This window comes from Abramis brama, assembly GCF_963993115.1.
Source record: "Abramis brama genome assembly, chromosome: 3".
Taxonomy (NCBI): Eukaryota; Metazoa; Chordata; class Actinopteri; order Cypriniformes; family Leuciscidae; genus Abramis; species Abramis brama.
This window is the reverse complement of record NC_139965.1, coordinates 40,314,576-40,458,754: the sequence shown is the minus strand read 5'-3', so window position 1 is coordinate 40,458,754 and position 144,179 is coordinate 40,314,576. Positions and strand designations below refer to the sequence as shown.

The 144,179-nt window shown below is 37.3% G+C and overlaps 1 protein-coding gene across 2 annotated transcripts; it reads right to left on the bottom strand.

Annotated features, from left to right (window-relative positions):
* Window positions 1–37,025: 37,025 nt before the first annotated feature.
* arap2 (ArfGAP with RhoGAP domain, ankyrin repeat and PH domain 2) lies at window positions 37,026–143,625 on the bottom strand. Of its 2 annotated transcripts, none has more exons than XM_084108155.1 (33): window positions 143,212–143,625; window positions 117,595–118,384; window positions 116,619–116,695; window positions 115,225–115,301; window positions 114,339–114,403; window positions 113,452–113,796; window positions 112,259–112,328; window positions 106,508–106,628; window positions 100,135–100,313; window positions 93,410–93,516; window positions 85,268–85,467; window positions 82,077–82,162; window positions 81,819–82,001; window positions 79,200–79,374; window positions 76,846–76,971; window positions 65,756–65,900; window positions 65,202–65,304; window positions 64,448–64,646; window positions 60,673–60,736; window positions 59,564–59,727; window positions 59,208–59,420; window positions 57,730–57,835; window positions 57,040–57,187; window positions 54,532–54,600; window positions 51,762–51,836; window positions 51,284–51,401; window positions 50,281–50,409; window positions 49,011–49,147; window positions 47,419–47,501; window positions 43,486–43,521; window positions 43,180–43,243; window positions 39,866–39,988; window positions 37,026–39,589 (listed from the first exon to the last, which is right to left on the bottom strand). In XM_084108155.1, exons 2-33 carry the CDS (start codon window positions 118,314–118,316, stop codon window positions 39,242–39,244), a joined length of 4,857 nt encoding a protein of 1,618 aa, XP_083964281.1. In that variant the 5' UTR covers window positions 118,317–118,384; window positions 143,212–143,625; the 3' UTR covers window positions 37,026–39,241. The 2 variants fall into 2 exon arrangements, with proteins under 2 accessions (XP_083964281.1, XP_083964282.1); XM_084108156.1 differs by lacking the exon at window positions 143,212–143,625 and adding an exon at window positions 124,873–124,974.
* Window positions 143,626–144,179: the final 554 nt, after the last annotated feature.

Below are 144,179 nucleotides of genomic sequence, written 5' to 3'. Positions count from 1 at the left end.
TATTTCCCAAAATGCCAAAGCAGCAATAGCATCACGTTAAGAGTGCAGGCATCAGTGATTTCTATACCTTTCTTAAACTAGATCTCAACCAGCGAAGTCGCACGGTCAACCTATTGAGCATGAGAAGTTCCTTCCGCATCAGAAGCACTAGATTCAAAAACGTTTATCCCCAGGCCTCATCCTCTTGAAATTCACTATTCCGTGATTATCATCACTGTCACACACTGATAAGCATACTGGTCTACTATCATGGCTGTTTACGCATTACAAAATGCATATGTAACATAACTGGCCAGTTTGGTAGATTTTCCCAATAATGCAAGTTAAAAAACAAAAAGCCCAACACAATCTAATTAGTAATCATAAATATGTGTGGGCAAAGTGTAGTTCTAGCATCCAATTTTGCATAGACACTGAAATTATGTATAAACTGTGCATTATAAACATACTTAAAGCAAGCATTTTACACTATCATTCAAAAAAATATGTGCAAGATTCTTTTAAAGAAATTAATACAGTAAATACAAAAAATACTTTTTAACATTCTAGTCAGTGTTAATCCTGAAAAAAATATATTCCACAAAACTATTAAGCAGCACGTCTATTTTCAACATTGATAATAAAATCAGCATATTAGAATGATTTCTGAAGGATCATGTGACATTGAAGACTGAAGTAATGAAAATTCAGCTTTTCCATCACATGAATAAATTATATATTTTAAAAAAAAATAAAAGAAAAGAGTTATTTATTTTAGTTTTAACTGTATTTTGATCAAATAAATGCAGAATGAATGGTAATGTACATTAACAACTTTCAAATGTTTCATATATGTTCATGAATAGTTGTATATAATACATAGATTCAAATTAAATCTATATAATCAAATAATATAATCAAAATTAAATGTGTCTTTTAGATGCTGTCAGTGCAGTCATAATGTACATTATTTACATTCATATATTATAGTACAAAAATGCAAACATTACAGACAAATACATGAAATCAAACATGGAAATGAGAAACCATGTGGGAGCATCAAAATATATTGAATATGCAGATATAGTCTAGATTTTTCACAAGAAGGAAAACTAGGGATTTTAACAGAATGCAGAAAAAAAGAGAAGATAAAATGAAGCAGCAGTTATGTGGGTAAAACATCAAGTTTTTGAGAGAGGTGGCTCAAATCACCCATTACCAAGCATGTGTTGAGTGTTGAAGTGGATGGGCAACAGCTGCAGAAGATCACTCAGGGTTTCACACCTGTCAGCTACTAACAGGAAGATGGGCACATGAGCACCAAAACTAGACAGCTGAAGACTAGAAAAACCTTGACTAGGCCAATCCTTGATTTTTCCTGCGACACACAAATGGTAGGAAGTAAACAACATAAATCCAAGGACTCAACTCGCCTTCAGTGCCTGTAGCACAGCTGGTTGTTTTCTTTTGCAATCTGATTTCATATAAAGCAATAAGGCACTAAAGGCATTTCACAGCAAGAAAGCATGGTACAGTCATTTTACAGGTAAAGGGTGTTCCTCTTAATGCAAATGAAGAGTGCCTAAAAGTCCCTATACTGTGGCAAAATCACTGTAATGTATGACCTCAAGATTTATATTGCTTATGATTATGGGCTAAAAGACAACAGTGTTCAATAAATAGTTCAATTTATTAATAGCAATAATCACAATAAACAATTAAAGTAATATTGTGTATTGCAATGGTTGCAATATATATATATATATACATGTATACATTTACTGAGACTTCATTTGATATGCAATGATAGTTGGAAAATGTACAACTATAATGTAACTCAATGACAATATGAATTCATAAACACACTTTTTTCGGGGAAAAAAATTGATTTATTCAATCTTATTTTTGAGCCCTTGCTAGTCACTGATGTAGCTATAGGTAAATAAATAAACAAACAAAAACATTCAGTTTTATATTAAAACAATGTTTTGGACTTAGAGTTATGTTTATGGATGCCCATTGTTCAGAAGTTTCATGAAGCAGCTTTAAACATTTGGGGTGCCTATCTGACTTCCAAGAGCTTTGCCAGTAAATAATTATGAATTCAAAATAACCAACATATAACTTGTTAGTGTGCTGCAATATTAATGAATATAATTTATACCATGGTCTGTCCAAATACTTGATTCTGATTGGTTGGAAGTTTTTTCTCACACACATAAACACACACACACACACACACACACATTCCAGGGGACATTCTAGCAATATACTGTACAAACTGTATATCCCATAACCCTATACCCATCACAAAAAACTTTCTGCATTTTTATATTTTCAAAAAAAACATCACTTAGCCTAGTATGATTTATAGGTTTTCTAGCTTTCCATCTTTGTGGTGACATTTGATCCCCATAACGTAAGGTAGGCCTATACCTGAACCACACACACAGGCTAAAATCATAAGCAATGCCCATGGAAATAAATTTATTATAAAGTTGGATTAGTAAAGAGACTAATTTTAAAGGCATTTTATTGCAAGGCATTGTTACTTACATAAGTAACGATTATTATTATGGATTGTCTTTGGTGCCTTCAGCGTCTCCAAGGGAACAAGAATGCACATCATTGTATATCATGGCCTGTCTCTTTACTGCTTCCTTTCTTTGTACAGTCATAATCTCATTGTCTCACTATTATTGAACCTCTCAACATGCCACTCTTCCACCGCTTGCAGACATGTAGTGCCTCGGTGTGTGTGCGTGCGTGCGTGCGTGTGTGTATGTGTGGTGTTTATCATAGTTTGAGCTCTCTATTCAGTTTCCTGTCATGTTCACCATCCACCATGTATAATAAACGGGCTGTTAGCCAATCACGTCATTTTATGCTACAGCACAAACATCCTCTATGAATGCGGGGTTAAAATAAATAAAAGAGGTAGGCCCTACTTATTAAATCGTTTACAATATTATTTAATGTATTGGCCATAGGACATTACATTTCCTCCACAGGACATATATCAATAAACTGTTTGGGGTTTTTTTGCTATTAAAACGCTGGCGTTGCTGGTTTTGCGGAGATGAAAGCGTGTGTTGTTATCGCCCTCTGGTGGACATTTGAGGTACTAATCTGAGATAAACACGTCCAATGAAAGATCTGTTATCTGATCTAGTATCTGCTTTCCTCTCAAATAAATGCAAATAAAAACCATAACATAACTTCATATAACATTTTCCTATGACAGAAACAGTAGCGTACACCCATAAATGCAAATTCGGTCATCATTTAGGCTTCTTACCGTCATGCTGTTTCAAACCCATATGACTTTCCCTCTTCCGTGGAACACAGAAGGTAGCTTTTTTTCACACACTGAAAGTGAGTGAGAACTGGGCCTGTTATTGGTCCAAAATGACCACCAAAAAGCACCATAAAAAGTATCAAAATGTATTAGACAAGTAGCCTATCAAATATGTCCAAGTTTAAAGTCACCATGAAATTAAAATTGACATTTTTTATGGATTATTGCAGTACTTAAAGGGACTATGTGTAGCTTTTTAGGTATTTTATTATCTAAAATCAATATTTTTATTAATAAATATGCCCTCAATGGTGTACAAATACCTATGCCAATGATCAGACTAATCCTCGTAAACGAAGAATTTATTATCTTTATATACATGGGACGGGTAGGTCCACGGAGGCTTCCATGTAGTTCCGCCATCTTGAAAAACTATAATAGCAGAGAGGGACAAAAAGTACTAGGCCAACGCGTTTCCACAACGCGTTTTCGTTCAGAACCAGCGTCACGTGACTGAAGCCAGCAGAAGCGTTGGAGCAGAGCAGTGAGAGGCGTCACTGCCCCGGCAAGTTTAAAAGGCTGCACTGTACGGTTATTTATACACCGTTCATTCATACATATGCTGAGTCACAGGATAAGGAGTCCTCGTCGTCGAAAAAGTCCAAAATAGACCGTAAAAGGAAACGTGACCGGAGATTACAAAAACAAGGGTTAATGTCGGGATAGCTAATGCAGGAGAAAGCTTTCAAAAGAGACCCTGAAGTTGCCTGCTTTCTTCTCGACAGGTAAGTCAGTGTTACGGTCTTAATTACAAGCTTTTTTTTCATTGCTTGGTTGTGTACTTTATTATATAGACAGTAGAACATTTATAGTTAAAAGTTAAACAGGCTCTTTGATGAATAGCAGCTATTGAGTATAGTAACGTTAGAGAAGGCTCTGATGATGATGATATCTAACAATGCACGTACTTCCAAAAATATAACGAGTAAAGAAGGCATTACTACTATTAATTACCATAGTTATTGTTTTTCACAGTCAGTAATTCATACTGTAGCATTCTTTTTTTCGTTGTTTCAAGTTTCAGTTTGTTTTAAATAACAAACCTGTTCACCCGAAGAAAAACTCGAAGTGCTATTATAAGACATCCTGTCATAGCTTTTTAGTACATAACGGCTACCGTAGATGCAACGCGCATTTAAAAAAATGAGGCGCTGGAGAGCATTATTCGTTTGAATGCAAAATACAATTTCACCACTAGATGGGAGAAATTCCTACACACAGTCCCTTTAAATCTTATTAATCTGTGCACATTTTTTTTATTTTTTTATTCATGTGCCCTCATGATCTTTAATCAAAATAACTTTCTCTCTTGCAGCAACATCTCTTCTCTGTTTTTGGCATGAAGGCAGGACAACCTGTCACTCAAATGAGATCACAGCAATAGCAAACCACAACCATCCAATGATATGATCAATTCCCGATCTACACTCAGATATACGTCACAATAGGGAAGAAAGCACTAACACAACTTCAGTTTCAAGCCAACTTTAATGTATTCCATTCCTATTCTGAATCTATTAGATATCTTTCATCTAGAGTCTAGACGCACTTCATGAACTGGACGAACCAGTAAATTTATAAGATCAGGATCAAAAGATTCTTCTTAGGAGTCGGACTTGGTACTTCTCTCATGAACTCTCTTTGAGACGTATGGCAGAAAGACAATGGAAGGCTTGGAATATTGTGCATGAGCCCACTTTTATGGTACTTTTGGAGCTTGAAAGCCCCAGAGCACAACATGAGGATGAGTAAATAATGACAGAAGTTTAATTTTTAAACAGTCCTTATTCACAATATTAGAACTACACCAAGGGCATAGAAAATGACAGTTCTGTCTCTAAACACCATTTTATTATATCTGCATAAAACACATTACCTTTAGAGTTCTGCTGCAATGTTTTATTATTACATTATTTAAAACTAAATAACTAAAGTTATAGGGGGACTAAAGGTAGCCCATCGCAGCTCTGGACAGCTTCAAAGTTTTTGTTCCTCATGATCTGGTTATTCTGTTTCTTTCCTTCAGGCTTTCCTCTTCCTCGCCATCTACTCCACCCGTCCATCAGCCCATCCCTATTCTATCACACACACACACACACACACACACACACAGAAATACATCTGCAGGGTGTGTGTGAGTTATGGTGCTCAGTCCCCCAGCGTTGTTACGCCCTGACACGGATGGCCACTTCCTCCCCTCATGCATTGTTTTGTGTTGAGCCCGTAGGCGGAACGTCCTGCATCAGTATGAATGGGTCCAATCTCTCAACACTCACTGCTTTAGTCTCTCTCCCTCTTTTTGTCTCTCTCTCTTTCTCTGTCCCACTGATTGATGCCACACTATTCGGGCAAATTGCCTGCACACATCTTACCCAAGCGGTCTGGCAAGATCGTGTGTATGTGCGAGTGTGTGAAGGGTGGAAGGAGAGAAAAAGAGAGAAGAGCTTCACGAAGGTACAGCCAGCATGACAATGCAATCTGGCCCGAGGGGGTGAGAGATAGACAGACGGACGGACGGACGGAGAGAGAGACGATAGGAAAGATACATTTCTTTCCTCTTAATGTACTTGGCAACAGAGAATGCAGAAACCCGTGCCAATAACGGCCGATTGAATCGCAAGAGGAAGGTGAAGGAATATCACCGCGCCTGTGTCCATTTATGTGGATGTTTTCAGTCCGACAGAGTCCGGACAGTGAGAGAAGGAGATAAAGAGAGTCGAAATGTGTGTGCATATAGGATTTGGACCCTCTATGCTACAGATTCAAGGGGTCTGGTTAGCGCTCGTGAAGTGTGTGCAGGATTTGGGTTCTCCTCTGTACAGAATGAGCGATCCGTCTTGCTGGTGCTGAGGAAGCATTCCCATAATCCCACTGCTCAACTTCAAAAAGCTTTGTAAAAGACTACACAGCACCCTGCACCCCAGTAAATCCCTCCCCGTCTTTATTCTCTCTCCTTCTCTTTCTGGCGCTTTTCTTCTCCTTCGTAGCTTCAGTCATCTCTGCCCCGTCTGACATCTCCTGCATTCCAATCTCTCTTCTCAATGCACTTCTCGTCAATATTATATCACTTTCTGTCTTTCTCTTGCTCACTTTGACCATCTATTTCTCCCTCTGCACTCTTCTCCTGAATCTGACCCATCGCTCTTTGCCACGTCGAGCAGGTGCTATAAGATTATTTTCTTTATGTATCGCTAACTCTCATGTGACCCGCCGAGCGAGGGGGGATGGAGTATAGAGTGCAACCACAGGGCAGCCGGAGAATGAGTGCCCTAGTCAAGGGCACAATGACAGGGGTCAGAGGAAGTGGCCCAAGTGGGATTTGAACCTGCCTCCTTTTTTTCACCGAACCACCTGTTGTCTTATTTTCCAGTCGTCTGGTTTTCTAAAGAAACAGCGAGTGCTAAATGGGAGAGGAGACCTAGCTGTTTGGTGTATATTTCAGCTACATTCTTGAAGATATACGTGCTGAAGCAATCGCCATTTGACCCGCTGCTTTCTCTGTGTTTTACAAAGTACAGAACTTCAGCGAAACTCCATGTATCTGTGAAGAGTAGCAGACAAGCAATGCCAAAACATTAAAAACGGAAGGGCCTGTAACAAAGACAGACCCTTCGATGATCTGTGTAGGCCTGTCCTTTTCAATTAGCCCTTCTTTTGTTTCTTTCTTTCTCTTACAGCAGGAGGTTCAGGAATATTGAGTGAAGCCCAACCCCGGCTTCAAATATTGATACCGTTCTTACCAGGCCTCCATGCCCTTCCTGCATTACTGGCTTCTGAAACAGAAAGGAAAGGTGTTTGTTTGCAGCTCTGCGATCATTACCGCTGAAAGAGTGTGAGTATGTGTGTGTGTAGTATGCATTCGTGCGATATTCTAAACTTGGCTTCTGACACTTGCGTTAACTTCACATTTTTATTCCTCTCAGTCCCAAATACTCATACCATTTCCTCCACTTACAACAATCTCACAGATTCCCCTCGTACTGACCTTTTCCACTGTGACAAACTCTTAAACGCAATTTGCATCAAATTGCTTGACTAACTTAATGTCTTTAATAATGGCCATGTCTAGAAGATAACCATCCTGCTGCAAAATTGTCATGAATATGTACTGTTAAGGTGCAGTCACATTTACCACTGCTCTGTGAAATTTTTGTTAATTCCCAGGGAATGCATGAACTGATAAAAAAAAAGTGTAGCTTGAATGCAGTTAAAGTGTCCTTGGACAGAGGTGTCTGCCAAATGCATAAATGTAAATGTTTCAAGCTTGAAACTAATTTCTTACATGAGGAAATGAAAAGACAGTGCACTGCAAAATAGTGATACAAAAACATGTCTTTCATGCCAGTGTAGTTGGATTCATAAGCAAATGACTCTTATGAGCCAATTCTTTTACTGAATCATTTAATAAGACTAATGAACTCACAATGTTTTTTTTCTTTAAATCAAATCTGTTACCAGTTGAATCGGCTTGACTTGTCTTGTTTGTCTACTTCATATATAAGCTCAGTTAATCAGTCAGTGCACTTCCTGAATCAACATCTGATTTGCTTTCTGTAAGCAGTAAATTATCATTACTTTCAGTGATGAAGTTTTGTGAATGATTTAGTTATATACTTCTGTCTTGGGTTATTTTAGACAAAAATTAAAAAATCTGTCATGCTTTACTCATGCTTCAGGTCATTCCAAACCTGTATGCCTTTTTTTCTTCTGTGGAACATACAATAATATATTTTGAAGGATGTTGGTAACCAAAAAGTTTTAGTTAACATCCAGTTCCAAAGTATGGAAGAAAAAAACAACAACAACACAGACATCTTATCTAAAATAACTAAAGGACTGGGAGAATATGTTTTTAGGAGACAATGCTTTTTAGAGTCATTCCTTCCTCCACTGTACGTACTTGCTCTCTTTCTCAGCCTTTCTTCGTCTGCTTCCAATGTACCTGTTTACCCTCAGTTGTTTATGAAATTGTTATGGTTCCTAGAAGTCATCAACATATGTTAGAACTACAGTAATTTTGTAAATACACTGGACTCTGAACTGTAGACCTCCTCATATAAAAAAGCAAAACACTTGACAATGGTTCACACACACATGTTGGGTTTTCATGTTTTTTGGGGACATTCCATAGACATAATGATTTTTATACTGCACAAACTGTATATTCTCTCCCCTTACACTAAATTTACCCATCACTGAAAGCTTTCCACATTTTTACATTTTCAAAAAAATATAATTTAGCATGATTTGTAAGCTGTTTTCCTCATGGGGACCAAAAAGGACAAGGATTTCTGTGGGGACCTTTTGTCCCCATAACGTACGGTTTACCTGAACAGCACATACACACACACACACACACACACCCCTTAAGGTTAAAAACACATGAAATATTTACTCATTTAATAGCCTGTCAACATTGTCTTTCCTTTAAAGCATGACATTTGTTTGCAGTTCCATCTTCCTCTCACTCTCTTTCTTGCACACGCTTTCCCTGAAATGAATTATTGATTTTAGTTTTAAGTTGGTCTTCCTTTTTGTTTCCATTCTGAATATGAAAACAAATCTTTTTTCTTTTTTTACCGTTTCACTCTCAAAGCTCTCTTTTTTTAAAGAGCGCAAACCCATGAGCGTATGTGATCGTCTCCGGAGCCTCAAAATGCAGCCTCAGCATCCAGCCATTGATTTTGTTTCATCTTATTGAGTTTCTCCTTTCCTCTCCCCCTGTCGCTCTCTTATTGTCTCACTCTCACCTCACTCTCTCCATCATTGCTCAGTCCATCTCTTCCAGTAAGACAAAACACTAATACTATACATGCAAGTGACTAATAAACTTGGCTTTAATGTTTGAATTACGGTGTATTAAAAGACTTTTAATACACTGGAAATACAGTAGAAAATGAACCCTGATTTTGAGCTGGGGGAAAAGGGAGTAACAAAGAATAAATAATAAGTGGCGTGTCCGATTCACAAACAAATGGCTCTTACTATATACTATGAACAAGTTATTTTTTATGAATCAAAAAACATACAACACAACCAGTGAATTCCGATTCACAAACAAATGAGTCTTATGGACTTGTTCTTTTCAGCAAATCAAAACATACAGCACAAGAAGTAAATTATGATTCACAAACAAATGAGTCTTACGAACTGGTTTTACTTAGTGAATCAAAACATACAAGCAACCAGTGTATTTTGATTCACGAATAAATTAATCTTATGAACTGATACCTTTTCACAAGTTCACACTGGTAATCAGATATGCTGAACCAAGGGAAGGACTCTGAGCTCTGAATTTGGCCCGAACCCAGAGTACTCCTCCATATCCCTGGCTGGGATAGGAACCAGTGTTAATTTCGTTAACGAAAACTATGACGAAAAATGTTCGTTGACGACCTTTTTTCCCCTGACTAAGACAAGACGATGAGAGACGACACCCACGTCATTAAACGATAACTGTGACTATATGAACATGCAATATCGTTGACGAAAAAAGACGAGACTGAAATGTGTTTAAACTTTAAACATTTTTTAAACTTAACCAAAACCACTTGTAGTTTGTGTCAAATAAAGGAGACGACAACACATTGACTGTTTTTTACGAGCGTTCATGCTTACGGTTGCCAGATTTCAATAATTAAACCCCCAGTCAGAGCTTTTCTGTTAATATAACACGTTTTCTACCCGGTCTTTTCAATAGTATCTGGCAACCATGCGCGCGCGCTCTCTACACTGCTGAAGAACCGCGGATGATCTGAAAACACAGACGAGTAAGCTGGAGTTTAGCGATCTTCATTTGAGATTTTCTACTTAAATTAAAGTGTCGTTCAGTCGGTCTGTGTTCTGCCACGAGCGGTTTGCGCTATCTGTGCTACTAAATCTGCGATCAAAATATAGGCTGATATCCAGCAGTGTTTTAATGTTTATCATATTATACGAGCAAGAATGCAATGTTTCCTGAATATCCACACGATTTCAAATGTGACATTAATTTTATACAACAGTTCAACAAACAGAAGGGTAACATTAAATAATGTACTAGCCTACATTTAGGCTTATTGCTCTATTTTGCAACGAAAGCCACAGCAGAACTGCAGCACACAGCGGTGATTCGTGAACGAATCTGTTGCTTTGAAAGAATCGTGAGATTCCTGACCCGTTCATAAAAATAGCAGCTTGCTTCCTTACTGAATGAATGAATGAATGAATGACTCACTCATAAAGACAGTGACTTACTACTGGCTTTAATTTAATATTTTAAAAGTACCGGTATCACTTTGTTTTTACCATCATTGCATATTTATTGAACATTGTTTAATAAAAAAAAATATTTAAAAAATATTGTCCCTTAATGGAAAAATTGTGACTGCAGTCTAAGTGGAAGAGAGGGGGTGCCAGGGGGTAGGCCACTCTAAAAACCACTGAACTAAGGAAAAGGGGTATGTAGAATTGTACAAGTGCTACTGCTAAAGAGTGCAATGTCAATACAGCCTGTTACCTTAATTTACATTTCTCATAAGCTTAACTGAATTGGCCTAGAGATAAAAAAAAATTAGGACATTTTTGTCTAAAGAATACATATAAATAGCTACCAAAATTAATGTCGGTAACTGCAGTTTGACTAAAAGTTGACAAAAAATGCAATGACTTTTCGTCAACTAAAACTAGACTAAAACTATGAAAGACAAAATGACTAAAATGTGACTAAGACCAATAAGTATTTTCGTCTCAAGATGAAAACTAAGACTAAATAAAAAATGGCTGCCAAAATTAACACTGATAGGAACCAACCGAGAGTGAGGAGTCGGAAGGATGGAGAAAACTGTTGAGGAACGTAGGTGAGTTGACTATGTATATACAGCATATGGGCCTCCTCTTGTGCTGATTGGACAGACCGAACTTTATTAATAAAACATAATTTAGCACACAGTCCAACCAGTGTAGTTTCATTAATGAACAAATTACTATTTTGAGCAGGTTATTTCATTAAATCATTCAATTACTATTTTTTTTTATTATTATTATTATTATTATTATTATTATAATCACTTTTTTTTAATATAGCTTATAGCTTAAGTTCATGAGTTTTTAAATGTTGAGCATTTTTTACACATTGTAATAATACCAGTTTTGCACTTTTGCAATTTAAAGCTTAGATTAAACTTTAATTTTTGGTTTTGTTCAAAATTTTATCTGTTAAATAAATAGCAATTGAACTGCATAGTTAGTCCTCAATGAACATTTTAATTTAAAAAAATTATATACGGTTACCTGTATAATTCGCAGCAATAGCTAATATTTAGAATGGAGATTTATTTCATACCGTATAAGCAAAATGAACGATGAAGCAAATCTGAATCAAAGTGAATCAAGAGAATTTAACCAAATTGGGAAATGTGTATCGATGCCCAGCCCTAATAGCAAGTAGATAAAGAGAAATTAATTTGTCATAGTAATAGAGTACACTGTAAAAAATGATCGTAATTTTAACGGTAAAAGACTGTAAAAATGCTACAGTGAAAAACTGTTAATTGGTTAACAGAAAGTTTCCGTACTATATACGGTAAATAACTGTGATAGATCTAACGGTACATTTAATGTAATTTTACTGTAACATACCGTTAAATTTACAGTTTTTGAAAGTGAAAAAACAACTCATTGTATAATTTACAGTGAAAAACCGTAAATTGACATTCCCACAATTCCCTGTGACACTTCACATTTGATGTATTTTTGTTGAAATAACTATGTTTGTTTCTTCATAGTTTTCTTCGTTTTTTCTAATCAGTTATGTACATTAGGGGTTTATGTTACATTTAATGTTGTTAAATTAATGTTTATTGCATTTTTAAAATTTCATGTGTTACCATGATGGTGTTTAATGTTTGTGTGAATGACACTGTGCAGCTTCTATATATATTAGTATTAACTTTCTTGTGGAAGAACTGCTTGTGTTGAGCTTTGATTGATCATGTGACTCTCATCACTGCTGTGATTGGTGGTTATCAGTGTACAAAACAGATATTAATACTTCAATAGGACGGTAAATTAACTTTATATCATATTACTGAAATTTACTGTTATATTTACTGGATTATACTGTAAAATTGACATGTTGTTCAGAATAGCACGTACATTTTACAGTTTAAACCAGTAAATATAACAGAACTCCAGTGTGTTATATGCTGGTTTAAACTGTAAAATGTACATGTTATTCGGTAAAAGCAATTACTGTTTTGTTGTATATTTTACGGAATTGTTCTGGTAACCCCAGCTGCCAGTTTTTTTCCGTAAAAACTACGGGATTTTTTTTACAGTGTACTGAGAGAACATAATTTTGGTCATCTCTTGTCACAGCATGACATCACATTCAATGCTGGCATTAGACTGAATAATTAGATCACAATAAAGCCACAATCATCATAAGATAATGTAGTTCTCCCTCAAGAGAGAGACAAAGGAGTCTGCAGTGCAGTCTCTCTCTCTCTCTATAAAGGCATCTTGACACATTCTCTCTCTCCTCGTTTCTCGCTGCTGCTGAATTATCTGTGTGCCACAGGAAGACCCTAATATCTCCACATACAGATCAATTCATCCCCTTGTGAAAAAGAGGAAGCTATAGAGAAAACAGAATAGCCTCCCCGATCTTCCCACGCTTGTTTATACCGAAGCTTCCAGAGTGAATTGAATTCCTGAACACAGGCGGTCATCCGTTATTGAGATTACCTGATTCTGAGATTCAGAGTTTCAGAGTTTCCTGCCTCTGATTCACAGCATCTTCCTGTCTGTCTGCTCCCCACTGCTCGGCTTCCTCTTTCCATGGGCTCATCATCTCATTCCAGAAGGTTTCACCGGGCTCAGACTTACACAGCTCATTTGAACTCTAGTACAGATGCTGCCAGGCCACTTCATCATCCCAGATGATGCTGAGATACTCTCTCTCAATCAATATAAAAAGTCATATCCAGCGATTCTTGGTAGGAAATTCGTGTGATCAAGGCGTGGTTTAATGATGCCTAATCTGCAATATGAATATATATTTCAGATGCTCCTTTAAGACGTGTTTTGGTGATAAAGACTCTCCAAGAGTTTCCCGAAATGCATGCGAGTATGTGACTGGCCACACTTGCAAACACATCTGTAAAAATAGAATACAATGCGTTAATATAAAGGAATTTTCCGTATTGATTTTTCACAGGTGTTTTAGTCGTATTGTGAATTACAATTGCATTGTGTTGCATTTTAAGGGGCGGTCACACAACACTTTTTGTTCCATTGACTTCCATTCATATGCATTCGAATGCTCAGTCTGCAAATGCAGGCTCAGGTGAAAAGAATCGCATTTTGCTGCGTTCCAAAGTTCAAGTTTGGTGAATTCTGACCAGCGAATTCACATCACGTGAAGACGTGTGACCAGCAGAAGATCGATACATCACGGCATGACCTCTTGGCTGAATTAAAAGAACAATATTTTTACAGTAAAGTCGAGTAGACTGTACATTTTTTTTACATTTTGAGTGCATTACTACTTGTTACATGTTGAATTCCCATTTATAAAAATGACGCTGCAGAGCATGACGTCATATCACGACCGCTGCAGTGTCCGAAGAAATTTTGCATATGCTCAAAGTCTAGTGTGACCGCGGCTTTAGGGTTAAAGGAAATGTCTGTAAACCTAGCAGATAATGTCCTGGCAGAAAATTACCAATACCTTTTGGGATTTTTTACAGATTTTTTTCTTACAGTGCATACATGCTGGGATAGACGCCCCATGACCCTACGGCAGAAAGAGTAATCCAAAATACAAGCGTATATGAGGCAGGAGGTTTAACAGGCCAGAGCTGTGCTCCATTCAGAAGGGAACTGAGAATGCCTTTTAATACCAACTCAGTTCATGAATTTGAATCAAATTTGTTTTAAGGTAATCAGACAGGATGCAGTACGAATTTGAATATATTCAAGTGCAATTTTTAAGCTGAAATGTTCATTCAATGAAAATGAAAAGTTCGTCGAGATTGACTGAGATTTGTCAGGGAATGTTTTGGAAAAACATTTACAAAACAATGAATGTTTATAGGCCACTGTAACGAAGCACCGGACTCAGAGGGATCCATTTGCAGCTTTTATTAGAATAGTCGGACAGGCAGGGTAATCAACAGCAGACAGGGCAATGGAGGAAACGCAGAGAAGATCAGAGTCACGGGCAGAGGTCGAGGCAGGCAGCAATAAGCAAGGTCCAGTAAACAGTCCGGGTCGGGGCAGGCAGATAACAATCAGAAAACGAGGTAAACAGTCCAAGGTCAGAAATACAAAGCAAACACGGGAAATAACGCTCAGAGATGATTGGCCAGGGCAAATCAAGACTTCGCAGAGAAGTGGTGTGTGGAAGTGGCTTTTATGTGTGTGTGTAAATGAGGTGCAGGTGTGTTGCGCAATCAGTCCCAGGTGAGAGGCATGATGGGAATTTGAGTTCGGTAGGAAATGGTTAATATTCTGGAGACGGATCCCTCCGGTGGTGCAGAGGCGGCGGTACGGGAGCCTCCTCTGTAACAGACACACAGTACACAGTACATAGTTTTCAGATTCACACACCAATTTCTTAATCCCACATGCTTAACTGTTGTCTTTAAAAATGCTCATTGGATGGATGAATTGATATCAAATTCAGAGTTATTCATATTATTTTATGTTAAATTATGTGTTGCTGTACACGTTTTATATATTCAATATTAATTTGATATGTCCTTGCTCTATTATGACCTTCTATTTAAAGCTGAAATCACATAGGTGCTTCATATATAATAACATGCCTCAAGTCTATCGAATATAAAGTGTATTCAATTCAATAATAAAACCACCAAAAGGTTATTTTTGTTCTGGTCTCTGCTGTCTCGCAGCACTGCATAAGTCTCATGCCCGAATACTCTAATTTCAGCACCACGGATAGAGTTTCATTCAATTACTCTGTCTGTGCTGCTGGAGGCGTTCTTTAAAATGGCTTAACACAGCTTATTTCTTCCCATTTCTTTTAGCTGTTGTGAGCACAATCAGCAAAGTAAAGTAGCTGCCATGTCAGCCCAACCCTGAACTCGGTATAGGAATCCATTATTTTAGTTGAATTAGTATAGCATTTTTTTTGATTCAATCGCCAATTTCTCAATCACACTTTTTAAACATTTAAGAAATCTGCATTTAAATTTGCATAGAATTTGAAAATTGTATTTACAAATGCTTGCTAGTACTTGATAAAATTAGATAGTGAAGTGAAGTACTCAGTATTTTAAATGTGTTATCCAATAAACCAGTCAATAATGCAATGAGAAAGCCAACTACTCTTCACACTCTTCAACCTTATTTATTTTAGACACAGTCTTGTTCATGGTCAAAACTCAGACAAACAGCATCCTAAATGTACGTTTAATACCTATGAATCCTCTTCGAAATAGCAATTAGCCTTTTAGTCTGGCTAGAACAATGGTCTAGATTTGATGCACTGGAAGGCTAACAAACGTAATGGACTTTAAAATCGGCGGAGCGCACAGAAACACCCATTAATGGGGTGCTTTGCTTTCTCTGTCCAATTTTTTTAGCATAAAGGTCAACTTGAAATGTCAACAGAACATTGTAAAAAAGATACTCTTTCATTTTGTACATAAACACATCCAGCCAACTGCTGGAGCTGTGGAGATGGAAGGCGCTCAACTGGGACCGGTGCAAAGAAATAAGCGACTGAGAGAACTGGGAATTAATTCCCAAATCGCACGGTTTCCATTCAAAAATCTTCTCACCTCACTTAAGTTTAACGTTGACTCTGTTGCAATACACTATGTAGAGAGAGAGAGAAATATATATATATATATATATATATATATATATATATATATATATATATATATATATATATATATATATATATATATATATATATATATATATATATTCATGGTATTTCCGCATCACAGACCAAATATGAAATTCAGCGGAGTTCACCTTGCCTTCAAAAAGATACCGTTCTCCCTCAAGAACACACACCCACACATACACACATCACACTTACGGGCTATAACAAAAGTTTACCCGCACAAGCCAGAGAACAGAATGAAATACTGACATAAAGTGATGGCAGCTGCACAGAGAGAAAATGTGCCAGCGCAAAACGAAGCACGACAAATAGAGGAAAGGAATTCTCCGGAAGAAACGCGAGAGTGGAGGGGAGGGAAGTTGGAGGAGTGAAGGATAGAAGAGCCCCTCGGGCAAGTTCACAGTTTCTGCCACTTTTAATTTGCTTGTCTAATTGTGCAATAACTGGCCTCATCTTCCAAAATCCTCCTTGAAATGTAGGCCTCCAATCACACCAGGCCAACCGCCTAGCGTCCGCTGACAAATTCTGCCTGACTGTTAGCGGGGACCAAATTGATCGCAGCAAGGAAGCTACTAAAAATCCGCCATTAAGGGTAGGAGAGTGTTTATAAAGAGACTCGTTCAATAATCACTGTGTATCTTCTTCACAGGCTGCATCTGCAATTATTGTCTTTGCAAAACAAAACAAAAAGAGAAATATTAAATAAAATATTACAATGATTGATATTAAAAAACTGCTCAACCATACCAATTGTCATTTACAGATAGTACACGCTAAGGAAATTAGCACATGCATAAAGTTAATTGATGCTATATTTCTTAACAACTGATGGAGAGGTGAGATGTTTCTGTGTCTGAACAATACGCAGCAGTGTTTTGCTGCATAATACCTGTAGCGGCTGGACAAATCAGACACACAATTATTCATTATATTTAATAAATAATCTAGCAAACCTCCTCACCCAACTTCAAAACAAGGTTCCAAGTTGCCTGTAACAACCACCCAAAAGGATAGAACAGGCCCCTGGTTACCATGGCAGCAAAGGCACGCCAGCGAGATAAGACAAAAAACGTGGAAGGCACAGGCCATAGGAAAGACACATAAGGTCCATAAAAAAATTTTTTCCATTACTTCATAGGCAAATACATGTCTCCAGGACATTGTGTGTATGATTAGTACTGTCTTGTATAATGTATTTTGTATTGTATACTGTTTTATGCATGCTTTATGATAGAACCATGAATGTACAGATAACTGTATTTGTATTTTTTTATAATCAGTTTTTATAAAACAAGAGAAACACATTCAGTTATTTCCTTAGATATGCTTTAAGACACTTTGATGGCATTTCTTCTTCTTAGGTTTTATGGACATCTTAAATAATTAGTTGAGGTCAATATTTTTTTTAAAGTCAGAATGGAAAAAAAACAAGAGTATGTTGCAACACTGTTTTAATCAATTTGTCAAACGTTACATGTATTTACTATAATTACTATAGCAGTAAATTCTGCATAATTACAAGTAACCCTAAACCTATAAGTACATGTTGTTAATTAATATACATTCACTTTTGTGTAATTACATTGTAAATTGGTCATATAATAATAAAGTGTGGGCAAATCTATTATTTTACTCTCCTTTTTAAAAAAAATATTTCCCCCTTAAAACAGTATTTCTTGTAGTCACATTTAAAGGTTTGTTGACTGTAAGAGGACAGTAAAAACGAGCGAGACAGAGGGAGGGAGACTTTGCTTTTTTAAAGGAAAGCATTGAGAATTTAAGTGGCAGCTGTGAACACTTGTCAAACGAAATTTGGGTCATTCTCTCTTTAGCTTCCAGAGATATAATTTCAGCCTATATCACTTTCACACATTCAAACACACACACACACAGAGAGAGAGAGAGAGAGAGAGAGAAAGAGAGAGAGAGAGAGAGAGAGAGAGAGAGAGAGAGAGAGAGAGAGAGAGAGAGAGAGAGAGAGAGAGAGAGAGGAGGGGGGGGGGGGGGGGGGGGGGGGGGGTCTCTCTAAGGCCTGTTTTGAGCTGAAATAAATAACTTGACCCTCCATTTGTGCTCCCATTGTCGTAATAAGCATTATAGAATATTATGCTTCATGTAAACATAATGCTAACGTTCTCAAACAAACACTAACTCTCAACCCCTTCCTTAAATGATTTTAAGTATGAATACGAAAGACATGTACAGCAATAAAATGAAGACACCACAGGTACATCCCAATATTTCGCATTTGATTGATCATAATACAATAAGACAACTGTTTAGTTTTCTGAAATGCTATGTTTAAATATATAAATATTCGAGTTAAAAGGTTTTTTACAGAGGACATCTCTTTTTTATCACTTCATAAATCATAAAATACTGTCAGCAGCCTAAAAAATACATTTCACCATGTTTTTTTATGAATAAAATGTTATATAAACCAAGCAAATGATATATGAACAAAATCCCTCTGAAGAAACCTTCAGAATTCCAGCTCAGTGCATGAGAAAAAACTCATTTTGGGAAAACAGCCTTTAAAGATAGGTATTGGTAATTGAATTCTAAAGATGCAAATAGATAAAGTGTAATAAAATCAACACTTAAATGTGCATTAGGGATGTTTTCAACCCACTGGTCTGAAAGAAGACATGGTTTGGAAGCAAAATAGTCCAAAATCTCAAAATTGACTCATTGATTCATGAAAAGAAATGCAAACAAATGCAAAAAAATTTAATCAAATGCTTCTCAGTTTGAACAGACTGTCCTGGTTCATTTCGTGTTCTGGCACAGTGCTCAAGATGGCTGATGCAAACTGACACATGACTGAATGGCAGAGGTGACAAAACTCATATTTGAAAAAGGAAGGAGCGGAAAAGAACAAGTAAAAGAGAGAGAGAGCGTGTGATCGAGTTTTTAGTGGGAAATTAAGTAAACACAGCATGTGGCAAATGAGAGCGGAGATGGTACACAGACCCCGGAGAATGGATGTGTTTGATTTTTGGAGATGGAGGCAGTGTGTGCATGTGATGTCAGAAAAAAGCCTGAAAATAACTGTCCTGTGTCATAATTCAATGTGACGTGAGTGTTCGTGAGAGAGTAGATGTCAGTGGACATAAAAGTGTGGCCGCACCAAGAGCGTGGATGAAAAAAAGTGCACAACTCTTAACATGTTCTATACAAAAACAGCCCTGCGGTCCTGGAACTGACCTCCAGCTGATACATCTCTCACCCTGAATGTTGATCACTTTCTCAGTCAACTGTGTGAACATCTCCATGGACATGATATAATAATAATTCATTACATTTTTATAGCGCTTTTCTCTGCACTCAAAGCACTTTACATAAGGGGGGATCTCCTCAACCATCACCAATGTGCAGCATCCACCTGGATGATGTGACAGCAGCCATATTGCGCCAGAACGCCCACCACACACCAGCTTATTGGTGGAGAGGAGACAGAGTTATGAAGCCAATGAGTATATAGGGATGATTAGGAGGCCATGATGGACAGAGGCCACTGGGCAAATTTGGATTTTTAATGACCACAGAGAGTCAGGACCTCGGTTTAACTTCTCACCCAAAGGACGGTGCTCTTTGATAGTACAGTGTCCCCGTCACTATACTGGGGCGTTAGGATCCACACAGACCACAGGGTGAGCACCCCCTACTGGCCTCACAAACACCTCTTCCAGAAGCAACCTAGTTTTCCCAGGAGGTCTCCCATCCAGGTACTGACCAGGCTCAACAATGCATATCTTCAGTGGGCAACCAGTCTTGGGCTACAGGGTGATATGGCTGCTAACCAGCATGTGAAGAATGTCGGTAGCCATTCACTTCCCTTGTATGGACAGAAATCACTGAAACATTTCTCAAAATATCTTCTTTTATGTTCCACAGAAGAAGGACATCATACAGGTTTGGAACAACATAATGGTGAGTAAATGACAGAATACATTTTTTGGGTGAACTATTCCTTTAAATCTGTTTTAAAAGAACAGTTAACACCCCCAAACATTTTTTTTACATTACAATGATTGTGGACTGGAGCTTTCAAGCTTCAAAACAGAGACAAAAGTACCATAAAACTCATAAAAGTAAAATTATGTGCTACATTAAAAGGCAGGGCCATCCCACGCATCGCCATAAGGACGCCCTTGTTCCAAGCCACACATTAACTTTGTGAGAAACAGACAAAATTATTCAGTGTTAATCTTACCCTGTGAGTTGTTAAAATCCAGCAAATGGATTGAGTCAACAACAACAACAACAACAACAAAATCAGCCAATTTTGTGAATGAATCATACAGACCAAATTATATGAACTGGATCAACGGGTTCATTGAGAAGATCTGATTAACGGATTAGCCATCGTTACATCACCAAGGAGAGATTTGCCAAATTTGGTTACAAATCTTCTATATAAAGGCCCATTCACATTTTTTTTTTTTTTACAAATGTATCTTTTAAGTTTGGAACTACATTAAATACTAACAATTTAATGAGCAAACTTATTTGTGAGCTTTGAAATGTCTAGCATGTTATCAATAACTGTTTGACTTCTCACCTTTTTTCGTTATTCACTAGTGTAATTTTCTTTCACTCTGTACCATGTCTGCCTTGCCTTCAAATGCTTGCATGTTACCACCCATCTCCTAATTAACATCCACAGTCATACTTTTGGCTCTATATTGAAGAATTAGGAAGCTAAAAGTAGTCTGTCTGAGTGAGTCTGTGGAGTGATGCTTTAGAGTAAATACAAATCAATAATGCTGTACTAACTCAATTTCCTGTTAGCGTGAGGCTACATACAGTGTTTCACTGCATTAAAGAGAGACAGACAGGATGTGCAATTTTACCTAACGTAATATAATTGCGGTGAATATGGACAGCCTGTCTGCTTATTTGGACATGTAGCAAAAGATGCTACGTGTTGAATGGAGATGATAGACTGTGACTAGCATTGTATTGAGGCCATTAGGTTTTAGAAGCTTCTGTTGATTGAATCTGTTTCGTGGCCCCGAAAAACAAGCATGTGGTTCTTTCTTGATAAGGGGAGGGGGGAGGGGGGGGGGGGGGGGGATTGAATGAGAGATAAAGTGAGGCTTGTCTCTGATGTAACATTGTGCTTAAAGGGACTGTGTGTAGGAATTTCTCCCATCTAGTGGTGAAATTGTATTTTGCATTCAAACGAATAATGCTCTCCAGCGCCTAATTTTTTCAAATGCGCGTTGCATCTACGGTAGCCGTTATGTACTAAAAAGCTATGACAGGATGTCTTATAATAGCACTTCGAGTTTTTCTTCGGGTGAACAGGTTTGTTATTTAAAACAAACTGAAACTTGAAACAACGAAAAAAAGAATGCTACAGTATGAATTACTGACTGTGAAAAACATTAACTATGGTAATTAGTAGTAATGCCTTCTTTACTCGTTATATTTTTGGAAGTACGTGCATTGTTAGATATCATCATCATCAGAGCCTTCTCTAACGTTACTTTACTCAATAGCTGCTATTCATCAAAGAGCCTGTTTAACTTTTAACTATAAATGTTCTACTGTCTATATAATAAAGTACACAACCAAGCAGTGAAAAAAAAGCTTGTAATTAAGACCGTAACACTGACTTACCTGTCGAGAAGAAAGCAGGCAACTTCAGGGTCTCTTTTGAAAGCTTTCTCCTGCATTAGCTATCCCGACATTAACCCTTGTTTTTGTGATCTCCGGTCACGTTTCCTTTTACGGTCTATTTTGGACTTTTTCGACGGCGAGGACTCCTTATCCTGTGACTCAGCATATGTATGGTCCTCCATTATAAATAACCGTACAGTGCAGCCTTTTAAACTTGCCGGGCAGTGACAAGCGCCTCTCACTGCTCTGCTCCAACGCTTCTGCTGGCTTCAGTCACGTGACGCTGGTTCTGAACGAAAACGCGTTGTGGAAACGCGTTGGCCTAGTACTTTTTGTCCCTCTCTGCTATTATAGTTTTTCAAGATGGCGGAACTACATGGAAGCCTCCGTGGACCTACCCGTCCCATGTATATAAAGATAATAAATTCTTCGTTTACGAGGATTAGTCTGATCATTGGCATAGGTATTTGTACAGCATTGAGGGTATATTTATTAATAAAAATATTGATTTTAGATAATAAAATACCTAAAAAGCTACACATAGTCCCTTTAATGGTTTCAGCAGTAGCATGTTGAACTCCACAATGCTTGTCTGTGTATTTGTTCATTTCCTGCTATTTTTTTAGTTCTCCCTGTTCCATGTTCTTCATCTGTAACCTCTTAACATCTCTTTTTCCTTTACTTCATGTAGAAAATGTTTTTTGTATTGTAATTAGACAGGAATTTGTGAGCTCAGATTTGCTCTGCACACAAGCATGTGCTAATCTCACTAATTAATCCTCATTTACTTAGTTTCTTGATAGAGTCCATCACCTCTGCTTTCTGCATATTTTCTCCCTCTTTAAACCTAATCTATTATTGTAATCATTATCATAGTCGCTTTTCGGCCAAGAATAACTTGTTTCTTGCACATGCATAGATCTGAGTGTACGTGTTGCAATCCGCTCCCTTGTTTAGCGGTAAGTGCATTGAGTGTCCCAGTGACAAAATCATTACAATGTATTGACACATTTGCTTCCTAAAAATGTCCAGTATCCACCATAAAAACAGTGAGTATTATATAATAATATATATCATGAGAACGGACATGACAATGTTAATGTATTTGGTCTTGGTGGAACAGATCTGCTAAACTGCTGCTTCTGTTGATTATTGCTGTTGTTGTAGATAAAAGCTGCTGCAGAGCAAGTACAGGAACTTGTTACTGCCAGTACATACACCGATACATTGCTGTTAGCATGTAGGACATACTGCTGCTGCACAAATATAGCATATATCAATTATCCACAGCAGATGGAGCTGGGGAAGATGGAGGGTTTCAGAGGAACTATGAAAGCATGTTGCTAACTGCTATAGCAAACTCTAACCAGTCATTTAAATGTTGAGCAGCAAGGCTCATTGGCTGCAGATGTGGCAGGAACCAATCAGCTTGTGCCCAGTAGTTAACACTATATGTTTCCATCCAAAGTTGCGAATTTAACTTATGTGCAAAATTGGAATATCTCATAAAACATTTGCGAATAAAGCATGAAGCAAAAGAGTCCCGTCTTTTTTGATAGGCAATCGATTAATTTATTTGGTAAATGTTTTTCCATCGTAATTTATGTGCATGTTTTCTCATCGGATAAAAAAATTATCCGACTCAATTGAGCGCATACGTTTTTTTATGTGCATTTTTTTAATTTATGCGCATCTTTGCATTTCCATTCAGCATTTTTTATGCGATATCCCAAAATGAGCATAAAAATAGGTGGATAGTCAGCCTGTGCCATCTAGAGTATTATGACAGAACTTGATATTTATGTAATATTTATATAATTTGTTTTTAAAATTTAGAAAAATATTTATATATTTTACCACATTTGTGACCCTGGACCACAAAACCAGTCACATGGGTCAATTTTATGAAATTGAGATTTATACATCATATGAAAGCTGAATAAATAAGCTTTCCATTGATGTATGTTTGTTAGGATAGGAGAATATTTGTCCGAGATACAACTATTTGAAAATCTGGAATCTGAGGGTGCATAAAAATCGAAACATTAAGAAAATCACCTTTAAAGTTGTCCATTTATGTTTGCGATTGTGCTGCATTCACTCACAAAAATAAATACTTTATATATTTACAGAAGGTAATTTACTAAATATCTTCATGGAACATGATCTTTAAGTAATATCCTAATGATTTTTGGCATAAAAGAAAAAACGATAATTTTGACCCATACAATGTATTGTTGGCTATTGCCACAAATATACCCGTGCGACTTAAGACTGGTTTTGTGATCCAGGGTCACATTTTAGCAATTTTGGTGACAATATTTTTTGAATGGGCCTATTGTAAAACACATAATAAAAATAATAAAAAAATCAAGACATTAAAAATTAAATACATCACATATGGTCTCTGAAGTTGTCAGAAACAAAAAAAATATAATGTTTTTATACCTTTTATAGCATTTTTTTGTTTTGGTAATTTGTAACTGTATGTTTTGTTTTATATACTCCTAAAGCATTTTTGCATTTGATAAAAGTCCAAAATAGAGGCTGAGCGATTTTTCATATTGGTTTTTATCCACCAACAATGAAGATGCATGACAAACAAAGCAAATAATGCCAGAAGAAAACATCTTTAGGAATTAGGGAGAAGAATGAGACAAACCTGAACTTTGTGTCTGCTCCAACCGGACTGATACATGTCACCCTCATTCACCAAACAATGAGGAAAAGCATGGCAACAGAGGACAAAGCCTGGTTGATTGGTCTTTGTGGTGTGAACCGCTCTCCGTTTTTCAACCCCATGAAAGCTACAGACTTAAGCTGATGTGACAAATTACAGAGGCAGTTTCACAATGGCTTCCATTCTCAAGCCCTACCAGATATGAGAAATGGTCGCGGCACATCTCCTTCTGTAGCGGGTATCTGTTTGCTTCAGCTTCATTTATTCAAAGTATTTACTGTCTGAGGAAATGAGAACTGTGGTGAGGTCTGGACTGACATGGGCAGCCATGTGTAAACAGAATCCTTTATTAAGATAAAAAGCAGGAGGCAGGTCTGATAAATGCAGCAGATAAATGGCTGTGGATATTTGTCTAGGCCGTGGAAAGTGATGTTTCATCATGGCAGCACTCCCTGTTTTCTAAATCCTCCTCTTTAGGAGCCTAGTAGTACAACACAATGAAATTTAAACAACAAACACAAGTTAACAACACAGTGGAAATAAGTCACAACACAGCGGAAACAAGCCACAACACAACGGAAGCAAGCCACAACACAACGGAAACAAGTCACAACACAACGAAGTCACAACACAACGGAAACAAAGTCACAACACAACGAAAACAAGCCACAACACAAAGAAAACCAGCTACAACACAACGGAAATACCCCAATGCAACAGAAACAAGGCACAACAGAACAAACCACAAACAACAAAATCGCCATAAACACAACAAAATAACCCCAACACAATGGAATCGCCACACATGCAACAGAAACAAGTCACAACACAACGGAAATGCTCCCACGTCCAAATTTTGAACAGTTTTACTGTACCAATATATTTAATGAACCCTTGAAGTTCATATACATGCACATTCAATACATACAGAGCAGTCAATTTGCACAATCAGCCCATTTCACGCAGACTTTTCTATAGACTCAGAGGCTAACATGCATGACTTAGGCTACGTTCACACTGCAGGCTGAAACGACCCAATTCCGATTTTTTTGCCCCTATGCGACCTGTATCTGATCTTTTCATGACAGTCTGAACGACACAGATCCGATCTTTTCAAATGCGACCCAGGCCACTTGGGTATGTGGTCCAAATCCGATATGTATCGGATCTTTTGAAATGCGACTTCAGTCTGAACGGCCAGGTCGCATGTATCCGACCCGCACGTCATTGATACGCGACAAACGTCATAAGTCTGCGTTGAAGTAGTCGTCGGTTTGAAAACGGACTGCATATTCGTCGAGCTGAGGTAAATCTGCCGAACGGGTCGAACTCGCCGAGCCCGTTAATTAAAAAAATAAATAAAAGCCCAAGGCCAACATCATTATATATCCAATGTGAATAAGAGTAGACTAACATAACGTTATGTTAACTTATTTGTGCTGATATTAGATAGGTCAGCGGCTGCTGTCTGGCTCTTGTGTAACGGTCGCTGCGCGCGCTCGTGTGTTGTGTGTGTGTGTGTGAATCACAGTTAGTTGAAGTTTAGCTACTTCCGCAAACAACAAGTGACGTCGTTGACCGTTGAGTACTCTTTTGCGCATGTGGGTCACTTCTGGGTCATTTCACGTTCACACAGGAGATCACAAAGGGTTGCATTTAATTGGAAATGTGAACGGCCTTGCAAAAAAAAATTATTTTTTAAGCATTAAGCCCTGCAGTGTGAACGCAGCCTTATACTATTGGCAATGGACTAATGCAATCCAAATTTTGTTTATTTACAGTTTTTACTGAAACAATAATTTTTATGAATCCTTGAATTCCATAAAGGCCAATGTATACAAAGCCATTTGTCTGAAATCAGCCCATTTCCCATTTCTCAGCCACCATAGTGTCAGCAATGGGTTGAAAAACAAAAACAGAAATAAAAGTGCTGGATCTATTTTAAAGTATATATTTATTCAGAATAAACAAAAAATTACACTTCTTCAGAAAATCTAAAAACAAAAACACGGGAAACAGAACAACCACAGTATAGACAAGAACTGAACAAAGAACAACTGAAAATGAGGACTATATATACACACTGAGAAACACTAGGGACAAAACTGAGGGTACATTTACTCGACAACAATGTACTAAAAACAGAAAAGTTTTCCTTTGCGTTTTTCGCTAACGTTGTCAAAACGATCCACGTTCACACGGATCCACGGAAACGATTAAAATGCTGTATTATGCTTCCAGGTCAGTAGTTGGCGATGTCACTTTGTAAAGAAAAACTATGCGCCTATTGACTAAACACGTAACTTTTGACTAAACACAAATTTGTGTTTTTGTAGTTTACATGGAGACGATTACAGTATTGTTTTCAAAAACTTGCACTTTGAAACCCGTTTTCAAATGTTTACGTTTTCAGTCCCCAAAAAAGCTGTTGTCGTGTAAATAAACGGCCAAAACGCAGAAAAAGAATTCCGTTTTTAGTTGAAAATGGTGTCGTGAAAACAGCCCCTGAACTGGGAACAGTGCAAAACTAACAGGCTAACAACTCAAACAGAAACAGATGTAACACATAGCTAGTGTTAAAGCTAGCATGCAAGCTTTATACTAGTGGCGAATAGAATAAAGAAATCCAAATTTTGAACAGTTTTTACCATAATGCTTTATGGACCCTTGAACTTTGCACATCATATTATTACTGTTGAATCAGCCAAGTCATTTCACTGCGCCATTTCTCGCTAACATTTGGGCTTCATACTACAAGTAATGGTCTTACAGAATCAAAAATTCAAACAGCTTTTACTGTACAATTCTTTTTGAAAGGGTTTATAGAAAAGGATTGGTAGAGTAAATCATTTTCAAAAAATTTATTTCGTTAGACCTTTACCTCTAATAGCCTATTGTATGAAGCTTTAGTGGCTGAGAAAGGAATGGGGGCATTTTTGTTGTTTTGTGGCTTGTTGTTAATTGATATGCTTTTTTATTCGATTTTTTTCATTGTGTTGTGCACCACTGGGCCACTGTATCTTTCACTGTTGTCATGTAGACCAACAGTGTGTTGACCCTTAATGGGTTGGTTTTCTATGTTCATTTATTATTTAGAGCCCATTCTAGCGGACATCCGTCTGTGCCATGTCCATGTAGAAAATGAAAACAGAATCCAGGCGGAAGTTTTTATCCAGCTTTCTATTCTTCAAGACTGCAAACATATGCAAGAAAATAATCAGGCGAGCCACTACCGTCCCAGTTTGTCTATGACCTGGATCGCCTGTCAGCATAAACACTAGTGGATGATGCTAATTAAGATGGGAGAGAAAGTCTTATTAGTGTGAAACTACAGCAGGAAAAGTTTAGAAAATAGCACAACTGTGACTGCATAACAGAGAAGGTTACTAAATGTCAGCCAATACTCAGCGAAATATCTGAAAAATTATTTATACTGTATTCAGGACATAATAAGAAAAAAATCACCTGGTCGTTAGCAGGTCTTAAAATTAGGTAAATACAACCTCAACTGAACAACAGCACATGACATATTACACGTGTCATTATTTATTTAACAAAAACTAGGCCAAAATGGAAAAGCCATGGGTGACAAACTAAGTACACCCTTACAGCTTCCATAGGAATTAAGAGGGTAAATAGCAGTCAGGCACTGCTAATCAAATGTCTTTGATTAACTGATCATCAGCAAGTGTGATCACCTCTATAAAAGCTGAAGTTTTGGCAGTTTTCTGGTCTGGAGCCTTTAGGCGTGTGTTAACACAATGCCAAGGAGGAAAGACATCAGCAATGATCTTAGAGAAGCAATTGTTGCTGCCATTAACCTGAGAATGGTTATACGGCCAATTACAAACAATTTGAAGTCCATCATTCTACAGTGAGGAAGATTATTCAGAAGTGGAAAACATTCAGGACAGTTGCCAATCTACCCAGGAGTGGACGTCCCAGCAAATTCACCCCAAGCTCAGACTGTGAAATTCTCAGAGAAATCCCAAAACATCCAAGAACTACACTTCAGACTCAACAGGCCTCAGTTAACATTTTAAATGTTAAGGTTAATGGCAGTACAATTAGAAAAAGACGGAACAAGTATGGCATGTTTGGAAGAGTTGCCAGGAGAAAGCCTCTTCTCTCTAAAAAAAGACGACAGCAGCACAGCTTAGGTTTGCAAAGTTGCATCTGAAAAAACCTCAACACTTTTGGAACAATGTCTTTTGGACAGATGAGACCAAAGTGGAGATGTTTGGCCATAAAGCACAGAGCCAGTGTATGCCAGAAACCAAACACATCATATCAGCGCAAACACCTCATACCAACTGTCCATCACGCTGATGGAGGATTGATGATTTTTGGTTTGTTTTGCAGCCACAGGACACCTTGCATTCATTGAGTCGACCATGAACTCCTCTGTATACCAAAGTATTCTAGAGTCAAATGTGAGGCCATCTGTCCGACAGCTAAAGTGCACTTTTTCAGAGCACTTCATGCTTCCTTCATTTTCCAGCAGGATTTGCATCTGCCCACACTGCCAAAAGAACCAAAACCTGGTTCAATGACCATGTAATATTCAAATTTTTTGAAATCCTGTTTTCGTGGGTTTTATGAGCTGGAAGCCCAAATTATGTACAAATAAACAACTAAATACTTGAAATCGTTTAAGTTGTGGGCCCTGAATCTATAATCTATGGAAGTTTAACGTTTTGAATGGAATTATGGAAATAAATAAACTTTTCCATGATATTCTAATTTTTTGGAAAGGGTCTGTATGTATATGTATATGTATATGTATATGTATATGTATATGTATATGTATATGTATATGTATATATATATATATATATATATATATATATATATATATATATATATATATATATATATATACACACACACACACATATATTTAAAATGAACATTTGGATGAACAAGTTTCCTAAAACATTTGGTATTCTTGCCAAAATATTTGTTTAAATCTATTTTGGACAATATTTATGTATTTAGATCAAATATAAGATATATTTAGATAAAAGATAAACTTTGTTAAAAATATACAAGACAACTATCAAAAAAATAAATTAAAGACACACTTATTTAAAATATATATTACTTAAAATATATTGAACCTTTTAATGATTTTTATACCTTTTATAATGTTTTTAAAAAATAGCAGAACCGTGACTGTATAACAGAGAGGTTTACTAAAAGTCAGCCAGTACCAGTACTTTTATAGAAAAAATAGCCGACTCCCCAGAGACAGATTGAGGGGTGTTCAAGTCGCCAGCCAAGAGCAACTTTGGAGAAAAGGGTTTAAATTGAATAAGGCAGAAGTTTTGGTCACTGCGACCTGAGATCAATTTTATCTTAAATATAGCAATGTTTTTGAGTGGTTTTCAATCATGTCTGACCAACAACAAAAAAACCTGCTGTGACTGGAGACGGGAGCGAGACTGAGAAAGAGATTTAAAAAAAAGAGAGAGAGAGAGAGAGAGAGAGAGAGAGAGAGAGAGAGAGAGAAAGAGAGAGAGAGAGAGAGAGAGAGAGAGAGAGAGAGAGAGAGAGAGAGAGAGAGAGAGAGAGAGAGAGAGAGAGAGAGAGAAGAGCATGAGGGAATAAAAAGATGATAAATGCTCTGGCAAATTAGGTTAAAGCATTAGTCTGGCTTGCGCTGGACGTAGCACTGGCAGCATAAATATGACAGAATGAGTGAAGCCAAAGTTTGTTATCGAAATGCAAGTACAAGGGCTGCGGTGATACAGTCAGTGACAAATTGATGTCAGATGCTAGCATAATAAAAATCATTTACTATTGCTGTAGTAGTTACCCAACCCTCAGTCATGCATGCCACAAAACCACTAATAACTGATCGGCAAGGTTAAACAGTCAGATGTTCACGCACATGCATTGGTTTATCTATATTAAATCAAACCAATATATTTTGGCCAATTCAAAAAACAAGTATAATACAGGTATTTTTTGTCTCTAAATAAGCCTCTTGTCTTTGACTACCTCTTTCTCTCTCTGATTTTCTCACTTATACAAGCAGTGTTGAAGGCATCTGCTTTTATTCATGTTTTCAGCGTGTGGGTGCTGATATTATCTCCCATCAGCCCTACATTGTCTTTCAGCTGCTAATTAGCCACCATTATAGTTCTATGGCCAATCAGAGATCTTGCTGTCCGACTGGAGTTGCTTTATTTACATCAGATAAAAGGCATAACGGGATGGGATGGATTGTGGTGATGCACATTATGATCCCAAAACTGAGCTCCTGTGCCAACTGAACAACTGGTGCAATACCATTAGGGTTATTAATTTTGATAAGATAAGACTTGTAATGATTCATAACCCCCTAAATCTCATTTCATCCATGAATAATGTAGAGCGAATATCGGTTTATCATCTGTTAGTAGTACACATATGTTCCCTGGCTTTCATTATGCTGTGACTCTCATGATTAGGTGCAGCTTATAACACAACAATGGGTGTTTAACCTCTGAGGCCCGCAGAAGGCACTGGAGAACACAGGCAGCGGATGCGGCGACGTGTGAATAATACAGTAAATTGCCGCAATGGTCTGTATAGGAAGCGCACAAACAGAGTGTGATGAATGCAATTTTCATCATTTTCAGATAAGATTGTGGCTAGTCCTCTGTGTTGCTAAAAACATTGTCTACAGAGTTCTCTGGTTTTTACTGTCCTGACTGTAATATCGGCCCATCTCCTCGTAGCTAGCAGGCAGCAGTACGGCTGTGTGACCAATTGGAGTGGCCAATATCCACATGAAGATCTGTGTCTTTGTTTATGCTGTGGGCACAATTGTCTCCGTTTGATTTCATCGGAGTGGTCGTATATTAGTCAGAGGACAGCAGACTTGAATAAATCAAATCTGTGATTGCTGTGTATGAGTAATACTCTTGAAGCTGTAATTATAAGACCAACTTTGAAATAAGAAATAATCGCATTGTGAGATCAAAGTCAGAACTGAGATATACACTACCGTTTAAAAGTTTGGGGTCGTTAATAATCAAGGCTGCATTCATTTGATCAAAAATAGTGAAATATTATTGCAATTTAAAGTAACTGATTTCAATGTTAATATATTTAAAAATTGTATTTATGCCTGTGATGGCTGAAGTTTCAGCATCATTACTCCAGTCTCACATGATCCTTCAGAAATCATTCGAAATTATGCTGATTTGATGCTCAAGAACTCTTGATGATTTATGTATTTGAATCAAATATAAAATGTCCATCTGTTTGGATTACAGTTTTAACCTAACTAATAAACATAATGTGATACAAATTTGTCAGTCATAAATGGAACATGTATGATTTCTGTAAATCAAAATGAGTGTTAAATCATCATACATTTGAAATAATTGAAGATTATACTATACTATTGAATATATAATACTCAATGCACAGCTAGCCACATTTTTTAACAATCCTCATACTTTTTAATTGAATATATGTAATTGTTTTCACAATAAACAGTTTCATGCTGATTCTATGATATGTTGGCTTTAATCAACTTTTTTATGTCAACAGGTTCCACATAACCAGGTTACGTTAAACAAACAATTTGTTCATGCAACTTCAACAACATGGAAATCATTTAAAGCGATTCATTTAAGTAGTCTAAAAGTGAATTTTTAAAGGCTTCCTGGCATGATTCAGGTATTCATATGTATATATTCATTCATCCATTAAGATTTCATTTATTTTAGTGACACAATTGAATTGATAGACTATAGCTAGCTATTTGCAAGCATTAACACATATTAGCATCTTAAATGCTGTGATTTACATGCTCCTTCGGCCAAAGCAGTTGAAAGTAACTGAATCAGTCCACAGCCTAACAAAATGCTCTCTTCTCCACAATGGTAACCCACTGTAATGTAAATGGTTCTAATAATTCCAATGTAATTGAACATTTAACACAATTACACACTATCAAGTCTTCCCCTTTTCTCATTTTCTCAAAAAAAAAACTATAACATTTATTCTCACTTAATTCAACCATATGCAAAGCATGCTGGGAACTAACAAGCACCGCCCAGTTTCAGTTAATGCAACACAAATCATTCATGTAATCCAACACAAATGGATTAAGTAAACTTAAATTTTACATATATTTAAGCAGATTGAACACAATCAAATTAAGTTAGGACAAAATGTATAGCAATTGTGTTGCTTAAGCTCATTTTAATTAAGCAATTTGAACAAGCAGCAAAAATAATTTTTTTCAGTGCAATTTGAATACAAATTATTTGAAAATATGATATATATACACAGTGGGGAGAACAAGTATTTGATACACTGCCGATTTTGCAGGTTTTCCCACTTACAAAGCATGTAGAAGTCTGTAATTTTTTTTCATAGGTACTCTTCAACTGTGAGTGATGGAATCTAAAACAAAAATCCAGAAAATTACATTGTATGATTTTTAAGTAATTAATTTGCATTTTATTGCATGATTTATTGCATATTACATAAGTATTTGATACATCAGAAAAGCCGAACTTAATATTTGGTACAGAAACCTTAGTTTGTAATTACAGAGATCATACGTTTCCTGTAGTTCTTGACCAGGTTTGCACACACTGCAGCAGGGATTCTGGCCCACTCCTCCATACAGACTTTCTCCAGATCCTTCAGGTTTCGGGGCTGTCGCTGGGCAATACTTACTTTCAGCTCCCTCCAAAGATTTTCTATTGGGTTTAGGTCTGGAGACTGGCTAGGCCACTCCAGGACCTTGAGATGCTTCTTACGGAGCCACACCTTAGTTGCCCTGGCTGTGTGTTTCGGGTCGTTTTCATGCTGGAAGACCCAGCCTCGACCCATCTTTAATGCTCTTACTGAGGGAAGGAGGTTGTTGGCCAAGATCTCGTGATACATGGCCCCATCCAGCCTCCCCTCAATACAATGCAGTCGTCCTGTCCCCTTTGCAGAAAAGCATCCCCAAAGAATGATGTTTCCACCTCCATGCTTCACGGTTGGGATGGTGTTCTTGGGGTTGTACTCATCCTTCTTCTTCCTCCAAACACGGCGAGTTTAGACCAAAAAGCTCTATTTTTGTCTCATCAGACCACATGACCTTCTCCCATTCCTCCTCTGGATCATCCAGATGGTCACTGGCAAACTTCAGACGGGCTTGGACATGCCCTGGCTTGAGAAGGGGGACCTTGCGTGCGCTGCAGGTTTTTAATCCATAACGGCGTAGTGTGTTACTAATGGTTTTCTTTGAGACTGTGGTCCCAGCTCTCTTCAGGTCATTGACCAGGTCCTGCCGTGTAGTTCTGGGATGATCCCTCACCTTCCTCATGATCATTGATGCCCCACGAGGTGAGATCGTGCATGGTGCCCCAGACCGAGGGAGATTGACCGTCATCTTGAACTTCTTCCATTTTCTAATAATTGTGCCAACAGTTGTTGCCTTCTCACCAAGCTGCTTGCCTATTGTCCTGTAGCCCATCCCAGCCTTGTGCAGGTCTACAATTTTATCCCTGATGTCCTTACACAGCTCTCTGGTCTTGGCCATTGTGGAGAGGTTGGAGTCTGTTTAATTGAGTGTGTGGACAGGTGTCTTTTATACAGGTAACGAGTTCAAACAGGTGCAGTTAATATAGGTAATGAGTGGAGAACAAGGAGGGCTTCTTAAAGAAAAAGTAACAGGTCTGTGAGAGCCAGAATTCTTACTGGTTGGTAGGTGATCAAATACTTACGTCATGCAATAAAATGCAAATTATTTAAAAATCATACAATGTGATTTTCTGGATTTTTGTTTTAGATTCCGTCACTCACAGTTGAAGTGTACCTATGATAAAAATTACAGACCTCTACATGCTTTGTAAGTAGGAAAACCTGCAAAATCGGCAGTGTATCAAATACTTGTTCTCCCTGTAAGGGTGGAATTCCTGCAGTGGTTCAAGCTGCAAGAACTGCAGAATGACTAAAGAAACGTTATTAGCAAGATGGTAGAAAACTGCACATTTCTTGTCTATACCACCCACTGCCACTTATACCAACGACGGAAATAAGTGCAGTTACAATAGCTTAATATTTGTGGGAGAGCGTTGCTATAGAGAGTGACGATATTGTATTGCAATATGTAGCACTTCAAAGTCAATACCAAATCAAAACTATTTAGCACATTAGTTGTAATTGAAAATGTTTAATGACAAAATAAAATAGTTACAAAATAGATGTATGAGATGATGATAACTTATACCATTAATCTTACCCAGCATGTAAAATGTTACCTGAGAGAGAGAGAGAGAGAGAGAGAGAGAGAGAGAGAGAGAGAGTGAGAGAGTGAGAGAGAGTGTGTGTGTGTGAGACAAAGAAAAGAGGAGGCAAAAGGAGAGAGCCCCAAGAATAAGAAGAGAGCCCCCAAGAAAGGGACCCAGAGAAGAAGAGAGCCAGAGCATCAAAGAGACAGTTACAATCTTTTTTTATCCTTTCCTTGACCATGTGACTAAAACCCAACTGTGAGACATTCAAACTGACCAATCAGATAATTACACTTCCACCACTGTACTAAAGGTGTGACAATTCATCGACCCCCAAATGGCCCAAAGTACAAACATTTGGCCTGCAGGCCTAGATCACTATCAGCCCCCCTGTGCCTTAGGAACTCCAAATGGTCATTGTGGTAGAAAGAGGGGGTAGAAAAACAGTCAAGATTATTTTCAATTCTACATCCCCACTGTACATATACATATACACATCTTCAATGTTCAAAACATTTGGGATGCTCAATATTTTTTGTGAAAACTAGCATACATTTTATATTCCACTAACTTTGCAACCGTCCACTAACTCTCATTAGACTTAAACATTAGTGGACTACTACAACTACTAATCCGAACCACCTAACCCTAATCTAATAGTCTGCAAAGTTACTTATTAGTTAGTAGAATGTCTAAAGTGGACCATCGAAATAAAGTGTAATCGATTGTTGAAAAGAACAGCATTTATTTGAAATAGAAATAATTTTACCGTCACTTTTGATCAACAGAATGCATATCTTTGCTGAAAAGTAAAAAAAATAAATAAAAAAAAAATCTGAAAAAGCCCATACTAAATGTATATATATATATATATCTCACAATGTGACGTAATTGTGAATATATATATATATATATATATATATATATATATATATATATATATATATATATATATATATATATATATATATATATATATATATATATATATTCACAATTACGTCACATTGTGAGACATAGTGTCTCAATCGAGAGATATGGTCACAATTGCAAACAATAAATAGGCAAATAAATAAATAAATAGTGCTTTTGAGATATAGTCACACTGTGAGATATAAAGTTGCTATTGGGAGATTATTGCTATTGAGTCATAATTATAAGAAATTATGTCACAATTGTGAGATATAAAGTCGCAGTTACCTTATAGACTTCTGATTCAGTATTCAAAAAAATCAATTAGGTTTTAAATAAGTATATTATAGTTAATTAATGCACTGCAGAAACACAGAAATAAGAGGTCAGGAAAAAGCGACAATGTAATGGTTCGCCATTTATTTAACACTTGCTACAAAAAGCACACTCTTTTTTATTTAATTAAGCTCTTAAGTCCATCATTTGAATAGTTTAACATTAATTGTCCCACAAGAGCCACTCGGTGCCTGCGGTGTCTCACTGTCCCACCTTTCCCATTTTGTTGCGTAAATTAAAAACCTAACTTGCTTTATTGACTGTTGTAATCTCCCTGGACTGCTCAGTGTTTACTGACTAATAGCATGAGGGGAAGGTTATGCATTAGTGATGAAATCTGAAAGCTTGGTGAATGCTTGCTTTTCAGTCTTAACAGTGAATAGACTTTGTACTGATAAAACAAAAGCCTCAGAGAAATAACAGACTATAGGGACACACTGCATCTTTTATGAGCAAATGTTTGTGTCATATTAGCTTAATCTCTTTTTTAAATGGATTTTGGGGAGGTTATTTGGGAGCTTTTTCCTGACCGTGACTATTATTGTAGTTTGGCCAGTCCAAGAAAGTCAGTAGGGCGAGTGTGTAGGTAAACATTTGCTACTAAAAATACAGGGCTATTAATGTGCTCAGTCAAAATGAGCAATACAAAACTTTTAATAAAACTTTCAGAAAACAGTAGCCAATATAAATGCCAGGTAACAGATGCAACCCAACTAATTCATTCAAAACGCCTGGATTTCCCCACTACACAGCGCCCTTCCTTTGTGTGTCAAAGTCACGCATAATGTTTTCAATTATTTGAGGTTCTTCATTCCCAACACTCCTGCCATATGGTGACCTTCAGATGAGAGAAAAGCGACAGCACGGGCGTAGCAGTAATGCTTAGGAGGGAAGCACCGCAAAAACAGGTGCGAACAAACACACACACACACACGCTTTGAGTGACAATAGCACAGAAGCTACATGTTTCAATCAAAACCGGAACATGTGGCGTTGCTCAAGGTGTCAGCATCTGACAGTCGTCATTTATAGAGACGCTAATTAATTCAAGCATTAAAACTTTAATGAGGGAGACGGCGCAGGTGTGTTACTTACAGGCAGAGACAATACAACACATGGAGTACAACCTGATTAACACCTTAGAAGTAATAAAAAAAACACTCAAATCAAAATGTCAGCAGCATTCTCTTACAAACAGACAATAAACCAAGGGCGATTCTGCAGTATATTTATACAGAGAGAGCACTCGTAAATTGACTGCAAACAAGCAGTTCAACACTGTTGACCCAACATATCTACAGTATACAAACAGTAAACACACTACCATTCAAAAGTTTGTGCTAAGAATTTCTTTTATTTATCAAGGATGCAATAAATGTATAAAAAATGTCAAACTTTTTTTTTTGTATCAAAAAATGTTACAAAAGTTTTCTATTTCAAATAAATGCTGTTCTCTTGAACTTTCAATTCATTAAAGAATCCAAAAGAAAAAAAAATCAGTTTCAACAAAATTATTAATCAGCACAACTGTTTTCATCATTAATAATAAAAAGGGTTTCTAGAGCAGCAAATCAGCATATTATAATGATTTCTGAAGGATCATGTGACACTGAGTAAGTCTGGTAAAATACAGTAAATGCAGCTTTGGTGAGCATACGAGACTTCTTTCAAAAACATTAAATAATCTTACCAACCATAAACTTTTGAATGGTAGTGTATGAACCTTTTAACTTTAACTATGTTTATTTACATGTCACATAGACTATTGCATATTACATGTTTTGACAACAGGCAGAGTGCATGATTACCATTTTAAAAACGAGATGCAGGCGGCTGTTAAGTGATTCATAATCTACATAAAATGTCAACTATAAATATTTAATATCAAACTGGGTGACAATATTCAATGTGCATGCTCTCATACTTTTATGCATTATTCAACAACTTTGGAGGGTTTGGAATGGTGGGTGTTTTTTGTATCCAACTATAAATGGGCACAAGTTTCTCTTGAAAAAGATTGTAATGACTAATTCAGCTCACTTCTACACAACCACTTTCATTACATGGAGGTTTGATAAGTTCTAAACAGATCAATGCAATTGAAGCATCATTGTCTGGAACCTCGACTAGCATGGAAACAGGAATGTGAATGTAGGAAAACAGCAGGGCTATTTTTGTATCCAACTATGAAAGGACACACAATTCTCTTGAGACAAAAAAAAACACAAAAAAACAAGCTTGGTAGATCTTGAAGCACGAGTACTGAAATTATCAAAATTGAACTAAAATGACTTAAAATTAAATACGTAAAATTAACTAATTTGTTAACATTAGTTAATGCATTAGGTACCATGTCCTATCATTTATTAATCTAGATTAGTGTAGATTTATAAACATACAATTGTTCATTGTTATTTAATGTTTGATAATAATGAATTAATGGTACAAATTTGTTAAAATATGTACAAATTAACATTAACCTAGATTCATTAAAAGTGCAATATAACAGAAGTAGTGATGGATCTTTTCTTCCGTATTGTGATGCACAACATCGACAAAGAACAAAATGCATGACAGGGTCTTGGTTCGATCCATCGATTGTTTGGATTTTGAGTTGTGGGAGGTCTGGGCTTACTTTACAAGAGAGAAGACTGTAATATTACCAGAATATCGAGTTCAAGAACGAGGTCAAGTGTTCTATATAGTTTGGATATGGGTAGTATGAATGAAATTTCACTTCACTGCCATTCATAAATCCTCTCCCGTGGCCTCATGGGATAGCGAATGTGCACTTCAGAAACTTGGTGGAAGTAATAGGTCATGCGGGTACTTTTCACCTACGGTTTTTCTAATACTACGTACTGAGACATACTACTCTGTTGGCATTCTGTTTTTTTTGCATATATAAATTAGGGAAGTATTCAATTTTGGATGCAGCGATGGAGGTTTTAGATGATATTGGAGCATCATTGTCTTAGTAGTGTATTTTTCAACCTAATCTAGAATAAAAACAGATGTGAAAATGAAATGCATGTTTCATTGCAAAGCCTAAAGCAATAAAAAAAATCCACATCCAATGTTTCACCTACCACTTCTCGTCACTCTAAACATTCACTATACTTACTCTTCACTGTCCCATTATGTTAAATACTCGATCCAAAGAGTCCAACTTCCTTACTGAAATGTAACTCTGCTGTTTTATTTTTCTCATGCACAAGAAAAGTGCAATGGACAAGACTCCTGTCTTTCTGTCTCTCTTAATCGTCTTTGTTCAGAGAACGTCCTGTTTTGTTGAGAACAGTACTTAATTCATTAATGAGGTTTTGAGGCAACTGCACACCTCTGCTGGGCAACGAGGGCAACGAGGGCAACGAGGCTTTCCTCTGTGATAGCTGGGTGAGAGTGCTGGCGTCTTGTTGAATTGATACTCTTCGCTGAGACCGGAGTGTGTCATCAATCACCATTTCATGCCTGGGGACACATGGAGTTCCCTTACAGCTTGTCAATGTATGCCTCGAGTCTGGTTGGTTGCCCTCATCTGTGGTCATTTGGTTTTGTGTATTTGAACCTTCTATACTTGTAGTGAGGACTGACTTTCCTTTAACCTGCAGAAGAGCAGAAAGTACATGAATATTCGTGGTTATATGAGTCAAAGGCTGTTTTGTATGCAGGGAATAGACTTGAACAACCATTTTGTGGACAAGACGATATGGATAAGGTTTAACTGTCAACAAAGATGGAGATCAGGTCTGATTACTGCTAACTGTGCTGGCCTTTAGAAATGTTCACTGAAGCAAACAATGCATTAAGCAACTTTAAATGAAAAGGTTTGTTAAGCATTTATGACATTTATGTGAGTGTAGAGCAGGATTAATGCTGACCTCTCTCTGGTGTTTGGCTGTGCTGGTCTGTGCAGGGCTGTAAGTGGATGTTCTCCCTCTGCTCAGGTTATAAGGTAATGATGCACTCTGCTTTAGGTCTTTAGGCCATAAGTCACCTTCATGCTGCAAGTACATTTACATTTATGCATTCGGCAGATGCTTTCATCCAAATCAATATTGAATTCAAGGATTACATTTTATCAGTTTATGCAGGAATTGAACCCATGATTTTGGCTCAATGCTAGTGCCATGCTCTACAGTTTGAGCTAAAGGGAATAGAAAGAGCAATTTCCAGCCAATGGAAATTTCACATTTCCGGGCTTCTCAGAAGCGGAAGTCATCATAAGTTGGGTAAACTTATATAGTGGTGAATGGGAGTCAACAGCAAATATAATTTTTGTTTTCCAATTTGCTCCACTAGCAAAGAAAAAAAAATCCATGATAGTGTTTCCAAGACTTATATATATATATATATATGAAAAACTTTACTACATTTGCGATGTTGACAACTGTGGAAACAAATCACCACAGTCTGTGAAAAGGGTCCATCAAATATTTTACAGGTGAGCATAATCTATTAGTGTGGCAAAACACTAAAAGTATATATACTTGTCATAACATCTACACTACTGTACAAAAGATTAGGGTCAGTAATTTATTTCTTTTGATTACATTTAATCAGTTGAGATGCATTACAATGATCAAAAATGGCAGTAAAGACATTTATAATGTTATAAAAGATGTCAATTTTAAATAAATGCTGTTCTTTTGAACTTTCTATTTATCCAAAAATCCTGAAATATTTTTTTTAATCACTGTTTCCAAAAAAAAATATAGCAGCACCACTGTTATATATAATAACTGTTATAATAATAAGAAATCAGCATAAAATCAGCATATTAGAATGATTTCTGAAGGATCATGTGACACTGAAGACTGGAGAAATGATGCTGAAAATTCAGCTTTTCCATCACAGGACTAAAATACATTTTATAAAATATTAACATAGAAAACAGTTACTTTAAATTGCAATAATATTTCACAATTTTTGATTAAAAAAAAAAAGCAGCCTTGGTGAATATACAAGACTTATTTCAAAATACCCAGACTTTTTAACGGTAGTATTGTCAGCTGAGAATTAGTATCACTGCAACAAAAAGCCAATCACAGTGTGCAAGTATGCAAATAGATAATTTAGTATGAAAATATTAGTGACATTTGTTGAGTCCGTTTTACTGAATAGTTTCACTCTAATCATTAGAGTGAAACTATTCAGTAAAACGGACTCAACAATGTATGAGGAAAATCATTATAATACTGCCTACCAAGTTTTATTAATTTGCATGACATTTCTAGGCCTACAAATCCAAATTTTGCCTGATATTTCGATATTTTCCATGACAGTGGGAACTTGGGGTAAAAAACGAGAAAACGTATACCTTACTATTAAGCTTTAAGTCTCAGGCAAGACAGAGACAAAAAACTTCCATATATTCTCAAGCAGCTCTAACTAACACTAACTTTCTGACCTTAATGATGTAGGAACACAAATGTTCCGGAACATTCTGGACCTATTCCTGAGCTGAACACTCGCTAAGACAGCTCATACTTTCCACTGTGACTTTATGGCCTTTGAGTTGTTCTTCACGTCTACATCCTCGTTTTAGCAGCAGAAGGTCTCATCTGCCTGTTCCTTTACCTACCCAGCACTGCTCTCCAGTTTCTATGGAAACCATGCCAAGCAGAACGCTGGGTGAAATGGAAGCAGCGAGAGGTTACAAGAGTCTCAGAGCACGGAGTCTCAATTAATCTACCTGCATGGACTCCACGACCACTTTTAGCACAAGTAATAATGAGACACAACAATATGTACAGTGAATTATGGTACATGCCCTCAAATCCTCGTTTACTCTACCGCCTGGAGGGAAAAAAACTCGAGAAAACCTCTCTGTGCCCCACCTCCCCGGAATAGGAAAAAAAAACATTAAGAACTGAAGTGCTTTATTTTTCTCCCTCGTATCAGTTCAAAACCACAAAAGCAAGAATAAACCTCAACAATGAAAATAGTGAACCTGTAGGAAGTAGATAAGGATGAGGCATTAGGACCGAAGAGAAGAGCAGGAAAAATCTGAGAGGGTTAGCGGATTGGAGGAGAGATCTAAACAATGGCTAAATCATCTACTCCTCTGCCATCTCTTGCCTTTGGTTTAAGTTATTAAACTGAATCAGCTGAGTCAGGCCCTCAGCGTGTACTAGTGCCCAGCTTGTCTAAAGAAGAGTCTGCTGGAACCAGTGTTATTGTGGCAGTCTGCATGACCTTATTTCAGCTAAAAGACCTTTCCGGATAATGTGATTTATACTCGTGGAGGATAACCTTGAAAACATTCTCTCAATTCTTAAGGCTAGTTTTCTTATAACTCTCTGGAAAAAGGAAATGCTGCATTATTAAAAAAAAAGGTACTTATTATGGAAATATTACACATTACTTTTAAGTGCAAAATAATGTAATGTTTCCGGACACGTTTTCGGTTTTAACTGCATGTTAATTGCAATTCTATGAAAATGTATTAAAGTTTAAATTTATATTAAACACAATTAGCTGAATTTTATAGTGTTCTTTGACCCACTTGTGTACATCTGTAAATGTAATTTCATTACTTCTATTGTTTCTGAAATGTATTGACAGGCATTAATGGAAAACTAAATAGACCTTATTGCAATTTATATTGAAACATGTCTGTATTGTATTCAGATATATTTTAAAAATATATTAACTTTGAATTTAATATTGAATATCACATTACAGTTTAAATTATAATAATATATTCCACATTTGCTTTATAATGTTTCTCATAAAAAAATAAGTGGACTGTTTAAAGCACAACAAAAAGATTATTAAAACAAAGACTTAAAATGTACTTTAAAATAAAACTTTTAATTTAACATTATTACAAAGTGCACACAAAGTTCACTCTTTAAGTACTTTTATTTTATTAACATTATCATTTTCACTAGGGTGTGCAGTGATGGCACCAGATGCTAATACCATGCATACCATATTCATGTACCATGGTATTTATGGTACTCCAAGGTGCAATGCAGAATACATTACAAGTCCAAAAAAAGAATAAAAAGGAAAGGTAATATCATGGTACTTTATGAAGGAAGAAATGCCTCACATTGGGTTGCTAAAATGAAGCATTTCCAGATGTGGAATAGTACATCTAAAAATTGCATTAGAAAACCTCTTAACGTGCCCATTTTTTAACAATGTTAACTGTACATTATCAGCACTTAGAACGAAGAAAGCTCACCTTCACTCTGATAATGGAGGTGACCCAGTCCTGCTGAGAATCATTCCCTTTACAGCAGAAATACCTTTTTCAGGGAGGATGAAAATACATACAATCAGAACACTGAAGCACTTAAGTGTCCTATTTGAAATTCAGTCATGCAGTTCTGTACTTCAATTGCTAAGCTGTATAAAACCTTAGTACGTTTCAGGCTGGTATATTAAAAAAAGGGAGGTATTATCCAGTTCCAGCTAAATGTTTTTCTTAAAAACAGTGCTGAAGCGTGTGATTGAATGTGCAATTAGGAACAGAGTTAATTGCACTTACCACTGCTGCTTTTCAGTATAAACAGTGAATCCCCAACTGTTGAAAATTTGTCAGAAAAACGACAAAAAGTATCACATTAGTTTCACAGCATTTCATTCAGGTTCTCCACATCAACTATATTCAGCTTTTTCCTGATGGTGTCACAGTCTGACCTCTCGAGAACCTCTAAAGTGCTAAGATACCATTAAATTCAGCTTAACTTTCGCAGCCAGCAGACAAGCATAATAGAAACGATGACCTATTTTGCTTGTGTAAGAGATTTATATCAATACCACATGCCCTGTTATACTTTACTCTCTTATAGATGTAACGTTTTGGCTGACCTACTTCTCGTTAATTTATTTAATTCATGGTTCATGGTCTAAATGGTTCAAAATCTTTTCTGACCTCACACACAGCATTTTAGATTGTGGAACAAAGAAAAAAAAGAAAAGAAAAAAAATTACATGTGATATGTGCATATCACGTTATTTGGTTTCCAATCAAGCTGTACAGTAATTGTAACATAAGTGTAAAACAAAATATTACCCAATTGTGCGTATAGAGTACAAAAAATTCAATGTATGAACAAAACAAATGAAGATTTCGCTCCCACAACTTAATTTGTGGCCACATGTTAATTTATTTTAGTTAAATCGTGTCAACCTTTGGTTAATTAATTCCCTTGGTTTATGTAAATCGTGGCCATGTTGGATTAATTATTCGTTCCCACAAGTTTTTAATTCATGGTCACATATTATTAATTTGTTTTGGTTAAATTGCGGCCATGTTGTATTAATTTGTTCCCTCCTTTTAATTAAGCTAAATAGTGGCAACAAATTCTTTACCACGAATTAGGAATTTCTGGGAACGAAATCCACAATTAATGCCCATGTTATCTTGGGTTTTTTACCCGCATGAGACACTGTGGTAGGAATGTTAATGATGGTTCCTGTGATGCATGTGTGTCCACTGTTGTGTGAAGATGTGTTTTAAGGGTACTTCTACATTAATACATACATTTAAAAAAGGCATTTTCGTTTCAAAACTAGAGTTTTCCAAAAGTTGCTCAGGGTTCGAAAAATCACCAGCCCAACATCCCGGGGCTATTGTGTTTTCCAGTCGGGCTGGAGGTTGCTAATACAATGCAAAATCAGATATACAGTATGTACAATAACAATTTTACGTTAACATTACGATGTCTAGAAATCAATTTCAATAGTAAAGTTACATTGGGTTTAATTAGTCTTTTAATGAAATCTACTAATATTGTTAGTGCCGAGAATTTTCAAGTGAATAAATGCATAGATAATCCGCACTCGTATAGTTTTTTTGTTTTTTTTTCTCATTAAAACCGAATATGTTCATCAGTGGTTACAGTCTGTATCAAGCAGGGACACATTTGTGTGCATTTTGTTTTGTGATTTCACCGGAACGAATAGAGTGTCTCCACAACGGCGATAGATTGAAGAGTGCGTCCGAGTGAAGACTGTGCGCGAGCCACAAGAGAACACTATCCATATATTGTATCCATGCAACTGATCACAGCGGCAACGAGCACTCAGCTTGATTTAAAAAACAACACATTTTAGCGCTAGATCGTCTCTAATTTAATAACAAACTAAATGAATGCTCTGCTAGTTAACTGGAGATGTTTTATGTATTTGTATTAGGTACATCATAATGTTTCAAAAAGTGGTGGGGGGCAATATCGATCCTGAGAAAAAGTGGTGGGGACATGTCCCACCCGTCCTACCCGCAAATTACGCCTATGCACATGATCAATAAAAATTAAAGCTCCACTTTCACATGAATGCTTTACTTTGCGTGTCAGAATGTTTGAATCCAAGTGCTAACACACTATCACTGTAAAGCTGCTTTGAAACAAACAAATCTGTATGGTAACAAGCGCTACATAAATAAAGATGACTTGACCATCATATATTCTGCTATATAAACAGCATAAAATAATTACAGCACTATTTACTTGCCTCAAAAAAGTCTGGTATTGTTATTATTATTATTTATTGCTACACTTCAATATGTGAATTATTCCATCAGAAAATTAACACTTTTAACGTTGTCAGACTTTAAAACAACAGAGCTGCGCAGTTCAGTTGATATCTCCGATTCAGAATGATTCATGTTCCATACTGGTCACACAAATTTCAGTTCAGTTAGAACCAGATGCATATTTGTATTGATGATTCTAATTTGATTATTTTATATCCAAAAAAAGTTTTTGATTGATGTTTTGATTAACCAATTTTCTACATTACAAATTGTCTTTTTATTTGGGCTAGTAAAATTCATTTCGGGCTACCAAAATCTGAAGAGTGCCTGCCTGAAGGGCTACCAGCGATTTTGAAATTTTGCAAGCCCTGCTCATCCACACTGAAACGCCTGAAATGCTTAAATCACCTTACTATGCATGCGCAAAACGTAATACAATCTCACAAGATGATACAGAGAGACCAGACATAATAAAGTTCTTACGCTATCCTTTTGGCGTAATTTTATTAGCGAAATATCCCACCACTCACTGTTGTGTCTAGGTCACACCCAAAATCATATGATCTAAAACACAACTGTCATCACGTTTTGCCGCAGGACTGCAATTACGAGTACATTTTCTGTCATCTTTGCAGGAATGTAATATGAAGATTCATGTTGAAAATTTCTGTTTAGCAACACTATGAAAGTACATAGCAGGCACAACAATGCCGGTATAACCATAGAGATCTATGGGTACAATATGCGCCACATGACTAAACATGTCATCGTTTTCAAAAACCTTTTCACAGTCCACACTACAATGCGAAAACAGAGTTTTAAAATGTATCCACTAGTGAGAACATTTTCAAACGGCTTCATCTTTGTTGAGAAAAAAAAACGTCTCAGTGTGGACGAAAGGCACTTAAAAACAAAGGGCCGTTCACACAGAACACGTTTTATATTCTGCTGTATGTATTCTGCTGTAGTTACCTATTCCTGTTATTTCCGTTATTGCATGGCGTATCAAAAGCGCACCTCGAGACCCTCGCGTTCTGCGCTTTAAACCATTCCTGAGTGCTGTGTCTCAGTTTTAGATGCAAAGACAAGTTCTGTGTGAACGGCCCCTTAGTGTGGACAAGGCCTAGGAGAGTTTATTTTTTAAAAGTCCACAGGAACAAAAGTGCTATAGCTGAAGAAACACCCTCAGACTTAAAAAAGCTAAATAGTTTGCATACCAATACCTCAATGTAACAAATAACATGCGAGAACAGATTGGAAGTCATTTGGGGTAAAATGCTATTGTGAAAATCATGCCGTGGATACATTCACAAGGAAAATTATGAATAAAGGATCATTAGCAACAAAGACTTCAGCGCACCCATAAATTACACAACAGCCATAAATTACAAAAATGCAACATTACTGAAATGAAACAAATCCACAGTTAACAATTTTCCCAGTAGGAGAGAGAAAAACACAGTACAGTGTATTTGCTAAATTACGTTTAATGAATTTTGTAATTGTGAGATATAAATCTGCTTTTGGATTGACTGTGATAGTCTTGTTTCTGAGGGGGGCATTTGGCACTAGACCAAGCTGCTCTGCGTGTTTGGCACAAAAGATAAAGAGTGAACTAGGAGCTCATTTAAACATGAACCTAGAGTTAATGTCAGAACATTTATGAATCGATCTTAATTACACATTTAGGAATATTAATGTCTCCTCTTTCAATGTGGCAGCACTAATTGTGAATAACTTGTTTCGTAAAATAGTTTGTGGGCTCTACGTGGATTAAAATAAGGATTATAAAGAGGGTTTGGAAAAATTGTTACAAAAGACACCAGTTTGCTAATGAACTTGAGCAAGATGCAATTAGGTAACATTTTTGCTAAATGTAAAAAGAGAATAACTGCTTTTTTTGTGTGGTGTAGCACTAGATAAATACTTGAGACCATTTACCTGCTTGTTGGTTTCAACTTCCTTCGTAGCCCTAAGTAACATTTAACTGACTTTAATGAAGCCTCTCTTTCTGGCTTGGTACTCTGTGGAAACAATGGCATATGTTTCAAAATCAACAGTGCTTTAATTTTAAATAATGCTGTATCTACACATATTATGTATGTAATAATGGTAACACTTTATTTTACAGAGTCCTTGTTACATATGTTACATGTACTTACCGTAGTAATAGTAAATTATGCATAATTACATGCAACTAACCCTCAACCCTAACCCTATAGTAAGTACACGTAGTTGCTTAATATTACTCAGTACTTAAATATATAATTACACAGTAACAATGACACCTTAAAATAAAGTGTAACCTTTGAGGTGTCCTTGTTACAGTGTAATAACACATTTAAGTACTGAGTAATATTAATTAATTAACTACATGTACTTACTTTAGGATTAGGGTTAAAGTGCTACCTAATAATGCTATATATCTGTTCAAAACCTTTCCAAACAGTCACGGGGTACTAAAACTGGTTAACATGCTGTATGCAGAAAAGTGGAGTGAAAGAAAAAAAACTGCTTTATTTCCCCCAGCTCATTCACTTGAATCAAAAGGGGAAAAGCGGCAATTTCCTGTTTACAGCTGTTGGGAGCCCAAGGGCACTGTGTAAACTAGCATGTGCCGACAATGCTGTTGTTGTTGCCTGGAAGGGATGTACTTCGTATGTAATGCACTGCAAAACACGAGCGGCATAGGCGAGCACATCGACGACGGCAAAATGAGATCTAACCGAGGATCCTAACTTGCAAGGAACAGAAAACAAAGGCATCAGAATATCAATTAAATTTATGCTTCACAGCCAATTCCCACCTTCTTCACTTGATAATTAGCTGAATATTCTGCAGCAGCCAGAAATTACACTAATTAAAGAAAGAACAGCCTTCATTCAGAGTGTCTTCGTCTCTCCGCCTTCCCTCCCGGTCTCACTCACACACACACACACACACACACACACACGTCCTCACACTTTACTCAAATATCAGTTATTAACACATATTGCACTCTTTAGGAGACTGTGTCTTAGCTCACGGAGCGTGTGCCCCCGAGGAAGAGCAGATCGGCGTGCGCACGGAGTGAATAAAGTAAGTATGAGGAGATATTACAGAAAGAAAAACCTAACAGACTGCAGTTGTTTACATCACTGTACTCATTTCAGGGGGTATAAGTCCCACATTACTTTAATTCTAAATGAAAATAGCCATTATGGGTCTATTTGTTTCCTTTTTTTCTTCTTCCATGCTTATTACAAGTGGGCCCCTGCGATTGGCCCAAAGCAGGTAATTTCACATCCGCTGTGTTTTTTAATTACTATTTCATCTGTAAATGCATGCTAAGAAAACAAACAGAGATAATATAAAATGCCATGCTGGAAAATCTAAATTGGTAAACGGGAAACTGCTGACGGACTGCTGGCGAAGAGCAATACTGCGTAGAGGTTGATCCTGATGAACAGTGGGGATGGAGATATTAAAATATTACCATGAGCAGAGATACTTAAAGACCCTGCAAACCATCTGTGAAAATGTAAGAGTCATACTTTTATGTCCTTGTATAACAGCAGTTTTTTGTCTTGTAGAACCAGGTATCGGTCCTGAAACTTATTCCCCAATAGCAGTTTGGAGGAACCATCTTTGAATTTGAGTTGCTCTCCTTTAATGAAATCTTTCAGTTTATCTGTCACAAACACAGAAGAACACACAGAAAACATATTGAGTCATACTATAAACTATTTATGAGACACAGAACATACAAACTGTAGGTATACTATTGCACCAGTGCGGCCCCTACTGTGCCAAGTGTCGTAAGTTTTTAAAATGTCTAAAGTTGAAATCTCCACTGAAACACATTTCCAGCTTAACACATTTGCGAGTCTAGCAATTACACATCCTGGCAAATGAATAAACCTTTGCATAACAGCACTGCTTAATATATATTAATATCTTTAGTGAGGCATGCAGAGAAGCTATTACTCAGCGCAGGTACAAAATTATGATTTCTTCCATTACTGATGGTTTCAATAGGAAACCGAAAAAAAAAAAACGTTGCTTTGCTTTTCTGCAAGTAAGCCATTCATCATCAAGAGTGAAAAATTGATCAGGAAATTGGTACTGAGACTGTAAAAAGTTATGAAATTAGGCCAATATCAGAAAACTTTATAACTGGTAGTAACTAAGACTGGGTGATTTATCAAATATTCACAATATATTCACAAACCCTGAAATCAGTTTAAACCCTGAAATCAGTGATTTATTTATTGTCATCACTGGAAAATGTTCACGGAAGTCTCCATGTGGGATGTTTCATTATTAAAATAAACATAAGACAGATGTCTCCAGTTTTAATAGCATTGCTTATTTAAACGTCACTAGCGAAAAAGGCTTTAACGTTGTCTATTCTGATTAATGTCCAGGAATCAGTCCTAAAATGTTTTCAACTCTAATTCAACGTTTTGTTTTGGTCCTCATCTGAAAATGTTCATTTTAGTATTTTACAAAAAATATGTGAACTGTACTGTTTTATTGATGCATAAACATGCAAATTATTGAATACACAATATCATTCTTCCTTGTGTTCATTTAGTGAATAAAATATGTATATACTGAGATATGCTGAATATTGTCAAGGCTGGACAAATATGATATACAATAAAATCAAGCACTGTTTTAAGCTTAACCAGAAGCTGATCTTCGAATGTGGCTCCAATGAAACAATGACTGTAAATGTAATAGATCCATATAGTTGTTTCATTTGTTAATCATAGTTTGGAGCGATCTGCTAGGGTGCATTAGGAAATTCAGTGTTGGTACCTGAGTTGGAATCTGTCATTTTAGAACCAGAATATTTCTTAATGAGCAGGAAGGCTGAGCTGGGATCCTCCAGAGAGCTCCACTCCAATACCTGCTCCAGAATCCTCTCTTTGTAGTGTAAGGGCCGCTCTGAGCACAGAGAGAAATGATAGGTAGGATAAGTGAATGCAAATCTCCATCTGACTTGTTTCATAATTGACTGCGACTGCGAGGCCAGAAACATACGCTATGCAAAATGTGAACAAACGCTTCTAGCTGCGCAAGCTCGATTTCACACATCATTGTGCTCCAAAGAAGTGTCAGGGCACAATTCATATAAGTACGTACAATAAAATGCATGTTGAAATGCAGTGGACGGGCATTTGTGTACATGTGTAGAGTATGTTTCTGGCCAAAAAGGTTTAAAAACTTTTAAAAGACTCTCTAGAATTTCACAAATTAATCTGTAGGATTGTATATACTTGCATCACTTCACTTGAAAATACAAAAATAACACATACAGATAATGTGGAGAAAAAAAAAAAAGAATCCTCATCATCATCACCACCCTCTAACAAACTGTTTTTGCTTTGGGTTTGTCCTCCACACAAGCATAATTATATAGTGCAAATTTGTAATTATCGCCAGCCAATCTGACTATGATTACAAAACACACTCAAGTGCAAAATAGATCCATTATCAAGTTGTAATTTGTAAAAAGGAAAACACAATGTTCGCTATTGGCAAAAATCACTCTTACACCACCTGTCTTCCCCCTCCCACCAATGCCATCACAATCTGTTAATAGTTTCTCATAATAACCACCATGAAATAATAATAGTACTAATCATGCTCATTCACTTTTCGCATTCGCATTTTAATGTGTGCTTAGGCTTTAGGAGGAACATTGTCAAATGCTCTGATAATATGCTAAAAAAAAAGAATTCATTCATAAGTTAAATTTACGTTTTGATTTCAATTGTTTCTAGTGTATTTGTAAGATTTAACAGCATTGTAACCTTACCCATCTCTCCATTCTCAATGACCTCAAAAGTGGTCCAGAGATCTTGAGCTTTGACCTCCTTCCCCTTCATCTCCAGAGTGCAGACGGCAAGCTCATCTGACCTCATACTGGGAGACACCTTATAGAGACAGACATCAGAATCAGTCTGTTGTCAGTGTTTTTTAATGTTCAAGACTTCATTTCCTTGTTCAAAAGGATTTATCTACTTTTGCCGGAGGAAAATTGAAAGGAAAATATGAAAAAAGATATCAAAGAAGTGTCAAGAGGGAAAAAAACCACTCGGAAACAACCTCTATTAACTGAGGTTTATCTTGAATACTGATAAAACACAATTACTCTCACAATTAAATCAAACATGCCTTTGATTAACTGCAGTTTGATTTAGTCTGTGGCAGAATACCCTCTAGGTTCAGACACACAGACAGCCAGACAGTCACACACACACACACACCACAGAGAGCGAGTGAGGGAAACAAACCTTGATTAAACAGCACTTCTCTGGCTCCTTTTTTTCCAAGTAGACTTCAAATATCAGGTCACCAGCAGGAGAGAACTGCAAACATCGGTACACACAGAGAGACAAAACACAGAAGACTTAAGATTTAAATACATACTTAAAGGGATAGTTCACCCAAAAATGAAAATTAGCCCATGATTTACTCAGTCAAGCTTTATAATGGCAGTGAATTGCTGTTTCTCTTTTGAAGTCCATAAAAGTGCATCTATCCATCATGAAAGTGCTCCACACGGCTCCGGGGGGTTAATAAAGGCTGAGTTTGTGTAAGAAAAATATCCATATTTAACACGTTACAAAGCTTCCCGCCAAACGCCTAAACTTGTGACGTCGGAAGTAGCGTAGTGCATCATGGCGTAGTGTAAATATCAGCGGTAAGTTGCATTACTCTCATAAGTTGCGCTTTAGACTTGCGTGCAATCCATATATTCGTTTGGCCAATTTTTTTTTTTACACAAACTTATCACTTCACTTCAGAAAGCCTTTATTAGCCCCACGGAGCCGTGTGGAGTTCGTATATGATGGATAGATGCACTTTTTTGGACTTCAAAACAGAAACAGCAATTCACAGCCATTATAAGGCTTGGAAGAGCCAGGGCATTTTTAATATAACTCATTGTATTCGTCTGAAAGAATGTCATATACACCTACAGTAGGATGGCTTCAGGGTGAGTAAATTATGGGAAAATTTTCATTTTTCTGTGAACTATCCCTTTAATTCATATAAATGTACAGAAAGAAAGAAAGAAAGAAAGAAAGAAAGAAAGAAAGAAAGAAAGAAAGAAAGAAAGAAAGAAAGAACACAGCTTTTCTAAGTATACAGCAGTCTTTAATGATATAACACAAAAGCAATCAACAGCCCATTCAGTTCAGACCAGCGTCTGTGTGTGTCTGACTAAATGACACACAGCTGGAGTCCCACACATCATTTAGCCGCATTACACAACAAAAGCTGGCAAACATCTTAGCTCATGTAAACCAGAGATTAAAGCTTCCTTTCTAAACTGCTTTGGCAAAATGTATTTAAATGTAGCGTAAATGACACATATGCTACTGTAACATTCTATAAGAAAAGTGTAGAAACACTCTTATTCAGATATTCTGTTTCGTACAGCAAAACATGGTTATTTTTGCACCCAAGGTATAGTACCAGTCAAATGTTTGGACACAACTAGCCGAATACATGTTTCTCACAGACCATTTGATTTAAAGAAGTGGTTCCCAACCAGGGGGCCCGGATCCACTGGGGCCTAAGCAAACTTAAAATATATAAAAATTGCATTACATTTTTTTTCCCTCCTCAATAACTATTGTTTTTATTGGAGAAAATACCGAATCAGAACCTTGAATATATAATAAAAATATAATAACCTTGGCCTATAATAAAAAATATATTATCTGTAAATACTAGAGAAAACATCTTAGCCAATATGAAGGGATAATGTGTATTAAATGTGTATTAGAATAATGTGTTGGACAATGGGTGGCCACTGAGTCAAAAAGGTTGAGAACCACTGATCTAAAGGCTTTTGCTTAAATGCTTGAAGACTTTTTCATATATAAATGGGCCAATAACATGACATTATACCATGGTCTGGGTGAATACTCGATTCTGATTGGCTGCAGGGTGTCCATTAAAAAGTGATAATATACACCTAGGAAAGGCGTCCCGTCAATTTGCCTGATGACAGTTCTAAATGATTGCGCTGGCTCAAACTCACTGATCAACTGCTGCGGTCGGGTCGCTGTGGCCACGTTGCTTGGCAACGCCTGTATACGGGAGATATTAAATAGTGCGCTCGACTTAATAAATAAAAACCCTCACGATTTTTACTCTAAAACACATTAAAGTATTATTAATTGATTAAATATTTCTTTCTTTCGTAAGTGACCATGGTATAAGCGGGTTAATGCCCTTCGAGGTGTCCATTGTCAGGTATTAATGGACTTCGCCGTCGTCCATTAATACCTGATAATGGACACCTCGTCGGGCATTAACCCTTACTTCATGTACGGTCCAGATCTATTAAATTTGTGGAAAATACATTACAAAATCTATTAATAAGGTTTAATTTGTTAACATTAGTTAATGTATTAACTAACATGAACTAACAATGAGCAACACATTTGTTACTGTTTTTGTTAAACTTTGTTAATATAGTTTAAAAAATATAGTTCATGTTACTTGTCATGCAACAAAACTGTTGATTTTAATAATGGATTAGTAAATGTTAAAATTAACATGAACTAAGAATAATAAATTATTAGTTCATATTAACTAATGTAGTTAACTAATGTTAACTAATGAAACCTTTTTTGTAAAGTGTTACCGAATTTCCAAGTGCTTCAAGAATTTGCCTTGCCCCAACTGTCCTTGCCCCAACTTGAACATATACACAGAAACTTTTTAAACTTGGACAGCAGCAAACAAAGGAAGATTAATTTGTTTTCAGCTTATCTGAACAAATTGTTCCTTGTGGTGCCAGAAAGGTATAAAGAAGAAGACGGAAAGGTTAGGTAGCACAAAGAGCTTGCCGTTTGCTCTAATTTGCTCAAAACAATACCAATACAGGTCAAAGTGATTATGTGACCTGTGAAAACGTACACACGCATATATGCAAACACAAACAGGTTAAAAGCTAAACACACACATTTATGGACTGTAACATCATGCTCTATAAAAATCTCTCACACCAGCACCTATTTAACAGAGAGGTTAAAAGGGGTGACTTACTGTGGTATCCTTCCACCTGGTGATAAAGCTGTTTTCTTTCTCCATTTGCCTAACCTGCTCTTCATTGACCTGTTTTAATGGACCCACAGAGATAAACAGAGATTAAAGCCCCAGTGCACAGTAAACAGACCTGCTCACATCCCCAACAGCAAAGTCAGGGCATTTCAACTACTCAAAATGCGTCCCATAAGATGACTTGTTTAAAATGGCACATCAGAAAACTTAAAGGAGAAGTTCACTTTTAAAATGAAAATTCTGTCATCATATAATCACCCTCATGTTGTTTCAAACCTGTATGAATTTCTTTCTTCTGCTGAACAGAAAGGAAGATATTTAGAAGAATGTCAGTAACCAGACAGTTTTTGGGTCCCATTGACTTCCATAGTATATTTTTTTCCTACTATGGAAGTCAATGGGACCCAAAAACTGCCTGGTTACTGATATTCTTCTAAATATCTTCCTTTCTGTTCAGCAGAAGAAAGAAATTCATACAGGTTTGAAACAACATGAGGGTGATTATATGATGACAGAATTTTCATTTTAAAAGTGAACTTCTCCTTTAAAAGTTGAAGTAGATATTTTTACATTTAGATTACCTTTGCCATCATCTAATGCTCACTTAAAGCTATATTTATATTACAAAACACTACTACCACTGTTAAATGTCATCTCAAAGCAAATTTCCATTTATCAAATGTTTTATTTAATTACTGTTCAAAAGTTTGAGGTCAGTAAGATGTTTTAATGTTTTTTGAAAGAAGTCTCGGTAACACTTTACTTAAAGCCTTTATGTATAATTTATTATACAAGTATTTTTAATGCATTAATTATGGCTTGTATGCACCTTATTATGGATTGAATGGTCTCATGTAATCACAGTTATAATACATTATAATAAACCACTAGAGCGTATAATGCATTAAGGAATCTGTGAATATTATAATGCAATTTTAACTATTTATGAAAATATAAATGCATTATAACGTACATTATGAATACCTTTATAATGCATTAAACAAAAAGGCTTTAAGTAAAGCATTAACAAAGTCTCTTATTCTGCATCAAGGCTGCATTTATTTGATCAGAAATCTAGTAAAAATAGTCATATTTTGAAATATGATTACAAAAGAACAACTGCTTTCTATGTGAATATATATTAAAATGTAATATACTCCTGTAATGGCAAAGCTGAATTTTCCGCATCATTACTCCCGTCTTCAGTGTCACATGATCCTTCAGAAATCATTCTAATATGCTGATTTGCTGCTCAAGAAACAATTCTTATTATCACTGTTGAGAACATTAGTGGTGCTTAATAGTTGTGGAAACCATGATACATTTTTTCAGAATTATTTTATGAATAGAACGTTCAAGAGAACAGAACTGATTTGAAATAGATCATTTAAAGAAAGTCTTTACTGCCACTTTTGATACATTTAACTCATCCTAGCTGAAAATCTGTATTCATTTCTTTAAAAAAAAGTTTTTTAAACGGTAGTGTATGTAGACAAAATAATACAGCATTTTAACATTATTTATTTAGGTGGAAATATACATAATTGATCAGAACATTAAGACTGTGGAGAAAAAGGTTCTATTTTATTAAAGGATTGATAAAATTGAGATATTAACTTTGCAGAATGACAAAAAAAAACTGAGAAGATGGCTCATTTGTGACAAAAACAAAACACATTAATGTGTATAGTAAACTTAATTTTCACCCGCATGTCATGCTACATGTTACTTCAGTGGAATTGCCATATTTTTCTCTAGATTATGGCTATTTGTCACAATAAACTTCACGTTTCACACGCTCTCCTCCTTTCCTTCTCTCTAAAAGTACAAGTGTGTGTATGTGTGAAGCCAGGGGAACTATGAAAGTATGAGCGTGCTGAGAGGGGAATTAGCACAGCGCAGCACTGTAAATCCCATTACAGAGGCAAGCGTCCAAGTGCAACACAAACACCGTCCCCTTCTTCACACACTTATACTAGTGCTGCGCATTTCGTGGTGTTGAATGGAAATGCTTTTCACTGTTCATAGCACCATGGATTTTGTCATATACTCTGTAATGGGTAAACAGCCACAGCTTGCCAGTATGATATCGCCCTCTTCAAATGAGGGGTTTGACACAGACAGGCCTGTTGTTCATCAGTCATGTATTTTCATGAGCAATAATTACAACTGACAAGATACTATTTCTTGCATCTGGATCAGATTCTTCAGTAAGAGACTACTAATGAAGCAGAACCATAATAACTAAATCAACTCTCACGTGTACTAACAAAAGGGTTATAACGGTATAAATAATTAATTAACACCACACACCTGTGAAATCATAAGAACTGCGCTGTGAAAATGTATTTTGGCTCTCATACCGTGAATATGATGCTATGAATATGAGGGAAGTGAACATTGGAGCAGTCTCACATTTAGCAGGCCCTCGGGAATCAACAGACCGATATCAACTAGGTCTGAATCCTGAGAGAGGACACATGTTTAACTCACAGAGAAGAGCTGGGTGTAATTGTTGATGAGGTCCTCCACCACGCGGGTCTCCTGAGCCGTGTGTCCCTCCGTTTGAAACAGGCATGAGGAGAAAACACATGCCAGCTTCTGCGTGCTCATCTGGTTGATGTGCGAGCACCTCTGAATCCTGTGCAGACGTAATATATGTGCATAAATATTTGAATACTGGTGGAAAAAAGACCTACATAAATCATAGATGAGTAAACACACACCGTCCATACAAGTAAATGAATATATATACTTCTGAATTCACTGAATGAGCCCTCTTTTGTTGGCATGGTTTTATTGTTTGCACAACTTTAAGGTAGTTTTATTAAAGCTATGACAGGACGTGAGTAGATTTAAATGAAAGCATATATAAGCAACAAAAACAAAGCAGGCAGGTGCAAATGCTGTGTAGACCTGAAGACAACAAAACATTATTGTACATAATGGGGGAAATGTTAGGCTACACTCCAAATATGCCAAAAGGGCCAATTAAGCCTTCTTCAAACAATTACAGGAATATTTGGAGCAATCTGACATTCCCAGTGAGGGTTTGGAGTGGCCATGTTTACTGTGAACTATTTAACCAGACTTCAAACATCAGAAAACTACCAACTGGAAATGTTACTGGCTTGAGAGGTGCTATTGCAGACTGTTGTTGTTGTTGCGAAGAGAAGAAAATACCTGTACAAATGCTGCAGCAGGGCACCAAGAGTTGACCTGTTGACCTTGGGTAAACTCTGAATGTAGGACGAATATTTCTGCACTCTGACCTTCTCGTCCTGTTCATCTGCATTCATGGACAATAAACACTCTTTAAAGGGTTAGTTCACCCAAAAAATTTAAATTCTGTCATCATTTACTCACCCTTTTATCGCTCAATATCCGTAAGACTTTCGTTCATTTTCAGAACACAAATTAAGATATTTTTAATGAAATCCAAGAGATTTCTGTCCCTCCATAGAGATCCAACGCAACTACCACTTCCAAGCCCCAGAACAGTCATAAAGACATTATTAAAGTAATCCATGTGACTCCAAGTGGTTCAACCTCAATTTTATGAACGTGAGTGCTTCGTTAGTGCAAAAAAACAATTTACCACTTTATTTACGAAAATATTAATATTATTTTGTAAATAAAGTTTTTTTTGCGCAAACAACCACTCGCATTTCATAAAATTGAGGTTAAACCACTGGATTACTTCTATGATGTCTTTTCTACCTTTCTGGGGCTTGGAAGTGGTAGTTGCGTTGGATATCTATGTAGAGACAGAAAACTCTTACGGATGTGGAACGACATGATGATTAATGACAGAACCCTTTTAACCTCTAACCCTTTAATGTAGAAATATACTGTGTATCCACACAAAGTTTTGTTTGCATTTTACACAAATGGCAAGATAGAACCTGAAAAATGCTTAAAAACTATTGGACAATTCCCTTAAAGGTGCATTCAGTAGTTTGGTGCTGTTTGAAGAATTACACATTAAGAAATAAATTGTTTTTGTGATCAATCATCTGAATGTTGTACACTCACATGAGATGAAGACTACACTCAAAGTAATTTTCTATAGTTATAATTGTTTTAATTATGTATGATGCGGGTCACCACCTCTATGTATTTTTTGTTTGTTTGTTTAAATGACGGAGAATCCTCATGTTCATTGGCTGCCGCCTCTGTAGATACGCAAGCAGCGTGGTGTTTTTAAGTGATGCAAAGAGAGAAATTACACAATGGAACACATTCATTATTGTGCTTTACCAGCAGATACAATGGGAGAATCACTATATATACGACTGACAAAGACAAAAAAACAAGTGTAAACATTGGTGCGACATACACAAGGTGAAAAGATTTGATGATGACGAAAATCCAAAGTAGTGACTCCTAAGTTCCTTCTTTTTTTATTGGACAGGTAAGGGAACTAATTATTGTGTAGGCCGCATTCTGAAACTCACTAGTATCAGTGTATTTTACATGAAACTCTCATTGTGGTATCGGTACTTACAGTAAAGTACATGAAGAATAGCGAAGTTAATGCTAAAGAACTACTCAATGCACATTCCATAACAGCCAACTGGATTTTAGAGTAGTTTTATCTATAATTAAACACAAATTAATGCTCATTCACAGGAACAGATTAAGTGGTTGGCAGCACTTACCAAGGGCAGAGATCCAAAAAGGGTATAGCTCTTTAGCCAATAAAGCATCTTCACTGTGAGACAGGAAGCTCTTGAGTGTGTCTGTGACATCCTCTAGCCGGTGGTCTTGAGCCCGTAGCTTAACAACCCGAGCATCCTTGGTAAAGTCCTGCAGGAGCTGGGCCACACGTCCCGGGTCACCGTTCTTCTGGTAGATTCCCTCATAACACAAACCTGAGGGGAATGGTTAAAGGTAAGAGCTTTGCGAGACAACTTTATAGAGTCTTTACAGTATAATTTTTTTTATGAATTCTTTTTTCAAAAATTAGAAAACGAAATACAAATGATTAGATTTCATAGGAATATAAACGACTTACCATATTGGGTGACAAAAGCAACGCAGCTATCCACGATGATAGGAACATCATTTTTATTCATTTGCTGGTTGCCGAGACCCATACCGTCCGTCCTAGCTGCCAACTGAATGGAAGAGTACCACAGTGCAAAGTCCTGCTTGGTTATGCCATGTATGTACACAGTTCTGTATTTAAAAAAGAAAAACACATTTCCAATTTAAAATATAATTCAAAAGACATTCACTGTACTATTATACCATTCAAAAGTTTGGGGTCAGTAAGATTTTTGTAATGTTTTTGAAAAGTCTCTTATGCTGCATCAAGGTTGCATTTATTCATAAACAGTTAAAAACAGTAATAATTTAAAATAGCTGTTTTCTATTTGAATATATTTTTTAAATTTAATTTATTCACGTGATGCAAAGCTGGATTTTCAGCAGCCATTACTACAGTCTTAAGTGTCACATGATCTTTCAGAAATCATTCTGTCACGGTTTGGGTTTTGTTTCATGTTCTTGTCATTGTCATGTTTCTGTGTCTTGTTATGTGATCCTGCCATGTGTCTTGTCATTGGTTAATCGTCTGATCATTGTTCACAGGTGTTCCTTGTCTTGTAATTAGTCTGTGTATTTAAGCCCTCATGTTTGCCCTGTGTCTTTGTCGAGTATTGAATGTTTGTCCAGGTTCTTGTTTTGAGTTCTGAGTTTCATGCCTTGCCATGCCCTTGTTTTATGTTTGATTATGTTTTTGAAGTAAAGTTGCATTTGGGTTCTCTACCAGCTTGCCTCCAGTGAATTCATTACACATTCTAATATTATTTGGTGCTCATCATCGATGCTGAAAACAGCTGAGCTACTTAACATCTTGTGGAAACCGTGACATTTTATTTCAAGATTCTTTAATGAATAGAAAGTTCAAAAGAACAGCATTTATCTGAAATAGAAATGTGTGTAACATTATAAATAGATTTACAGTCAATCTATTTAGATCAGTTTAATATGTCTGAATTGATTCATTTCAAAAATAAATAAATAAATCTTAATAGTGTGTAGTATGTTTACTAAAACCTCACAATGCAACATAAAAGACTGATATTGCTGATATTGAGTAAGGTGTCCAGTTCACTGTACCTTCCACGCTCAACCATGAGTAAGACCTGAATCTTCTCGTCACCCTCCATTTGAGTGGACACAGCTGAGGAAAAAATACAGGAAAACCTTTACTGAAGTTGTCCATAATAATATAACCTTGGCATAAAGATAAAAGCACTTAGATAAACTAAAATGAAAAGCATTAAGAGAAACATGAAGTGAAACAAATGATGAGAGCTTTAGTGTTTTGTAAACTTTCCAGCTGGAGTAAGTGAAGCAGAAAGCTGAGTGCTGCTGGTCATTAATTTCTACAGTCGTACATGAGAAAACTGCCTTACCGAACCCATCAGACATGCACAGTTGCACATACACATTCAGAGTCACTGATTCTTTAACTAATCTTTCTCACATCTGCCATTTTCCACCCTCCCTCTTGTCTCTCTCTTTCCCTCAAGTATCAGACCAATATTTCAAATATTTCACATTCACTGACCAAAGCTGTCGTTCATTCTTTGTATAAAGTTTCATTAATTAATCGAATTTATAAACTCAATCATGTGTGCATTAATTCTAAGATTAATCCATTTCAGAGTAATAAAAACAAAAAACAAAACAAAACAGGTCAAGTGAGAACAAAATTGCTCAATTATTTTGCAACTCCATATCAAACAAAATCTACCAAACCATATAACTTAAGTGCTAAAAACAAGCACTTTAATTGTTGAAATTTAGCTATTATCAAGGATGGCAAATTGTGTTTAATAATGTTATTGAAAATGATTTAAAACAAAAAAAACAAAAAAAACAAAAAGGAAAAAGAGTGCTATTGGACATACAAGCTTTATTAAAAGCCATTACTGAAAAGAGGCAAACATTCACTATCACATTTTGATAAAAACAAACAGCACTCACTTCATCCTTTTAACCTCCCTTAAACATTAACGGCCTAAACTTTTATTAAGGAATGAAAAAACTGAATTAAACTAACAGCGTTGTTGTGTTGGGGCTATCATTGAGATTCCAATAACATCTCTCGACTCTCTTTTTCTTGTTTACACATATATAGAAATCATTTACAAAGGAGGAATGACTTTAGATTAAAGGTAGCGAGCAAGCTTCCTTTCCATTTAATGAGGGTTTAGATGATGTTGACAGATGAAAGGGAAGTCAATTTTCAAAGTAATTATGCTTAAAGTTCCCAAAGGACAGTGTGCCCCTAAAGTCTCAGACCACAAGTGAAAACTCTTGATTAGAACAGCACAACAAATGTTGAACTAAAGATGGGTATGACTTTCAGAATGTCTTAGTATTTGTTTTCTCTCTCTTTTGGTTTAATGTCAGCAACATTTGAGCTGCATGGACTCAACATGTTTGTTTAAAAAATGTCTCCAGCATGATCTGAGATGATTCAAAGAGCATCTTGAGCTGCAATCTGACCGTCTGTATAAAGAGTTTGGTTTGGTGAGTGGTGAAATAGAAATGTGCAAAATCTGACATAGTTATTCTTTACCATTATGTGTCTCTGTTTTCAAAATACCAAAATTTAAATGAGTTAAATGAGTTTCATCCCAGATTTGTAACATGGTCTCACACTTTAGGACCCCACTGTACATGAGGCACCTTTTGCTATCTTCAAGAACAACAGATCCTAATACTGTATCAGATCCTAATGGAGGACTTGCATGCACTTCCATGTCACATTTCAGGACCATGGACAGCACAGTCGTTCACAAATAGGGTGAATTCAGGTTGATTGGGACACTTTTTGCCATTGAAATGACTAGGAAAAAGTGTCCAAATCAACCTGAATCCACCCAACATTGTCACAGTGCCATTCAGGATGCCTAAAGAAACTATTTTGAGGTGCTTTGAATGTGAATCTCTTTAAAAAGCCTCTTTGTAGACAAAATAATGTATGACTTTCAGATGCCATTTCTACAGATGCTTTTCCATTGATAAAAGGAGGCATTTGACATTGCTCTTCTGTTTGTGGCAGAAGTGCGTAAAAGAGGGTGAGCTGGGGCAAACAGTGAAATGCTAGTCTGTCTATGTCTGTGTCCTAATCTAATTTCACAGAGTTGCAGCCCTTTGAGGCCCACATGTTCTGTCGCTATAGAGATCTTAAACCACTGGAGACGCTTCGTTACCGCGCCACGCTACATTTCAAGGCTTCGCAAACTGTTGAGGCATCACCCTCTTAATCCTGCCCTGAGTATGTTGGCTTTCTGGATTTGATCCTTTTTTGGCCTTGAACGGATTAGTGGAAAAAAAGAGATTCATTGATTTTTCCCGCCTCGTTCTAGCGCAATTGATTGAAAATGTTGCAAATCTGGTCCATGGGTGCCAAGCTCATGTCAACCACCTCCATCCCAAACACGATTGCCATCGGCAACTGCGGTCTCCCTTGGAGACAGACGAGACGTGTGACCAGACAAGTCTTTTAGAGACGTGGGAACAGAGTCAAACATTAGCACACTGGGAATGCCAATGAGGAAATAATAGCAGGAGACAGATGAGGTGGCACAGAAGACTAGGGCTAATTTTTCAGATGAGATTTCAAGAAAATTATCGTGATGCTCAATGTGTCTCAAGCTATTACTGTGACACTTCACCTCAAACAACACTGATCCAATTTGTTGAAAGAATATGAGATATGGACAATCTTTTCAAACAGATAATCGTAAAAATGCCTATTAAGAGGAACTAATAAGTGTGAACGAATTGCTAGAATTGAACCACACATACAAACACACATTCAGAGGTCAGTTTCAGGATTAGTTCACCCAAAAAATGAAAAACCTAAATGACTTTCTTTCTTCTGTGGAACACAAAAAAAGAAGAATGTGCTGGATCCAGTTACAAGTTTTAAAAAGGATGGAATTTTACAATAGGAGTCTCATAAAAGTGGTTCATACAACTCTTTGTTTGATGAACAGAACAAAATGTTATTCATTATCCACTGTTAATCTTCCTCTCCAGTGAGCTGTTAACTGCTGCAATCAGATCAATGAATCAGCAAAACTGACCTTGAATATCGAATCAGACCGATTTGAGAACAAACCATTCAAACTGGTTTTGTAAACGGGAACAATTGATTGTCTGACTCACAAAAACGATTTGTTTGTGATTTGGACATTGCAACTTGTATAATGAAGAATGCCAAGAGAAGCAAGGACATAAGTTGTTCAGTGAATATCTGAAATTTAATTAACTTTAATTAAATTTCATTTTTTTCTGTTCCTCACCATTGTTGTTATTGTTAACTAAAACTAAACGTTTTAGAAATTGCTATAAAGCTGAAATTAAATATGTATATATAACTATTAAATGGAAAACTTCACAGTTAGTTGGCAAAGCAACTAGTACTAAAATTACTAAAACTGAAAAAAATAAATAAAGCTATATAGAAACATTAAATAAAAGTAATGACAAAAGCACATAACAAAATTACTTAACCCTTTCACACGCAAGGCCTGCAAAAGGGTTAAAAACTTAAACTAAAATTATAATAGTATATAAAATATTTTGATAGTATATAAATAATCATAAAATAACATTATTCCTCCAACAGAGCTATCAAATAGATCCAAAAGACTTTAAATATAGTGCACACGTTTCATGGAGCACTTTCATTATACTGCTATTGTGGGTTTTTTGGTCATTTTAGAGATTAACAGTGCCGGTAACAGGCCATGATAACTTCAAAAACATGGCTATTGTGTTCAACAGAAGTCATCTGAGTTTGGAAAAACATGGATGAACTATTTCTTTAATATCTTTCATTCTACTGGTATGTGTGCATATTTGTCCTCACTAAGTTCCTGTAGGCGTTTGAGTTGAAGAACTCCCTCCTCTTCATCTTCATCTCCAGAACAGAAGTAGAGTTCTGAGCCCACCAGAGCAAACCATCCCATTCGCCAATGATAAAGGTCATGACCCTCTTTATAGTGCAGTCGGCCAATAAGCTCACTGTCCTGCCTCAGCAGAGCATCTGCCCTTGCAGGGACAAAACACTAGAAAGAAAGAGAAAAACATTACACAGAGCAACCGTGTGAGTGGCAGAGAGAAAACATTTAAAAGTCAGGGGCTTGTGCAGATCACACAAATAAGTTTCTAGTGTTTTCTGCCAAACAGAAACTACAACTAACCCTGGAGTTGCATTAAACCGGCATATACAGATAGAAGTACAAACACAAACATTCTTTGAACATTCCCTAGCTGAGCTGTCGGAGTTACGCAAACACTTCAGCCTAGACACTAGCACCTCCACACTTCACTTAAATGGGAATGTGTGTGTGTGTGAGTGAGGGATGAGAGGCAAGTGAGATGGATCTGTTTGAAGAAGTAATAGCATACACCCACTCGCACAAGAAAAACACAAATGCACTCCGACACAACAGGGACAAAGACACAATCAAATGACCTTCAAGAGTCCCACACATACAATAGAGTACGGCTAACGCAGCAATTCATTTTTAATCACAGAAACGGCACACTTATGCTAAATCCCTGCAAGGTAAAGTTGCGATAAATCTTCAAAGACTTGTGTGTTAGAGAATGAGTGTCACCTTGGCGATGGCATGCGTCCAATCTTGGTGTGTGTCCGAGGTCTCCGCTCCGAACACCAGCACTCTCTGAGAGTGCAGGTACAACTCAAAGGTGAACACTGGCCTGAGGGAGGTGTGAAACAGCAATTAACACACACACACACAATGACTGAAACACACACATGCACACAGCTGTGAAACAGAAAGGATGGTGATTAATCTCTGTTAGTCTTTTGCTCTTACAATAAACAGCTGAACACAGGAGATTAATCCAGGGGGAAAGGTCACTCTCTTAATGGCTTTAACAGCTCTGACTTGTGGCCCACATTTTTGGACGGGGATATTTTTGTTATAGCAGCGAGAGCAAAACAATCTCAGAAAAATGGGGATTTCCCAGATAGTCAGGTTAATCGGGTTAGAGGTCGGTCAGCATGTTGGTTTTCTCTCATTTCTTTACGTTTGTTAGTGTATGGAAAGTCTGAGGTGGGGTCACATCAAAAACGCTTTCTGTAACCTCTAACCCACAAAAGGTGGTCAAGTGCAAACGAGGGTGTGAGAGAAAGAGAAACCTGTACCCTGTTTCGGTGATGTTCTCAATGTTGCTGATGGCCAGGCTCACCACATTGCTGATGTCAACCCGACCTATGGGGGTGGCGATCTTCTCGTTGTCATAGTAACTAAGAAAACCACCTTCCAACGTACACCAACGACGGACCATGTCTTGAAACATAGATACAAATACATAAACATGAACTTTAACTACTGAGAACTAGATTCAATGACATATTCTTAGCTGTATTTGTTTACTGTTGATTGTTTTATTGTGTTTGTAAGGTGCCTATAAATAAAATGTACATACATAGGCACATACATTTTCAACTATTGTGCTAAAGACATGAATGATACCTCAAATTGTGCAGCTTTTTCTAAGTGTCCACCCAATGTACAATGGAAATTTGGTATGACTACTTGTAGTATTATTCACAAATACATGTAATATAAATGTAGCAATGTAGTTTGTCTAGTGGGTGAAAATTCAAGGGTGAAATCCAGTCATTTCAATAGGAAACCACACAACTGGGAATTTTGGAATCCCCAGGCAGATTTCGTTCATGTTTGTCATGCAAGTTCAATATGTTGACCAACAGAAAGCTGCTCAATTTGAAAGTGACTTCTGTGTTTGCAGTGCTTCATGCATCGCTACACTAGAGACAGTGTAGAGACAACATTCTGCTAAAGTGACCGCACCTTTTACAGTTGCTTTAAAGGAGGATTGCAATCAATATCTAAAGACCAGAAAATCAGACACTTGGATTTGGACCAGCAAGCAAGCACCTAATAACCACCAAGAACACCCTAGCAACTGCGTAGCAACACCTTACCAACCACCCAGAACATGTTCATAGTAGCCTCTCTATTCACTCAGTACACTTTAGGATCTGCTTTGTATAATACAACTGAGCCACTTAAAAAAAAAAAAAAGTTTATGAGGAAGGCCTTTAAAACTATCTGGCCACTGGCAATAAAGTATGAAAGATACACAAGTTTGGACTAACTTCCTTAAGTAGCTATATGTATCACTGTTCTTAAAGTCCCCCTGTAGTCAATAATTGCATTGCTTAAAACTCATTTTTGATCACGAAAATGACGTATTTAAACCTTTTTTCAATGCACTTGTTCAGTCCATCCAGTCAACAATTTTCTGATTATGAGCCCCAAGTATTACCCACTACACCATTTTACCTCACACAGGCCACTTGCTGGGTGCAAAACAGGTTGTGACATGTAAAGTATGATTAAATGTAAATTTATGTCGAGGGGCAAAACGATATGCCTTTTTTCAACATTGAGAGTGTGTTGGGTTACAAAGCACTACTCCAAGGCACTACACATACTTTTTACTAAAACCAAAGCAACAAGCAACAGTTTCCTCCCAAAGGATGCATTTAAAAAAAGGATTAAATAAAAGAAAACTGATATTTCATTATTAGAAATATCAGAAACACGGATTTCATTTTGTGAGTGTAAGAATGCCTTTAAAGAGGTGTTTAAAGATTCAACAAAAACATGAATGCTACCAAAAAGCTTTTAAAACCATGTTTCACAAAAAACTGCAGTTTAAATATATCAAAGACACATCAAGGCATGTTAAGGCTGTAATGGGGTATCAACTGTGATATCTGTTCACTGAAAAGCCTCTAAGTACTAAAATCCAAGAGATTCTCATGAATCTGAGAGGGCTTACATTCATCATAAATATTTAACTGAGATGTTACACTCTTTTTCTAACTATTACGTTAGCTAAGCAATACTGTGGAGCTTTGTTAACACTAAAATATTCACAGCATAAGTCATATTTATATACATGTAATACAATTGTCATTTGTCTTGTGAAAACGCTGATGGTCTATTTCTGAGCGGAAAGGGTTGTGCGATGTTTTTGGAGGGTTGCTATTAGGCAGAGCAGAGTATTTTAACTTTAACTTTGTGTTACAGGGACACAATATTTTGTTCCTGACAATGCCTCACCTGATTCATCTACAGTACTGGCACTTCTTTTATCCAGTAAGCTAGGGTTTGCGGGGGAACAAACTGTTGTGTCGGAAATATCAGCAGGTAAGAGACACTAAATTATGGGCGAGGGGGGGTTATCCATGTGACATGCAGTGTGATATTCAACTTTTAAAGAGAAAGTACAAAACAAAATGTTGATCAGTGACAAACTTCAGGTGACAGAGATGGTATTTGGTGACCGTTTGGCAATATCACAACACAATGAAATTGTCGTGTACATATATGCACATGGGTTCACAGGCAGCTGGCATTTACTATCAACAACCATCCAATGCGGCTGTCTCTTAGTATCGAGTGTTGTGTATACAATAAATTGCTGGTATTTATTTCCCTCAAACCTCTTCACCTCATCTGTTTGAACCTCTCCAGCTCAAATGCCACCACAATAAGTGTGTGAAAACCCTCTTGTCACTGTCTTTTCATTTTCTTGTTTACAAGGCTATGGATATATTATCTATGAAGCAGTGCTTCCCAGGAACCATGGAGAGAGGTGTCCTTTTCATTTGTCATTATATTTGAATTGCACTGCATGTTGGCCAGGGGTCTTTGTCAGCTTCAACTTCATCAGTGTCTTTATGTGAACTGAAACCATTTATAAAATACTTCAATACAAGCTTGTGGTGGGGTTGCTGAGGTTTTAATATTCAAAATGATAAAAAGGAGATTTGATAGGCTTTTCACAAGCAAGTTGCACATTTAGATACTCACATTTAACATGTGCTTGAATCTTGAGGAGGCTTGAAGAACCCATAAAAAGTGTGTAAATCTCCTTTACTCCAGTTGTGTCAAGCTCATTTTCTTCAGATTTGTATACATCTATTTGCCATGGTGGAATTTACCAATGATCATCCAATATTACATGGCTAGAGAGGCTTGGAAGATGGATGTGATCTTAAAGGTGGTATCAGCGATTTCAGGCCCAAACATAAATGTTCACATTCATCTAATCTTACCTAACGATCCGCTAGCTGCCCGCCCCATAAGCATGCCGTCAAAAAAACGCATCTCTGTAGGCAGCCTAGGCTCTGAGATCTGCACACAAAAACAGTTGTTTTCACCCGGTTTAGCCAAACACTCAAAACCAAAATAAATAGTGTTCCAACCAATCACCGACAGGGGCAGGTGTTGCAAGGTTTTTGTGTGCAGCCGTCATAGGCAGCCGTGCACGAGCGCAAAACCTCACAACACCTGCCCCTGTCGGTGATTGGTTGGAACACTATTTATTTTGGTTTTGAGTGTTTGGCTAAACCGGGTGAAAACAACTGTTTTTGTGTGCAGATCTCAGAGCCTAGGCTGCCTACAGAGACGCAGTTTTTTGACGGCATGCTTATGGGGCTTTATTTTATTTATTTATTTATTTATTTTTGGTCTACACCTGAGTGCTTGTATAGGATTGCTTAATTGATGTACAGAAACAGATTGATGTAAAGAATTTTAATTCTTTAAAATCTGTACATCGTTGCCATTGACTGTTTGACTCTGAAGAAGACGCATGGGCATCGAAACGTTAGTCGTTTTGCACCAATAAAAAAATCATTTAAAACGTTGTGTGCTCTGGTCCTGTTCCTTGGTCCTAGCTAGACCTTGGGTCTCCTCTTTTGACCTTTATAATGCATTATAAATTCAGGCTTCATAGAAAGTGTTACCATTTTTTTTACCTTTAGTATTTTACGTAATAGAATGAGATACAGAGACGGAGATACAGACGCTGTAGCTTCAAAAAAGAAGCTGTATGTATTACACGGCACATCAGAATTGCTTGCCATTATCATTATAATTCAAATATATCTTGTTTTGTGTTGTCTGTGCATAAGAAAAAAATATCACCAATATAGTCAGTTTGTTTTTTAAAGAAATGTATACTTTTATTCAGCACAAAAATAATTTCAAATAAATAATTTGAAATCCATTTAAATAAAATTACTCTTTCACAACATTACTGTTTTGTTTTGACTATTTTTGATAGAAAATAATCAAAACAGTAATATTGGTGAGCAAAAGAGACTTCTTTTAAAAACAAAAAAAATACCAACCCCAGACTTTTGAACAGTAGTGAATAAATTGTATGATATTGTCAGCAAGGGGTTGAAATCAAGATGGAAATAAAAGAACTGGGCTCATTTGCCAGCAGTGTTCTTTAAAAGAGGCAGAGAGCTCAAAAATGGCCTCCTTGGTCGATAAGGGACAGGCAGAGAGTACAAAAACACGGGACAGGCAGAGAGTTCAAAAACAGCCTTCTTGGCCGATATGGGACAGGCAGGGACTTCAAAAACGGCCTCCCTGGCCGACACGGGACAGGCACAGGAGGTGGATGTGGGAGGGAGCGTGGGAATTGGCCGACGAAACAGGCATAGTGCTAAACTGTCATACAAACTGTCAGCACACTGACATCAGCCCTGATACTTTGGGCTGGACTTTAACCCATGCCCTAATACTCTAGAACCACCACAGGAATGGACACAGGGACTGGCTCTCACACCTGGTCAGACTCCTCTCCTGGATTAACTTGGCCTGGGGGGTATGCTCTTTAAGGAATTGATGGCCAGCTCTCACACCTGGTCAGACTGGGCTTTCCTTAGCTCTGGCTTCATCACCTAGTGGTGCTTCGGCTCTTTATCCGTGGTGGGCTCAGTAGTGTAATCTGTAGCAGCTGGACTAATCAGAGACACAATTATTCATTATATTTAATGAATAATCCAGTAAACCCCCTCACCCAACCACAAAACAAGGTTCCAAGGTGTCTGTGACAACCACCCAAAAAGATGGGAACAGGCCCCTGGTTACCATGGCAGCAAAGGCACGCCAGCGAGATAAGACTGGTTTATGATGTAAAAAGAAAAATATGTGGGAGACACAGGCCATAGTAAAGACACATAAGGCCAATAAAAAAGGACTTATTTCCATTAATTCATAGGCAGACCTTCTATGAATGAACATGCATATTACCAGGGCATTGTGTGTATAATTATTTTTGTCTTGTATAATGTCTTTTGTATTGTATACTGTCTTATGCATGCTTTATGATATAACCACTAGTTAATGTAACCTCACATATACCATGTTTGTTATCTAAGAATTGCTTTTTTTAAGATCTGAACAATAATTTGTTAAATGTTGATACATATGCAACATATTAATATTACAAGAATCTTTAATAGCTTCTCCATCAACACATATGCAAAACATCATGCTCAAAGATAAAGGGTCGTACCATTGGCTACCTGACCCCTTGGAGGTGTGACCCTCACAGAAGTTAAAGGGCGCTGTCGGAGTGACATCCAGTCCAACCACAGGACCTTTCCCCAGTACGCAGCCGCACAGCCGGAAGGGGCCTCAAGTTATAACAACTGTAACTTCCTCGACAATGACTGAGTCAGGCCAACATCGCAAGTTCATCATCATTTCTTCGTTCAATGTGGAAGAAATTGATTGCAACTTCAACACCATCGACTTACTAAACCATCAAGGCTTTCTCCTGAGACTGCATCAGGATGCTCGTTCAACGGCTAAGACATTTCAAGTATCGTACATTTAACTAAACTAAACAAGAGGTGTAGTATAAGCTGTTAACAAGGTGCTTTGAAATAAGAAACGGTTTCTGTTTCCAGTTTCATTCACTTTCACTTTCCATTTTACCCATGTTTGCATGATTGTGTATATGTGTTTGTTTAGATTAGTTATGTGTTCGTGATTCAGGCACTTATTCAAATGAACCGCACTTGCACCAGAGTTTGTTTTAATCGAACCAAAAATGCCAAGTGTGAACACACCCTCAAAGTCCAATTAGAACACAGGCAAAATGTGGCAATATCAACTAAGTCGAATTACAGAATAATTAGACACACAAAAAAACAAAACTAACCAACTATATATAATTAGGCCAATTTCAAACCACACACATAAGGGAAACAACAATCCAACTACAACAGCTGATTTATATTGTGCTTTCACATTGTGTTTCTGTTGCATAACCTGCTCTATACTGAAAATAAAGATATTTATGTGCTACTGTATTGTAATCAGGAGTTGGCCATTAAGATTTATTACTAACATGATGAGAAATGTAACATAAGAAGTGGGATCACATTCATAACCAGATGGTAATTAATCTACATAGAACGACACTAAACCCCAAACTAGAGCTATACACAAATTAAATCAGTTAGATTCAGACAAAAAAAGGAAGAAAAAAAAAATACGCCAAAATAATTGTGCACTGCTTTCAAGTGCGGTGTGAAACAAAGCTTTGTGTACAACTGTTGAGATGTATCAGAAAGAAAATCTAAAAGGTCAAATCATTTATTTATAATGTGTGAGTAAAGTGACTCATATTCATGCGAGTTTGGTGTCTGGACCCAGTATAGCACAGTTCAGATGATTAGTCATCAATAGACGCGCCTCAAAATAAACTTGTTTTATCATTTACACAGGCGGAAACCTCACGGGGGACTTCTTTCATTTGCGGATGGACATTGTTTGCTATGAAAGGTTGCAACATTGATCCAGATGAAAGAAATGAATAAGCCTCGATTGAGAAGTTGCCCCGGCTCTGAGACACACAGCTACCAGCAGTGACAGGCAATGGGAGCTTGTTTTAGATGCATTATACCCTTCAGAGGATGGGGCGTTTCACAAGTACACGCACACACGGAGGAATACCGCTGCATGATTTATAAAGGGGCAGATGTGGTTGTTTTCTCCTCTTCCCCTAAAAGCACGCTTCCTCTGTGGGTGTCAGCGGAAACTCAGTGAAGACACACACAAAAACTCTCTCGCACAACATGTGCACACACATTAGGGTTGGGAAAAATTCTGAATTTACTAATGTGCTTTCAGTTTATCAGCTTTCAGTTCAGAGTGTGAATTTGAATTGAATTGGCGACATCCCATAGGATGTGGAACTGGAACTGAAATAAAAGGAAGAGGAATTTACTGAATTAAAATTCACAATTTCATCCAACACAACAAGAACAGATAAGTCAGGAGTTCTGTTTAAGGTTTCTAGCATAATTCATGTTTTTCGGCTCCATTTTAGGAGAAAAAAAAAAAAAACTTTAAGTTAGAGCAAAAACAAATCTCCCCCCATTGTCCATAAAATTCAAGTTAATTAATTAAAATATAGTGAATTATATCCATTAAATAATTTTTTTATAGGTAGCATTTACAACATTGATTATGAAAATAATGTAATGTTTCTGGACATACAACATATGTTGATTTTATAAAAACATGTTTATGGATATTTCATGAAAAGCATGTAAGGAACATCACATTCCAGGGCCCAGTTTTATAGCAGGGCTCCACTCTTACTGCAACAGTGGAGAACAGTTTGCTACATTTCAAGTGGATCTGAGTGGACTAGCACAAACAAATGTCCAACACCATTAGATAAGGATGCTAGGACAACTGACAGTCACCTCAAGGGCAGGAAGGACAGGACACCTCACTGCACCTAACCTAAGACTAATCCCTAAGGTTTAAGCCAACTGCCATAACAATTCATTAGGACTTTTTGGTTGCATAGTTATTTTAGGAAACCTTAAAAGTGATGTAACGCATTCATTTCATACTTATTAGAGAAATAAGTATTCTCAGTGACAGCTTTTTGACAGTTCAATCTTTTCCCATCTTGTTGGCACTCTATTTGTTTAGAACATTGCCAAAAGTTTTCTGGTGGTGGTTTAGAAAGTGAGAAATGCATTGGCAAAAATGTAAAGACATTTTAAAGACTTCTAACTGTGTGCTTTCTTCAAATAAATTCCACAGGGGAAAGAAGGGTGAGACACACTGTGTGCCCCCCTCTGATGCCAGCAGCCAATCACAGCACTCGGATTGAGAAGCGCCAAATTGTAATCTCCTCCTCTTCAGAAAGGGATAAATGTACCCTTTCAAAAGACAGTGCAGTGAGACATTAACAGATACACTAATGTTTTGAGTCTCAGTCCTGTAAGGGGAGAGACAGAAACAGATCAACAGGTTCTGAGTCTCCCGTCTAGAGAGACTGTAACAGATACAACGTTCTGAGTCTCCGGCCTGTGAAGGGAGAGACAGAAACAGATTCCATGCTCTGAGTCTACAGCTTGTAAGGCAACAACAGATATCACCACGTTCTGAGTCTCCAGTCTATGAGGAAAGAGACATTAACAAACACTACTTCATACAGCGAGACAGTAACAACAGCACATCCTGAGTCTCCATGCCAGAGAGACAAAAGCATATTGACCAAGTTTTCTGACCCATAGAAGCATAAGACATACAGACACTTTTGCAACAAGGTTAAGCTCTGGTGAGTTTCACTCCAAGGTACTTTCGTCTGCGTGTTCCAGATTGTTAAGTACCTTCTGCACCCACGTTAGGGCCTCATCTGCGTGTTACAAATTTTAGGACCCTTTGCTGCTCCAGGAGATCAGCATCCCACAGAGCTTCATGTTCAAGGCTCTTGAAACGGATTCCAGCTCCTTTCCCCACTGCATTGTCAACCAGCGCAACCAGTTGAAGACGTCATCGCCATCGGACTGCTCACTCGACCACGTGAAACGTAAATATCACTTAACCAAACCTCTTACCGGAGATGCAAAGCAAGGTTCTTCACCTTATTAGTTTCAAAGAAACAACAGATAAACCTAACTGCCACAGCCACACCCAACAATAATCACTTGTATTGTATGCGTCGTATGCACTTTATTCCTTTATCATTCATGGAATTCATGTATTAGTTGTGTTGATTTACTCTTGTTTATTTTTTTGATAACATTTATTTTATTATACTTGTGTCCTCCTTGTGTTGATAATACAGAAGAGGCTCTACAAGTTAACAATATCTCACAAATGCTTCAGATTGGTCAATGACGAACTATATATTTTTATATACCTCTGTAAGTACACAAGAACAAAAACAGTACACTACTATGAACAGAAACAGAGGAGAGAGATGAACACAATGAATTGTGAACATTGAATGATTGAAACATTGAAGCATGGAGACATTAAAACAACATTTGAAACATTGACATTTTAAACAAAAATCAGATGTTCTGATATGTGTGTTTTCTGATCATGCCTTACATTCAGTTTTAGGGAACTAAAAGCAGTGACGCTACTATCTCAACTACATTTTTTCTATAGCGTCACAGTTTCTCAGTGTTGCAGAAAAATACGGCTCAGATTAAATTAGATATACAAATCATTGCATAGTTAGCTATTTAAAAAGTTGATGCCCCCTTATGTAGGTTCAGTGTAGTTGGCTACTTTTTGTTAGTAGCGAGTAGTGTCTGCTTCTGTTATCATAAAAGTGCACACAAAAATGTTGCTACGATTTAAGTGAAGTCAGTGCAACAACCGGACTGCAGCGAATCTAGCAGACCATGCTTTTATTAAAATCCCCAAGACAAAACCATTAATTATTGACATTAGGTTTTATATAGAGCGTTTTAGACCATTAGTGTGAAAGGTTTTAAGGCAACCTCAGTGACATAGGTTTTTTTTTTTTTTTTAAATAGTCCTTTTTTTTAGAGTGGCACAGTACATTACTGGCCAGTCCCACATCACAATGATATTCTGGTGTCTGGCATGGTTCATGTCCCTCCTCCAATGCTACAAGATTTTTGCTTTATCACTACCAGGTGAAAATGGAGGTTTAATCACTTTGAAAAGTAATATCACACCTCTGCTCAACAAGCTGCATGATTTGAGGAGTCATTCAACATGCAAGATAAATTACTTGCTAAAAGTTAAATACTAAAAGGATAGAAGATTTGAGTAGCTCAAATCCAAAACCCTAAGTTTGAGCAACAGTAGTGATCCTTGCCTAAAAAAAAAAACGTAGTTTTTTGTCTATAAACACCCTTGTGAAAAAGTACACTTTTAAAAAGAGTACTTATTACGGAAATTATATACTTAAGTGCAAACTGTATATAATGTTTTCAGACAAACACTTTTTTCAGCACACACACAAAACAGACAGCAAATATTCACAAAACTGTTTGTTTAGGCGTCGTTCTAAATTTTCAACAGCGTTTCTCAGAAATACAATTACATTTGGATGAAATTTAGAGTGCTTTTTTGGCCCTCTTAAGTAGGACTTTTATATAATTTCTTCATTTCTTCTATTGTCTTTTAAATATGTTTAAAGTATGGTTGCTGCTGAAAGTACTGACAAGAATTTATGGTAAAATAAATTGAATCAATTTAAACTTCAATTCATTAATATTATATTATCTGCAAGTACAATTTAAAAAAACATTTTCTTTTTTCACAAGGGGATGCATTTTATCTATACATCTTAAGCTACTGTGGTTTATATAAGAAGTTTCTCCAAAAAAACTTATTTTTCACTGCACTACCGGCAGTTCAGAAAAGTTTTCAGATTCTTATCCACTTTACTAAAGTTTCTTTTGTGCAAAGAGTAATGAGGCATCTGTTTATTATCATAACAGACGTTCTTTAAACTTTCAAACAGTCATCACATTTACTTTTAAGATACTTAGAACTGCATTAAACCATTTTCAACTATCAGAGTCTAATTCTAAAACACAGCTTGCTTATTCCAGAGGACCAAGGCAGAGGACCAATTTCCAGTGCTCATAAACACACACACACACACACACACACACTGGTATCGTGGAAAACAGGCAGAGGACCAAAGCGGGCTACCACAGCTTGAGACAGATGTCCCTCGGGATAAAAGATAGAGACGAGCTGAAGAAGAAAGAAGAGGGGGAAAAAACAAGCTCCTACAGTGGAACGTGCTCCAGATGCTTGTGTTACTTCACCAAGAGTCCAGCTTAATGTAGGGCCCTTTACCGGCCCCGTCCCCAGAGAGAACTCCTGTCTAACCACCAGTGGCCCTCTCCAGATGTTTGGAGGAGAACAAAGTGACACAATGGGTGCCAGTGGGACGATGGGGAAACCTACTTGAAAAAACAATCTTTGTGGGGGTGGGGGGGGGGGGCAATGGGTGAGGATATATTTCCAGCAATGGGTGAGGATAAACAGGAAGTGTAGATGAATATTCATATCTAATTATTTGGATGAATGAATAAATGAGGAGGTGGGCATTTTGATGGATGAAAGCAAGGACAGACGGACTCACCGGGTCTTCCTTTCCTGTCCAGAGTGGCCTTGGCGGCATTCATAGAGCAGTACAGAAATCCATCCATAAAAGAAGGAACATCAGCCGAAAAACTGCTGTCAAGTACTGCTTCCAGCTTAGGAAAATCTATACAGAGAGAGAAAGAGGGGGAAAAAACAGAGAGATTAAAAAGAAAAAAGAAGAACAGCTGATTAGGAATAATCCTATAATGTGGTGAGGATGAGAAATGCTGTTTAAAAGGAGATCAGTCGCATTATATGCAAACCCAGCTCGCTATTCCTGCTTCTTTCAAGTGAAATTCAAAGTTTTTAAAAACTATTTCTGTCAGAAGCATCTTGATAACCAGTCAGTCTTCATCCAAGCTGTGAAATGGCTTTTAAAAGCTAAATTTCATCCATTTTAATATATTTCTGTCTCATTTTCCAAGGTTATTTGTTTAAGGCTTGTAAAACTTCCATCCAAACATTGAGACTCAAGGTTAGAAGATTCGACTCTGCTCTCCCTATTTGCCGCCTCCACCTTTTACTCCTTTTTCTGCATACTATTTTATCACGTTCTGATTCAATTAGCCACTATGCTCAGGTTCAATTTTCTTTGGGAAGGCCAGCAGTACCGACAAGATTTTAATCACGCACTTCCAGTCGCCAACATGGAAAAAGTTCAAATAACTTTAATTGAAAAGCCTTTTAATTGAGGGCTCTTTCTATCCATCCTCTTCCCTTCAGCTACTGATACTTCTCTGTTCGAACGGGAAGGATTAAAAGTGGTAATGAGATGGAGGAAAGTCTCTGCACACATGCCTCAAAAATGCAAAATGAAAACCTGCATACATTAAGTATTATATTCAAATGTATGTGAATGTGTATTTTTCCATTGGACTGTAATAGTCTGAGAGAAACAAAAGAACTTGTTGCAAGTTGAATGTGTGTGCATGTGTGTAAGATGATGACTTGAATTATCCGACAGAGAATCACATTTACAAGCCATTAAGTTAATGAGGCCACATCTCTGCACAGATTTAGAGGTTACACAAATGTTGTCCTGCTGTTGTTACGATGTTAGTAAGCTTAACAAAACATTGGCAGAACACTGTAAAACATTTGTGGCTGTGCTGATTGGAGGATTGCTTAATTAGGATCGTTGGCGCACTTCCTGTAAAAGCCCCAAATGAGCAATGTAACGACACACACAGACAATCTACAGCTAATTATAGACACGTTCAGGGGCAATGCCGTCTTGGGGCAGGGGTGTGTGTGTGTGTGTGTGTGTGTGTGTATTAAAGTCCTCCAATAGCCTGTGTGAAATGGCAATTGTGATGAAAATTTGACTGCGAGTACCAGTTAGAATTCCCCATTCAGTACAGACGGTGTGTATTTAAATGTAAAGCAGGAAACCAATAAAACGGCTTTAAAGTACATTGTTATTTATGATCTAACACTACCATTCAAAAGTATCGGGTCAGTAAGATTTTAATTCAGTTCAATTAATACTTTTATTCAGCAAGGATGCATTGAATTGAAGTAACAAATAAGGACATTTATAATGATACAAAAATAAGTGCAGTTTTTTTTTTTTTTTTTTACTTTCTATTCATTCAATAATCCTAAAAAAAAAAATCAGTTTCCACAAAAATATTTAGCAGCACAACCGATTTCTACATTGATAAATGACATGAAAGGTTTCTTGAGCATAAAAAGCATTTTTTTTAAATCTTTAAAAAACAAAGGTTTCATGCATATTTGATATGTTCAATGCTTCTATAACTTCAGCCCCTTTTCCATTTAAACATCTTTGTGAAAAAACCCTAACAGTTAACTTTGCGAGATAATGTCCATGCTATGTAGTCAGGCAAAAAAAAAAAAAAAAACATAAAAAAACTTGAAATACTGACCAGTTTACTAATTTGTGTTTGACTAGTTCTACTAAATTACAGTAAAAACAGTAATACTGTGAAATTTTATTACAATTTAAAATAACCATTTTCTATTTTAATATATTAAAATGTAATTTATTCCTGTGATGGCAAAGCTGAACTTTCAGCATCATTACTCCTGTCTTCAGTGTCACATGATCCTTCAGAAATCATTTTAATATGATGATTTGCTGCTCAAGAAACATCTCTTATTATCAATGTTGAAAAACAGAGGTTAAAAAAAACAGCATTTGTTTGAAACAGAATTTTTTTTGGAACATTATAAAGGTTTTTACTGTTATTTTTGGTCAATTTACTTTCCTTGCTGAATAAAACTATTAATTTCTTTAATAATAATAAATAAAAAAAACTTATTTCACAGGATTTTTGCAAAGGACAGTGCTCTGAACACATCATGATGAAGTGACACACAAACACAAACCTGAGTGCTTGTTGTGGTAGAGGAACTCCATCTGCAGCCTCTGGCTTGCTTTTTGAGCCAGTAGATATGGAGTGGAGTGCTCAGGGTCGCCCGTCGCACACATCACATCCGCCCCACTGAAAACAAGGGCCATGGTCTGCAGGACATCAGGGTGAACCACTGCAGCACACAGGGCCTTCACACACACACAGGGGAGTGGAACAAAATCACAACTGAGCATCAGTGATAGGAAGAGCACAGCAGCACTTTCAGGCACACAAAGACTACACTGAAACTGACAGCATATGATGAATTAACTAACAACATTGTCAAAAGTACCGCTCCTTTGCGGCTATAAGAAAGGAACATTTGTTGCGTGCGGTTTTATAATCCTGGTATGGAATAACATTGACAGGAAACGGGGCATCCAAAGAAAGAATGCAGTCAGTCCAATTAAAAAGAGATGGAGGGGGAAAGAGTCAATAAATACAATAGTGTGTGTCTCTGAGAGAGTAAGAGAGAGAGAGAGAGAGTTGGCAGGAGTAATTCAGTCGAACACTGCTTTCATCTAAAACAGTACGATCTAGCCAAGCTATCGATCCCCCTCAAACAAGCTAGATCCGCTGGAGAACAAGGACACTGAGACAGTAAACCACACACACACACACACACACGTGCTCCAACGCGGATACCTGCAGCAGTAATAATAAGAACATAATAAGAAATGTTTCTTGAGCAGCAAATCAGCATATTAGAATGATTTCTGAAGAATCATGTGACACTGAATCCTGGAGAAATGGCTACTGAAAATGCAACTTTGCCATCAGTAGAGTATGTTATTAGCATAACAATTTGAGTGAAAAGATGAACTGAATTTTTTTTATATCAGAATATCTTAGTATTTGATTTGTCTCTCTTTTTGCAATAACAGCAGCACTCAAGCTGCATAAACTCCGCAAGTTTATGTTAAACCTGATGATCATGTTCTCCAGAATGATCACAGATGTATGTCCAAATAGTCACATGATCAGCTTCACTCGTTTACTTGATTTGTGACATAATTAATAAAGGACATTTTATGCTTTTTTGTTTTATATTTATTTGTTTAACATTGTTCAAGAAACATATAATCACCAGTTCCCTTTCATTTAGCATCTGGGTGACCTTAAAATGTTCTTCCAATGACATAAACCCTAAGGGTGTCCCTTAGTCCCTTACATGTTCTCTAGGTCACATTTGCTGAAGAGACTTTCTCTGGAGGTCACTGATTCTAATTGGTGTTGTGGACTATAATCTATTTTTTTAAGATAGTTATTATATATAGTTTACATACAGTTATTATATATAGTATGTATATATATATATATATACATGCATACATACATACCTGTACACAGCTGCTGTATAAAAGCTTACAATTTCTATGTGTGCACACATAAACATCACTTTTTCTGTTTTCACTGATTTTCAACATTCATTTTTTAGTTTTCTATCATACTGAATAAACTATATTTTCCATCTGCTAAATCTTTAACACCATCTGCTAAAGGTTTAAACACAAACCTTTTAACATATTTAAAATATTTATTACCATATTAATTAGTATGCTTATTAAAACATTTAACTTTGGCTGGTACCAACAATGTGGTGATTCAGGTTTTTATTTTTATTTTTTTTGTAGGCCAAACCCAACCCACAAAGAACTTTTTTGGAATTGTTGCTTTATCTCATGAACTCAAAACCACTGCCTGTCAGGATGACTCTACTGCTTGAAACTTCAGGCTGAACAAAAGTATCAGAAAAGAACTAAAATAAAAACTTAAAAGACATATATCACATCAGGGCTTAAACAAAAACTTTTGAGTACAGGGAGGATTTTTCTGGAACATTTTGTTTGTGTCTATCCCAGATGTATCCTTCCATTTATAATCTAATCTCACCTCCGTATGTACCTTCACTATATTCTTTATCTCCCTCTCTTTGTCTCTCTCTGACACACACGCAATCATATAACTTTTTCAGAAGAACCCCTGAAAACTCCCCAGTGCTGCTCTCATCTCACACACGCCTAATCCACAGCTCCAATCCTCTCTCCCCTTCTCGTTTCCTCTCTTTTGCCCCCCTCTCCGGAAAACAAAAGCAGGCTTGATCTGTGTTACTGCTGACGGTGAGGAAAAACAGCATCTTCTGGCTTAGGAAAGAGTAATGCGGACAAACTCAGTAGGAACAATAAACACACACACACATAACATTATGATGAATTATGCACAGGAAATCCTGTTAACTCATAACACATCCATTATCATCTGTTCAATTTCTTTAACGTCCTGTTTTTTGTTTTCCGACTGTAATTTTAAAGAACTTGCATTGTATTTGCAGTATTTTGTGCTAAGCGAAAAGATTCAAAGTAGAATCTTATCATGGTTAACATATCCCTGGCAGCCTGTTCTGAAGAGCCAGTTACCATGGTAACCTTAATTTACACCTGGGTTACCAGGTGAGCTAGAGCAACAACAGATGTACAGACACACGCACAAAACCACCAACACCTCGAGGCCTAATGGGCCTTTTAATGAGGTAGAAAAAAAATAACACCAAGTCAAAGGGCCAACGTTAGCGCACAAACTCTCTCACACAAACCTTGTTGAGTTCCTCCTGAGTGTTTAGACCTTCCAGAACTTTCTTGAATTTCCTCTTTTTGTACTTCCTGCTAATAAAGGATGCGCGCTGCTCCGTAGATGACTGCTTGCAAAGCTCATTCTCTGGGGGAATATTTGCTGCCCAGAAGCTGTTTGAATTTTTATTCCCAACCTCTAAAAACAGCTAAAAAGAGAAACAAAGTCAGGAAAATATATTGCAGGGTAAAAAAAAAAAAAAACGGCCATGAAAGATCTGCACCTCAATGAGCTCGTTGGTCCATATGCTGCTGTCTAGCTTCATACTGCGGACCTTCGAGATGCCAGGACCCAGGAATCGATGCTGACCTGGAAACAGACATGGATCTGAACTATTCACATCTAAAACAGACAATGTTAAAGGGGTCATGAACTGGAACATCAAAATCTCCTTAATATTTACACATATACTGTAAGAGGTTACGCTACACTAACACATACTCCCGTTTAAAAATATGAGTTGTTGTTTTCCACGCTTCTGAAATGCCATAGTTCATAATCGGCCCATTCGTGACACCATGATTTTCCTTTAAGTGCCCCTCAGCATATTATGTAAATCAAGGTGGTGTGCTCTGAACAACTCATGTCTTTTCATCAATCACACAAGCAATATTGCTGTTGAGTCAGATTACTGGAAACAATCAGACTATTGGAAAAGCATAGCTGAAGTTTATTTTTAAAGACTTGCCTGAGTGATTGAACGAGAATGTTTGTCTGTCTCATTTCACAAAGGACACTTTTCTTAACTACGTTCAACATGCTGCTGTTTTTTATAAATATCTTGAATTGAAAGCAATGACAGTGCCAAGTATTTTGTCCTCAGAGGCAATCGTCATGGCTGCATTGTTTCATTTTAATTTGACTCGGGGCTCAAGAATATACAGGCATCAAAACACGCGTCACACATGCTGTGGAGGAGTGTGAGGATATGGTGTGATGAAGTTTGCCAATCGCAGCAGTGGCCGTTAACTCGTGTTTCATCCCTTGAAATGAAGTGTTTGTGAGGGAGAGTGAAAATCTGTACAAATATTTAAACTTTTTTTGTTAGCTAACTTCATAAGCTAACCTCCAGAAACATAATATAAAGATCTGAAAGTGCATTTCACAGCCCCTTTAATTAAATGGTCAATTACAGTACAGTATGTAAAACTAACATGTACAGATGCTAAAACTTCTTGTTAACTTAAGCTGTCCTGCTTAACCTTAAAAATAAGTATGACTTCACACTAAATGGTATAAAGCAACGACTCGTATGACACGGATACAGACAGAGTCACACTCATTATAAATTTCATCGTATCCGTTCCAGGCACTCTTTTCTCCAGCCTGCCACAGCTATAATTGCAAATGAAAGCCGCGAAAAAGCCATTAATTGCTAATGAATCATAAGTAATTAATTGTGTTTGTTGGTCTGCTCTGCGCATATATTTCGCTGAACTCCAGGCACTGTCGTAGTTGTTGTTTATGCAAGAAACAGATGAATTAAACATGGCAGGGAGAAACACATATTTGAATATGGAGTGTGTGATTTTCCGGCATAATTAGCAACATTTTAGAGTACCAGTTTGCCATCAAAGATCATTAGAGAGCCGACAGGACTAAAGATGCTTTGTGTACATGTGCGTGTGTGTGTATTAAGGACACTCGCTAAGGGTTTTATAGTGCCATTTAAGAAAACGTCCAAGACATGAAACGTTTGCGTCGACAAAATCTTATTAAAAGCATCAAAAGAAAATAAAAACCATCAGAAAGGTGGAGAAATTTCTCTGTTACTTTATTTGAAACTATTAAAAAGAAAGGAAGAGTGGAAAATGTGCATACCTAGAGTTTCTATGGTAACCACAGTCTAACTTGAGGAATGTCTCTAATCACAGAGTTCGATTTAAAAGAGCTTATTGCAATTACACGTGTAAAGAAACAGACAAACCTGAATAAATGTCACACAGCCAGAGATGTTGATTGATATCGGAGTGTGTTAGAGGATGAGAGACGGGGTAAAAAAAGACAGAAGTGAATGAGAAAAAAAAAAGAGAAAAAAAAGTGGCGGGAACGTTAGATAAGTATTACAAATGTGAAGATGGATCATGAGAAAGAGAAATCACATCACCTGTCTCTCTCTTTCACACTCTCTGTCTCCGACCAAAGACAATTCGCTCTCATTTAATCGTTAGCCGTTCGTTATATTCCCAGTATCGCACTTTCACTCGCCTAATTGTCAGCGGTAGAAGCGCAGCTAATTAAAGTGTCTGTGCCACAGATTCCATGAAGGCTGTGGTGCACATTTAGGGAAAGTGTCTCCCCACTCGATGGCTTATTTAGCAGCCATTTGCACACAGCCAGTGTTTCCCTCTATATCGTGATCTAATGCAACATTAAATGACTGCATATCTGAAATAATGAGTTAATGTATGGTGTCAGAGGGTGGTCAGAATAATCTAAGCAAAGACAATTATATCAGGAAAAAGAGCCGAGGAACAGAGGAGAGATGGAGTAAGATTGAGATTAAATATATTCAGTGGATAAGGCAAGATTCAGCAGTGGCATACTGTATAAATATGCGTGTGTATGTGGTACCTTACTATACTAAAAAAAAAAAGTGCAAAAAAATGCTATGAAGAGTATTTAGTCTGTGACTGTAAAGTACAACAAAGGGGCAAATATAAATATTTAAGTAATTTTCTATGATGTAACACTATTTCCTAAATCACACGTGTTGTGACAAGTTTATATTGACAAGCAATTTGTATGGTCACAACCAGTGAGAAGATATTTAATATTTACTGTCCAATTAAACTACCATTCAAAAGTCTGGGGTCAGGAAGACTTTCAAAGAAATCTCTTATGCTACAAATAGAGTAAAACAGTAATATTGTGAAATATTATTACAATTTAAAATAAAATAACTCTTCTTTTTTAATATATTACAAAATGTAATTTATTCCTGTTATCAAAGCTGAATTTTCAGCATCATTACTCCAGTCTTCAGTGTCACATAATCCTTCAGAAATCATTCTAATATGCTGATTGGCGCTCAATAAATATTTTTTTGTGGGAACTGTCAAATATTTTTGGTAACAATTTCAAAGTCTTTACTGTTCAATTTAGTGTTTTGGCTGAATAAAACTATTAATTTATATTAATTGGTAGTGTACATGGAGTGAAATTTTGGACCTATGAGATTTTCACAGTGGGTGGAACTACACAGTGCAATACTGTAGAAACCAAGTGACCTTTTACTGCTTGATGCTTTAGAACACTGTGTGTGTGTGTGTGTGTGTGTGTGTGTGTGTGTGTGTGTGTGTGTGTGTGTGTGTGTGTGTGTGTGTGTGTGTGTTTAATGCATTGTGTGTTTCATGTTCCATTGTTCTTGTGTTTGTTCTTGATCTTTTCTTTGTGTTCATAATTGCTTCTCACCAGCACAATTCTTGCAGATGACCACACACAGGTTGACGGAGGCCCATTCCGGCTCAGGGGCCTGGCAATCGGCACACTTCCTGTTGGACTTGTTGAACCAAACCTTCTCCAGCACCTCGTAATTGCACAACGTTTCTACGATGGACTCCTGAACTGCCTCTATCCATTCCTCTCGCTCACGCTCCGACTCCACTGTGAAACTGACACAAATGATACAAAATTCTCACATATACTTTATCAGGTTGACTACACATTCAGTATTACAGTACATGATTTAAAATCCCCCTGTGGTGAAAATCAAGTTTTAATGTTCTTTATGTGTCTATGTGGTGTTTTTAATGTGCTTTAAGACAAGCTATGTGCAAATTCATCAGTCAACACCATTGCTGAGTATTTTCTCCTTAAAACTGCAGTTTACCAAAGGCCGTCTCATAAACGCTGTTTGAAATCGCCCCTGTTCTCTATGTCACAAACATGTTGTAACCAATCCTGTCAACGTGTGGGCGGGCTTTAGCATATCATCATTACTATGCTGCGACACAGGGGAGTCTCAAGAGAAGCCATGTTATCTTGGTATATTTTCCTATTGGTTTGAAAAATCAGGTACATTTAGCAATATAGCGGGTGAATTAATATGTATATGATGTATATTACAATGTTATGATGAACTATATGCCTTTTTCCAATGACGTTCCAAGTTGTTCAAAGCGTTTCTAAAAATACTGATTTTTAGAAGGCAGCTGTCTGACTCTGAGATGGTGAATAGGAACATAGTTTGTGTAACATTAGCAACACATTATTAGCTGTTTTGATAATGTAGTCAAGCCAAATGATAATCATATCAATTACCATTATGTGTCCGACGTAGAGAGCAATACATAAAAACAATTTACCATTCTGATACATCAACTTGTAGATAATATAAATTCACTCTTCCACTTCTTCTGAATCAGTTTCTGGTTTTAACACATATGGCTGAATCAAACCAGTATTTGCCATCATGTACAGTTTACTACAGTAAAGTTGACCGAGTGGATCAGATATTCTCATTTCATTTTTTTATTTCACACACGTCATATTAAAGACAAATACAAAATTGCAGTAGTTATAGTTATAGGATGATTATTGTGTGAAAAGGGGGAACCCCAAACAAGCTATTAAAAGCTTTTAATAGGGGGCCCAATACCAACATACAACAAATAAATAACATACAAAAAAAAAATAGATAAAATAAATAGACTAAATCCATAGACACAAATAAATAATATAATAAATACAACAAGACACAACAAACAGACAATCCCAGCACAAGTATAATACTGAAGTATTCAAATGGTGTATGTTAATAGCATTTTTACCTTAAGATGTTTCTTAAAAGCGGAGATAGAATGCAAAAGTTTAAGATTTTCCTCAAGCTCGTTCCAAATCTGCGGACCTCTACAGACTACACTCAGGCTCGTACATTTCAATCGTCTTATTTTTCCAGTAATTAAATGTTTTTCCCTTGTATGATGTGTATGCTGGGGTCGACTGATTGGGACAAGTTCACACAATCGGTAATTTAGCTTATGGACAACCTGAAATATCGTACAGGCATTATGAAAAGCATTATATTCTGTAAGTCTTAATAAACCAAGGCGATAAAACAAAGGACGCGAAGGGGTATTTTGCTCAGACCACGTTAATACCCTAATAATTTTTTTCTGTAAAGATTGTATTTTTATCAAGTAACTAGTAAAAGTGTTACACCATATAACGTTACAATAATTTAAATGTGACTCAAACAAGGTTTTATATAAGATGACAAGTGCTGACTGTGGGAGAAAATGTCTTACTTTGAAAAATAGTCCAACGTATTTTGATAATTTGTTTACTAACTGATCAATATGATATTTAAATTGTAGACATTCATCAATAAAGACTCTGAGCTGGTGTGAGTGAGTGGAGGCGGGAACTAATATGCATATTCACGGATCCGCATATACTAAATGAAGCAAGGGTGTAGAGCTACATTCAAGCTATTTTAAGGCATGAAGAAATTACTGACTACATGAGGACTTTAAAATGCATACAGTATATGGCTACATTCACACTGCAGACAAAAGTGGCCCGAATAAGATTTTTGTGAATCAGCTCTGATTTTTTTATAACAATGTGAACAGCTCAAACCACATGGAATCTGATCTTTTCAATTCTGATTTGGGCCACTTCCATATGTGGTTCTAAATTAGGCTACGTTCACACTGCGAGCCACAATTCCGCTTTATTGCTTGTATTTATTTTTGTATTGCTGAAGAATTTTTTTTGTATTGCTGTTCACATTGTTCTTTTAAATGGGGCCAATATCAGATTCCAGTGTGAACAGATCATGGTCCTGGACAGACCCGTATGCGCAAAAGAACAATAAAAAGACATCACGAAGCATGCTGTCATACGGAAGCAAACACGGAGGACATTAAAGTAAGTGATTACACGTTTATTTATAGTATGATCTGCCAGGCAATATAAAAAACAAAGACAAGGATGCAACAAAAAGAAAGAGTTTTTAAACATTTAAGATACAAGCCCTCATGTTTTGCTTGTATATAGAGCTGCCACTGTATGTGACACACTGTACGTATTACTGTACTTATGAGTTATGACACATCACTGTCCTTCCACTGACTACCCTTCGCTAGTGTCTTGATAACGTTGGGTATGTAAAACCTTTCAAGTGACTCCCATGAGCGTAGAAATGTGACAAATGTTGCTCTAAAGTTACGTAAAAGTTGCATGAATTCCGATATGACTGTTCAGACTGAGGTCGCATTGCAAAACATCTGACCTATATCGGATTTGGTGCAACATACGGTAGTTGCACAAATCGGAATTAAAAAGATCAGATTCCATTTGGTTTGTGTGCTGTTCACACTGTCATGAAACAGATCTGAGTCACGTGAGCAAAAGAATCAGATTTGGGCCACATTTAACTGCAGTCTGAACATAGCCTCAGATACAGGTCAGAATGTTTTGCAATGCAACCTCAGTCTGAACAATCATACCGGAATTCATGTGCCTTTTTTTTTTTTTTTTTACACATCACTCCAAATATTCTACATACCGATAGTTCTTTGAATAAAAAAAGACAGCAGCAACGTTAGTCAGTGGAGTGATGCTGAGCTGTTATTCTCATAAGTATTATGGTGACAGCCTTATAAAATAAAACTTGAGGAAAAACTGTATGAGAAAAACGTTGCTCTCTTTCTTTTTTTTCTCTTTTGCCTGCGCACAAATTGGCTGGCTTCCGCTAGGCACATAACCTAATAAATGAACGCGTAAATACTGACTTCAGTAACCAATGTGCTGCGTGCCGTCATTAAATTCGTTCTTGAGGGTCAGTTCAGGACGGTAACCAGTTCACACTTGAATCTGATATTGGCCACATTTAAAAGATAATGGTGAACAGGCGAACAAAACAATCAGACTTGAGCAATAAATCAGAATTGAGCATTAAGGCATGCAGTGTGGACGTAGCCTTAATGTGCACAAAAGTGCCAGTAAAGCTTTGCAATCATTTGCAACTGATATATATCTCTGAAAAGTGTGTAGTAACATTTACCGCTGTTATGAGATAATCCAGTCATTTCAATAGAAATCCATGGAATCAGGAATTTTGAGTGAGGGCAAATGATTGCCCTACACAGATTTTGAATCGGGTTAATTTGGTCAGACAACCCAGACAGCAACACAGTGTCGGTCCAGATCCGGCCCACATCTGGGCCGTGTGGAATCAACATGTGTACCAGATGTGGGTCGGATCCGGGCCAATACTATGTTGCTGTCTGGGAAGAGACAATTGAGCTTTTTTTCATGGACATTAAAGGTACAGCAACCTGTATGACTGATTTTCTTCTGTGGAACAGAAAAGAGATGAGAAATTCTAAAGACTATGGCTCTTGGCCACTCTTTTGAATGGAGACTAAAGCTTTTTATAAAAGTATCAGAAATATAGTCCATACAAATAAAAATTCAAACTTCACAAATCAAACTGGTCCAGTTCTGCAATGTTTACATCTCACTGAAGGGAATCATGATTTCAGAAGAGTTGGATTAGAGCGCACAAGTTATATGTGAAACCTCTACCACAAAACCAGTCTTATGTGTCATTTTTTTTTTATTGAGATTTATACATCACATGAAAGCTGAATACATAATCTTTCCATTGATGTATGGTTTGTTAGGATAGGACAATATTTGGCCGAGATACAACTATTTGAAAATCTGGAATCTGAGGGTACAAAAAATCGAAATATTGAGAAAATTGCCTTTAAAGTTGTCCATTTCTATTGGCGATAGTGCTGCATCCATTCACAAAAATGTTTTATATATTTAAGGTGGGAAATTTACAAAATATCTTCATGGAACATGATCTTTACTTAATATCCTAATGATTTTTGGCATAAAAGAAAAATCTATAATTTTGACCCATACAATGTTTTGTTGGCTATTGCCACAAATATTCCCGTGCAACATAAGACTGGTTTTGTGATCCAGGGTCACATATAGACCATTTAAATAGACCATTTATAAACTTGCAAGCTTCAGTCCCCATTCACTGTGATTGCATGGAAAAGAGAGATTAGCACATTTCTCAGAATTTCTTATTTTTTGTTCCACAGACGCAAGACCTAAAGGTTTGGATGAGTAAATGAATGATAGAATCCACATTGCAGGGTAAACTATACTTTTAATCTGGTATTGTCAAATTTTAAGATGAGGCCTGAAATCCCTAACAAACAGCTCTCTAAGCACTGACTCAAATATGGGGAGTCTGTGTATGTGTAAATAAAATATGTTATGATATATACAATACAGAGTATTTATTATAATTATTTTTATAATAATTGTGTTATTAAAAATAATATCCAAAGTTATACTAGTTAAATTTCATCCTGACCAAAAACCCAACTCAGGTCAAGTAGCAGACAAATAACAATGGCGAACACCCCTTTTTAAACGTTCATTATAGCATTATGATTGGCAGTGATGAGGCAGTGCAGCCTAATTGTAAAAACCAGCAATAGCTCTGAATCTGCTTTCCATTTCCATTATGACCCCCTCTGCACCCATTATTTTAAATGAGCACAGAGACCTTGATATGTCATTTCTGAGAAAAAATTCCAATTATTTTGCCAACAACTAATACTAAATAGTCAGCCAGCCTCACATCGCTCAACGTTTAGAACGCAACTACAAACAGATCAATATCCTGTCCTGTCCACAAAAACAAAGATAAAAGATAAAGAGCAAAAATCTTTAACAGTGCAGAGTGCGCACCAGCCAAAGAAAGAGAGCGATAACTTTTCATTGTTTGTTGTGTTTCTTTTTTTTTAGCCAGGGAACTGCATCAGCCATAAAAGGATCATTAAAAAACAAACACGAAAACATCTCATCGATTAGGCCTCCGCAAATGGCTGCTTTGTTGGAAACATCAGCTTGCGTGGGGTCACAGGTGAGCGATGCCTGTACTGTACAGCTGTTATAACAGAGCTGATGTTTATAAAGAAAAAAAGAACAAGAGAGGAAGAAAAAACAGATCAATACTGAGTGTGCTTCAGATGAATAGTATCAGAGTGGCAGGACAGTCATAATGAGAGAATGGCTGCTAGAAAATAACACAGCAGGCAACAAACTCTGGAAAAAAAAAATTATACTAAAAAGGCTCAAAAAGGAGAAATCGACGGAGTTTCCTCTGCCTTTAATAAATCTCACACTGTCCACCTATGAAAGCATTCAATTCCATTATACACAGGCAAAAAAGTTTCAACGGTTTGACACTAATCTTTTTGTGAACTTCAACGGTTTAATCCATATTCTATTTTGGTTGGTGCAATCACTAATACTAAGAAGTAAGAATGCTCTAATGAATCAAGCCAAAAGTTTCACCTCTCATGGAAATTTTTTTACAAACTAGATATTGGGAGGAGATATGTAAGAGAACTATAATAGTAATTAGAAAGGTTTCTGTGGGTTTAGCTAAAACAATTCAGGAACAAAACAATACAGTTCCAGATCCAGTTGTGAGAAAAGTTTATAAATACTATGAATACATTCTAGTATTTCTGCAGGAATTGCTCAGAAAAATGTATTTTTCATAGCTATTTTCTATAAGGTATAAATGTATTTTCATCTTTGTTTTTGTGATATGATTAAATGATAAATAAGCCATAGATATTTCTCACTTAAAAAAAATGTATGTGATTTGAACAGTAAATAAATATTCTAACAATAAATTCAAGTTGGCATGAAACAGAAGTTGCGATCATCTTTTCTTACCTATTGTGACATTTATCCAAGTGAAAAAGCTTCTTTCAAAGAAGAGTGGGACTTGATTTTGTCCATCAAGAATTGATTGGATCATTGGATCAGTGTGGTTTGCTATTGAGTGCATTAGTGCCCATCCCCTTTTTTAGAAGCGTTGGTTCCAGAAGTATTTTTCCATTCACTTCTCCTATAGGGATTTTTTTTTTTAAAAAGTCTAAAAAAAGAACCAAACCAACCAACTACAAGGTGAATCATAATATTACAAACTTTGATTTGAAAAATAGAAAGCTACAAGACTGTGTACTTAACGGCTATAGTGAGAGGAAAGAACTACAAATATGAAACTATTCATTCAAAAAAGTTGATTATATATATAACAAATATATTGTATTGCAAAAACACACATACATAAGTATTTTGAGAGCGAAGGAAAGCAAACTCAATTACGTTATTTGAGGTGTTTCATGGGAGTGGGTGAGCGAGCTAATGAGTTCTTTGCATTTAGTTTCGACTCTTATTGGTGGAATATTTTGTACAGCATCATGGGTAATGTATTATTCCACAGTAAATTCCACTGTTAAACAATTATTTAAAAAAAAAAAAAAAAAAGTTAAAATAATGTGGGCTGATTGCTTCAAAAGAAGCAAATACCATTAACAACCTCATAGCTCACAGTAGGACTATATTTAACGGTTTATAAGTTAACTGCCAAAAAAAAAGCATGTGTTAAACCAGACGCTAATTTGTGCTGCTCCTGGTAGCGTTGGTCATTATGGAAATGATCCGCAGCATCCGTGTTCATTAATTTGCTCGTTGTCAGTAAATCATGCGCAAAAGTTTCGTCTCCCATCAGCGATTTTATGGGATTGCGCTCTCACGCTAATTTGCCCTGTTTAGTAAATCTGGCCATTAATATTCTTTCTATGTTGTTTGAGGACTCTTCAGCATGTTCTTGAACTTAGGATTGAAGGATGCCCAATCTAAGGTAATGTAGAGATGGTGAGAATTTCGTCCATAACTCTGGGGACTCAAAACATCCTTTCATAATTCCTCCAAGACTTAAGTGCTTCAACAACTCTTTTTCTAAGTTTTCTAAGTAAATCTCTTTTGATCCACCCATGCTGCACTTCAACACAAATAGTTGTGAAGAGCAGATCAACAAAAGTTTTTAAATGGCATGATAAGTCAATCCCACACTTAAACATATATAGTACAATATGACTATGCTCAAACAATAGTGAGTTGCCTTGCTGTATAATGTCTACATGCAACTCTGTTAACGTTTATTCAAAAATAGCTCTACTCATCAAAACACGCTCAAGAGACTCAACTAATGCTCTTAGTTGATTCCAACATCATCTGACATGAGCATTGCTATGTCTTAATATAAAAAAAGAAATAAAAGCACAACATTGATATGCACAAAATTGTAAGATACAGCACATGCAACTATGCAATGTTTTTGCGTAATTTCTCTAAGAGTTTATTTTCCAAATAACCAGATTATGAAATATGAAAAAGATTATGTAATCAGAAACTCTTTTTGAACTCATAATCTGAAGGCATTTGTGTAAATAAATTTATAATTACACTAAGAACACTTAATCCTCCAAGTCTAACCTTGAGTGAAGCTTTGATGTTTTTTTTTTGTTTTTTTTTGTTTTTAAGCATAAAGTGATATTAAGGAAGTCCAGGTAGAGGCTTAACTCTGTTTGGAGGTCATCTGCAATCTGTTTAAAACCATCTACTGTTCAATTTATGCTAATATTGTATTTTGATAAGAGATGTTCTTACTCTCTGGCCTTATGCTAATACAGTTATAATATCTTAGTAGTTTACCAGAAGGATTTGAAAGGTGTAGTGATCTCAAATCCTTTCCTCTCAACCGGTTTCACACACGCAGCCGTCAGGTCCACTGCAGCGATGGCCAGCCCTGCATTAAAATCCTGTGAACAACCAGCATAATATCAAAATAAGATCTTTATAAAACACTACATTTTTCATATCCACATATATGATCAGGAACAAAAATAAAGAAATAAACATATTACAGCAAATGAAGCAGATAAGCCACTGCCATAATGAACAATCCAACATATTCACAAGCTGAAGCTAACTATAAAATGCAAGGAAACTGTTGTGTGAGAATGGTCAAGGAGAGCACAGAACAGACACAGAGCTCACTGGAGGGTGAATACCTGCTGATTCATTGATCAGCGTCTGAATCAAGAACAAGCAGAAAATACACAACACAACAAACTTTACCGAATACTTCAAGGACAACAGCAATATAAAGACCTCAAGGGGACAAGAAGAAAGGAGATGACAACAGTCTAAGGCTACTGTATCGACAGTACTGTATCTCAAGACATTACTTATACAAGTATGAAGTGTGGGTAGCCATTTTTATTTTATATATATTTTTTCAGTCCAGTTATTGTTTATTATTTAAGTCCTGGGCCACTTCAAGACGCCCAAAAAAAAAAGAACGTATTTTTTAAAGAAACTTATTTAATTTTGTAAGATTAAAGGCTCATTTACACCAAGGACGATAACGATAACAATAATGATACAGATATGGTTCTAAAAATCATTCTAATTATAAAATAAAGTCCACATCACAACTATAATGATAATGGCACAGAGAAACAATATCGTTGGAATCACTTTCAGAGCAATTTTTTCCAGCTGATGAATGATAAAAACATTGACAGTCAATCATCCTATCAGAATCCACCCTGCTTTAAAGAGCTCAAGCATTTAAAGCGGCAGACGACAAACCTGCGAGCACAGAGCGTTAACGTTCGTTGTTGTGGATGCTAATATAGTTATCATTAATTATCTTCATTGTTATCGCTCTTGGTGTGATCGGGCCTTAAGACATGTTAGCCTAGTTTTCTTTGAGGTTTTGCAAGGGGACCCTTTTAAGTGAACCAAGCCAAAATCGCAAATAGCAACTTGACAGCAGAGTGGAAGAGATCAGCATTTGGCATTTTCGATAATGACTTCATTTGTGATTTGAGTGTCATGAAAGCCAGTTGATGACACAATTTTCACTATAAAGCAAATGATCTGTGAAAGGTGAACTCGATTGGACTCACCAAATGTAGTCATTAATATGTGATTCCACAGCATTTAAAAGACACATTTTTACTCACAAAAATTATGCAAATTGATCATCAAAGGAAAAAAAAAATTCTTTTTTTTTGAAGTTTCATTCAAGATCCACCTGGCTAAAGAATCTGAGTGGGTTCAATAGGATGATTTTTTTCAAAGTAAAGGCCCGTCCACACCAAGAATGATAACTACATTAGTGTCCACAATAACTGCTGCTTTAAATTTTCAAGCTCTTTAAAGTTGATGGATTCCGATTGAGTGCCAATGTTTTAATGATTAATCAGCTGGAAAAAAAAAAACATTCTGAAAGTGATCACACTGACATCGTTAATGTGCATTTAAAACGTTATGGTTATAGTTCTCGTCCTTGGTGGCCTTAAGACTCTTAGATAAGAATCGAGAATTTCTGCAATATGTCTTATAGAAATGAATGAACTTCAGACTGCATCATGATTTGAGTCATCTTTGATGAGAGAGTCTACCACCTCTGTCAAATGTAATTAAAAGGAAAACTCCCTCAGAGAGACTCAAAAGTAGTGACACATGCCTTATCTAGTAATAGAGTCTGGTGTGAACAGGTGTGAGTAAAGTTAGAGAGAGAGAGAGAGAGAGAGAGAGAGAGAGAGAGAGAGAGAGAGAGAGAGAGAGAGAGAGAGAGAGAGAGAGAGAGAGAGAGAGAGAGAGAGAGAGAGAGAGAGAGAGAGAGAGAGAGAGAGAGAGAGACTGACACAACCACAGTGAGGTCATGACCAGAGAATGATATAACAAATGCTATTACAGTAAATGGACACATTACTCATAATACACTGCAAGGTCTTTCTTTTCTGTATACTTATTTTACACAAAAACTTATTTTGTCCACAACATAAAAACAGCCCCCAGTCTTTTATTTCAGAACCCTAAAGGGGGTCGCACACCGGACGCGCAGCTCAGCGCCACGCAGCGCCACGTCTTTTAAATTCAAACACATTATTCTCCATGAGAGTACACACACTGGCGGCGTCTGTCCGCGGCGCCCAACAATGGCTCAGGACTGTGTTCAAAATCCTGCCGCGCCACAGAGCGCCATTTACATAGTTTTATATTAAATTTACATTTATGTGTCTCAAATCGTAGTTAATGTATATACGGACTTCACCCTGTGCTGCAATATACATTTAGTTTTATATTTATTTACAGAAATCACAAAGTTGCTGATGTTATCGGATTTTCAGGTGAGAGTTGTCTAGACGTGGCGCGACGCAGCGCTGAGCTGCGCGTCCGGTGTGCGACCCCCTTAAGGCTCCATTATAAACCAAGTGAGATGCCTTGCTCATTGCCAAGTGCAGCTGCCATCACAATTTGGAAAGTTCTGCATAGACAGAAACTCTCACACAAACCATGCAGAAGATTTAACAGCTTCGCAGCTGATTGCAGAGAGTTTGGCATTTTAATAGTACATTTTGATTAGATTAAAATACTGAAAAAGTATTGATAAAATTGGTTAAGACATATTATATTTATTTTGTATGAGATATTTCATCTTTTTCTATGTTGGATAGATTTTTTTTCCACTGAGCTCATTGCAACAGGATTGCCTTTACTGTCAAGGACACATGTGATGAGGTCTTAAAATTTGGCCAAAAGAAGGTTTCTAAAAACTTTTCACAAATAGAGTGGATTGCATGTGGTTACAGGGGTTACATTGGGCAGAACACAGTTTTACCAACCTAGATTCAAAAAGAGAAAAAAAAAAAAGATTGACAGTTTGTTGGTCAATCCATTATGCGTGTATGTGCTCCAATTTTTCTTTGTTCCAGTACACGCATTCTGAATGTTGCATGGCCCTGGTTTAAAAACAGAATAACATTACGGAACAGGGTTCTTGAGATGTTATTGTCAAAGCTGAACTACTTTAAACTTGATACGGTGTATTAAAATTGCAGCACTTGTGTCGAGAGCTGAATAGTTAACACTCAAACAGCAAGACTCAATGTAATGACCAAATATAAAAATAATTTAAAAAAAACAGCTCAGACGGAGCATTGCCTATGTGAACAGCTTCTTAATCTTTTTAGTTTGTTAAAAAACTATTTTTTGCTCAGCTAGTAAAGACACCTCAGAGTTTATAGCAGAAATGATTTGATTACAGATATGTGTGAAATCAGTTGTCAAATTTCAACTTTCATCCATAGCACACTCTCCATTTCAGTAAAATTAAATTAGATTAAATGCAAATGACAGCGCCCTGACACTCCTACTGTCTTGTCATTGTGAGTGTGCAGGTCTGAGTTCGCTTGGGCCGTACGCTGTTTCATTCGCGTGATACGCTGTATGTGCTGAGCATGGTGTTTAGATCCCGACACTTCTGTTTCGGTTCAGTGTTGGGGTTCAGGCATTCATGCTCCATGTTTTGTCTCTTGTTGTGAGTGCACGATTTAGTGTTCGTTCATTCACTCACCACGCTTTCACCACGTGTGTTTTGTAGAGCGCATGCTTTATGTTTTCAGTGGCCAGGAGTTCTTGTGTTGTCTTGTTCTGTGTAGAATATGGCTTGTGTTTTTTATTGGTTGCATTTCATGTTGTCATGTTTAGTGTGGACACACAGTCGGTTTTGTGGGGCTTGTGATTGTGTTAACTGGTCATGTGCTCTTATTTTTGTCAAGTTTGGTGTGAGCACATGCCCTTGTCATGTTTGTTTCTATGTGCCATGTGCTCTCCTGTTTATTATCTTATGCTGCATTCACACCAACTCCTAAATGAATCTGCAGCGATCAGGTGGTACAGTGGTCATGTGGTACAAGTAGGAGCTCTCAGACAATTCCCATCTTACAAGCTGTAAGGTGTGTTGGAAATCGGCTGCGGCTAGATGTAACCGATCGGAGAGTTGCCGCGTGCAGGAGCTGAAAACGGAGACGTGAAGTCCGACACTTCCTGTTTCCTGTAGTGACGCTCGTGCTGCGTTTGCATACTTTACCACAGCTAAAGTGAAATAACTGCAATATTTGTCAAATACACAGACTTTTCAAAGACATTTTCATTCAATGCTTTATATACTGCTTAATACAGCATCTGTTTGTACAAGAATAAAGTTCAGCATAAGCCTATACTATCAATGAAGTGGGGTCTACGTTTTTTTATCAGTTTTATTTTGATAAACATGACACAATAACATTGCGACTACATGAAAAAAGATGTTTCTGTTATAAAAAACAAATTTGTGAGCTTTAGTAAAACTGAAGGTGTGAGAATAAATGGATTCAGCCAATCATGGAACAGCTGTGTCGTCATCAGAGCTCATCTCGAATCGCTCTTGCGGTACTTTGATGGCATACGACAGAGTCACGTGGCGTCAGCGCTGTCTCAAGTCGGACAAAATTTCTAACCGGCATGCACTGCTTCAAATCAGCCGCCGATCAGTCTATGCAGCGCTGCATGAAGTCGAACAAGCCTACCCATACGAGCTCTACGGGAACGCAAGTTGAAATCACGTAATTACGATATGGCATGAACGCACCTTTTACCCTGCCCTTTTAGTTACCTGATTATATTTGCCCCAACTGCTGTCTCTCATTAACCTCCTTAATTTATTCTTAATAATTCCTATTTATTCTCCTTGTGTTTTCAGTCCTATGCCAGTTCATGTCAAATGTATCTACTTTGTCCTGCCATACCTGACTTGTCGTGTCCAGCCCTGCCTTGCCCATTGCCAGTCTCTTTTTCCCCTACGGGGTAGTTTTTGTTTGTTTTGTTTTATTTAATAATAAGCCCATTGTTCCCTGCAACTGCTTTCTCGCCTCATCCCTTCCTGAAACCTGACAAAATGAATGCATCTCTAATAAACATATAATGACAAACCTTCTAAAACAAGCAAAACAGAAAATTGTAAACCCCTAAGCTAACATACTTTTCAACAAAACATATTTTTGGTTTCACTTTATTCTGATGGCCCCTTTAACACATTCTGTTAACTAAGTAACATTGCACCTACATGTCAATTAACTCTCATTAGAATGTTTGTAGAGTATTAGTAGACTGGTAGGGTTAGTGTTAGAATAAGTTGACGTACTTGAAATACTTACAGTCAGTATTGGGGGAGCATCACAATAAAGATTTAGCAGATTTTAAGCAGGCAGTCTACTAAAACTCTAATGAGAGTTAGTTGACTTGTTCTTAAAAAAAAAAGTTACTTACAGTTAACAGAATGTTCAAAAGGGACCATCAAAATAAAGTGTTACCATATTTTTAGATCACCGTATCATACAGTCTCATTGGGAGCTCAGGCTGAAATTCAAGAATTTCCTCAGACATCTTCTAATTGTCCTTTTAAACTTTAAACGTTAGCCATCAGAGACCCCGCAAAGTGCCATTCCAGCATCAATGTGCTTCGTATTTTTGTGTTCTTTGTTTTGGAGCAAATAGTTTAAGTAAGGAAATCAAAAATCGATGTAGCACTAAACTGTAGTGGCATCACGTGATTTGGGCTTGCCTGTTAGGTTGGCTTTCATTACCTTGGGAAAACATCATGGCCCGACCTCAGAGGAGAAAAGGGCAGCACACTTCATCCTCTCCAAGACGGGAATGGGGGAAAAAAACAGCGTCCTGGGCAGCTCGTTCATCTTGTTAAATTAAATACTCCACTTCACTGAACATGAACCGAGCTACCCACCACCGCACCTTTTTCCTCTCTCTCTATGTCTCCTTCTCTCCATCTTGATGCTCCTTTGTGTTTTCTTCATCCCTCAACAGTCACTGCTGTCTTCACCTCCCTCTGTTATCCCTCCATTCTTGTCTCTCTGCCCAGTTCCTCATTCATTCCCTTTCCCTCACTCCTTTACTTTTGCCCCATGCCATCTTTTCCTCCACTCCCTCCCGTTTATCTCACCACTTGTCGGAGTGGTTGCCACAGAGGGGATTTAATGCAAAAACAATACAATCAATTTCCATTTTCACTGCTCTCTTTCTCTTTCCCCCTTCCGCATGCTAAATCGCCTGACGAAAAACAATTTCCTTGCAGAATGAAGACAAAGATGTTTGCTCGTGCTAATAAGGAAAATAATGAAAGACAAACAGAGATGATAAAGTGTGTGTGCCGCCTATTCACACAGAATAACCTTCTCTGCTTAATCTCATTTAAAACTGAGACCAATTGGGTATAGATCACATACATTTGCATGCGAGGTGCCATGGCTTGCGTGTGCATTGTAATAACTACACTCTCAGCATATGGGCTCATTCACATAGGAAGGAGAACAAAACACACGTCCTACTACTTTTAAATTTGTGAAAGTTGCAGTTATTTTACTAAAATGACATAACAGTATCTAATTATATCACAAACAAAGGGGGAATAAGAAAAAATACGTAATACAGAGAGTATTACAGAGTAAATATAGAGTGATTGATGGATGGATGGATGGGATCCCCCCCCCAAAAAAAACTAACAAAAAAAAGATGTATAGATCTACCTGGTCTGTTTTACAGAGTCTGAAGCTGGTTCCCATGAGGCTGAGGTAGACTCTTCCTTTGAGGCCGCGCAGCTCGACGTAGCCACTCCTGTTTGTGTTATTTTTGCGAGGCTGACGGGAAATGGAGGACTGGGAGCTCACTGCAGACTGGAGAACCTCTAGCCAATCCTGACGTTCTCCTTAGAGGGAAGACAGAAGATGGAGGGAGGTAAGAAGTGGTGAGCGTAACTGTGGAGGAACGCTGCATTCTGTTTGATGTATGTTGGTGAACGCGCAGGTATGCATGCGTGCTGTGCCACGGGAATAAAAGGGAAGGAAAAAGTGTCTAATATTATTGTTATACTTTATAAACTTTTAAATCTGCAAACAAAGCAGGTATGCAAAAGCCCCTGTGTCTCATTGTATTGCGTCTGCCTCTGTGTTTGTGTGTGTGCTTGTGAGATGGGGGAAGGAAGCCTGAGAGGGTTCTCTTGTGCTGTTTAAATAGGGCTACAGGGGCTTGCACAAATTCGTTGCAAGCACACACACTAGCCAAAAAACATTAACAGCTGGATACTCTTATCCTCTGCAGGTCTACAGCACCTGCCACATCCAGAGAGAGAGAGAGAGAGAGAGAGAGAGAGAGAGAGAGAGAGAGAGAGAGAGGAGTGTGTGAGTAAGGGGAGAGAGAGAGCAGGATCTCATTTCAATAAAGGTGAGTGTTTCTGCATACAGTGTCTTTCAGACAAAACTAAAATTTTGCTTGTAGTCAGCAAAAGAGTTTTAGGCGCAATGTAAGTGCATCAGATACAGTGAGGAAAATAAGTATTTGAACACCCTGCTATTTTGCAAGTTCTCCCACTTAGAAATCATGGAGGGGTCTGAAATTGTCATTGTAGGTGCATGTCCACTGTGAGAGACATAATCTAAAAAAAAAAATCCTGAAATCACAATGTATGATTTTTTAACTATTTATTTGTATGATACAGCTGCAAATAAGTATTTGAACACCTGAGAAAATCAATGTTAATATTTGGTACAGTAGCCTTTGTTTGCAATTACAGAGGTCAAACGTTTCCTGTAGTTTTTCACCAGGTTTGCACACACTGCAGGAGGGATTTTGGCCCACTCCTCCACACAGATCTTCTCTAGATCAGTCAGGTTTCTGGGCTGTTGCTGAGAAACACGGAGTTTGAGCTCCCTCCAAAGATTCTCTATTGGGTTTAGGTCTGGAGACTGGCTAGGCCACGCCAGAACCTTGATATGCTTCTTACAGAGCCACTCCTTGGTTATCCTGGCTGTGTGCTTCGAGTCATTGTCATGTTGGAAGACCCAGCCTCGACCCATCTTCAATGCTCTAACTGAGGGAAGGAGGTTGTTCCCCAAAATCTCGCAATACATGGCCCCGGTCATCCTCTCCTTAATACAGTGCAGTCGCCCTGTCCCATGTGCAGAAAAACACCCCCAAAGCATGATGCTACCGCCCCCATGCTTCACAGTGGGGATGGTGTTCTTGGGATGGTACTCATCATTCTTCTTCCTCCAAACACGTTTAGTGGAATTATGACCAAAAAGTTCTATTTTGGTCTCATCTGACCACATGACTTTCTCCCATGACTCCTCTGGATCATCCAAATGGTCATTGGCAAACTTAAGACGGGCCTTGACATGTGCTGGTTTAAGCAGGGGAACCTTACGTGCCATGCATGATTTCAAACCATGACGTCTTAGTGTATTACCAACAGTAACCTTGGAAACGGTGGTCCCAGCTCTTTTCAGGTCATTGACCAGCTCCTCCCGTGTAGTTCTGGGCTGATTTCTCACCTTTCTTAGGATCATTGAGACCCCACGAGGTGAGATCTTGCATGGAGCCCCAGTCCGAGGGAGACTGACAGTCATGTTTAGCTTCTTCCATTTTCTAATGATTGCTCCAACAGTGGACCTTTTTTCACCAAGCTGCTTGGCAATTTCCCCGTAGCCCTTTCCAGCCTTCTGGAGGTGTACAATTTTGTCTCTAGTGTCTTTGGACAGCTCTTTGGTCTTGGCCATGTTAGTAGTTGGATTCTTACTGATTGTATGGGGTGGACAGGTGTCTTTATGCAGCTAACGACCTCAAACAGGTGCATCTAATTTAGGATAATAAATGGAGTGGAGGTGGACATTTTAAAGGCAGACTAACAGGTCTTTGAGGGTCAGAATTCTAACTGATAGACAGGTGTTAAAATACTTATTTGCAGCTGTATTATACAAATAAATAGTTAAATCATACATTGTGATTTCTGGATTTTTTTTTTTTGATTATGTCTCTCACAGTGGACATGCACCTACGATGACAATTTCAGACCCCTCCATGATTTCTAAGTGGGAGAACTTGCAAAATATCAGGGTGTTCAAATACTTATTTTCCTCACTGTATATAACCATATTTGACTACTTAACTTAAGTTCAGTTCTATTTTATGATTATGAAAACAAATGTTTGATTCAGTATTGACACTCATATGTGCATATGTATAAACTAAAGCCACCTGAGAGAGGTACATTTTGGCAATATTGCTCTTTGCTTGCCTCGCTCACACATCTCATTATGTTTTCCTCACATTGCACAAGAAAAGGAAGACTGGAATACAAACCTGTAATAATGAAAAAAAGTAACAGCTTTCCCCACACTTTATGGACTGACATGTGTAAAGTATTTTTTGCCAGACTGCTGTCAGGGAGTTTTATTCATAGGTGATAATTAAATAACACCAAAGAGTGCAGATAACTTTACTTTTGTTAAACATTACACCTGGGTTTGATTTATGAATATGATTTAATCCATTACAAACATTTTCTCCATTTATTGATAAACATCAGCTATAAGGCTGTGTGTGTGTGTATCAAGGTCAAAGTTTGGCTGGTTAGCATGGTCCCAACATGGGGTCAGTAAGAAGTTAATACTTTTATTCAGAAAGGATGCATTAAATTGATTAAAATTGACTGTAAAGACATTTATAATTTTATATTCATAAAATGTATTTATTTATTCTACATGACCATATTCTACATCCCTTAATCCTACCCAATACATAAACTTAACTATCTTACTAACTATTATTAAGAAGTAATTAGGAGTTTATTGAGGCAAAAGTCATAGTTAAAAGTTAGTTAATAGTGAGAATCGGACCCTAATCTAAAGCGTGACCGAAATCGTTTAAGCCTTTTTTCCACAGTTGGGCCAAACCGTTCTCGTTGCTTAACTGTTCCATTCAGTGCTGATCCGGCCCAGCAGGTACGGATATGATTTAATTTTCCAATGTGGAGCTGATAACAGAGCTCTTTGGAATGTAATACAAATGCGTCAATCATTGCCTTGGCAATGCAAGATTTTACAGATGGAATAAGATGTAAATAGCAACTGCATTATGGAGGATTATCAGATTTTTCTGTTAATTTTATTATTAACGTGTGTTTATTCGCTCAAATAGCGCTCTGCCAGCCACAGAGAAACTGGTAGCCAGGCAACAGACAAGTGACCAATCCTGAGTTGCGACGTCACTACACGCATCCTACTGGCACGGTTCAGCACGGCTGGTTAGAGAATTCCGGGCCGCGAGCGGCCGAACCAAGCTCAAGTGGAAATATAACAAACCGTTCCTTACCGTTATAAGAACTGTTCGGCCCAACGGTGGAAAAGCAGATTTGGTTTCAGGTAACTGGATAAAAACAACTTGACAGGAGAACTGAAAACCCACGTGTTGCCATGAGAAAAGATTGCAGATTATATAGACTTTCTTAATAAAACAAACTGTTTCATTTTACAGCCCCAGTTATCACTGAGAGTGACCATGGCTTCAATAAAACCTCACAGAAAGTTACAAACTGCACTTTGTGGTTACCTATAAAGTCTGAAACCTCGGAAATTGGTGGCTGTGAAAGATATTCTTTCCCTTTCTCCATGAAAACATTGTTATTCACAAAATATTACACTCTCTCTGAAAAAAGAGACCTGCACAGTTGAAGACTGCCCCAGAAAGAGTGGATGTCATGAATGTTTTCACACACTCTTGTGCATCTAAATGATTCCCAATGTGCTGCTCGATCTCTAACACTAATTCTCATTCTTATCTTTTGTGCTCATCCCATGACCACCCACTTCCAGCTCTTTCATTCACTCACTCATTCTCTCTCTCCTCCTCTCTTGTGTTTATCTTAAGATTGATGACTCTTTCAGACTGCTATAAAGCTGTTTAAAGATGCATGAGCAGATCGGACCAGTGCTCTCTCTCTCTGTCTCTGAATTCTTCTTATGGTGGAAAGTACAGTTAAATGCATGCCTAAACTGACTTCCCTCAGAGTAATTCACTTACTATGGGTCAAAGGTCATTTCACAAGAGCTGGGTAGAATGGAGGTACTGAGGAGATCATTCTTTGTTGATATTCTAGGACACTATGGCACACAGCAGTGCTATTAGCCACAGATCTACCACAGCAATTGTGATGCGGAAAGCAAAAGGCCATGTCAATAACATGGTAATTGATTGGCTCATGGTGAACCCCTCACCCTTGCACTGTTGCTTTTACTGCAAGGTTTCTGAAATGTTAAATAATCTCACCAGTCTGAATGGCCTTGAGAAAGTCAAGTTGCTTCATTTACAAATAATGACAAATCAAATGCATCATGCTTAGGTTTACAGATATTCAGTGACATACATATTTAAGTGTAGTTTAAGAGGTCAACTACATTCTGAGGCCTCTGCAGGAGAAAATTCCTTTGAAGAGGCAATATGTACAAAGTAATTATGTTTTTGGGGTATAGAACAGGTTTTCATTCCTGAATGTTACAAAAACACATTATTTTTCACATAATCTGTAAGAAACGCTCTGTTTAGTTCCGGTCTCAATGAAGCCCCTTCTTCCGAAAACTCGCAGCGCACGTGCAGAGAGAGGTGCATTTCAGACAGTGCTCAAACACCGAATTGATTCCTCTTTCGCGTTTCCTTGCCCTTGAAAGGACACAAACACAAAATTATGTCAAAATACCTGTCTCGGCAAGTATTCTCTCGTTTATGTCATAAGTGAAACGGAATTGAGAAAGAAACGGATGTTTGTCAGTTTTTTCGGTCCGTGCAGTCGGTCTTAAGCCCGGGACACACCAAACTGATGCCAAAGAACTAGCGCTGATGAAAGCCGACTGTGTTATCGCCTCGTATTGCCTGCATCAGGGGGAAAAGCTGCACTTGAACACACCGAGAGAACTACTGTCGACTGTCAGCTAGAATGCGTGTTCTGCGCCTGCGTGTAAATGAGACAACTGTCTATTTCTGAAGATATATTCATCTATATTCGTCCTTCAAAAAGGGAAACCGACGCTGCAGGCTGCAGATACACAAATAGGGTGACCAGACGTCCCGAAAAATTTGGGTCAGTCCCGAAATCTAAGCTGTTGTCCCGAATCCGGCCCTAATTGTCCTGAAAATTATACTAAAGCAAAATCTTGTGTAGTTATTGTCTGATAAAACATTAAAAACTGTCCGTGGAGGTTGAGTCGTCCTGCAGCCAGCCCCCGCCGGCTGCTCATTGGCTGCAGCATCTTTTTGTTTCTTTTTTTGAAGTTCTACAAAGATACCATATAGGCGCGAATGAGCACAAGTTGCAGCAGCCGCGAGGACAGTGAATGTGCAGGCAGCCAGTCGTAAAGGAGTGATTAATTGGTCGTAGCACTGTGTGCAAAAAAATACTTAATCTCGTTCACTAAGCTGAACAGCCAATCAGAGTTCCTTCCTTCACCGACGGACCGACGCCGATTCACTATGTCGAATTGGCAGAAAAAAAGCAGACAAGGACCAATTTCTGCCGACGGTGCGGAACACACCGAGAAAACTAAGTCGGCCGACGCTCTAAAACGGCCGAATTAAAAAAATATATTTTTTAATTTGCTGATCCAAAAAATTATCCGACCCATGGCTCAAAAACCGTAAATGATCCGTACCGTGATTTTTGTGATCCGTTCCACCACTACTTCAAGCGTGTTTTGGAAATGTCACGTCCATTACCATAACCGCATATTTTAACACACGACTAACACAGCGCAACCAGGCCTCGTCTGGTTACTAAGAAAATATCACATAAAATATGCAGGCAATGGTGTGGCAACAATATGCACCACCAGGGTGTTTACTGTACATATTAAATCTAAAGCTATCATCATTGTCTCGGTTGTTTCAGCTTCTCAAGTCTGGCTTCTCTCTCTCTATCTCTCTCTCTCTCTCATTGGGTGTGCTGTGAAATATCTCCTCAGAGCATCTTATCTTATAGCAGAGATGATAAAAGATAGAGAGTGGAAGTGAATTGGTTTAAAAAGGATTAGTGAAAGGGGGTCGAAACGTGAGATAGACAAAAAAGAGGCTCACCTTCTTTCTCTGCCCGAAACACAAAGGTTCTTACAGAGGTGACCACCTCAAACTTATTTTCACCCAGAGCGCGAACTTGTTTAACTGCTGAAATAGGTATCAGGCCCTTCGAGTACATCTCCTGCAAAGAATGAGGGAGACAGAAAAATTATTCAAAGCACAAAGTGCGTATGGACAAATAAACTACCAGTCAAATAATTAGACACACTTGACTGAATTTTTGTCTCTCACAATCTTAAAAACCTATGTAATGGATTATCAAACAAATGAAAACAAAAACCAAACCAAAATAAACAAAAACAAACCGCAAAAACAAAAACCCTGAAACAAACCAAAAATGAAACAAAACAAAACAAAAAACATGTTTGGATGCACTGGATCGAATAGTGAAGGAAAACCCTTCTGCTTAAAGAACATTTCATAAGTCACCTCATGAATTTGGTTGGTGTACATATACAGTATTCCAATACCTCATTTTTTTGTTATTAAATAATTGATGAGTTCACTAATATTCTAAAATGCAATGCAAATGAATAATACTAATAATGAATGAGAACCATCATGTCTCAACACTTTTGGCTGGCAGTGTACGAACATTGCAACATCACTTTCATACATCATTTCCAACAGAAAGCTCAATCCAGCCATAATACATCTGCTTTCTGTAATAAAAAGAAATAAATGAAAAAACAAAAGATGGATTGAGTCAAGCACACACTCACACACTCAAGCAGGCCTGATTCCTAATACCAGTCCCCAGCTAACAGGCTTGGCACTCCAGTATTTATAGTCTGATGTTTTGTGGGAAGAGATGAGGGAAACAGAGCTAGTTGTTTAGAGAAAGGAGTGTTTGGTCTCTCTGTGTGCTTCAAACCAACATAAGCCTCCAAAGCAGCAATAGAGCTCTGTGAGACCTCCTTTAGTCTACAGAACTCATACACAGCACTCCAGCCGCTCTAAAACAGCAGACTATGATGGATAGAAAAGGGCAAATGCTGTGGAGAACTGAAAATGAAGTGAGAGAATGAGAGGGAGACGAGCCATTTCAAAACCCAGTGAGCTGCCTACGCAAGGAGCATTTTAGGCAACATGGGTGACAAGTCTGTTCTAAAAGGTAGACATCTTCATTGAGCGAACTTGTTTTAGCCGAATACTAATGTAGCGTTGCATAGATCTTTATGTGAAGGTGGCAATCCCAGTATGCACTGTGATGAGCTCAGCGGAAAAAAAATTAAGTCAAGGTACGCTCACTACCGTTCAGATATCTGGGTTTGGTAAAAATGTTTTAATGTTTTTGAAAGAAGTCTCTTTATGCTCACCAAGGCTGCATTTATTGGATGAAAAATATAGTAACAGTTATATTGTGAAATTATTTCACAATTATTCTATTTTAATATATTTTAAAATGCAATTTATTCTTGTGTTGGCAAAGCTGAATTTTCAGCATCATTACTCCAGTCTTCAGTGACTTCATACTAATAAGCTGATTTGCTGCACATTTATTATTATTATCAATGTTAAAAACAGTTATCCAGCTTAATATTTATGTGGAAATTGTGATATATTTCGGAATTATTTTATGAATAGAAAGTGTAAAAGAACAGCATTTATTTAAAATTGTGTTGTTTTTTTAAATGTCTTTACTGTCTTTTGATCAAATTAATGCATGCTCGCTGAATAAAAGTATTAATTTCTTAAAATAATCGTAATGACCCCAAACTTTTAAACGGTACTATATACAATATAAAATAATACTATAAATATATTATTCATTAAATACTGAGAAGTATAAATAATATTTTTCTAAAGTGTAATTGATTCAAAAATAATGATAAAACATTTTTAGCAGAATTTGAGTGTACTATGAACATTTATGATTAAGTGTAATGTTGTTCGCCCTTATTGAAATCAGTTTAGTCGAGTTGCTGCCAACAGTGTGTCGGTTGTTCCAAAACATTTGCGTATGAAGGTTTAATTTCAGTTAGAATGCTTCAGAAGATTGCTGCCTATGTAGACTGTAGGAAGAAGTGTAGTTCACTGTGTTTAGGAACAGACAGAGAAAAAAGGCAAGAGAAGAGAATGAGACGGGGAAAAATGAAAGATTCATTTGTCCATTTCAGTTGACTGTTAATTATTATGATGACCTTGCACTATTTCTAGAACTTGTCCATCTAGAAATAGAAGAGAAGATTTAGTGAGGGACCCCCTCCTCGGCTAGCGCAAATGGAAGAGGTAATGCCAAAGAAAGACAGGAAGAGAACGAATGAGGGAGAGAAAGCGGAAAAAAACAGAGAGGATGAGAAAGAGAGAGGGATATGATAGCTTGGGGATTGCTTGATAGAGAGAGAATGAGTGAAGAACCAAGGGATCAAGGAAGAGAAGCTCACAAAGCAGAGGGAGCGTGAGATTGCGAGCGAGAAAGAGAGCGAAAGTAGGGGTCAGAGAGAGCGCCATCTTCTCAAATTAAGGCAGCATGTTAACAACGATGGGCGCAGCTAACCCTAATTATGGTAGGGGGCAGCCATCACCCCTCTCCGGGATCTCGCTTCCTCACTCGCTCTTTCTTTCCAATTTTGCATCCTTCCCTCCGCAGCCGTGTTATGGCCGTGAACTCCCTGGCATTTTAATGAGACTTCCTCTGTCTAAAATCTGGACAGCAGCGGAAGAGAGTAAAGGGGGATAAAAGTGAAGAGGTGTGCATGTTTATAGGAAGCTAAGTGGCAATAATGAGGCGCTCTCTAAGCTGGCATTAATTATTCATAATTACAATTTTCAGGGTCGGAATGATGAAGGGGGCTTAAAGAGTACATGTGCAAATGCAAGCGCATCCATTAAGAGTTTAGAGATGGTTTAAGTAGGTGTGTGCTTAAACAAAAACATATAACAAAGACGTATGACGCACAAAAAAGTTTATAGCAGCAGAATGTACTCGTATTGTTTGTGCACATCTGTGATGGCATGTCATGCTCACAGCAGGTTGCTATACATGCACTTTGATCAAGAACATATACATCTGAATATGCAATAGAGTTGAAGAGGCTGACTGATGAAGTCTGCATTTGATCAGAGACCCAGAGAGTGCTGTGATGCCATTAGCTTTTGTTTTCACTGGGTTAGTTCTGCAGTGGAGCCATGGGGACACCACCTGGTAGAGGAGCGCTACTGCAAGTGAGTAAAGTGTGTAAGCTGACTTAAATATATTATGTGGAGTAAAAATCAATAAAATGCATTTGCATTTTTTTTTTTGGCATTGTCCAACACCAGCCAGAAACACACAGCTGAATGTAGTATTCTAAAAGATCTGCTGTCATACACTATGTGACAAAAATGTTGAATAATTCAGTTTTTTATTCATGTGTCTGAAAGAAGTCTCTCGTGCACACAAAGGTTGCATTTATTTGATTAAAAATACAATAAAAAGAGTAATATTGTAAAATATTATTGAAATTTAAAATAACCGTTTTCTAATATATTCTAAAATAGAATTTATTCCTGCTATGGCAAAGCTGAATTTTCAGCAGTCATTACTCCAGTCTTTGGTGTCACAGGATCCTTCGGAGATCATTAAATTATGATTTGATGCTCAAATATTATCGATTATTACTGGTCCTCAAGTTTTTGCTGCTTTTTTGTGGAATTAATTTTTCAGGATTCTTTGATGGATAGAAATGGATGTCCATGCAGAATACAAGTATCTATTTCTCTTTTAGAAAATGTTTTTACTTACTCCAGACTTTTAAATGGTAGTGTATCATGGTTTCCACAAAAAATATTAAGCCGCAAAAAAACGTTTTTAACATTTTATGGAGCAAATCAGCATAATGGAATCACGTGACACTGAAGACTGAAGTAATGGCTGCTGAAAATTCTGCTTTACCATCACATGAATAAATTAGAATTTAAAAAATATTAAACCAAAAATTGCAATAGCATTTTACAACATTGCTGTTTTTACTGTGTATTTGATCAAATGCAGCTTTGGTAAGCATAAGAGACTTCTTTCAAAAACGTTTTAAAAAAAACACGCAGACATACATATACATTTTCATCTTTGAAAAAAAAAAAAAATCTTATTCCAAACTTTTGACCAGTAGTGTAGTTGCAGGTCATGGGAAGCTCACATCTGCCCTAAACTGGATGACTACAACCATCAAAAAGAAAGGGCGGGTGGTGAGAAAGCTTTCCACTGGCACTCCCAGAGGACTTTTGAGCTTTTCTGGATTTTCTACACAGTTGTACTCAACCCAAACATCTCCACACACCCTGCCTACTGACAGGTGACACTCTAAACCTCTTTCACTCACACATAAATTCCAAAACTCTGTGAAAGTGTTACTTGGATCCCCTGACGTTGCAGACCTGGTCGCAAGGTTGACGAAACATCAGGTAAGTTTGAGGGGAGACCATGCTGCTCCGTCCCCAAGGGTCCTACAGGAAACCAGTGGGAGTGTGGTGCTTGCCTCTCTCCCACGCTTAAGGAGGTCTCTGATTGATGACATTATGTGATGTCAAGAAGTGAGCAGTGATTGAGATTAACCATTTCAATCAGAGAAGAGAGACTAAGGAGAGAATGTGTCCGCTGAGGACAATCAGTTGGAGGACAATTTCTTTGAAACTTTACGTAGTTTTCTTGATTAGTAATGCTTTTTAAGACAAATTGTCACTTTTCCTCAATTATTATTACATAGAAGGAAGCAAGTAAGCAACCATATACATCATCCAAACATAAACGCACTAAAAAACGCTCAGAGGGCCAACTTATCCATGCCCTGGAAACCACTTGCAACACTATAGAATAGCCTCATGGCTGCAGGTTTTGTTTTGCCATCACTCACCCTATTCTAGTTAAGACTGCAAAAGGCATCATACATATATATATATATATATATGGACTCAAAATGGTAAATATTTGCACTACATCAGCCTATATATTCATTATGTTTTACTTATCCTATTAGGGATGTTTTAATTATTTAATTTAAATAAATCTGTCATGAAAACAAGTTATGAAAACCACTGTGTCAATTATATTTCAACAACAAATTGGATTAGAAACAATTTTATAATTAGATTTAGACGTTAATGTAAAAACTGCCTTATGTCACGTGCAATTTACATGTTTGCATCCACGGCGGCTCCACTTCGCAACCTACAGGACTTGAAGGATCTGCTGCTAACGTCTCAATGCCAGACACCACAGGACTCCTTCAGGAGTAACATGCCTTTGCAGGTCAGCATTGTTTCGGCAGCACAAGGAGGACCAACAGCATATTAGGCAGGTTTTCATAATGTTTTGGCTCATCGGTGTATATCCTATAAAATGTGTGTGTGGCTGATGATCCTCTTTAGATTAGGCTTAAAGGACTAAAGGAAAGACAAGAGCATGATACACCCAAAGCACCCTCCTCCATTTCTATTAAAGTGTCCTCTACACCCACTGTTTCACACTGATGATATCACCTCGTTCCTGCATTCAGTGCCTTTGCTGTCCTACTGTGATAATACTACCTATATCCGCAAAAAGAATGAGTGACAGTCGACAGCAATGGAGAATCATTTTAGTTTTATCCCACTGAAAGTGGAAATTAAGAAAGGGATTTGCAGCAGTTTGGACATTCTGAGATCCTTTAAACTGACATGCTGAGTCTTCCAGACTTGTCATAGCACAGCGCTCCCCACTCAAACTGAAACAAGAACATGACATGGCAGAGCCCTGGTGTGTGTGTGAGAATTAGTGAACATTGGTGTCACCTTATCGCTGTTGTAGTAAGTGAGATTTCCTCCTTCAAGCTTCACCCATCTTCTCTGAAAGACGCGATTCCTACAAGTACAAAATGAAGTGTCATGTTGACAAAAGTCAAAACTAATGTGATGGGTGATTCACAACATTAGTCATGATACAAGATTAGAATTACTATCAGTGAGGGTTTATTAGGGCCAAATCAATAATTTTGCCCAGTTTGACCACTCAACTAGCATTGTGGTGTGTCAACTAGTGGTCGATTGAAGAGGAAGCGAAAACCCCTAAACAGGAAGGCTGTTTTTAACAGTGGGTTTAACGTGTGTTAAAACTAATACCAAAATAAAGTGTGAAATATGTAGTAGCTTTAGCCCTGTCTTTGGTAAAGCGTTGTACACTTGTTTTCAAAAAAAATTTGCTGTTTGTGGAGTTAGTCAGATTTTTTTATGCTTTTGAAAGACTTCTTCAGCTGTATTTATTTAAATCAAAAATACAGTAAAAAGAGCATAATTTTCAGCATCATTACTCCAGTCATCAGTCACATGATCCTTCAGAATTGACAGTTATTTGACAATTTCTAATAATGTAAAAGTTATACATACTGTTGATTTTGAATTTAAAGCATCTGTGCTGAATAAAATCATTAATTAATTTATATTTATATATATATATATATATATATATATATATATATATATATATATTAAATTCTGACTATTCCCAAACTTTTGTACAAGGAGGTGGTCTTGGTCTTGTAACATTCAAATGGAAAAGAGTTCAACTGAAACAGAAACTGCTGCTCAATGAGATCATGTATATATTCATGTATTTAATATATAGTGGGTTTAAAACAGCTTCAGAACATTGCAGAACATTGGGCACTTCACAGTCAGCTCACAGCGGTGTAGACTACAGCTTCCCGTTGTTGTGCAGCTTTAGAGGACTTGAAATGCATGAGTCTTTTATGGTCATATGGTCTCTATGCACTGTATGGCAAAAAGCTGCGTGAAGTGCATATTTTGTGCACCACAGAAGAAAAAACACCATATGGAGTTAGAACGAAACTTGTATGCGATTATTCCTTAACACTGATACTTTGACATGTGTTTTAGTACTCGACTGACAGCATTCTCAAGAACAATCCTAAAAGAAAAGTTTAAACAAAGAGTGCAAAGCATCAAACAGAGGCCTGTATGGTCCTTACCCTTGAGGGGAGAGTTTGTCCAGCCAGCCTGCTTTGGCGGCAGAGTTACGGGTCCCATAGAAGCAGGCGTAGGGAGAAATGGAAACTTCTATTTGAGGGGGTAGGTCATCCAGTGCCATACTGTATATGTCATTCACAACTGTTTGTGTCTGGGCCACAGATGACGGTCCAGTGCTCAACAGAAGAGCCGGAGGTGTAGGATGATTAGAAGAGCTTTCATTAGCCAATCGCTGACTAAGTGTGGACGCTTGGACAAAGGAGTAACCATCATCATTATCAACATGTTGCTTGGAAAGGTCTTGCTTGTTATTGTGTGCTTTTTCTTTGGTTCGTGTCTGCTTTTTTCTAAAAAAATAAATAAGAATGAGAATACATTTGTTAAGTTGATATAAGAACAAAGCTAAATAATAACAAGAAGACTTTTCATTCATTGCTTTTGTTTTAAATGATGACCATATTTAGATATTTAGATACCATATTTAGTCCATACAATAGAAGTCAATGGTAACCAAAACTGTTTGGTTAACAATCTTCTTCCAAACATACAAGTTTGGAACAACATGAAGGTGAGTGAATTTTCATTAATGGGTGAACTATCCCTTTAAGAATAGATAGTTTTGATGAGGATATGCAAGGAATAATTTATAATTAATTAATTACTGAAAATGCATTTACACCCAAAGTAAATTAAAAGTAAGTTGGCCATTACACCTGCTACAAACCGGCATTTACAGTACCACAGTAGTGCGTTTGGAAAATCTACAAACTGTGTGTTAAAATCACAGAAACCAGCAAGAATCTGAGGACTTCACATAAAAGTTTATTATTTTAGAATTAGGTTGTTAAAGTCCAAGCTAAATGACACTGAAGTTCACCACATTGTTTACCTCAACGTCTGCTCTTCCAGGTTCTCTTTTACTCCTTGATTGGACATTACATCCTTGCCCAAATCCTGAAAAACAAACACAAGCAAGATGAAACTCTATAATACACTTCTAGACACTTCTATGAACTAGAAGTAAAAGCAACCCTATTTTCGAAATTATGTTTTAAAACACCATTCACCCTTTTTATGCATGTCTTGGGGCATGCCCAGACCGGTAGACCAAATTAGAGACTTAAATTGTTACGTTGTGTTTTCTCCATTGTTTGTTTAGCTTTCACAGGGAAACATTTTGAAGCATATCAAAATGTTACATATATATAAAATGTATCAGTAAGAGTGGGAAAATGCACCCGTTTCGTAGAGCGGTGACATTTTAAGATGAAGAGGTGCTTTTCGGTTTTCAACTGCAATAAGTTATGTGCTCTCAAATAGAATTAGACAATGCTACTTTTAACCTAACATTTCCCATTATGAATGATACAGTTTGGTTGCTTGGTCCTTTAGGTCGGATTGCTTTATCATCACAACCAAACCAATCAAGAGTTTGTTTTCAATCAGGCCGAGACCAGACCATTCAGTTGAAATCAGACTGATTATTTCGATGTGAATCCGAGAGTGGCTGCCATAATTTACATATGCCTAAACAAACAACTAAAGTAGAAAACGCACCAGGTTTTGAAAACAAATTCTCCAAAATAGCCAGGTGTGAAGACAGCGTTACTGAAACTAACTGAGGTGTTAAGAATAGGAATATGCTCTACATGTGAGCTCATTAGATCATGTGATTTTACCACTGATCATTCATTTTGTTTGTGATAAAATGCATGATCATGTCATTCATTTTATCACAAAATATTCCAGGGCAGGTATTTTTTGTATTCACTTACCAGTTCATTTTCTGCTGAATTGTACAGAAAAAGCTCTCCATATGGGGCAATGGGGGACAAGGTCCTTATAACAGATGCTGTAATTAACACAACAGGATAGAGTCATTATTTCAAAACAGGTTGTAGTTTTGGTGGTATGAGTCTGTGAGGAGGGCAAAGGTGAAAGAGTAAGATCATGAAAAAACGAGGCATGAGAAAGAAAAGAACAAGCATAAAATGAGATCCCACACATTGTCCTTTAGTGCAGCCAGCTTAGAAAATGTACCAAAGCGGGAGCAGCTTGGGTGACTGGTTGTCAAGGTGACAAATGACCACCATATCTCTGCGGAGACAGTAAGGGGGCAGCATGAATTCCAGACTGTTCCCTCCGGACGGACACACACATAGATATATAGCTAATAGACAGGGCCCCCCGCAAGATAAGACCCTACTGTAGGGTGTTTGATCTAGACGCCGCTATGTTATCTATGATAGAACTGTACTGTATTGTATCACATCTTAACCCAGTAGCTGAGGTGTCATTTCAGATCAGTCTCATCGTTTATCATTATCAAGAGTTGACCTTCTAACTACAGATGATACGCTCGCTCTCTTTTCCTCCCTCTCTGCCCTGTTTTATCGGTCTTCTACAAGAACCTGTTTCAGGAAAATTGTGTAAATTGCTCACAGAGCATTTTGTAATTGAACGTGGGATAGCACAGTCCTTTTTTGCCCCCATCTATGCTGTCATCCTTAATTTGAAGGTGCCAAAATATTCTAAAACCACTGATTCAACCTTGGTTTCTAATTCTTCTCTGCTGCAAACTAATTCCCTTGTTCCCAGTCTACACTTTTTAGTTTGAGTACTTTAAACTTTTCCTCTAAAACTTCATCTACCTTTCCATTACATTTTAGTCTCCAGAGAGTAAGAACAGAATTAAGTTGTAGATGTTGTAGATATACAGGCATTATTATACTACTTTTACACCCAAGTATGGTTTCTGACTTCAGTTTAACTTCCAATTCTCGACTACACACACAGAGTCTCCGGCAAACAATTTCGTAAACTATTCCTTTAGGACACTAAAAGTACCTTTCCTGCTGCAATTACAAACACTGTGACATGTTCAGAATGAGGACCCAATGGAACATTTCAAAGCCAAAGGTGGTTTCAAAGGCACACACAAAAGCAAGTTTATGTAGGTTTGGCAAACTAGGCTTCTCCACATACATGCATACGAGGATAAGAGCAAATTCCACTGAGAGACTGCAGTACTGGCTTTGTCTCTTTCCCAGTGCATATTTGAAATCCCATTTATTTTAACAGGTAAAAAAATGGCTTAATGACTTAATCATGAATCAGAACAAAAGATATAAACCACTAAAATAATGGAATAAAGTGAAGCATGGTGTACCTTCTTGACTGCTTGTGGGGCAGACGGGTCCTTCAGACCTTGTGAGATGGTCAGTGTTGTTGTGTGCTGCCTCATTCCTGCACACACATTTGTGAGGATAAACATGTGAATGTTTTTTGAATATCTGACTGAATGGATATTAAAAAAAAAACATTTTACAGTCCCTTTCTGTGACACTCAAATGAGGACTCCACCGTATTCCCATGCGGATACGGATCCTTAGGGAGTAGTAGTAGTAAAGTGTTTCTTCAACTATGGTCGCTTTTGGTCTTGTAAACTCAAAACACTTTAATTTGTCTACCAGCAATGTCCAGCAGTTTATATACCTGTGATAAATGAGTTCTGTCATTTCTGTTAATTATTTCTGGAAATCATGAACCAATAGCATTAGTGAAAATGCTGATGATGCTGAAATGCTGAAACATAATTCCTTGATTGTTTGTGTACCAACAGTATTATGCATCATTTTCCCACCCCAAAATGCGTCAGACATTCAGTTTCATTGTAAGTAAGATACTAATGACACATGCTGGCGTTCACAAAGTCGCTGTTTCACCGAGTACCACTAGTTTTGCCAAACAAGTGCAGGTTCTGCAGCAACCAAAACAGCAAAAATAATAAATCATAATAGTTTTAGAAGGCCGAAATCATTGACTAAAACAGGTATGTTTAATTTGCGTTTTTTTGATGCCATGATTTGTCATTGTTTATTTTCATGCAGACAACATGCATGCTTTCCCAAAAACAATTTTCCAGTAATTACAGAAACTTTAATTTCGGTTTTGGTGGTTCAGCTAACTGGAAACCTTTGGTAAAAAGTTTGGTAACAATTATTTCAAATTCGAGTCCCTGCTCATGGTTCTTTGATGACCCCAACCTCTTTCTTTCCCACTTTGTTTCCTGTGTGCTCTCCAGCTATACTATCTAAAAAACATCAAAAATATATATTACATAATTCATTTGTATATTTACTCACCAGTCATAAGGAGGTTTGAAGGGATGTTCAGGGATCTCTGGTACAGGCCTGTGTCGTAGCTTAAAGGAGCGGGTGGACCTCGGCTCCGAGTGTACCCCAATGAAGGGGCACTCCTCATATATTTCATTTTCAACCATTTCTCCCTGAAACCATACAGAAGCTCCTTCTGAAGGAAAGTCATCATTCTCATCTGGATTACGGTCTTCTGAAAAGTTCTCCAGTGATTCACTGCTGCCATGCTCAGAAGCTGAGCTAGAGCTGGAGGAAACAGCATGACATGTTACACTAGCAACTGTTTGAAAACCAATGGCCATCCGCTCTGAGTCAGCAATAGTCCTTGCAGAAACAGTTTGGCTAGTCATTTGGATGTTACTGCCCTGGGGATGCTGACAAGATGTTCCTCTCTGCCTATCCTTGGGAAACACTTGTCTAGGCCTTGGGATCGGCTTTCTCCTCACTGGTACTTTCGCATAACTATTATTTCCATCTGCTTCCACCATCAGGGTCTCCAGGCTGCTTAAGATCCTCCGCCGGTGTCCTGTGGGAATATGGTCCATCTCTAGAAGCTCCTCCTCAGTTAGGCTCCTGAGGTCCTTAAGGCAATGGTAGCCACCCTGGGCAAAGCTGGAGGCATATTGGGGCAGGTGCAGACTGGTCAGCCACACAGTAATCTCCTGGTCAGGCTCCATAGTAGATGAGACACAGGGGTCTTCAGTGGTCATGAAATCTACCGTATGGCATTGGTTGACAAGGTTACTCTGAGACAAGTTGAAAGATGTGGGAACACACCCTAGGAAAAATAAAATTGTGTTTAGGGGTGGGCCATATGGCAAAAAAGATCCATGATCTCATCAATTCTTTTTCAAAAGATTAACAGACCATTTAGGTAAAAGTAGGGGTGGGGGATACGACCAAAATCTTATTTCACTTTATTTCATTTTATCATCTTTGTTATTAAAATGACGAACAAAGATTAAAAAAGGCAAATAATAGGACAAATACAACATTAAATACAAATTAAATAAACAGTGCTTTAATATTTTTTAGCCACAGTAAGTGTATTTAACAGTATTTACCATTCAAGTAAGAAATTGTATTAAAATCATTTAAAAATAAAGCATATAGACTTCACTGTATGAATAAAATATCCACTAATTCTTTTTAAAGCTACAGAAGATATTCAAATCAAGAGCAATGAGTGATTTACCTTTTTTGTATTTTGTTGTTTGATTAGGCTAACATTAATGACACAGACAGCAGCAGGTAAATTAGGCTGTTGTCACTTTAAGACCGAATGCACGGATCTAATATACCTACACGCATCCAAACTGTTTCCATTTACTTAAGATATAAACAACTGTATTTATATGTAAACCTTGTGTGTATTTTACAGTTCAAGCACAATAAGACATAAAAGAGAACTTAGTTTGGTACTCATGAGCCGTGTGACAGGCTTTTAACGTGCATGTGCTTCGGGCGTGAGCGGTAAGAAAAGTTTATGTCCGAACAGCGTGCAGAAAAAAGAAAAAAGAAAACACTTAAAAGGCTTAAAACACGTGCAAATAATAAACTTTCATTATGGTGAAAAACTGCAATGGGCACGTAACCCTACCGCTGCACTGCTAAACATGATGTGAATGTGCGTGACGTTGAACAATATGCTGGGATGGGGGCGCCAGAACTGCAACTGACAGAATGCACTGTAGCACGATAATACAATCTCTCTTCAAAGGCAGATCATGGAGACATTTTAATTGTTCACAATTTAAAATCATAATAATCGCACACCCCTACGTCGTTATGAATAATTTTCTTTGCGTTAATGGGGTCATGACATCAATTATATTTTCTTTAAAAGTATACTATAGGGGGCTTTCGCACCGGGTAGTTCCAGGAACTTTGTTCTAGGAACTAGCCACCAAGAACTAATGGTTCCCCTAAGAATGTTTTCCTGGTTGCATTTGCACCGCCAGTAGGAACTCTGAAGTGACATAAGCCACGCTTGTTGTTGTGACCTTTATTTTGACGGCGCTGAGAACGCCAGCCAGTGCCACACAGTGCTTGCATTCTCCGTTTTCTCTAGTTTACGATCTGTCTTACAGTCCTGTCTAATACGTTATTAATAGAACTGTTATACATTTAAAGTAGACAGTAATGAAAAGTTATTAGCGTATGCAGTGTGGTTGATGTCCAGTGTTGCTAGCTGAGCAGAAATACATAATCATGTTTGGCTTGGTCCCCTCAAAGTTGCGTTGGATTTTCTCCTCAGCATAAAGGTTAAGAGGCCCATCTATCACTGTTTCTGGAGTAAATATATAGGCTATAATCTGTGTGTTTACACAACCTTTTTAAGAATGATGGGTGCTGGCTTTTCGCTTGTGTTCGGCCAATCAGCGTACACTAACATCACGGATATCATTTATCACAAGCTCGAGTGTTCTCTTTTTGCTAGCAGACTCTCTGTGTTGTTCTGTTGACTGTTCAGCGTTATGTTTTTTGTTTTTTTTTGTTTTTAATTGGTGACTGTACATTTTAGCATTGTATAGCAACCTCATCCGTCATTACGTCAACGCATCATACAAAGCTGCGCGTTCCAAGGCACTTCAGTGGGCCTTTAAAAGCAAGCAAAATAACCATTAGATCTATCTGCGATACTACACTACTCTTTTTCTAAGGATCAGTGCTTCTGCAGTGATGAAACCGTTCTGAAAGATACAGATGATTCAGATGATTTATTGCTTTTTTGGAGAGCCGTCAAAAATAATCAATTCTACTTTCCAACAGTGTGTTTCTGTATTGACTTGGGAAAATGTTTGCAATGATTCATAAATTATACAATACAACCTTTTAGGACAAACATCGAAAATACTCAAGGTTTTGATGTTTACATTCAAGTGAAGCAACAAGACAAATTAATCTTGCAAGAAAGGTCTCTATATATTTATAACCACTATCTATATCTCATTCCCGTCCCGTCTTTTTATTTTTATTTTATGACTTTTCAAAAACAGATTCTTTATAAAGTTTTATTCTTCAGAGAAAATTTAAACATGGCCATGTCATCTTTCTTAAATCAACACTAAAGGCCAGTTCACCAAGACAAATGTTTGGTGTGAAAATTTGATGCAATAAACATTTTAATTTGAATAAACAGCAGTTGTGTCTGTTCAGATCGACAAATGTAACTTTTTTTTTTTTTTACAGAGAGACATTCTAATCTCTTTTCCATCGCACTGTGAATAAAACTGGCCAACCAATAAGAGTTGCACTTTTGGTCATGTATCCGGATATGCTGCTGTTACATAAAACTGTTATAATTTGGTGGTGCACACAAACAGATTATTTTGCTAAGCAAGAGTAAAGAGCAGAAGAAAAATCTGGACATGTCTTTCTTTCTCTGTACGGTTGTATTTGGTGTTCTCTGATAAACAGCATAGTGAATTAAAAAAAAAATAATAGCCTTTTGAAAACATGTAAATGCTGATTGACTGTGTGACATTTAAATGTGTAACATACAAATGACTTTTGAACAACAATATCTTTATTGTTCTATATCAAACAACAATTATGAAGCAAATCAAATACTGAGAATAAGAACATGAATAAAAAACTTCAAAATCTATGCCTAGTTCTGTCATGAAACTCTAGATGGAGCAGGCTGATGGGTCCTTAATGAAAGCTGATGATGATAATTACATGTTTATTCATGTTCTTATCTACTTGGCACAAGCTGATTGGTTCATGTCAAATCTGCAGCCAATGAGCTTGCTGCTCAACTTTTAAATGGCTGGTTACCATTGACTTGAGAAGTTTGCAGCGCGCTTTCAGAGTTTGTCTAAAACCCTCCATCTTCCCAAGCTCCACCTGTATAGATCTGCATTGGTTATTGATATATGATATTTGTGCAGCAGCAGTATGTTATGGAAGCCCGTTTCCGCCACGTTGAGTAAAAAAAAAAAAGATTCTTTAAGTCATAATAATGAGAAACTTTCTCATAATAATGACTTAACATCTCGTAATAATGAAAAACTTTCTCGAAATAATGACAACATCTCGTAATAATGAGAAACTTTCTCGTAATAATGACTTAACATCTCGTAATAATGAGAAACTTTCTCGTAATAATGACTTAACATCTCGTAATAATGAGAAACTTTCTCGTAATAATGACTTATTTTCTTGCACTTCTACGCATGCGCAAAGCAGCGGAGCAGAAGGTGACACTAGCGACATCCGCTGGTCAAAGCTGTGTAAATGCATCACAGCAAACATGGCACGCTCTGCAAAACAGTCGTTTTCATTAAAGTCAGTTTGATCTACTAAGTGCAATCTGTAGTATCATTAAATAACATCATCAGTAGGCCTATATCTTCCATACTTTTCCATGCGCACGATAAGGTATGAAAGTGGAATGCAGAAGCAGGACGGTTACCATGGTAACGAAGGACGCCTGCTTGTGCACACCGATGGAAATTGTTACATGAATTTACAAAACTATCAGATTAAAGTTGGAATATTACATTTATTCGTCAAGTTTAAGTGTAACACATATGTGTGTTAATATAACACTGTTAATATAACACGTATTTTGCAGATGCTTCTAGGATATTTGATGTGCAGGTTCACCTGGAAGATATCAATAGGCCTACAGAAATCACCTTTAAGATGTTTATGACTTTGGGGACATTTAAACATAAGTGGGCAGTGGAATGGGGGAAAACGCAAGGTCGAGGCGTGTTTTTAAAAGCTGAACTTCTTTTCAATGAGCGCCGCGTTTTTAGAACGCCGTGTCATGCGCGAGACGCTGCAGAAGAGCGAGCGCAACGTCCGTCTAGTGCGCGTATGCCTAGAAAAGCAATGAAAAAGCGCGTTCTGTATGAACGGACCCTTACACAGATTTCCAGATGAAGTGTTCTTAAACAGATTTGGAAAGGTGTGCTGTCTTATCATTCCTCCATCTATTTGAAATCCATGGATCACCCTTGTGTTGCTGCTTGTTTATACACAAAAATACAAATGAATATTACAAATGAATAAAATAATATCTAGTATGGAAGCCTGTCTCATATACTGATCATTTATCATTAATGTTATTCACTGCAGAGCGTGCCATTTGCTGTGATGCATTTACACGGCTTTGACCAGGGGATGTCACTAGTGTGGCACGCCCTTCTGCTCCGCTGCTTTGCGCATGCGTAGAGGTGCGAGAAAATAAGTCATTATTACGAGAAAGTTTCTCATTATTGTGAGATGTTAAGTCATTATTATGAGAAAGTTTCTCATTATTACGAGATGTTAAGTCATTATTACGAGAAAGTTTCTCATAAAGAATCTTTATTTTTTTACTCAATGTGGCGGAAACGGGCTTCCATAGTATGTCCTACATGCTCACGGCAGTGTATCAGTGTATGTACTGGCAGTAACAAGTTCCTGTTCTCTGCAGCAGCTTTAATCTACAACAACAGCAATAATCAGCATCACTAAAATTAAACAGCAGCAATACAGCAGCAGCGTAGCCAATCTATTCTGCCAAGACCAAATGCATTAACACTTTCATATCCATTACCATGCTAAAAATCTTCAGAGAGTTGTTATGATAGAAATAGGGTATATCAGCATCTTGATAAACAAACAGCATATTATACTTTGGTTTAGTATTGTTAATGTTAATATATTAACAGTTACCAGTTGATGAAAACAATACGTCATCCTCAAATCTTATTGGTTACACAATCAGCTTGTGTAACTAACTATCATGTTACAGAAGTCACTCTCAAATTGTTCTGTACTTGCTACAGCAGACAGAAGTAGATCCGATACTGTGTAAGATAACCAGCCGTCCAATATTTCCACTTCTGCCATGGTATATATAGTTTTGTATAAACAGAGTATACATGTATGAAGACTGACGGGAACACAAAGGCATGATAAATGACTAGCTGTCCACTGAGTTCTGTTCACTCTCAAAATTCGGTTTTCACTCCTGTAAATTCCAGGTAGTCCCTTTGGTGATTTAAAGTGACTGTAATTTTCTTTCATAACTAAATTATGCACAAGATAACTGTGTTTAACAAGACTGACAATCATATTTCACTGCAGTGAATGTACACATTTTGACTGTGTGAGCTATGTTTTGGTTTTTAGCTGTTTTCCCTGAAAATGAATTAGCAAAAAATCCTTTTCTTTTTTTTAGCTGCTCACATATTACACCATCTTGCTCTTTCTAGAGAAGTATTATATTGTTGTATGGAAGTATAGTATTGGAGACATGTTGACAAAAGTTTGTAATGAACCTGAAGGTTAGTTTCTCCATAAGCACTCAAACTGATGCAACAGTGTCAAGAGTTGCCTTAAAAAATACAAATAAAAGTGTCAAAAAACACCCACATGACATTATATTTAACACCAACATTAAAATGAAAAAATTAATTATATTATGCATAATGAAAATAAAACCTATTCAAGGATTAATAAGATATTTTGCATAATAACATTATTTCCATGACAACTCCCCTGTGTAATTAAATTCCCCTGTGAAACTCTAAGCAGCATTTCTTCCATACTAAAATTCAATTAATGTTTTCACAAGCATCAGAAACAATTCTTTCAGCCACTGCAGAGATGTTTAAACAGATTGAGTAACGGTAATCAGTGATGTGAATATTAGTTCCACAGCATTTAAAGAGCTCTTTCAGTACGTTCTTTCAGAACTCTGCTTCTCCTTTTCTCCACATCACTTCTTTTTTTTAAATAACCACTACAAGTATTTTAAACAAGTCTTTCTTTTTTTTTTAAACAAAGTGTTTCTATCTTGAAAAAGACATAAAAATTACTTTATAATTATTTATTTTTGTCAATGCTGAAATATAACTGAACCTCAGAGTACAGTCTGTTCTTTAACAATGTATTGCACTGTTGACCTGGATTAAAAAAAAAAAAAAAAAAAAACAGTAGTATATATTATATATTAAAACTTAAAAACTGAGGTTTTTGCCTCCTTTCAGAACACCTATATACAGTGCCATGCGAAAGCATTCAAACCCCTTCATTTATTTTTAACATTTTATGTTAAACTACTTTAAATTACTCTTTTTTTCACATCAATCTACTCTCCATACACTATAATGACAAAGCAAAAAACAGATCTGTTACAACTTTGCAAATTTATTAAAAGGGAAAAACTGAAGTAAGTAGGCATTGCATAAGTATTCAAACCCTTAAAGGTGCTATAAGCGATCTCATGCGTTTTTTAGGCCAAAACTTTTTTTTTTCACATACCGCAAACATCTCCTCACTATCCGCTAGCTGCCTGTCCCCTGAACACACTGTAAAAAAACACGGTCTCTGCAGACAGCCCAGGCTCCACAAACTGCAGCAAAAACAAACTGAGCAACAAACAGAGCGACCCGCAGCACGAAACATAACAAACTGTTCCAGCCAATAACCGACAAGAATGATGTGGGGGTGGGGTTCGGGGGGTTAGTGCGCGGATGAGGAGAAGGGAGGGTCTAGCTAGCCTCCGTTTTGTTTGATAATAATTCAAACATCAACAAGAGGTTACGACAACCGAGATCGCTTATAGCACCTTTAACTCAGTGCTTAGTTAAAGCACCTCTACAGCCTAAAGTGTTTTTTGGGTATGATGTGACAAGTTTTGCACATCTGAGAATATACAGACAGTATTGTTTCTCAGTCTGAGAGAGCCTTTAGGTGCTTTTTTGAAAATTCCATGTGGGTTTTCATGTGTCTTCACTGGCTACGAAATGAAATTGAAATGATCATGACTCATGAGCTAAATTTCAAGTGGGTATGAATACTTATGCAATGTAATTCAGTACGTACGTATGTACGTACGTACGTACATACGTACATACGCACATACATACAAATATATATATATATATATATATATATATATATATATATATATATATATATATATATATATATATATATACATACAGTGAGGAAAATAAGTATTTGAACACCCTGCTATTTTGCAAGTTCTCCCACTTGGAAATCATGGAGGGGTCTGAAATTGTCATCGTAGGTGCATGTGAGAGACATAATCAAAAAAAAAAAAATCCAGAAATCACAATATATGATTTTTTAACTATTTATTTGTATGATACAGCTGAAAATAAGTATTTGAACACCTGTCTATCAGCTAGAATTCTGACCCTCAAAGACTTGTTAGTCTGCCTTTAAAATGTCCACCTCCACTCCATTTATTATCCTAAATTAGATGCACCTGTTTGAGGTCGTTAGCTGCATAAAGACACCTGTCCACCCCATACAATCAGTAAGAATCCAACTACTAACATGGCCAAGACCAAAGAGCTGTCCAAAGACACTAGAGACAAAATTGTACACCTCCACAAGGCTGGAAAGGGCGACGGGGAAATTGCCAAGCAGCTTGGTGAAAAAAGGTCCACTGTTGGAGCAATCATTAGAAAATGGAAGAAGCTAAACATGACTGTCAATCTCCCTCGGACTGGGGCTCCATGCAAGATCTCACCTCATGGGGTCTCAATGATCCTAAGAAAGGTGAGAAATCAGCCCAGAACTACACGGGAGGAGCTGGTCAATGACCTGAAAAGAGCTGGGACCACCGTTTCCAAGGTTACTGTTGGTAATACACTAAGACGTCATGGTTTGAAATCATGCATGGCACGGAAGGTTCCCCTGCTTAAACCAGCACATGTCAAGGCCCGTCTTAAGTTTGCCAATGACCATTTGGATGATCCAGAGGAGTCATGGGAGAAAGTCATGTGGTCAGATGAGACCAAAATAGAACTTTTTGGTCATAATTCCACTAAACGTGTTTGGAGGAAGAAGAATGATGAGTACCATCCCAAGAACACCAACCCTACTGTGAAGCATGGGGGTGCATCATGCTTTGGGGGTGTTTTTCTGCACATGGGACAGGGCGACTACACTGTATTAAGGAGAGAATGACCGGGGCCATGTATTGCGAGATTTTGGGGAACAACCTCCTTCCCTCAGTTAGAGCATTGAAGATGGGTCGAGGCTGGGTCTTCCAACATGACAATGACTCGAAGCACACAGCCAGGATAACCAAGGAGTGGCTCTGTAAGAAGCATATCAAGGTTCTGGCGTGGTCTAGCCAGTCTCCAGACCTAAACCCAATAGAGAATCTTTGGAGGGAGCTCAAACTCTGTGTTTCTCAGCGACAGCCCAGAAACCTGACTGATCTAGAGAAGATCTGTGTGGAGGAGTGGGCCAAAATCCCTCCTGCAGTGTGTGCAAACCTGGTGAAAAACTACAGGAAACGTTTGACCTCTGTAATTGCAAACAAAGGCTACTGTACCAAATATTAACATTGATTTTCTCAGGTGTTCAAATACTTATTTGCAGCTGTATCATACAAATAAATAGTTAAAAAAATCATACATTGTGATTTCTGGATTTTTTTTTTTTTTTGATTATGTCTCTCACAGTGGACATGCACCTACGATGACAATTTCAGACCCCTCCATGATTTCTAAGTGGGAGAACTTGCAAAATAGCAGGGTGTTCAAATACTTATTTTCCTCACTGTATATATATATATATATATATACATATACATACACACACACACACTCACCTAAAGGATTATTAGGAACATCTGTTCAATTTCTCATTAATGCAATTATCTAATCAACCAATCACATGGCAGTTGCTTCAATGCATTTAGGGGTGTGGTCCTGGTCAAGACAATCTCCTGAACTCCAAACTGAATGTCAGAATGGGAAAGAAAGGTGATTTAAGCAATTTTGAGCGTGGCATGGTTGTTGGTGCCAAACGGGCCGGTCTGAGTATTTCACAATCTGCTCAGTTACTGGGATTTTCACGCACAACCATTTCTAGGGTTTACAAAGAATGGTGTGAAAAGGGAAAAACATCCAGTATGCGGCAGTCCTGTGGGCGAAAATGCCTTGTTGATGCTAGAGGTCAGAGGAGAATGGGCCGACTGATTCAAGCTGATAGAAGAGCAACTTTGACTGAAATAACCACTCGTTACAACCGAGGTATGCAGCAAAGCATTTGTGAAGCCACAACACGCACAACCTTGAGGCGGATGGGCTACAACAGCAGAAGACCCCACCGGGTACCACTCATCTCCACTACAAATAGGAAAAAGAGGCTACAATTTGCACGAGCTCACCAAAATTGGACAGTTGAAGACTGGAAAAATGTTGCCTGGTCTGATGAGTCTCGATTTCTGTTGAGACATTCAGATGGTAGAGTCAGAATTTGGCGTAAACAGAATGAGAACATGGATCCATCATGCCTTGTTACCACTGTGCAGGCTGGTGGTGGTGGTGTAATGGTGTGGGGGATGTTTTCTTGGCACACTTTAGGCCCCTTAGTGCCAATTGGGCATCGTTTAAATGCCACGGCCTACCTGAGCATTGTTTCTGACCATGTCCATCCCTTTATGACCACCATGTACCCATCCTCTGATGGCTACTTCCAGCAGGATAATGCACCATGTCACAAAGCTCGAATCATTTCAAATTGGTTTCTTGAACATGACAATGAGTTCACTGTACTAAAATGGCCCCCACAGTCACCAGATCTCAACCCAATAGAGCATCTTTGGGATGTGGTGGAACGGGAGCTTCGTGCCCTGGATGTGCATCCCACAAATCTCCATCAACTGCAAGATGCTATCCTATCAATATGGGCCAACATTTCTAAAGAATGCTTTCAGCACCTTGTTGAATCAATGCCACGTAGAATTAAGGCAGTTCTGAAGGCGAAAGGGGGTCAAACACAGTATTAGTATGGTGTTCCTAATAATCCTTTAGGTGAGTGTGTGTATGTATATATATATATATATACACACACACACTAGGGGTGACCCCAAATAGTCGAAGATTCGATGCTTCGATTGGAGGAGCCTGATTCGACTACCGATCTCATGGTCGAATCTTTGCAGAGGTGTTATGAAACGAGGATCATGCCACTTTGGCTATATGAGGGCGCTCAATGTCTGACTTCACGTAGAACTACCGGTTTTCTGTCAATATGTTAATATTCAGCCTATTATGATAATGCTGTATATAAAAATGTGCAAAGAAATAAGCTTTTAATAAATATTTTTTAACGTGCGTAAATAAATCCAAACACCCCGCGTCCGCGTGACAGATTTAAGTTTCACTTTCAATCCGTAACCGACAGAGGAGCGTCTTGGCGGCAAGGATTTAAATCTTTAAAATAACAATGTCTGGGATAAGAAAATATTAAGTGTGGATGTACACCGTCAGAAAGGATATTCTCCAAGACTGGATTTAGCATCAGGAAAACCATGATCGCACTTCTGCCGGCCAACGTTAACAAGTTTCACGTTAGAATGTATTTTATCCGCGCGCACAATTTGAAAAGACTCCAACGGACACAGACAGAGTGAAAGATTGGATTTGTTCTCTCGATCAGGTAGGGTACAAGTGATTTAAAAACTTTTTAGCCGGTTCTAATTTGATTTTTGGATGCTGTGAGTGTGAACATTTTTAGCTAAAAAGACTGCCACTCCAGTTTAGCATTTATTGTTGTTTCTGCAGTTAAAAAGACAAAGTTGAAAATTGGCTAGCCTACTATCGTTATTTTAATAATTTCTTTATTTTTATTTTATTTATTGATCTGTCAGGGTTATCTAATCTAACTATTTGTGGCTTGTGTTTTGAATATATGTTCCCCTGCACTTTAGGCATTTTGCACACATTTGCTCATCTTGTGACTTGATTCTGATTTATTTCGTTTTGTATTTTTATTTATTAGAAAGGTATATTCTGTTCTAATTTAATTTAGTAAATTAATTGTTTATTTTTCGGTTTATCGATGTTGTGGTGTATAGAGCCGATTTAATTTGATTTGTATGTGAAATGCAAATCCTGTCTGTGGCCTTTCTGGAGTTATTTATGTTATTTCTTAGTTTTATTGATCCAAAATGTTTTTATACATTTTCTTCTATATCTTTGTGTGATTTTTCTGTACATCGCGGCTTTGAAATGTTAAAATTTAATTTATTTATATAGCACATTTCATACACAATGGTAATTTAAAGTGCTTTACAGGAAAAAGGGCTTGCAGCATTTACTGTGAACAGAGCCACTCTGAGACACGAATCATGAGCTCCTTGCGTGAACAGTGTGCTTTATTCTGAAATCCACCGCAACCTATTTTATTAGATCGCAGCTTTTGCCGTGTGATAGGCGCACTAAGCTATATTGTGATTTTGTTTTCTGTTTGATTGACAAATAATTTGCAAAAACAATGGTACAAAACACAGTGTTAGTGATCTTTTAGGTTCATTTTAAAACTGTTGTGGAACAGATTAAACTATGAGGGGTCATATTAAAATCAGAAATAGTAATTTGATATAGAGTGCAAAAGAGCAGACCAATTAGTCAATTTAAAAAGGCTAGCCTATTATTCACCTGAATGTGATTGAAGTCTTTGACGCAGACAGTGTTTTAATCTTTGGTTTGCATAAATTACATACAAAAGTATAGCCATTACTAGTAGATTCATGTGGAATATCAACCCACTCCTGTACGTCTTTTACACAATCATCAGACGACCTCTTCTCAGTGAACTATAAATCCACAAGATGCGTGAAATAAAAACAGATGGCAGTAATAGTTTGTACTCTATTAAGACGGCGCTGCGCTGCTTCAATGCACTGCAGGCTTGTCAAAACGAAAAATGGAATGTAGCTTTTAACAAAATGTACAAAACAAAATTGTAATTAGCTACTCCCCAATACTACCCATTGCAACATAAGCAATCAATATACTGTTAAAACTGTTCCATGTCAAGTCCAGTCAAGTCAAGTCAAGTTTATTTATATAGTGCTTTTCACAATACAGATTGTATCAAAGCAGCTTCACAGTATTAAATTAAAATAATACATCAATGCTTGTTTCTAGTGGAAAACGTCCACGTTTGGTAATGCTGATCAATAGTATTGTTGATTGATTAATTAAATTAAATATCCCCAAATATCTCCAACTGAGCAAGCCAAAGGCAACAGTGGCAAGGAACCGAAAAACTCCATCAGGTGACCTAATGGAGAAAAAAAAAACTTGGGAGAACCCAGGCTCAGTCGGGGGCCAGTTCTCCTCTGGCGTTTATGAACTAGAGGTCGGATTTAACTGTAAGATTAAAAGTATTATATGAATGCCTGGCTGAAGAGATGCGTCTTTAATCTAGTTTTAAACTGGGAGAGCGAGTCTGAGCAACGAACAGTATCAGGAAGACTATTCCAGAGTTTTGGAGCTAAATGTGAAAATGCTCTCCCTCCTTTGGTGGATCTGGATATCCTAGGTATGACCAAAAGCCTCGAATTTAGTGATCTTAAAGAGCGCGATGGATTATAGGGCGATAGAAGATCCGTTAAATAGACTGGAGCTAAGCCATTTAGGGCTTTATAAGTCAGTAGCAATACCTTGTAATTAATACGGAACTTTATAGGTAACCAATGTAGTGATGATAAAATTGGTGTTATATGATCATATTTTCTTGATCTAGTAAGAACTCTAGCGGCGGCATTTTGGACCAACTGTAGCTTGTTTAATGAGGATGCAGGACAACCGGCTAATAAAGCATTACAGTAATCTAGTCTCGAGGTCATGAATGCATGAACTAATTTTTCTGCATCAGAAACTGATAGCATGTTACGTAGCTTAGCAATGTTTCTAAGGTAGAAAAAGGCTGTTCTTGTAACATATGAAATATGATTTTCAAAAGACAGGTTGCAGTCTAGTATAACACCCAGGTCTTTTACTGTAGAGGATAAAGTAACAGGACATCCTACTATGTTAAAGTTGTAGTGTGAGAGGTTTTGTGGGCGGTTTTTTGAACCGATGATTAGTACCTCTGTCTTGTCTGGATTTAATAAAAGAAAATTGCGCATCATCCAATCTTTTATATCTTTAACACACTCTGTCAATTTGGATAATTTAGCGTTTTCATCTGGCCGTGATGAAATATGGATTTGAGTGTCATCAGCATAACAATGGAAACTAATTCCATGTTTCCTTATAGGGCTGCACAATTAATCGAATTTCTAATCGCGATTACGATTATGGATGCCACGATTACGTAATCGTTCAAAGCCATGATTACAAAAAAAAAAAAATCCACTCTGCGTGCATTTAGAGCATGTTATGAGAGGCAAATCACAACTACTTCAGAAAACCCAGCACAATAGGAAGGAACTACCAGGCAGCGACGTATGTGTACGCTGAAATAAAAAGTCTTTCACCTCAGAAAAACGGACGTTCCTGTCATGTCAGCCGTTATAGGCTACTGTGTTCGTAGCGCACACTCTTCAATTGCACGTGCAAATGCGGCGGCGCGCGCTATGTGTATAAAGTGCAAAGGAAACTACGAGCATGCAACGTTGTTACGTTGTAAATTGGTAAGTCACTAAAGTAAAATACCAATAAATCACGTTACTGGTACGTCGTGTGTTAGCTGAGAAGGATTTGCATGCAGGGCTGATTTTCATTCTATTCACCAGGAGCAGTTTCCATGTTTCATTAACAGTTCTTGTTAGTATTGTGTATCACCATGGTAACTGTCGTTTTAATATTAACCCACTGATCTATATAATGACATTCTATATAGATCAGTGTATTAACCCCAAAATGCCACTTTATTTTCACTTTGTGTTATATTTTATATTTTAAATGACTTTGGTGGCTCATACCAACATTGTATTAACAAAAGCTAGTTTGGGACTGATATTTAATAGCTTTAGCATAAGCCTAATGTTTATTTCTTAGTAGTCTTTACTATTAGTCATATTCTTACAATTTATGTGTATGTTAAGTAAAGGGGGACAGTGTGTGTGTTCACAATTTTTAAGTAAACATGTATATATATATATTCTATATATATTCAATGTAAATTGTGATAATCGAAATTAATAATCGCAATTACAATTTCAAGGGAATAATCGACAATTATGATTTTTGTCATAATCGTGCAGCCCTATTTCCTTATAATATTTCCAAGTGGCAGCATATATTGAGAATAACAGAGGGCCTAACACAGATCCCTGCGGCACTCCATAGTTTACTGGAGTTATGATAGATTTTTCTCCATTTAAATAGACAAAATGGTAGCGGTCAGATAAGTATGATCTGAACCAACTTAATGCTTGTCCTTGAACACCAGTATAATTTTGTAGTCGATCTAAGAGTATTGTGTGATCTATAGTATCGAACGCAGCAGTTAGATCGAGTAAAACTAGTATTGAGATGCAGCCTTGGTCAGATGCTAAAAGTAAATCATTTGTAATTTTAACGAGCGCAGTTTCAGTGCTATGATGCGGCCTGAATCCAGACTGAAACTTTTCATAGATGTCATTTTCTTGCAAGAAAGAGCCCAGTTGAGCGGAACTTTTTCTAGTATTTTAGACATAAAAGGAAGATTTGAAATGGGTCTATAATTTGCTAGATTATGCGGGTCTAATTGTGGTTTCTTAATGAGAGGTTTTATAACTGCCAGTTTAAATGTTCTTGGAACATGACCTAAAGATAAAGATGAGTTAATAATATTGAGGAGAGGCTCTTCCACTATAGGTAACACTTCTTTCAGTAGTTTAGTTGGCATAGGATCTAATAAACATGTTGTTGTTTTAGATGAAGTGATACGTTTATTTAACTCTTTTTGTTCTATAGTTGTAAAGCACTGTAATTGTTCTTGCGTCGTGATAATTGAGGCTGAATTATAAGGCGCGATTGAGGATTGAATGTTTACAATTGTGGTTCTGATGTTTTCTATTTTCTCAGTGAAGAACTTCATGAAATCATTACTACTAAACTGTAATGGAATATTTTGTTCAGGTGACATCTGTTTATTTGTTAGTCTAGCCACGGTGGTAAATAAAAACCTAGGATTGTTTTGGTTGTTTTCTATTAGTTTGCAGAGGTGCTCAGCCCTGGCCGCTTTTAGGGCCTTTTTATAACGTGACATACTGTCTTTCCATGCGATTCTAACGACCTCTAAATTAGTTTGTTTCCATTTACACTCTAAATTACAGGTTTCTAGTTCTAGTACTAGTTCATCTGTTTGTTTGGGTTCACTGAGCAGCTGAGACAGATCAGATAAGCAATTTGAAAAATTATCTATGGTGGATGGAAGGATTGTTCTGCCTGGTCGATAACACGGCGCAGCATGATATGTTACAGGAGTACGTAATATGCAAGTTACCATGTAATGGTCAGTGACATCATCACTTTGTGGAATGATATCTTTATCGGTTGGATCGGTTCCATGTGATATAATTAAATCGAGTGTATGATTAAAACGATGAGTTGGTCCGGTAACGTTTTGCTTGACCCCAAAGGAGTTTAATAAATCTGTAAACGCAGCCCCTAACGCATCATTTGTATTATCTACGTGTATGTTAAAATCTCCAACAATTAATGCTTTATCGACATTGACTAATAGGTCTGAGAGAAAATCTGCAAACTCTTTTAGGAAATCAGCGTAAGGCCCAGGCGGTCTATATATGGTAGCCAAGGCTAGAGATAATAGGGAAGTTTTTCTAACATCTAAGAGCGTAACATTTAGTACAAGTACTTCAAACGAAATAAACTTATAACCCGTTTTCTGAGTAACATTGAGAATATCTCTATAGATTGTTGCAACACCGCCGCCACGACCACGACCACGACGACGATCAGATGGGGCTCATGCTTATAGGAGTATCCTGCTGGGTTAGACTCATTTAGACCGAAATAATCATTTGGTTTAAGCCAGGTTTCAATAAGGCATCAAAGCTATTATCTGTGACTATTTCATTTACAATAACTGCCTTAGGTGTGAGTGATCTAATGTTTAGAAGACCTAGCTTTAGAAATTGTTTTTGTTTACTAATAGCAACATTTTCTGTTTTAATAACAATTAGATTTTTCCTAGATCCTGCAGTAGATTTATTATTTGATCTCACTAAACGAGGAATAGACACAGTTTCTATGCAATGTTCTACACTAGTATTTATATCAGTTAAATTGGTGCAGCAGAGACTATGATTTGGACTTTTGGTTACTAGTCAAAAGGTATTTAACATTTTGGAGATGTTATCCGACAGAAGATCCGCTCCGAATCTGCTTGGGTGTAAGCCATCAGCACGGAAAAGCCTAGGACGCTCCCAAAACAGATTCCAATTATTTACAAAGAGCAGTTTCTGCTCATTGCACCATGACATTAACCATTCATTTAGCACGAATAACCTACTAAACTTTTCATGTCCTAGTCGGTACGTGGGAAGCGGTCCTGACACTATGATCGTTGTTTCAGGCGATGTGCTGCGTACCGTATCGATCAGATTCCTGAAGTCTTTCTTCAGAACCTCCGTCTGGCGCAGCCTGATGTTGTTCACTCCCGCGTGCAGGACCACAGTACCGACGCGCTCGTCACCGTTCAGAATCTCGGGAACGCGAGCAGCAGGAAAGCAGTGACTGTGCACCTTGCTTTTACCTAACGTAGCGTGTACGTGCCGAACGATGGAATCGCCGATGATCACAGCATCGCGTTCTGTTTCGCGAAGAGGGGAGAAGTGGTTTTGGGTAGATATCTCGAAAACCGGGAGATATCCACCGAAAACCTTCTTGGTCTAGACCTGACTCGCGTCTTCCGCTGCGGAACCATCCAGGCTTCGTGGTGGCGTGTTGGAGCCGGAGTGAACGAGACCATGGCTGATCGCGACCTCGGCGCACAGGACCGATGTTGAGAAACGTACGGAGTAGACGAGGTCGGAGTTAGCAGGTTAGTAACGTTAATCACTGATTTGTGTGCATCGGCGCGTGATGTTTCAAGAGCTAAACGCCGGTCTATCAGCTCGGCTTGTCTCACTAAAAGGTCGTGGATCTGTTTCTCAACAGCTTCCAGCTCAGACTGCAGTGCGTGAAGCTCAAATGTGTCCTCACCTGCACCAAAAGGTAGACTACTTACATCTGATATATTCACCATTTTAACAGATGGACAGTAAGTTAGCAACGACGCTACCAGTGATGCTATCAATATTAATACTAATTTATGACTGAAGTCTTGGATATAATCCGTCTTTTTCGTGGTACGGGTGTAGAGTAGACGCACAATAGGCGAAAAAATGTTTGTTTGTAAGCGAGTGTGGAGAAGACGCGTTCAGCCGTGAGTAATAGGAGTAGCTAACCTATAAGAGTTTCCGGCGTTGGATCACTAATAGGCTTGAGACGCGTCTGCTCAACAGTCCGCGTTGTAACTATGAGGTTTGAGCAGCAGTACTTCTCAGTGAGGAAAAGTAGAAAATGTACGTTGTAAGTGAGTTTAAAGAGAAAAATCAAGAGTTATAAATCAAATCGATGGAGCTCCAAAGACAACAACGCGTTCAGACGCGACTGTGTATGAATTTCAGATAAATTAACTGTTTATTATATCTTTAATGAAGTAGGAGTGATCCCTGAAGTTTCTGAAGTGCAGAGGGAATATTATTTAAAAGTTTCTGTTTCAGGTATGGTACTGTATATTTAATGATGGTACTGTTAAATTATTTTTCTTAGTATGGGTGTGACGGTTAGTATACAACCGTGAGACCAACGGTTATAGTTGAACACTGTCATTAGAACTCTATAACCGCCAAAACCGTGTTATTAAAATATTTTTTACAAACATTTTTTATCATAGAGAATGTTTAAATACTAATTAAAAACAATTGTTTACAGTCTGTGTTATTAATGGTCTACGTCGTTTCCAACTGTATTTGATTCTTTGCCAAGTACCCCCTGACCAACCGCCAATCATTTGAGATAGAAATAAAAGCTATGACTATGATATATTGATGTGCCATCATTATGAGATTTATTAAACAAATGAAAAACATTTGCAATAATAAACATTAGCCATAAACATTTGCAATAATAAACAACGTATCATTACCGATAACTGATCGTGCAGTTTAATTACCCCTTGACTGGACCCAAACATGTTTGATAAAAGAAACATATACAGTGTGTATATATATATGATGTGTATTACATTTTAGCTCAAAAACAAATAAAAGATAGGATCATAAGATGTCCAATATATCGGGAGACATGGTTTTTACCACTTAATGAAGTTTTGTTTTGTAAATCGTCAGACATGATTTTTACCACTTCATTAAGTTTTGCTTTGTAGAAACCCTTTCTTTAAAGCGAATTTCGTTTTGTACAAATTGTATCTTAATTTTAATAAATGTTTCATAAAACCAATTGCATGCATTTAATAAATTAAAAGCAAATATAGCAGACAATATAATAACTGTGACATTGAGGCGCCGCGTTCACTTGCATTGCATTGTTAAAAGCCTTTCTTTAAAGCGAATTTCGTTTTGTACAAATTGTATATTCATTTTAATAAATGTTTCATCAACCAATTGCATGCATTTAATAAATATATATATATTTAAAAGCAAATATAGCAGACAATATAATAACCGTGACATGGAGGCGCCGGCGCGCCACGTTCACTTGCATTGCGAACTAGAGCGCATCTCATCGTAAATGAATGCAACTCAGCGTAGGCCTATGCCTCATACATTAGCAATAAATATCTTTGCTGCATCCTTTCTAGAACAGACAAGGGCTTTCTTGCGGCTCACATCAGCAGATCATTGCATCGTCCATAGACCGCAAAACAATCAGCGGATGGCAGGCGGGTGCGTCTTTGAAATTTGGTCAAAAAACGTTGGTGCAGATAATGAGTTTTGTGATGCAGTTGCGGATGAAATATTACCCCATCCGCGTATCTCTATCGATAACAATATTGAACACTACACAAATATTAATTTAATATTAAACATGCATTTACTCATCTCACTTGCACAAAATACAGATTCGGTATTCATCATCAAAATGAATAAAAACACTGACATGCAAACCTGCAATAATTAAAACGTTGAATAATACATCATTTATGTATTTAATCTCACTTTATAAACCAATGTCTTTGCTGTTGACCTTTGACACTGGCTGCTCGTCAGGGGAGGCAAGGGAGGTACAGCCTAGCCAAAAATTTTAGGTGAAAATCATTATTATAAATTTCCAGTTATTCATTTCATGTCTCAGAATGTGTATTTTTTCCGTAGCCGGAGACTTGTGCCTCCATTGATTAAAAAAAAAATATAGCCAATTACCAGAGTATTTCTGAAAAATCTGGAAAAACTCCATGTTTGTAGTCAACATTTCAAACTGGTTTTTACGCCAAACTGAGGGGAAAAAAACTGTCATTCTGTCAGTTCTGCCCACCTCCCAACCAAACGTGTACAGGTAAGAAAGCTGTTAGTTTACCATACACTCAAAAAGATGGTTCTTTACAAGTAGTAACAGTTCTATTTAGAACCATAGTGTCCTGAAGAACCCTTTAAATGCTGAAATGGTTCTTTGTGTTGGAGTTTAGGGTTCTTTACTCCCGCCTTTTGTTTTTTTCAAATCTGTAACTGTCAAAGCTATCTCATGACTGAATTTCTGGAGCTCAGCTATACAACTATACACAGACTGTCAACATTCTCTCAACAGGTAAATTATTTCTTTCTTAAAATGTCTATAAATTATAACTTAAAATTTTTTAACTGGTTTCCTACCAATCATGTCTTTTTCTCTTTTTAGTTTAACTGAACATGAAAGTGTGAGCAGCTCTGTTCAGTTAAGGATAGCCTACTCATCATCTCTTCTACAAATTACAGAGATATGGAATTTATGATCCATATTGTTTTTTTTTTATTATTATTATTACTTTATGCCAGAACATACCCAGTAAAAAAAAACAAAAAAAAACATTAAAGCTATCCCATGATCACTATTTATGTTATGTAATGTTATGTTTTGATATGTGGCGGCAGTTGTCCGTCGTCAGTGAGGGGCTGCCACCTTTACTTTATTTTGTATTTGTTTATTTTATGATTATTAAAGTGTGTTACACGTTTGCCGGTTCCCGTATCCTTCTTCCCACAACAACATTAATACATTAATGTATTCAGCGAATAACTGTTGTTAGAGCACTGTCATTTTTGCTACAATCTGCCGTCAATAAAAAATAAATGTACCAAATTTGTTGTCCTTATTTGGAATATAAAGGGCCTCAAAAAGAAAAGCAATCCAAAAAGTAATAAGATTAAGAATAAGAATCCATTACTGCAATACAGTAATTCATTGGATTAGGTTACTAAATATATTTTACAAAATACAACCAATCTGTCTACCAGCCAGGCTGCAAGGTATTGTTCACTAAACATAAAAACCTGCTTTTGTTCAAATTGGATTAAGCAAATCAGTTTTTTCAGATCTGAACTGGGTAACTGGCTAAATATCACTTCTTTGGCACAAACTAATGCTTTCACAATCTCTAAACCTGCACAGACATGCATTAGGGTTTTACCAGTTCAGACATGGGCACATACATTTCTTGAATGACACCGTAGCATAGCATCCTGCCAATGCAGCAATTCACTGGTTTCCACCCTGAAATGAGTTGCAGATCCATCCTGTTACAGTTGCAGACAGTATGGACAATTTTATATGCAAGTGATACACCGTTATTACAAGAAAAAGCTTCTAAACTTGTTTTTAAAATGAAGGAGAAAATGGCAGCAAGTAACTTGCATGACATGCTCTCATCTTGAAAACAATGGAGAAAAAAAAAAAACTATCCACGGTAAAAGAACATTAGAATCAGGCTACATTAAATACAGTTTAATTCGCAGTGAGGAAAACATGGTTTGTGTTCTGTGCAGTGAATTAATGTCTGATGAGAACTTGAATCTATCAAAACTCAATAGACATTTAAAAAACATTCAATCACAACTCAAATGTTATGAAAACTAAATGCTGAAAATAAACTTTTACAAAATAAATATTTGTCTTCAAAAAATCAAAAATCAAAAAAAAAAATCTGTAAAATGGCACATGCTCTGATTTATGCATTCACAAAATTAGAAATTTCTTCAGAAATGTTATTTTGCATATTGTTGGGCCTATGTGCTACCTTAGCCCCTTTCACACAGATATTCCGGAAAATACACGGATAAAGTGACCCGGGATTTGAGCCGGGTTCGTTTGATTTTGGTTCATTCACACTGCCAGTGATTTTCCGGAATCAGAGAGTGCGTTCACACACAACCCGTAAAAATCCCGTAAAGACAAGTGACATCGATGTGACTTGTAATGTCTCAGCAGCGTCTTAAGTTTGCTTATGAGCTGCGATTTCTCTCTCGAGAAACCACGTTTGTGCATTTTTTTCTCCGATTCGATCATAAACTTGCGGTGAACGATCCCGGCTTCAGCGTCATCACTACAACACGGCATTATTACGGCTTTTGTTCACACAGCGCGTGTTCCGGGACTGAACACGGCAATGTTACTAGGTCCCCAACCCGGCATCGATCCCGGCATCAATCCCGGGTCGTGTTTTTGAGTTCACACAGAAGGCGCTCTGGCAATTTGCCGGCAATTTCCCGGGTTCAAAGCACTGTGTGAAAGGGGCTATTGTTATATCAAAATAATACATTTCCTTCCTAGTTTGATTTTACAGGCAGTCTACTTTTGTATGACAAACAATTCTAGCGGTATTTGGTTACCACTTGATTGTACCATTTAAAAACTGGGTGCTGCAAACAAAACCAACAGAGACAACAAAAGGTATGTTTTTTGAAAGCTCAAAACCAAGAACACAAAATCGTTGAACATTATAACTTCATTCTACCAGTACAAACAGGTTCAATAAATTGCTCACCATTATGCGAGTAGAGAATATTAATCTGAATGCACTGTAACACCCAAAATGCTAAAAAACAAAAAAAAACAAAGGCGGTGACGGCGGCTAAACTGTCAGCTGGACTTTTCCTAAACACAGCCAAAAACAGGATTTATTTATGTAGTGAAATGTCCCTCTTTCACCTGCAAAAATGTTGCAATACTAGACTTTATAACAAGCACAAGCATGTAGGCCCGTGCCTAACTGCAAACCAAAGTGATTACAGTGAGAAGAATGTACACAAAGAATTTGCTTAAAGGAACAGTTCACCCAAAAATCTGTTATCAAAAATGCAGTCGTCGGATCGCTGTTCTTCATACACTGCACGACTGTTTGGGGAGCCATTTAGTTGCTGGTGTGTGCACATTACACGACGGAAGAGCAACAGGGGGGGTCACGCATTACACATCATTTCAATAGGAAGAATCGCAGACAATTCTGTCTGGTCAACAGACTACGTTTCACAACCAAACATACGCGAGAAGCAATACAGGAAATAATGTAAGTTCACACGTGAGAGAGGAATTCTCATGACTGGATTTCTTCCAGTTAAAACAATTGCCCGCAAAATGCTTGCAATCCAAGTTGTCTGTTCCAAAGAAAAAGAAAAAAATGAAGAATATGAAGAATATGAAGAAGAGAATGGTTGCTTGCAGAAGCCACACTTGCTGGTGTTTTGTTGCAGGTGTTTTGTTGCCCCAGCATTGGTAGGTTTAGGATTAGTTGTGGGGGAGGGGTTAGGATTAGGGGTGGGGTTAGGTTTAGGCAATGAGGTACTGACTTCAACGAGGGGGGGTAATAATTTGTGAGGGGGTCGAAACACAGGTCTATGACTCCTCCCCCGGAACTTTTCCTTGAGCTCTAATTTGGCTGTAGGTCGTCGCCGAAATAATTTCCAGGCCAAACAGATTTCACACTGCAGTACTCCAAATCAGACAGGTCCAGATTAGGGCGTTTTAACACCTGAAAGTCCGCACCAAGGTCCGAACCAAAGTTAAAACCATAATTTTGCAATTACGCGAGCGCACTAAAGAACTTTACATGACAAACTTACGTCCTGTCGTCATCTATGTGGCCTGCATCTTGACATTGATTGGTTTGTAAACGGATGTGCGTCTGACGTCAGCGTGTTGTCAATTTGGCGGGTAACTTTGACAAGAATGAATGAACAGACGCATATCGTTGCCACTATACTGTTATTATTACAGCATTAATAATATTATATATAATTATTAATATAATTAATAATGTTTATTAATAATAAAAAAATATAAATTTTATTAATAATAATAATAAAAAAAATCATTTAAAAAAAATTAATGCACCATGCATTAATAATAATGCATGGTGCTGCATTACTCCCTGCAGCACCAACTAATACTCGAGGCTAGTTCAAATTCGCAAATGAACATCCTCGTTGTGCGAACATTTTATCGTCGCCGGCAGGAAAGGACAAGAAGACTGCAAGCAATCCTGCGAGAACCACCGGAACTTCCTGTAAATGGTCTGAAACCAAACAGAAAATGCTTTCACACTAGAAACGAACCAAACCTTCGTTCAGTTTGATCCGGACCGAGACTCCCTCTTTTCATCGGACCAAATTTCGTCTGTTTGGTTCGGACCGTGGTCCGAGGGAGGTTTCACACCTGTAATTTTGATTTGGATCAAACTGAAAAGTCCAAAAATCCAGACCAAACAAGGCAGGTGTGAAAGGGCCCTAAATATCTCATGGGCATAGGCGACGCATCAGCGCTTCTCTCAGATTACGTCTTTGATAATACACACTACACGATTGTCACTCACATGAACGAGCACCAATTTGCCTCCAATTTCAGGCATTTGTCGGCGACTTCCTCAAAACTGTTGGCGAGTGAAAATTGGGGCTAAAATCATGCAGTGTGGTGTTGTGCCAAATTCCGACCCCCGCCAGATTATTACCCCAGATTATTGAGGGAGGTAATCATTTGGAAAGGAGTTCAAATTCAGCACATCACTGGCATTACTCACCCTCATGTCATTCCACAAACTTTTGTGAAACACAAAAAAAGGATGTTAGGCAGAATGATGTATCTATGAAAGTAAATGGGGACTGTGATTCTGCCAGACATCTCCTTTTCTGTTCCTCAGAAGAAACTCATACAGGTTTTGGAACATTATGAGAGTGAGTTAATGATGAAAGAAGTTCATTTTTAGTCAACTTTAAGAACGTGGGAACATTTTTGCCTTGCTTACTCTGTTGTCCCCAATTCTCTGTACACTGAGTCATGCATACCAGGAATTTCTCTCTCATAAAAATCCAACACTAAAGAGCAAAGTCCAGCTATTATGTTTTACAGCATAACTAAATATATCCATCTTGAAATACCATCACAACTTGATCAAATCTTCAGCATGACACATAAGAACTAGCATACAGCTGTCCATGATGTAAAAACACGTATACCTTCAGCTCAAACTTGGTTTAACAACATGCAAAAATATATTTCCGATAACAAGACAAATGTTATCAGTAATGTATAACGTGAGAACTTTGCACTAAGCTGGTGTATTGTGGGTGTTTCTTCAAGGCACTTTTTTAGTTTTGCTGGCTGGAGTGAGTGAGCGCAACATCAACAGGTTGAGGGAGTGTTTACACAACGAGTGAATGAGCAAAACACACTACAAAACAAAAGACTGTAACCTAGTTTATAAAGGCTAATAAGTTCATCAAACCAAACGGATATGTGACCATTTAAATGCAATTTTCATAACGCCATGAACGAAAGTGACGCGCTGAAAGCGAAATGTTGTTAGGGGAAATTAAGCAGGTCTTTTTTCGAAACATACCTCAAAAAGTGACCAGCCTCCTTGTTGTCAAACTGGCGCTGTAACTTTCTGACGAGAAGTTGTCATTATCTGCTTAGTTTGGACACTTTTGTCTTCATGCCGGAGTTTGTTTCTTCCCATCAAGCGGCCGTTCCGGATTTCGAGTCTAGGCGCGCGGGTCTCCACGCCTACCTGAGCCAGGCCACGCTGACGCGCCTCGTGCCCAACCAACCGCATCTGAATACTGCTGCACAACAGCAAATATGCGAGACACATGCCCACATCATCGGCTAGATTCAACTACAATTCAAATAACATGACAATAATAATAGTGTGGTAATTAAATCAGTTTCAAAGTGTCTCTTTCACGGTCACCGTCTCTCAGTCTTCTGCATGTTGCAGCTTGATGCGCCTCCAGCGACGGATTCTGCTGTCAGGTTAACCCAACAAACCACAGCCTATTATACCACAGCTGTTTGGTTAGATTATGTACATTTAGAAATCTAGTAGATTGCCCCTTTGCCAAGAAATATCTTTATGTTTTTTGCATTTAGTGTATGTGCTATGTGGGTGTTCACTTCAACTATGGACATTTTTTTTGTCTACTAATAACTACCTTTTCCGGTGTTAACAGCATAATGTGATTATGACAGTGGTGTAAATGACTACTGCATTTTAAACAAATTATCAGCATGCTTGGGAATTATGCACAAAATATTTTGTTCAAAAGTGTTAAATTAGAATGTTCTGTTTTGTTTTTTGTTCATCACACTGACACTGTTGACTTGGGTTTTTAAAAAAGTGCACATACTTTTGAAGGAAAAAAGACTATTAAAGGCAAACGTTGTTGGTTGTGATGGAAATAATTAAGTTGAGACAACTGTTGTAATTTTGACACACAAAAACGTTGACATAAATATTGAAATAGATTGTGCTTTTTGTCTTGTGTAGCTTTTAAAATACATAAAAGGCGACTGTTAAATAGAAAA

Bases quoted from the DNA above. Each gene is read 5' to 3' on its own strand.
- arap2 (XM_084108155.1), bottom strand. From the start codon at position 118,316: ATGACCACTGAAGACCCCTGTGTCTCATCTACTATGGAGCCTGACCAG. The intron at 76,972-79,199 runs GTTTGTGTTTGT...CTCTCTGTATAG, and splicing joins CTACCACAACAAGCACTCAG to ATTTTCCTAAGCTGGAAGCA. The intron at 57,836-59,207 runs GTAAGTGCTGCC...CCATGAATGCAG, and splicing joins TTTTTGGATCTCTGCCCTTG to ATGAACAGGACGAGAAGGTC.